General features: G+C 41.3%; 5 protein-coding genes and 1 pseudogene across 13 annotated transcripts; 2 read left to right on the top strand and 4 right to left on the bottom strand.

Moving 5' to 3' along the window:
* Nucleotides 1-4,809: 4,809 nt before the first annotated feature.
* Nucleotides 4,810-6,210, bottom strand: LOC121404202. Its single transcript, XM_041593435.1, has 3 exons — nucleotides 6,046-6,210; nucleotides 5,329-5,704; nucleotides 4,810-5,234 (listed from the first exon to the last, which is right to left on the bottom strand). Exons 1-3 carry the CDS (start codon nucleotides 6,208-6,210, stop codon nucleotides 4,810-4,812), a joined length of 966 nt encoding a protein of 321 aa, XP_041449369.1.
* A 33,432-nt stretch (nucleotides 6,211-39,642) lies between these two features.
* LOC111080910 (serine/threonine-protein kinase Tao) lies at nucleotides 39,643-74,901 on the top strand. Of its 3 annotated transcripts, none has more exons than XM_022376763.2 (13): nucleotides 39,643-39,890; nucleotides 41,531-41,849; nucleotides 41,909-42,413; nucleotides 53,667-54,020; nucleotides 54,096-54,674; nucleotides 70,524-70,697; nucleotides 70,753-71,115; nucleotides 71,179-71,301; nucleotides 71,374-71,490; nucleotides 72,649-72,822; nucleotides 72,881-73,102; nucleotides 73,174-73,292; nucleotides 73,372-74,901. In XM_022376763.2, the coding sequence occupies exons 2-13, from the start codon at nucleotides 41,620-41,622 to the stop codon at nucleotides 73,493-73,495; spliced, it is 3,084 nt and encodes a 1,027-aa protein (XP_022232455.1). In that variant the 5' UTR covers nucleotides 39,643-39,890; nucleotides 41,531-41,619; the 3' UTR covers nucleotides 73,496-74,901. The 3 variants fall into 3 exon arrangements, with proteins under 3 accessions (XP_022232455.1, XP_022232453.1, XP_022232454.1); XM_022376761.2 differs by having other exon boundaries at nucleotides 53,664-54,020; XM_022376762.2 differs by lacking the exon at nucleotides 39,643-39,890 and adding an exon at nucleotides 40,072-40,204 and having other exon boundaries at nucleotides 53,664-54,020.
* LOC121404195 lies at nucleotides 48,897-50,205 on the bottom strand. Its single transcript, XM_041593424.1, has 2 exons — nucleotides 49,265-50,205; nucleotides 48,897-49,148 (listed from the first exon to the last, which is right to left on the bottom strand). Exons 1-2 carry the CDS (start codon nucleotides 50,004-50,006, stop codon nucleotides 49,099-49,101), a joined length of 792 nt encoding a protein of 263 aa, XP_041449358.1. The 5' UTR covers nucleotides 50,007-50,205; the 3' UTR covers nucleotides 48,897-49,098.
* Nucleotides 74,902-77,593: 2,692 nt separating the features above from the next.
* LOC111080909 (vacuolar protein sorting-associated protein 33A) lies at nucleotides 77,594-81,940 on the bottom strand. Of its 2 annotated transcripts, XM_022376759.2 has the most exons (3): nucleotides 81,267-81,940; nucleotides 80,334-81,209; nucleotides 77,594-78,212 (listed from the first exon to the last, which is right to left on the bottom strand). In XM_022376759.2, the coding sequence occupies exons 1-3, from the start codon at nucleotides 81,750-81,752 to the stop codon at nucleotides 77,802-77,804; spliced, it is 1,773 nt and encodes a 590-aa protein (XP_022232451.1). In that variant the 5' UTR covers nucleotides 81,753-81,940; the 3' UTR covers nucleotides 77,594-77,801. The 2 variants fall into 2 exon arrangements, with proteins under 2 accessions (XP_022232451.1, XP_022232450.1); XM_022376758.2 differs by having other exon boundaries at nucleotides 77,595-78,212; nucleotides 80,334-81,939.
* Nucleotides 81,941-86,307: 4,367 nt separating this feature from the next.
* On the top strand, nucleotides 86,308-121,061 carry LOC111080911 (gamma-tubulin complex component 2 homolog). Of its 6 annotated transcripts, none has more exons than XM_041593438.1 (8): nucleotides 86,308-86,562; nucleotides 86,655-86,810; nucleotides 86,869-87,214; nucleotides 87,278-87,802; nucleotides 87,873-88,918; nucleotides 88,990-89,311; nucleotides 89,499-89,609; nucleotides 120,761-121,061. In XM_041593438.1, the coding sequence occupies exons 1-8, from the start codon at nucleotides 86,507-86,509 to the stop codon at nucleotides 120,977-120,979; spliced, it is 2,781 nt and encodes a 926-aa protein (XP_041449372.1). In that variant the 5' UTR covers nucleotides 86,308-86,506; the 3' UTR covers nucleotides 120,980-121,061. The 6 variants fall into 6 exon arrangements, with proteins under 6 accessions (XP_041449372.1, XP_041449373.1, XP_041449374.1 ...); XM_041593439.1 differs by lacking the exon at nucleotides 89,499-89,609 and adding an exon at nucleotides 96,286-96,333 and having other exon boundaries at nucleotides 120,761-121,060; XM_041593440.1 differs by lacking the exon at nucleotides 89,499-89,609 and having other exon boundaries at nucleotides 120,761-121,060.
* A 4,610-nt stretch (nucleotides 121,062-125,671) lies between these two features.
* On the bottom strand, nucleotides 125,672-133,613 carry LOC121404201 (annotated as a pseudogene).
* Nucleotides 133,614-144,179: the final 10,566 nt, after the last annotated feature.

Genomic DNA, 144,179 nt, shown 5'->3' with positions numbered 1-144,179 from the left:
CCTCCAAGCGTACTACACTACTCCAAGAACAAGTGGGCGGAGCTACTTCAATTACTCCCAAACTGAGCATGTTATCAATTTCGGCATGAATCCTTTTTTCAATCGCTGGTGATACTGAGAAATATCTTTGTTTGATCGGTTTCGCCGATGGAATTAATTCAATTGAATGCTCTAACATGGACGTTTTCCCCAAGCCATACAAGGCCAAGCCATATATAAGCCATATATAAGGTTAACAATCTTGTCTGCTTCCAAAAGATTGATTCAGTTTCTACATAACCGAGTATTTTATATGTTTGTCCTCCAGCAGTTTCAACTTGCGATTTGCTTGCAACATATTGCATTTTCTTGCTTATAAATTCTTTTACAGCATCTCCACTAAGGCATGAAACTGATGCACCGGAATCTAAGAGTCTTTTACCAAAGATATTTACTTCTACAAACGGTCTAATATCACTTTTCATATCAAAAATTGAGTCTAGACTTAATGATATACTCCTCCTTCTATCTTTAACTTTTCTTAAAAAGTTGCGAAGACGAACAGTATTTCTCTTTATTCTGATACAACTGGGCTTTTTTTCTGAATCTTTTTTACTACCAAATATCTTATTTCTTATTGCTTCATAGTTTCGAAGTCTTATATGATTTACCATGAATATTTTTAGAATTTAAATATTTAGGAATTATGTTCAGGAAAGAATTCTCTTTTCCTTATGTTGACGATTTGAGCGGTAACTGCTGTTTTTGCTGCTGCTGCTCAACCGTCGGTTTTCCTGACAGGTTTCACAGTTTGGTCTTATTATGTTTCAGCTCCACAACCTAAGCAAAATATCTTGTTGTCAGATTGGCAATCTACGTGTTTATGTCCAAATTTGCGACAATTCCAACATTTCGTCTCTTTCTTCTCTTCTAATGCTCTAGTTCGTTTTAATTCACAAATCTGTTGTTCTTCTAGATAGTCATCTGAACATTCCTTGTCATAATCCACTTCATAAACTTGCTTTCTTGAGTTTGTCTTCAGGTTAGTAGCATTATACTCCTCGCTAAACGCTTCCCGCCTAAGAACCAACTTTCTTAACTGACTGACCGAATTAATTTTTTTATGTAAAACAACTCCTTTCTCATAAACGGTCTCAGATTTCGTTTCAGAATTGATGTTAATTGATTCTCGCTAATAGGGTATTGTAAACGATCTACTAAATGCATAACTCCGTTGTGAAATTCGTCAAAGCTTTCATTGACTTGCTGCTTGCGATCTCTTATCAGTTCTCTCACGTCGTCGTCTTATAGTGGCTCAAGAAAATATGAATTTAGCGACTTGCAAAGATCGGAGCAATTTACTCTATCAACTGTGCGTCTGTACCTCCAGAACCATTCACTTGCTCTACCACTGAAAAGAATATGGATGTGGTCACACAAAATATCAACATTTCCTCTTAAGCTGTCGTTCGTCAATGCTGTAATCATGTAAATAAATTTTCCTACTGGCATGCCACTACGCGAGCCTCTTAAGCTGTCGTTCGTCAATGCTGTAATCATGTAAATAAATTTTCCTACTGGCATGCCACTGCGCGAGCCATTGTACTGTACTTTCCAGCTGCTAATTAAATTTGCAACCTTTCCTGCATCGCGGCTTAGATTGAAATTATTATTTCTCTCAGTTGCATTGGGTATGAAAGTGGGTGCATCTCTATCAAAGCTAAATAATGATGCTCTAGTGGTTCTTCTTCCCAATCAGGTTCGTTATTATTTACATTTTCATTTGCATTGATGTTGATGTTGCAGTTTTTTAATTCTTCAACCCTTCCTGCTCTATCCGTTGTTAGCCTCGAAATTGGCCGAGACAGTTATGATATCATGGATTGCATTTGACTAATTTTTGAAGTAACTTGTTGCTCTACCTGTGATAGTATTCGCTGCTCTAGCAAACCTACGTCTTGATACGGGTTTTTCACCGAAGCAGAATTAGACAATATGTTGCTGTTACCATCTCGCTTGCTTGCTGCAACTGTTTCTTTTTCTTCGTTTGGCTATTCGTTAGCAAAACTCTTTCTGAACTGTTTGTTTCTGGTGACGAATAAAACCCTTCGATGTTCATGGAACACAAATGCTTTATTTCCAAAGTGGACTGTATCAAAAATTCTTCTTTTTTTACGCAGCCAACATGTCCATCATGTTCTGCTTTTGTCTTAACACTTTTTTTTCTTAACACTAAAACAGTTTCGGCGGCGGTCATTGTCGCTGCCCAAAAGTGATGCGTCTGCATCTAAACCGTGAGAACCTTACGTAACGGGCATTGGGCAGGTACCACCGCTGACCGAAAGCTGACGCCTCATATTGCATATTGACTGTGGGAACCTTACGCAACAGGGCTTTGTTTCCCACGATAGAACACCTGCATGGGGCACACGCCCCAACGATCTTTGTATAAATATAAGCTTCATTTAAATAAAAATCAATTATAACTGAAAGACCTCCAAGCGTACTACACTACTCCAAGAACAAGTGGGCGGAGCTACTTCAATTACTCCCAAACTGAGCATGTTATCAATTTCGGCATGAATCCTTTTTTCAATCGCTGGTGATACTGAGAAATATCTTTGTTTGATCGGTTTCGCCGATGGAATTAATTCAATTGAATGCTCTAACATGGACGTTTTCCCCAAGCCATACAAGGCCAAGCCATATATAAGCCATATATAAGGTTAACAATCTTGTCTGCTTCCAAAAGATTGATTCAGTTTCTACATAACCGAGTATTTTATATGTTTGTCCTCCAGCAGTTTCAACTTGCGATTTGCTTGCAACATATTGCATTTTCTTGCTTATAAATTCTTTTACAGCATCTCCACTAAGGCATGAAACTGATGCACCGGAATCTAAGAGTCTTTTACCAAAGATATTTACTTCTACAAACGGTCTAATATCACTTTTCATATCAAAAATTGAGTCTAGACTTAATGATATACTCCTCCTTCTATCTTTAACTTTTCTTAAAAAGTTGCGAAGACGAACAGTATTTCTCTTTATTCTGATACAACTGGGCTTTTTTTCTGAATCTTTTTTACTACCAAATATCTTATTTCTTATTGCTTCATAGTTTCGAAGTCTTATATGATTTACCATGAATATTTTTAGAATTTAAATATTTAGGAATTATGTTCAGGAAAGAATTCTCTTTTCTTAATGTTGACGATTTGAGCGGTAACTGCTGTTTTTGCTGCTGCTGCTCAACCGTTGGTTTTCCTGACAGGTTTCACAGTTTGGTCTTATTATATTTCAGCTCCACAACCTAAGCAAAATATCTTGTTGTCAGATTGGCAATCTACGTGTTTATGTCCAAATTTGCGACAATTCCAACATTTCGTCTCTTTCTTCTCTTCTAATGCTCTAGTTCGTTTTAATTCACAAATCTGTTGTTCTTCTAGATAGTCATCTGAACATTCCTTGTCATAATCCACTTCATAAACTTGCTTTCTTGAGTTTGTCTTCAGGTTAGTAGCATTATACTCCTCGCTAAACGCTTCCCGCCTAAGAACCAACTTTCTTAACTGACTGACCGAATTAATTTTTTTATGTAAAACAACTCCTTTCTCATAAACGGTCTCAGATTTCGTTTCAGAATTGATGTTAATTGATTCTCGCTAATAGGGTATTGTAAACGATCTACTAAATGCATAACTCCGTTGTGAAATTCGTCAAAGCTTTCATTGACTTGCTGCTTGCGATCTCTTATCAGTTCTCTCACGTCGTCGTCTTATAGTGGCTCAAGAAAATATGAATTTAGCGACTTGCAAAGATCGGAGCAATTTACTCTATCAACTGTGCGTCTGTACCTCCAGAACCATTCACTTGCTCTACCACTGAAAAGAATATGGATGTGGTCACACAAAATATCAACATTTCCTCTTAAGCTGTCGTTCGTCAATGCTGTAATCATGTAAATAAATTTTCCTACTGGCATGCCACTACGCGAGCCTCTTAAGCTGTCGTTCGTCAATGCTGTAATCATGTAAATAAATTTTCCTACTGGCATGCCACTGCGCGAGCCATTGTACTGTACTTTCCAGCTGCTAATTAAATTTGCAACCTTTCCTGCATCGCGGCTTAGATTGAAATTATTATTTCTCTCAGTTGCATTGGGTATGAAAGTGGGTGCATCTCTATCAAAGCTAAATAATGATGCTCTAGTGGTTCTTCTTCCCAATCAGGTTCGTTATTATTTACATTTTCATTTGCATTGATGTTGATGTTGCAGTTTTTTAATTCTTCAACCCTTCCTGCTCTATCCGTTGTTAGCCTCGAAATTGGCCGAGACAGTTATGATATCATGGATTGCATTTGACTAATTTTTGAAGTAACTTGTTGCTCTACCTGTGATAGTATTCGCTGCTCTAGCAAACCTACGTCTTGATACGGGTTTTTCACCGAAGCAGAATTAGACAATATGTTGCTGTTACCATCTCGCTTGCTTGCTGCAACTGTTTCTTTTTCTTCGTTTGGCTATTCGTTAGCAAAACTCTTTCTGAACTGTTTGTTTCTGGTGACGAATAAAACCCTTCGATGTTCATGGAACACAAATGCTTTATTTCCAAAGTGGACTGTATCAAAAATTCTTCTTTTTTTACGCAGCCAACATGTCCATCATGTTCTGCTTTTGTCTTAACACTTTTTTTTCTTAACACTAAAAAAACTCAAAAGTGCGACGCAGCGCGACCAGACAAAAATACCAAACTAATGAGGGAAAATTAAGTGTTCAAAAATAGAAAACGAAATTTAAGAAATTCTTTAACGGCTGCAATGCGTTCATCAACATCCCGGGCCGCCCTGAAACATAGTTTCTGAATTAGGTAGTACTGCTAGCTTGCTGATGGGTCGGGTCATTTCTCCGGTAGATGTCTTAAGCTTCACGGCGCGAACAAGTCCATCTGGTCCAGGATGAGCTTCCAATACACGGGCTAGAATCCAAGCTGCTGGTGGGAGATTGGAGTCCTTGACAAGTACCACATTGTCAACTGAGATGTTGCGTTGCTTGTTGTTCCACTTGTGACGTTGCTGCAAGGATGTTAAATATTCTTGATGCCAGCGCTTCCAAAATCCTTGGTACATTGCTTGCAAGTGCTGCCAATAGTCCAAGCGATTGATTGGCAAATGAGATAGATCGCCTTCCGGGATTGTTGTGAATGGGCGACCAATTAGAAAATGGGCTGGCGACAAGTATGTGAGGTCTGTGTCTGGTGTATAGCATAACGGTCGAGAGTTCACAACCGCACTAATCTGAACAATTAGAGTTTGCATTTGTTCGAAGGTTAACGTCGTCTTTCCTACAACGCGACGAAGGTGCAGTTTGACGGAACGCACGGATGACTCCCACTTCCCCTCCCCAGTGTGGCGAATGTGGCGGTATGAAACTCCATTTGATTCCATCGTTGGCCAGCGATTGGGCTACGGTGTGTTGATGCTCCTGCGAAGATAGAAGTTGCTGCATCTCATCTAGTGCCCGTTTGGCACCAACAAAATTTGTTCCGTTATCGCTGAAGATCTGGGAGCATTTTCCTCTGAGGGACATAAATCGACGAAGACAGGCCAGGAAGGTGTCGGTGCTCAGGTGGGCGGCCAATTCCAGGTGTATGGCTGATGTTACAAGGCACACAAACAAACATATGTAGCCCTTAGTTTTTCGAGGATTGCGTCCTCTCCTTTCCTTTTTAGTATAAATGGTCCAGCGTAGTCACAGCCTGAGTGCTGGAAGGGCAGAGCTTCGGTGATACGAATGCCTGGTAAATCGGCCATGAATTGGTGCTCTGTGTGATTACGTTGGCGAAAACATCTTATGCAGTTGTGGACTAGATTTCTTATAAGATTACGCGCACCAAAAATCCAATATTTTTGACGCATAATAACAAAGAGAGCAGAGACGCCTGGGTGAAGGTTTGATGCATGTTCATGTTCCAAAATCAGTATTGTGATGCGGTGCGATTTCGGAAGCAGTATAGGGTGTTTGACATCAGCTGGTAATTGAGAATTGCTCAGTCGTCCACCAACTCGTAGAAGGCCATTCTTGCATACAATCGGTGAGAGCTTGAGCAGCTGAGAGCGGCTCCGAAGTGGCTTGTTCTCCAGCAGCAGAATTCGATCCTCTTTGAAACATTCCTGAGCCGTTTGTAGGCAAAGAATGCGAGCCGCCTGGATCTCCTCGAATTTCAGCATTTTGCTACTTGCCAACATGCCTGATTTAGGGGCTCTGGTCCCTTGGATGAAGCGCAAGACGTAGGCTACAATGCGAACCAGTTTTGTCCAGGACGAGACGCGTTGCACCAGTGCTTCGAGCGGTGAAAATGAGTCGTCTTCCGAGTTGTCAATGCGGTGTCAATGCGGATCTTTGAACGGAAGCTCGACGATGTAACGCCCCTTGGAGTCCCGAGTGTGTGTCTTCATAAAGTGTTGCTCAACTTCATCGTCCTCTGGTTCCCGCTGAAATTCCTGGTTGACATCCTCCAGCTCCCAAAAGCGTCGAAGCGATGCGTCAATGTCAATAGCCGTGTGCATTGTCATTGTAGATGATGAGTTGCTGGTCGTAATAGAAGTTATGACCCATCCAAAAATTGTCGAAATGGCAATGACGTTCCCGTGGCTGTCGAACATCTTTTGGCCGGTGAACACGGTCCACACATAATCGCTGCCCAAAAGAATATCCACTGGCGCTAACGATTGATATTCAGAATCTGCGAGATCGAAGCCATCGAAAGCCCTTAGTGCTGCAGCGTCAATATCGTGTCTTGCCAATGTAGAGGTGATTTTGCTGAGTACGTGAGCGCGTACCTTCATTGTGTGCTCTGAGATCCTTGACTGCATGTCCAGTGTGCTGCAGCCTCTAGTTGTCTCAGCCTTTATAGATGAAATTCCCGAGACCAGAATACGTGATGGAAAACGTGACAGGCCAAGTGCCTGTATGCACCGTTCCGAGATGTATGACAGTTCCGAGCCACTGTCCAAAAGCACCCGACAGATAGTGTGCGATCCCTTTGCGTTTCGAACGAACACTAGAGCTGTTGGCAATGCGCTTTTCCGAAGCCCGTGTGGCTTTGTAGCAGTTGCTGATCGGTTGTATGAGGGTTCAGCTCTTGGAGTAACTTGCGCACGTGCGACGTGGCTGATGGCCACTGTTGCCTCTTCGGGAGTGCTGAGGATGCGCTGCTCGTCACTTCTTGGCTGTGCCCTGGTTGCAGCAGCCTGCGAAGTAGAATTTTCTATATGTAGTAGAGAATGGTGACGAGTATGGCAAAACTTGCATGTGAATTTTGATTCACACTTTCGTGACACATGCCCAAGCTTGAGACAGTTAAAGCACAATGACTTAGCTTTAACGAATGTTCGTCTCTGCTCGACTGATAAGTCACCAAACTGCGGACAAATGTAGATCTTGTGTTCCTTGGAGTTACATTTTACACAAGCACCTTCTTCCAGCGATACCATAGCGTGTGACGATCGCTTGGCTTTGTTTTGTTGTGCACCAACCTTGAAGTCTGTGTCAGTCTCACTTTTGCTTAGCTCAAATTCCTCGCAGCGCCGGTCTAAGAACTTGAGTAAGTCGTTTACAGTTGGCGATTCCAGCTCGCGACTTCCTTCAATCCATTTGCGTCGGGTTTCAGCGTCAATTTTGGCCAGCATGAAATGTATAATCCAGCAGTCCCTATTAGTTTGCCCTGCTGCATCCAAGCCGCGTACAATCTCCGTTGCCCCATCTGTCACCTTACGTAGAATTGAAACGTCTGCTCTGGATGTCGAAGGTAAATTCACAAATGTGTCCAGCAAAGTATTTACAATGTGACGTGGTCGGTTGTAACGCTCCGTTAGGCAAGTCCAAGCAGCAGTATAAGCTGCTTCTGTTATTGGCATATGTCGTATCAAATCAGCTGCTTCTCCAATAACATATGTTTTCAAGTAGTGCAATTTTTGAATGGCTGTCAAATGCTGATTGCTGTGAATCGTACTTTCGAAGAGGTTCATGAAAGCAGGCCATTCCTTGTAGTCACCATTGAACTGCTTGATGTGTATTTTTGGCAATTCGCTTTGCACCCTATTTGCTGTCGAATTTGCGCTCAAAAACGTGGTTTGTTGTTGCGCCAATCGCTCGTTCAGCTCTTGTTGTTGTTGTAAAAAACGAACAAAGTTTTCGTTTCCTGATCCCGATGCTTGTGATCCCCATGGGCTCTCACTGTCGTTATGGTTGCCGCTGGCGATGTTTCCTCCCTCGTTCTCCCTTAGCATACAAGCGCGTTTTAGCGAGTGTAGTAATGTGTTTGCACGCAAGTACTTGTCTTCGTAGGTCTCGTTGTCGATGGCTGGATCAACATACCCCTCCTCCTCATCAAAAAGGGCCATTTTGTCGCTAAGAGTCTCAAACTCCTTCCAAACGGTATTGAGCCTCTCCAATAACACGGTTATTTGCTCCAATTCCAAGTTTGATCCCGCACGTGGATCTTGTGACGCCGTTAGCAAACGCGTGATGCTTGCCTTCGCACGGCTTCTTGCTGATTTCACAAGCTTGAAGTCTTCCATTTTTAAACAATAAGCTTATCCCGGTTGAAGGACCAACAATATGGTGACGAATAAAACCCTTCGATGTTCATGGAACACAAATGCTTTATTTCCAAAGTGGACTGTATCAAAAATTCTTCTTTTTTTACGCAGCCAACATGTCCATCATGTTCTGCTTTTGTCTTAACACTTTTTTTCTTAACACTAAAAAATCTCAAAAGTGCGACGCAGCGCGACCAGAAAAAATACCAAACTAATGAGGGAAAATTAAGTGTTCAAAAATAGAAAACGAAATTTAAGAAATTCTTTAACGGCTGCAATGCGTTCATCAACAGTTTCTGGGTTCAGATTGTGGTCTGCAACGTTACCGGGAAGAACTTCTAGAACACTGTATCTTGTAACATTGTTCTGACATTGTTTGAGCGAAGAGGCGTCTCAGGATGTCCCTTAGATAGTCCCAAGATAAAGGCGTTAGAGTCCAAGTTCTATAAAGTAGGGTTTTATTCGTTATATATGTATGTACAATGATCTCGTGCAAAGCCGGCCGTTTGCTTGTGGGTGTAGAAGCGCAATGAATTTAAAGTCGAAGTCAGCTGCCAGCGGCTGTCGGCAGCGGGAGTGGGTGCGAGAGCGTGGTGAGTCTGAGCGCGCGAGAGCGCGTCACTGGGGCGAAAAACGCTCATAAGCGAGAGAGCGAAGGCAACAGCTTGCGTAGCTGGAATGATAACAGTGGTGTGGCTGGAATGCCCACAGAGCTCTTGCCCCGCCAGTGCCGTCCTCACTCTGAACAGACATATTGGACACAATCGTGACTTATCAAGCCAATTCAAAATACAGTTTCTATGGAAAATATGTTTACATCGTGTAATGAGTTTTAAGTCCAAAGAAATGATTGGGTTTGAACAGACTATGCAAATCTGTTCGTTATTTGCGGTAATGGTCTTATCTAAACTGCGTCTTACGGCCATGGTGCACAAAAATTTATCTCTAATAACTTCGCCAAATAATTACTCGAATTATAAAACTATCTCAAAAGTAAATATACGGTTAAAGGGTATTGTGATCTGGAAAATATAAAGATTACGGCAATACATACCACACTCTCACTTTTCCCAAATATACTATATATCAAAGAGGGTATTGTCTCCAACAAGAACTGAAGCTTCACAAGATATGTACCAACGGTTCCAGGCAGTAACATTTAATGACTAGCATTCTAAATATTAAAGATTTCCACAGGCCTTGATACATTTCTTTCACCTAGTTCCTGGCATGTGTTCCTAGTTGTCCCCCTACCGTTTCAGACAGAATTGACTGTGACTAGCACCAACTATTGCAGTTTTCCAGAAAGAAAAGAACGCAACAAGATTCTACTTGCTGACAATAACTGGGACACCAAATTAATGTTATTGTTTTTCTGTGTCGTGCGCCACGTTGGGCGCCACTTTTGTGTAATGTACCTGGTGCTATAAGGGTGGTGTTTGCTGCGACATACACCACAAACTAGACAACGTCAATATGAGATCATGACTAGCACGTTGGGATCTTTCGGCTAGGGCTCGTCGGACGGGGGGGATCTTTCTGTTGTTCTAGTTGCTACACTCAGAAGACATTGTGTGCTAACCTGGCCGTTATTAGGTGTTGAATTTTAAGTTAAAAATGCAATATGCATTGCCGGTCTGAGTCAGGTGTAGGGACTCCACGTTACCCACCCAACCATGTTAGCTACTGTTCATTCTTTAAGTGTTAACCCTTATGTGTTATATGTTCTTTTTTTCAATACCCCATTATAATGCCACTACTCCATATTTCTTAAAACAAATCCTCAATTAATTTTTCTAATAAATGACATGGTTTCAAAACTAAAGATAAGAATAATAGGTAAATCAATAAAGATGATTATGTATGTAGGTTAAACGTTAATATATGGATAAAGAAAATCTAGAACAAAGCATTTATATGGTGGCTTAAAAATTTCACTCCATCGCTGCAACAGGCCTGCATGCATTGACGTTCCACCTAGCTAAGAACATTAACAGTATGTACAATGTGTATAAAATTAAAGAAAAGTGAAAGAAATCATAAAAAAAAAATAATTATATATATATATATTTGTGTCACTAAATAAATCCGTTCCATTCATCCATCCTTATTGTGCTTCCCTTCCAACATCCAGCATGACGATGTCCATCCAGACCCTGACCAAATGGTCCTTCATACCCGGTGTTGACTGTCTGTTGGTGTGCACACGTGCGCACGTCCAAAGTCAAAAAAGATCGATGGAAACACCTCTAGAAAACTTCTCTGACGCTAGATCTCCAATCAATGATGTATATGGGAGCAAACCGAAGCAAACTTAGCCTTTAATTGGCATATGGGCAGTTCCGCCAAAAGGTCCACCAGGCCAAAAATCATAAAAAGTCAATAAAAACCGATTTCCATATAATTTTTTTCGGATATTTTTTTCTAAATTTATTGAAAGGTAACTAATTTACTTTATTGACATATAATTTCATTAACTTTCATCCTAAAACCTATGAAAATAAGCAAAAGTTCACGTTTTTGGTATTTCCTGGTATTTTTATAGACATTTTTCTTTTACTATTATCTCCTAGGAAGAAGATGATTATTGATAAAAGTTTCTCCTTAAAGTCTTTCTAACATATTAAACTACCTAAAACCATTATCAGAGTGTTTGTCTAACCTCGGCTAACAGTATATTTTTAGGCTTTTATAATCGCGGAATTTGGTAACGTCACGCCAGTAACGTTCGCCAGATGCCTCCGCGGATTTTTAACAAAAAAAGAGGAAAAGTTTTTACATTTAATAAGTTTGAAAATTAACTCTCAATACTTCATCTATTAGCACAAAAAATGTTAAACAGATAGCCCTATCCAGTTCGCAGAGTTTTGCCATTTTGTACCCAAACCTCGAAAACCACTTCTGTTTTATGTAACGCACTTTTAGGTCATACTTTGGCTTATATCTTTAAAACCGTACGCTCGATTATTTCCATTTTTTTTTGTGAATATAGGTCTAATACTCTCTGCACACTGAGTCCATCCTGGGGGAACGGTGGGAATTTTTGAAAGATGTGAAACACCGATTCACATTGACACCATCCACCATCCACCATCCATGATAAACAGCTGTTGCTCACAATTGCGTGCGGTGAAAATTTGTTTACTTTAATTAAAATGAATATAAATAACATTTCAATGGTCGTGAATGTGATTCAGCAGCAAAACATATTCTTGCACAAGCTAAGCATGTTGTTGGACATGGACGATGATGATGAGGATAACTTTGACGAGGAGGAGATAATAGAATGGATATCTGTTTTGAAAACACTGAAGCCCGGAAGGTTGTGGTCATTTGTGAGTGCTTCTAATAAATGCAACCAATGTTTAAAGTACAAATATATATGTTATGTTTTTCAGAAGCGGTTCGGTACATTTTGGGAGAAGGATGTACCCGAAAACAACGAGGCGTTTTTTAAGGAAAGTTTTAGGATGGAGAGATCCTGCTTTTCTCTGTTGGTTACTCGCTTGGAAGTGCTACGGAAGAAGGACACAAACTGCCGAGCTGCAATTCCTCTGGAGAAGCGTATCGCCATATCTTTATATACTTTGGGATCTTCTTCTGAGAAGAGTGTTTATCGGAGTGTCAGCCAACAGCGTCTGCAATATCCTGCATGAGTTTTGCATCAACGAATTTTCAGAGGAATACATGTCCAAAAACTATCTCACTTCAGAGAAAATTGACGAGTGTGTCCAAGCATTTGAAGAAATTGGGTTTCCTCAGTGCCTGGTGCAATTGGTAATAATGCAATAAAATCATCCATAATATATGTATATACATATATGTATGTAAATTAATTTCATCACTTAATTTTTATGTTAGATGGATGTCACATCGAAATAAAACCACCTGCAGCTGATATTTGATATTTTTTTATTTTTTGCGTGCTATGTGAGTTCTGACGGGGTTATTTTGTTTTATTTTTATATTTTCCTGTCTGTCATTGTTTACATTTTCGTAGTGATCTCCGATTTTTTGTTGTGAAATATGGTTGCATTTGACAATTATCGAAAAAACACCGCACTGAAACGTGAGAATTAGGAACATCCCAGATGGATGGTGGAATAACTGGGAAATTTTCGGAACGGCAAATCCTTACGGACCATCTCAGAAATGGATGGTGGATGGTGGATGGTCCCCAGTGTAAAAAGGCTATAACTAAAGTATATTCAACGAGGATAATCTTTTTCCCAAATTTCAGATTTTTTACTATTTTTTTCAACATTTTGTCGTACGAATGTAACGTAACGCTAGATAGGCACTGCCCATATAACAAAGACCCTTTCAGAAATCACAAAAATTGTATTAGTCCACATGTCATATGTATTACGTAATAGGAAAAATTACCTTTCGGGCTCGAAACTGAGTTTAATTCCAAAGCAAGATTTATATAAACCAGAACCAAAAATCGGCCAAAACAGCCTTAGCATGTGCACCATGCCCCCTAGGAAAATCACTACGTTAGACACTTTTAACACTTTCACCTACTTGAGGCTAATTACCTGAACGGACTAGGTATTACTTTTGCCTCAGTATTTCCGATAAGAATTTTTTTTTAGCACGTATTGTTGCACTCAGATTATATCTTCTGCTTTAGTGCGACTAGCAACGATGCACTGCTGTTTAATAATGTTTTTCTCTTTGCAGAATTTAACCAACAAAATAGGCACGTGTTCTTCAAAATTTATATGCACTTGTTGTCTTGCAGCAAACTGACCTTTCACAATTCATTGGCACAGATCGAATGATCTACGGCCTAAGCTTCGGTTTTTGGCTTTACCTTTCTCACTCACGCTTCTAAAGCACAAGGTCTGGATCATATACGATCTAATCTAAAGCATAAATCTCGCTTGACCAACTAAAGCTTTCTAACGCATACATACAGCTGCAGCTACAGTGCTGTGCACATAAATAGGTCGAAATATAAAGCACAAAAATATGAGCCGTCACACTGGGGAATCCCCGTCAACCTCGGCAGGCGGAGGTACTGCACCACAGGGGAAGAAGCCGTCCTACCAAGACAGGAGGCGCGCCTCCTGGAGCAGAGCCTATGAGCCAGCTCGATAATCCCGGACTTCCAGCCAGCTAAAGCCGGAAAGGGTGCAGCCAAGGCCCCGATCAAGCGGCAACGCTCAGCGGAGGATCCCGCTATACAGCCAGGCCAAGTCCAGCAAACCCTTCAGGCGAAAACCAACCCGGCGAACAGATCGTTCGCTGAGGTGGCGAGGGGCAAGACCCTTATTGGCGTCCTGGATAGGGGCGCCAAGGACGGTAATGTTCCTCGGGACAAATGGCATCTGGTCGATGCAGAGCTCCAGGACAGATTTCTGGAGGAGCTCGCGGAGAATGACGGGCCACCACCTAAATGTGAACGCCGGGTGGCACCAAGGCACGGTGAAAGCCATCGCCTACCAAGATGCCCGCTCGGCGGCCCTCTACACGAAGGCAGTGGCGGCGCTCAAGGACGTCTACCCAGGGACCAAACTGGAGGCTGTAAAATGGGAAGACATCCCCAGCAGACCGAGCGCCAGAGCGTGGGTCGCGGTGAAGCCTGCAGAGCCGGAGAAGATCCTGAAGGTTCTGATCCCCACCTTCCTACAGCCGATTGGAAGGTGTCCAAGGTGGATGAGGTTACTGGACAGAGGCGCTTGTCCTCAATGAGGAGTCTCTCGTACTCTTGAAGAAGTCGGACGGAGTAGTGGACTATGGCTACCGGAAGGTGACCATAGCCCCCCTACTCTAAGGGCATGCAAGCAGAGGTCCAGCCAGATCTCGAGCAGAGGTCCCGAAAGCGGAAAGCCAAACCGCGGCGTCGGACGTAGCGTCTGAGATGTCGGAAGACATCTTGGACCGCTACGAGTCGGATGCAGCCGACCTAGCCAGGGGTCTTGGACGCATCGATGTCGGAGAGGACACGGAGTCCACCGAGAGCGATGCCGACGACACAATGGTGGAGGTGAGTCTCAGGAATGTCCCTGACACTCCTGCAGATAAATCTCCATCATTGTAAGGCAGCATGCACTGCCCTACTGCTCCACTTAGCCAAGGGTGGGGCCGACATATTCCTCATTCAAGAGCCCTGTATCCTCGGAAACAGGGTTTCCGGTCTGAGGACTAAAGACTATAAGCTATACGTAGCTGACACCACAGGTAAAACCCGTAGCTGCATACTTGCAAAAAGAGAGTTACACTTATTTTTTCTCCCAAATTTCAGCAACGAAGATCACGCAGCGGTGAGCCTCGAAGGCCAGGAGAGCTCACTGAGGATGTGCCCCATATTCACGGGTCACGACCAACCTGACCCTCCTCCCTCGATAAGGGCTCTCATCGCAGACCTCGAGGCCAAGGACATCGGCCTAAATGTGGGATGCGACGCCAACGCACACCACAGTCAGTGGGGAAGCCCTGACACCAATAAACGGGGTGAGTCCCTTTTCAGCTATAGACTGACCACTCAGATGGTCTTATTAAACCGGGGGAACGATCCCACCTTTATTATTAAAAATCGCGAGGAGGTCCTGGACCTTACACTTGCCTCTCACACGATACAGAATAACATAGTATCCTGGCGGGTCCTTGAAGAACACTCCTTCTCGGACCACAGGTACGTGGAAACTGTTTTCTCATTCTCCATACCGAGCCCAGTCCAATTCCGGAACCTCAGGCGGACAAACTGGACTCGTTACACAGACCACCTGAGCCGTATACTCCACTTCCACCAAGGTTGTCAGCAGAGGTACGCCGCAGGGCGGAGTCCTCTCGCCCCTCCTATGGAACGTAGCAGTAAATGAACTGCTGCGAGAGATAGAGGGGGGTGGATGTCACGTGGTGGCATACGCTGATGATTTTACCATAGCATTCTCTGGGAAATTTCCACAGATGCTATGCGAGTGCATGACAAGCACTCTCATAAAACTGTACCAATGGGCAGAAAAATGCGGGCTAGGTGTTAATCCGTCCAAAATGGAACCAGTACTTTTCACCAGAAAGTACAAGATTCCGACACTGATTCCCCCAAAACTCTGTGGGGAAGCTAGTTTTTAGCAATAATGCCAAGTATCTTGGTCTGATCCTCGATAGGAAGCTCGATTGAAAACTGAGCATAGAGGATAGGGTAAAGAAGGCCACTGTGGCCCTCTATACCTGCAGAAAAACCATCGGACTCAAATGGGGAATGACTCGTATATAGTCCGGTGGCTATATACCGCCATCATACGACCAATCCTAATGTACGGAGTGGTTGTGTGGTGGCTAGCACTGGACAAGAAAACTTGTCTTAGCAAACTCAGCCGTGTCCAACGCATGGCAGAGCTATGCATAACGGGCGGACTACGCACAATCCCAGGCGAAGCCCTCGATACCATGTTGTACCTTCTCCCTGTAGAACTCATGGGGAAAAAGGTGGCAACTCTTTCCGCTCTCAGAATGAGAGAATATAAACTCTGGAAAGCATCAATGTTTGGACACTCGGGAATCTTGACGAGACTCCCGCAACTATCGGAGGGGACAGATTACTGTATACCGAGTGATCTATCGACGCCCTTCCAGGTATCAATCCCACTCAGGGAGGACTGGGAGAGGGGTGAACCTGGACCCGCAAATGCCATCCACATATGCACTGATGGCTCAAAGTTAGACGGCCGTGTGGGTGATGGCGTCTACTGTAACGAGCTCAACATTAGTCATTGTTTCAGACTCCCGGATCACTGTAGTGTGTTCCAAGCGAAGGCTGTAGCAATAAACGAGGCTATTTCTATCGTCTCCAAACTGTATTTAGACAGACACTCAGTGTGCCTCTTCTCAGACAGCCAAGCAGCTCTCAGAGCACTTGGCTCAATATCGTCGAACTCAACGACTGTCAACATATGCCGCAGGTCTCTTAATGAGACCGCAGAGCATTTGGATCTCTCCCTGAGTCAATACTTTGCGGTCAATAAAGATATGTATAAGTATAAACCGACGTAATTAGTTTTTGTAAGGACGCCACGGTCGTTAGTTATTGTCTACCAAACACAGTGGACCCAAGCTAGTTTTCTGCAAAGCTATACATAAATTGGACATTACACAACACTTAAATCTTAGAACTACACATACAAAATATACATTATATACTAAATACCTTGATCTTTATTTTCCATATTTATTTATTTTTTTATTTTTTTTTTTGTCTGGACGTTGATATGCAATGACTGCACCATCAAGTGGCCCATGCGATACCAAGCCGAAGCCTGTTACGCGCGGAACCCAGGCATGGTTCGTGCAAGGAATAATTCGATCTACAAAGCGGAAGGAACAAAGGAATGAAGTTTCTAGTAGATCTAATAGGAATCGTAAAGTTTATGCGGCTCAACAAGTCAGGGCTATCTACGTCACCCTTGATCAGGTTGTGCATAAAAATCACACCAAGCATTTTTCTACGACTAACTAAGGTTGGAAGGTTTATTCAAAGCAATCCACGAGGGTAAGATGGCAGTCTGTTTTTCTGGACTGATTCTATACGGTCCTGGTGTACTTTGTACTGGGGGCACCATACACAAGAGCCGTACTCTAAAGTCGGACGAACAAGCGAGATGTAGAAGTCTTCGTTATATAGGGGTCGTCAAATTCCTTTGACCACCTCTTTATAAACCCAAGCACACCCATGGCCTTATTTACCATGGTAGAAATGTGTTCAGAAAACTTTAACTTTGGGTCTAATTTAACACCAAGATCATCAACCAAGGTAATTCTCTCAAGAGAACCACCGCAGAGGCTATAAGGAGCCAAAAGGGGGCTGGAGCGATGAAATGTCATTACTTTGCATTTCGAGGCATTTAGGTGTAACATATTTGCACAACACCATGATTGAAAGTTATTGAGATCGGATTGCAAGCGAGAGTGAAATGAAATGTCCTTATACTGGACACAAAGTTTAACATCATCCGCATACATGAGTACTCGAGAGGTAAACTCTAATAAATTTGTGGTTGTTGATCGTCGCCTTATAAATCCGTGCTGGGACGGAGATATAAGTGATTTGCAGAGATGTTGCAAGTGCGGAGTTAAAATTTTTTCAAACATTTTAGGAATAGGATAACTTAGATATACCTCTATAATTATTTGCATCAGACTTGCTACCTTTCTTATGGAGCGGAATAATAAAAGATTCCTTCCAGATGGGGGGGAAGCATGAAGAGTTAATGGATAGGGTGAATTGTTTAAGCAAGGGTCCACACAGAGCGTCGGCACAGTACCTAAGTACACAGCCGGGAACTCCGTCGGGACCTGGTGAAAACACCGGCTTAACTAGTCGAAGATCATGAAGCAGTGAGCTTTCATTTAACAAGGGGCTGAAGATGCCATTCGACCTTGGTAAACTGTATGGATAAGGCTAACCAGAGTAGCTTTCATGAGAATAGGTTGTTTGGAAAAATTTGGCAAAAAGATCGGCAATTGCCTGATCATTGTTTGCTGACATATTGAGAAAAGATAACGAGGATGGATGTGCGGACGTTCTACGCTTACTATTTACGAAGCTGTAAAACTGTTTAGGTTTCCTGTGAAAATCGTATCCTGCATCGAGATAGGTAGTTTTTATAGCATTGAGCGTTAAGAACGGAGAAATTTGACCGAGCTATTACATAGTGAGAAAGAGAAGAGGGAGAACCAACTTCTCGAAATTTTTTATAAAGTCTTGATTTTAAATTTTTTAGACTGGATAACTCTTTGGTAAACCTCCTTGGTTTCCAGATCTAACCGGACAAGAAAGTGGGACACAAGAATCAAAAAATGTGTCAAGTACATTGTAAACGAGAAGGAACGTGTGAGTCGTTTCTGGGGACACGACTCTACTTATACCCGTACTCAGTCAGTATATACAGCTTATGATTTTGTAGAATTTTGGAAAAAAAAAAAATTTTACATTTTACATTTTTTTGCTACATCTGCTATCTACATCTACATATACAATGTCTATTCTACATCTAACATGTAGATTCTACGTGTTCCATTTAGATTCTACATCTCCTCTGCTAGGGGTTGCTCGCGCACTGAACGCGGCAGAGTGTGCGAGCGAGAAAGAGAATCAGTAGCGTCAGCAGCGCTGGAGAAGGAGAGGGAACCAACAGAAAATTCATTTCTTCATTCTGGCTATAATTATGATCCGATCTGATTCAGATTCGGCAATCTGGTAGATATGGTTATTTTCTACGATACTGCGCTTTCAGTTTTATCGTATCTTTAAAATTGTGGCTGCCACAGATTTTCGTCCTTTGTGGGGGCGGAAGGGGGCGGGGCGAAATTTTGAAATACACTTGTAGCAGTGTGATATCACATGAGTCTGGAAAACAAATTTGGTTGCCCTAGCTCTTATAGTCTCTGAGATCCAGGCGTCAAACAAGACGGACAGACGGACAGACGGTCAGACGGACAGACGGACAGACGGACAGACAGACATGGCTCTATCGACTCGGCTATTGATGCTGATCAAGAATATATATACTTTATGGGGTCGGAAACGTTTCCTTCTCTGCGTTACACACATCCACTTTTACCACAAATCTAATATACCCCTTAACTCTTTTTTGAGTACGGGTATAAAAATGTTTGTGCCTTTCATAACGTCAGTGCACAAGTACAGAGCGGACCAATCAAAATCCCTAATAAGGTTATTAAGCTTCGTAAACTCGGCTTTGCGAAAGCAGCGGACACGTTCAGATAGCCTACCCATTCGATTCAATACAGTAGGGCCAATATCGACTGACACTTCGAATGTAGGATGGTAGGAGTCTTCAGGTATACTGAGCGGAAGGGGTCGGGTTAACAACGCTCGGATCCGAGACAAAGCACAGATCAAGCAATCGACCCAAGGAATTTTTCACATGGTTGACTTGAGACAGGGATAGGTCTAGCAAGCCGTCGATAAAGTCATGTCGTGACATGGGCACAAGGTTATTAGACTCGTTTACCGAAGACCAAACAGTACCTGGCAAATTGAAATCACCAAGAACTATCATATGGTCTTTATCTGATAGCGAGGAAGAAACTGTTTTTAAGGCGGAGAGGTGATGCTCGTATATTAAGATATCCGAGGAAGGTGGAATATACGAGCAAGTAATGAAAATGGAAAAGCCTGGGAGAATCAGTTTTACGCACAGGAATTCCAGGTCTTGTTGAACCTGGACCATGAAATGTTCCGACGTGAAATTTGAGTCCACTGCAATAAGGACCACCTCCACGTCGAGACAAACGGTCATTTCTAAAAATTGTGTACCGACCTGCCAAAACTTCGGAACTAAGGATGTCCGGCTTTAACCAGGTCTCGGTGAACACAATAACGTGGGATGAGAATGCGAGACTCTCAAGGAAAAGAGTGCTGAGCTTACTACGCAAGCCTCTAGCATTCTGGTAGGTAACTACAAGAGAGGAAGTTAGTTTTTTGGATGGGTGGAAGTAGAGGTGGAAGATGAGGATGGAGATGGAGCACTGGTCTGAATGCTAGGAAGAGTAATGGGGGACCTATTCTATTTCTTAGCCTTAAACTCTTTAACCACCAAATGCTCTGGCCAAAACTTGGCGGAACAAATGGTTTCAAATTGAGTTGGGGAGACGCTTATCTTGAAGGAAGATATCTCCCTGGCGTAAGAAAAGTTAAATATTTCCACCTTTAAGCTGACGGCTTTTATTTTGCTTTGTATAAAAGCGGTCACATAATTGGATGTGAGGTCAGGGGCTAGCCGCGAGACAAAAACTAGTCGCTTTGGTGGGACTCCTACCAGTGGTTTTGGCACCACAGACCTAGGACCTGTGATGGCAGTATCCGGTGGTCCTGGACATCTATTAGCTGGTGGGAGCGAAACTGAGGGGATAGTTAAGGGTGCGGACTCGATGGACACGGACTCTACAGACATTTCTAACTGCATACTCTCCGAAGTGACGCATTCGGCTCCCGAATCTGCATCACCAGCAGCGATCGTTGCCCTTGGAGTAGCAAACGTAATCAACTGCTGCACTAAGGGAGTGGTCGGAGTAAGTTTTTCAGATGCCGGCGGACATGAGGCAGTCGGCACTTGCAAGTCCCGCGGAGTAGACTTCTTGCGCCTCGGAGACTCAGCCAGCAGCTGTAAACTGCTGAACTGAGTGTTCATGGCCAAGAGCCGATCATATTGCTGTTTAAAGCCTACGATCAGCTCTTTGAAGCCACTCCGCGTCTGCCTCATGAACGAGCGCATGTCGTTTTCCACAGCACGGCATTCCTCACAACTATAATGTAGGCCGTTGTTTTGGGAAATGGCGTCTCCTACACGGCCCGAGATCCCTACACATTTTGCGTGCACTACGCTTTCGCAAAGCCAGCAGGGGATATTGGGCTGGTCATGGGTGATCTGCTTCTTGCAGGTTTTTTTGGCACAGACGACAGAAAATTCCATATTTATGTCTTTTATTTTTTTTTTACCTTGGGAAAAAAAGTTCAAAACAAATAACAATCAGACCACTGTGCAGAGCAAATGCTTAGAGCAATACTTAAAGCGGAATCGGTAAACGATGAGAGAGGAGAGTGGTTGCAGCAACAGCTTATAAGTGAGAGCGTTACTGCACAAAAAGTTACAAGAGCGAGAGCGAAAGAACAGTTATTGAGAGTTAGGTGATAGAGAGAGTGATAGATGGCAATAACTACGACAAAGAGCGGCTAAATGTAATGAGAGGGCGTACTTACGAAAAGCAACAACACAAACACACGACTAACCGACGCACAAAATTTATTAAATAAGTTGTGTTTTTACACAATTATCAGGCATGCACCCGCGGTAAAAGTATGATTTTAATGTAAGTTAGTTAGAGAGTTAGGTTAGGTTAGGTTGTCCCGGACGGGCCTCACGGGGCCACGCATAGGCCAATATGGCCCTTAGTTGTCCGGATTGGTGCGTATGGACCTTCTGAGTGTTTTTACGCGGTTTTGAAATCCGTGAGAATCGAGGAGAGTTTTGCAAAGGCAAGGAGTTTCGCTGGCGTCCTCTTGGATGCATCTTCCAGCGATGCCGGTACCGGGCTGCCAAGATGTATGTTTCTTGCCCTTGAGAGGGCCGGGCATTGGCAGATTAGATGTTCCAGGGTTTCGATAGCCCCAGATTCATCACATTTCCTGCACTTGTCATTGTTGGTGATGCCTAGTTTGACTACATGTGCTGCAGCCAGGCAATGACCTGTGAGTATACCTATTAGCATCCTACAGTCCTTCCGTGGTAGGTGTAGTAGGTATTGGCTGAGTTTACCATTGCTCTCCTTGCACATGGTTTTCGCGATCTTGCAGTTGGTGGTTCTCCTCCACCTGCTGCTGGCCTGTATGTTTGCCCTCCTTTCTAGATCGCTTTGGAGCGCTCTGAGGGAGACAGGCACGTTCTCAGTCCTGTCGTTTGCCAGCCCGACGCCTTCCTTAGCCAGTACGTCTGCTGTCTCGTTGCCTTCGATGCCCTGGTGGCTGGGAACCCAATAGATCCGCACTGACTTAGTCGTGCTTAGGAAATCTAATGCCTCCCTGCTTCCCGGACATTTTTGGAACTGACCGCTGACGACTGCATGGATCTTATCGCCGCCTGGCTGTCCACGAACAGGTTGATCACATTATGTGGGCGTTCCGTACATCGAGCAACCTCCGCCGCTTTCCGTATGGCAAAGACTTCTGCCTGGAATATGCTGCATTGGTCCGGTAGCTTATAGGACAGCCTTATTTCAGGGTCTGTACAATATATGCCCGCACCTACTCCTTCCTCCATCTTGGAGCCATCCGTGTATATGTTGAAGTGTTGGGTCTGGTCCCGACCCCTTTTCCAGTCGTCGGGTCCCATAAATGAGGTTGTGCTTACGTCCAGGCAAGTTTGGGGGATCATGTAGTCAGATACTGGTCATGTCTCGGCCAATTGAACTGTGCCCGAATCCCTGTAGAGACATGTTTCCTGATGCTACTAAGCATTGTGCCGCCTTTGCTGCAATCAGTTGAGCGTGGATGTCCAGGGGGTCGATTCCGATTATGGTTTCGAGAGCTTTTGTTGGGGTTGACCTCAGCGCCCCCGTAATGCAGAGCAGTGCCTGCCGCTGGGTCCTTTCCATAAGCTTATTGTACGTCTTCTTTTCTGTCGCTTGCCACCACACTAAGACTCCGTACAGCAGAGTCGGTCGCACCACCGATATGAAGATCCAGTGCATTAAAGCAGGTGACAGGCCCCATGTGCTGCTGAGCATCTTCTTGGATGCGTATAGCGCAATGGTGGCCTTCTTCACCCTTTCCACTACATTGGGTCTCCACGCCAGCTTGCTGTCCAGTACTATGCCGAGGTATTTGACTTGTGTTTTAGGGGTCAGACTGGTTTTTTCAATTTTCGGGGGGGATCCATGCCGGTACCTTGTATCTCTTGGTGAAGAGAATGAGGTCCGTCTTGTCCGCGTTGATACTGAGTCCTACTTTTCCTGCCCACTCACATATCTCCCTGAGTGTTGATTCCATTATGGAGCTGAGGGTCGATGGACATACTCCCGTAATAATTATGCTTATGTCATCTGCATAGGCGCCCCCCTCACCATGGAAGCGGTGCCCCACTCTGATTGCACCCGTCTGCAACTTAGAAGGTTCTTTATCCAGAGGTTGATTGCGGGATGTGTATTGGTCGCTTCTAGGCGGTCCATAATAGCGTTCGTAGTGACGTCTACGAACACTCCTAGAGCATACTTTTTATTATGGAGGGCTCTCTCGATGGTGGCTACTAGCGAGTGCAGTGCCGTCTCTACCGATTTCCCTTTGGTGTAGGCATGCTGGTTGGTTGACATCAGTCTCCCTACATCATTACTGATGTGTAGATCCAGCAGCTTTTCTAGTGTTTTGAGTAGAAAGGAGGTGAGGCTTATCGGTCTGTAATCCTTGGGGCTCATATGGCTGCACTTTCCTGCCTTTGGAAGGAAGACAATCCTCGAGGTCCGCCATTGAATAGGGATATAGCCCGTGCTCAGGCAAGCTGAGTATATTGCAGAGAGCCATGGGGTGATCACGTCTTTGGTCACCTGTAGCATGGCTGGGAATATACCGTCTAGTCCAGGTGCTTTTGTACCCGCAAAGGAGTCTATAGCCCAGTGGATTTTCTTAGACGATATGAGACCTGTTGGGGGATGCTCTTCCTCAGTTGCTAGGTCCTGATGCGTTGTAGCGTCAGCAACCTCGGTGCATCCTGGGAAGTGAGCTTCCATTAGTGCTGTTAGGGCTTCTTCACTGCCCTCAGTCCACTGTCCATCTTCTCGCTTCAGCTGACTCTGTATGTCCGGCTTTAACCAGGTCTCGGTGAACACAATAACGTGGGATGAGAATGCGAGACTCTCAAGGAAAAGAGTGCTGAGCTTACTACGCAAGCCTCTAGCATTCTGGTAGGTAACTACAAGAGAGGAAGTTAGTTTTTTGGATGGGTGGAAGTAGAGGTGGAAGATGAGGATGGAGATGGAGCACTGGTCTGAATGCTAGGAAGAGTAATGGGGGGCCTATTCTATTTCTTAGCCTTAAACTCTTTAACCACCAAATGCTCTGGCCAAAACTTGGCGGAACAAATGGTTTCAAATTGAGTTGGGGAGACGCTTATCTTGAAGGAAGATATCTCCCTGGCGTAAGAAAAGTTAAATTTTTCCACCTTTAAGCCGACGGCTTTTATTTTGCTTTGTATAAAAGCGGTCACATAATTGGATGTGAGGTCAGGGGCTAGCTGCGAGACAAAAACTTGTCGCTTTGGTGGGACTCCTACCAGTGGTTTTGGCACCACAGACCTAGGACCTGTGATGGCAGTATCCGGTGGTCCTGGACATCTATTAGCTGGTGGGAGCGAAACTGAGGGGATAGTTAAGGGTGCGGACTCGATGGACACGGACTCTACAGACATTTCTAACTGCATACTCTCCGAAGTGACGCATTCGGCTCCCGAATCTGCATCACCAGCAGCGATCGTTGCCCTTGGAGTAGCAAACGTAATCAACTGCTGCACTAAGGGAGTGGTCGGAGTAAGTTTTTCAGATGCCGGCGGACATGAGGCAGTCGGCACTTGCAAGTCCCGCGGAGTAGACTTCTTGCGCCTCGGAGACTCAGCCAGCAGCTGTAAACTGCTGAACTGAGTGTTCATGGCCAAGAGCCGATCATATTGCTGTTTAAAGCCTACGATCAGCTCTTTGAAGCCACTCCGCGTCTGCCTCATGAACGAGCGCATGTCGTTTTCCACAGCACGGCATTCCTCACAACTATAATGTAGGCCGTTGTTTTGGGAAATGGCGTCTCCTACACGGCCCGAGATCCCTACACATTTTGCGTGCACTACGCTTTCGCAAAGCCAGCAGGGGATATTGGGCTGGTCATGGGTGATCTGCTTCTTGCTGGTTTTTTTTGGCACAGACGACAGAAAATTTCCATATTTATGTCTTTTATTTTTTTTTTACCTTGGGAAAAAAAGTTCAAAACAAATAACAAACAGACCACTGTGCAGAGCAAATGTTTAGAGCAATGCTTAAAGCGGAATCGGTAAACGATGAGAGAGGAGAGTGGTTGCAGCAACAGCTTATAAGTGAGAGCGTTACTGCACAAAAAGTTACAGGAGCGAGAGCGAAAGAACAGTTATTGAGAGTTAGGTGATAGAGAGAGTGATAGATGGCAATAACTACGACAAAGAGCGGCTAAATGTAATGAGCGGGCGTGCTTACGAAAAGCAACAACACAAACACACGACTAACCGACGCACAAAATTTATTAAATAAGTTGTGTTTTTACACAATTATCAGGCATGCACCCGCGGTAAAAGTATGATTTTAATGTAAGTTAGTTAGAGAGTTAGGTTAGGTTAGGTTGTCCCGGACGGACCTCACGGGGCCACGCATAGGCCAATATGGCCCTTAGTTGTCCGGATTGGTGCGTATGGACCTTCTGAGTGTTTTTACGCGGTTTTGAAATCCGTGAGAATCTAGGAGAGTTTTGCAAAGGCAAGGAGTTTCGCTGGCGTCCTCTTGGATGCATCTTCCAGCGATGCCGGTACCGGGCTGCCAAGATGTATGTTTCTTGCCCTTGAGAGGGCCGGGCATTGGCAGATTAGATGTTCCAGGGTTTCGATAGCCCCAGATTCATCACATTTCCTGCACTTGTCATTGTTGGTGATGCCTAGTTTGACTACATGTGCTGCAGCCAGGCAATGACCTGTGAGTATAAGGAATGTGCCGAAAAGAAACTGCACACTTTATTTTTCGTATAACTTCTTTCGTTTTTATCCGATTCCAATTTTTATTTCGTTATATATTAGAGAATAACATTAGAATTTAATTTCGTAAAAAAAAATTAAAGAAATGTTCAGCCTCTTATTTTTAATCGGATTTTGTGCTTAACTCCACTCATCAGGTTCTGCACACACTCTTTGGTAACCATGCGGGTTGCACGCATCCAGTTTTTTTTCATATCTTCCATATTTTCGGAGAGACTACCATTCTTCTTTAAATTGCGCTTGACAATGGCCCAATACCGCTCAATTGGCCGAAGCTCTGGGCAATTTGGTGGGTTCTCCTCTTTTGTTACAAAATTGATATCTTTTGAGTCAAGCAACGCCAGAGTTGAACGGGCGTAGTGCGCTGAAGCTAGATCTGGCCAAAATATTCTAGACACATTGTGTTTTCGATAAAAAGGTATCAGGCGTTTTTTTAAGCACTCCGTCATATAAACATCAGCGTTTATTGTCCCTTTTGTGAAAAAAGAGCTTGTTCTTAAGCCACAGGTGCAAATGGCCTGCCATATCAGCACTTTCTCGCCAAATTTATCAACTTGAATTTTCGACACCGAGTCGTCAACAGTCCCACCTTTCGGTTTTGTATAAAATTGAGGGCCGGGTAACGTTTTTGAGTCCAATTTGACATATGTTTCGTCGTCCATAACAATGCATTCCACTGCATCAGTGAGCAAGCGATCATAAAGCTTTCGCACTCTCGTTTTGCCGACTTCTACTTGTCGCAGACTCTTTTTCGGAACTTTTTGTTTTTTGTATGTCTTTAAGTTATGCCGTTGCTTTATTCTTTGTACCATACTCATACTAGTTCGGGCTTTTCTGCCAATTCTCGAACGGACATCGTTCTGTCTTTGTGGATTAAGGCCAATACTTTGTTATCAACATTTTTATCACTTGCACCTTTTTTCCTTCCAGTTTTTGGCAAGTCTTTTAAAGAACATGTCTCTCCAAACTTTATTATAATGTTTTTTACACTATTAGCACTGACTTTGTAGCGCTTAGCCAATTGTCTGTACGACACACCTTTTTCAATGCAGTAATTGTGCACAATTTTTTTGCGAACTTGTTCTTCAATTCGGGGCATTGTTGAAAGTGAGGGGCGAATAGTGAAAAGAGAACATGTAAGCAATGCAGAATTCATCGAGCTTTCTAACGGTGCATCGCATGGCATGATCGAAAGCTCGCACTGCGAGAAATTGACGATTGAAAGTGTGCAGTTTCTTTTCGGCACATTCCTTACCTATTAGCATCCTACAGTCCTTCCGTGGTAGGTGTAGTAGGTATTGGCTGAGTTTACCATTGCTCTCCTTGCACATGGTTTTCGCGATCTTGCAGTTGGTGGTTCTCCTCCACCTGCTGCTGGCCTGTATGTGTGCCCTCCTTTCTAGATCGCTTTGGAGCGCTCTGAGGGAGACAGGCACGTTCTCAGTCCTGTCGTTTGCCAGCCCGACGCCTTCCTTAGCCAGTACGTCTGCTGTCTCGTTGCCTTCGATGCCCTGGTGGCTGGGAACCCAATAGATCCGCACTGACTTAGTCGTGCTTAGGAAATCTAATGCCTCCCTGCTTGCCAGGACATTTTTGGAACTGACCGCTGACGACTGCATGGATCTTATCGCCGCCTGGCTGTCCACGAACAGGTTGATCACATTATGTGGGCGTTCCGTACATCGAGCAACCTCCGCCGCTTTCCGTATGGCAAAGACTTCTGCCTGGAATATGCTGCATTGGTCCGGTAGCTTATAGGACAGCCTTATTTCAGGGTCTGTGCAATATATGCCCGCACCTACTCCTTCCTCCATCTTGGAGCCATCCGTGTATATGTTGAAGTGTTGGGTCTGGTCCCGACCCCTTTTCCAGTCGTTGGGTAAATGAGGTTGTGCTTACGTCCAGGCAAGTTTGGGGGATCATGTAGTCAGATATACTGGTCATGTCTCGGCCAATTGAACTGTGCCCGAATCCCTGTAGAGACATGTTTCCTGATGCTACTAAGCATTGTGCCGCCTTTGCTGCAATCAGTTGAGCGTGGATGTCCAGGGGGTCGATTCCGATTATGGTTTCGAGAGCTTTTGTTGGGGTTGACCTCAGCGCCCCCGTAATGCAGAGCAGTGCCTGCCGCTGGGTCCTTTCCATAAGCTTATTGTACGTCTTCTTTTCTGTCGCTTGCCACCACACTAAGACTCCGTACAGCAGAGTCGGTCGCACCACCGATATGAAGATCCAGTGCATTAAAGCAGGTGACAGGCCCCATGTGCTGCTGAGCATCTTCTTTGATGCGTATAGCGCAATGGTGGCCTTCTTCACCCTTTCCACTACATTGGGGTTCCACGCCAGCTTGCTGTCCAGTACTATGCCGAGGTATTTGACTTGTGTTTTAGGGGTCAGACTGGTTTTTTCAATTTTCGGGGGGATCCATGCCGGTACCTTGTATCTCTTGGTGAAGAGAATGAGGTCCGTCTTGTCCGCGTTGATACTGAGTCCTACTTTTCCTGCCCACTCACATATCTCCCTGAGTGTTGATTCCATTATGGAGCTGAGGGTCGATGGACATACTCCCGTAATAATTATGCTTATGTCATCTGCATAGGCGCCCCCCTCACCATGGAAGCGGTGCCCCACTCTGATTGCACCCGTCTGCAACTTAGAAGGTTCTTTATCCAGAGGTTGATTGCGGGAGGTGTATTGGTCGCTTCTAGGCGGTCCATAATAGCGTTCGTAGTGACGTCTACGAACACTCCTAGAGCATACTTTTTATTATGGAGGGCTCTCTCGATGGTGGCTACTAGCGAGTGCAGTGCCGTCTCTACCGATTTCCCTTTGGTGTAGGCATGCTGGTTGGTTGACATCAGTCTCCCTACATCATTACTGATGTGTAGATCTAGCAGCTTTTCTAGTGTTTTGAGTAGAAAGGAGGTGAGGCTTATCGGTCTGTAATCCTTGGGGCTCATATGGCTGCACTTTCCTGCCTTTGGAAGGAAGACAATCCTCGAGGTCCGCCATTGAATAGGGATATAGCCCGTGCTCAGGCAAGCTGAGTATATTGCAGAGAGCCATGGGGTGATCACGTCTTTGGTCACCTGTAGCATGGCTGGGAATATACCGTCTAGTCCAGGTGCTTTTGTACCCGCAAAGGAGTCTATAGCCCAGTGGATTTTCTTAGACGATATGAGACCTGTTGGGGGATGCTCTTCCTCAGTTGCTAGGTCCTGATGCGTTGTAGCGTCAGCAACCTCGGTGCATCCTGGGAAGTGAGCTTCCATTAGTGCTGTTAGGGCTTCTTCACTGCCCTCAGTCCACTGTCCATCTTCTCGCTTCAGCTGACTCTGTATGTCCGGCTTTAACCAGGTCTCGGTGAACACAATAACGTGGGATGAGAATGCGAGACTCTCAAGGAAAAGAGTGCTGAGCTTACTACGCAAGCCTCTAGCATTCTGGTAGGTAACTACAAGAGAGGAAGTTAGTTTTTTGGATGGGTGGAAGTAGAGGTGGAAGATGAGGATGGAGATGGAGCACTGGTCTGAATGCTAGGAAGAGTAATGGGGGACCTATTCTATTTCTTAGCCTTAAACTCTTTAACCACCAAATGCTCTGGCCAAAACTTGGCGGAACAAATGGTTTCAAATTGAGTTGGGGAGACGCTTATCTTGAAGGAAGATATCTCCCTGGCGTAAGAAAAGTTAAATTTTTCCACCTTTAAGCCGACGGCTTTTATTTTGCTTTGTATAAAAGCGGTCACATAATTGGATGTGAGGTCAGGGGCTAGCCGCGAGACAAAAACTAGTCGCTTTGGTGGGACTCCTACCAGTGGTTTTGGCACCACAGACCTAGGACCTGTGATGGCAGTATCCGGTGGTCCTGGACATCTATTAGCTGGTGGGAGCGAAACTGAGGGGATAGTTAAGGGTGCGGACTCGATGGACACGGACTCTACAGACATTTCTAACTGCATACTCTCCGAAGTGACGCATTCGGCTCCCGAATCTGCATCACCAGCAGCGATCGTTGCCCTTGGAGTAGCAAACGTAATCAACTGCTGCACTAAGGGAGTGGTCGAGTAAGTTTTTCAGATGCCGGCGGACATGAGGCAGTCGGCACTTGCAAGTCCCGCGGAGTAGACTTCTTGCGCCTCGGAGACTCAGCCAGCAGCTGTAAACTGCTGAACTGAGTGTTCATGGCCAAGAGCCGATCATATTGCTGTTTAAAGCCTACGATCAGCTCTTTGAAGCCACTCCGCGTCTGCCTCATGAACGAGCGCATGTCGTTTTCCACAGCACGGCATTCCTCACAACTATAATGTAGGCCGTTGTTTTGGGAAATGGCGTCTCCTACACGGCCCGAGATCCCTACACATTTTGCGTGCACTACGCTTTCGCAAAGCCAGCAGGGGATATTGGGCTGGTCATGGGTGATCTGCTTCTTGCTGGTTTTTTTGGCACAGACGACAGAAAATTCCATATTTATGTCTTTTATTTTTTTTTTACCTTGGGAAAAAAAGTTCAAAACAAATAACAATCAGACCACTGTGCAGAGCAAATGTTTAGAGCAATGCTTAAAGCGGAATCGGTAAACGATGAGAGAGGAGAGTGGTTGCAGCAACAGCTTATAAGTGAGAGCGTTACTGCACAAAAAGTTACAGGAGCGAGAGCGAAAGAACAGTTATTGAGAGTTAGGTGATAGAGAGAGTGATAGATGGCAATAACTACGACAAAGAGCGGCTAAATGTAATGAGCGGGCGTGCTTACGAAAAGCAACAACACAAACACACGACTAACCGACGCACAAAATTTATTAAATAAGTTGTGTTTTTACACAATTATCAGGCATGCACCCGCGGTAAAAGTATGATTTTAATGTAAGTTAGTTAGAGAGTTAGGTTAGGTTAGGTTGTCCCGGACGGACCTCACGGGGCCACGCATAGGCCAATATGGCCCTTAGTTGTCCGGATTGGTGCGTATGGACCTTCTGAGTGTTTTTACGCGGTTTTGAAATCCGTGAGAATCGAGGAGAGTTTTGCAAAGGCAAGGAGTTTCGCTGGCGTCCTCTTGGATGCATCTTCCAGCGATGCCGGTACCTGCCAAGATGTATGTTTCTTGCCCTTGAGAGGGCCGGGCATTGGCAGATTAGATGTTCCAGGGTTTCGATAGCCCCAGATTCATCACATTTCCTGCACTTGTCGTTGTTGGTGATGCCTAGTTTGACTACATGTGCTGCAGCCAGGCAATGACCTGTGAGTATACCTATTAGCATCCTACAGTCCTTCCGTGGTAGGTGTAGTAGGTATTGGCTGAGTTTACCATTGCTCTCCTTGCACATGGTTTTCGCGATCTTGCAGTTGGTGGTTCTCCTCCACCTGCTGCTGGCCTGTATGTGTGCCCTCCTTTCTAGATCGCTTTGGAGCGCTCTGAGGGAGACAGGCACGTTCTCAGTCCTGTCGTTTGCCAGCCCGACGCCTTCCTTAGCCAGTACGTCTGCTGTCTCGTTGCCTTCGATGCCCTGGTGGCTGGGAACCCAATAGATCCGCACTGACTTAGTCGTGCTTAGGAAATCTAATGCCTCCCTGCTTGCCAGGACATTTTTGGAACTGACCGCTGACGACTGCATGGATCTTATCGCCGCCTGGCTGTCCACGAACAGGTTGATCACATTATGTGGGCGTTCCGTACATCGAGCAACCTCCGCCGCTTTCCGTATGGCAAAGACTTCTGCCTGGAATATGCTGCATTGGTCCGGTAGCTTATAGGACAGCCTTATTTCAGGGTCTGTACAATATATGCCCGCACCTACTCCTTCCTCCATCTTGGAGCCATCCGTGTATATGTTGAAGTGTTGGGTCTGGTCCCGCCCGCTTTTCCAGTCGTCGGGTCCCATAAATGAGGTTGTGCTTACGTCCAGGCAAGTTTGGGGGATCATGTAGTCAGATATACTGGTCATGTCTCGGCCAATTGAACTGTGCCCGAATCCCTGTAGAGACATGTTTCCTGATGCTACTAAGCATTGTGCCGCCTTTGCTGCAATCAGTTGAGCGTGGATGTCCAGGGGGTCGATTCCGATTATGGTTTCGAGAGCTTTTGTTGGGGTTGACCTCAGCGCCCCCGTAATGCAGAGCAGTGCCTGCCGCTGGGTCCTTTCCATAAGCTTATTGTACGTCTTCTTTTCTGTCGCTTGCCACCACACTAAGACTCCGTACAGCAGAGTCGGTCGCACCACCGATATGAAGATCCAGTGCATTAAAGCAGGTGACAGGCCCCATGTGCTGCTGAGCATCTTCTTGGATGCGTATAGCGCAATGGGGGCCTTCTTCACCCTTTCCACTACATTGGGTCTCCACGCCAGCTTGCTGTCCAGTACTATGCCGAGGTATTTGACTTGTGTTTTAGGGGTCAGACTGGTTTTTTCAATTTTCGGGGGGATCCATGCCGGTACCTTGTATCTCTTGGTGAAGAGAATGAGGTCCGTCTTGTCCGCGTTGATACTGAGTCCTACTTTTCCTGCCCACTCACATATCTCCCTGAGTGTTGATTCCATTATGGAGCTGAGGGTCGATGGACATACTCCCGTAATAATTATGCTTATGTCATCTGCATAGGCGCCCCCCTCACCATGGAAGCGGTGCCCCACTCTGATTGCACCCGTCTGCAACTTAGAAGGTTCTTTATCCAGAGGTTGATTGCGGGATGTGTATTGGTCGCATACTTTTTATTATGGAGGGCTCTCTCGATGGTGGCTACTAGCGAGTGCAGTGCCGTCTCTACCGATTTCCCTTTGGTGTAGGCATGCTGGTTGGTTGACATCAGTCTCCCTACATCATTACTGATGTGTAGATCTAGCAGCTTTTCTAGTGTTTTGAGTAGAAAGGAGGTGAGGCTTATCGGTCTGTAATCCTTGGGGCTCATATGGCTGCACTTTCCTGCCTTTGGAAGGAAGACAATCCTCGAGGTCCGCCATTGAATAGGGATATAGCCCGTGCTCAGGCAAGCTGAGTATATTGCAGAGAGCCATGGGGTGATCACGTCTTTGGTCACCTGTAGCATGGCTGGGAATATACCGTCTAGTCCAGGTGCTTTTGTACCCGCAAAGGAGTCTATAGCCCAGTGGATTTTCTTAGACGATATGAGACCTGTTGGGGGATGCTCTTCCTCAGTTGCTAGGTCCTGATGCGTTGTAGCGTCAGCAACCTCGGTGCATCCTGGGAAGTGAGCTTCCATTAGTGCTGTTAGGGCTTCTTCACTGCCCTCAGTCCACTGTCCATCTTCTCGCTTCAGCTGACTCTGTATGGTAGGTTGCTTTGATAGCAGCTTCCGAAGTCTAGCCGTTTCTGGGACTTTCTCGATATTGGAGCAGAAGTTCCTCCACGAGTTTCTTTGTGCCCTACGTATTTCCTTCTTGTACTCGCTGAGTAGGGTTTTGTATTCCTAATTGATTATATCCTCGTTCGCCTGTTTGGCGATTTTGAAGAATTCTTTGAGGTTGTTTCTTTGGAGCGATAGGTCCCGGTTCCACCAGAGTGGTTTGGTCCTCTTTTTATACCCGTACTCAAAAAAGAGTTAAGGGGTATATTAGATTTGTGGTAAAAGTGGATGTGTGCAACGCAGAGAAGGAAACGTTTCCGACCCCATAAAGTATATATATTCTTCATCAGCATCAATAGCCGAGTCTATATAGCCATGTCCGTCTGTCCGTCCGTCTTGATGAGCGCCTGGATCTCAGAGACTATAAGAGCTAGAGAAACCAAATTTGGTTTTCAGACTCATGTGATATCACACTGCTACAAGTGTATTTCAAAATTTCGCCCCGCCCCCTTCCGCCCACACATAAAACGAAAATCTGTGGCAGGCACAGTTTTAAAGATACGATAAAACTAAAAACGCAGTATCGTAGAGAATGCCCATATCTACCAGATTGCCGAATCTGAATCAGATCGGATCATAATTATAGCCAGAATGAAGAAATTAATTTTCAGTTGCTTCCCCTCCCCATCCCGCCAACGACAACGCAACTCATTTTCCTTCTCGCTCGCACACTCGCCGCGTTCAGTGCGCGAGCAACCCTAGCGGAGGAGATGTAGAATCTATATGGTACATGTACAATCTACATGTTAGATGTATAATAGACATTGTAGATGAGATGTAGATAACAAATGTAGAAAAAAAATGTAAAATGTAAAATTTTTTTTTTAATTCTAAAATTCTAAAAAATCATGCTCAAAAATGTATATACTGACTGAGTACGGGTATAAGTAGAGTCGCGTCCCCAGAAGCGACTCTCACGTTCCTTCTCGTTCGTTCTCGAGGGTGGGCACGATGCGTGGTACGCATCCAGTAGTTCCTTGGATAGGGTCTCTAGGGACGATTCTATGTCTTCCGGGGATTTCACTGTGCCCGGACGATTCGCGAGCTTCGAGGTAACTGTCCTTTTAAACTTTTCCCAGTTTGTGTTCCGGGGGTTTCTATAGACAGTTATCTTCGGAGAGTATTCAAATTCGCACTTAAACTCGATGTACCTGTGGTCTGAGAAGGATGGTCTTTCAAGGACTCTCCAGCCAGATACCACCGTACTTGTTCCCGCTACGAGTGTTAAGTCTAGCACGTTTGAAGAGGTGGGACCTACAAAGGTGTATTCCTCTCCTACGTTTGCTAATTCTAGGTTAGTTGATAGTATGAAGTCTAGGAGGGACTCACCTCTATCGTTGATGTCGGGGCTTCCCCACACGTTGTGATGTGCGTTTGCGTCCGTACCGACGAGAAGTTGCTGGTCCTTCGGGTTGGATTCCGCCACTAGGTGCCTCAACTCTTCAGGTGGAGCCGGCCTGTCGTGTGCCATGTAGCAGGAGGCTACCATCAGGCGCCTTTCCTTGCTTTCTAGCATCACCACGGTTAGATCGTCAGTGCTGTAATGAGACATAAGGTGAGCATGGATTCCCTTCCGTACGAGTACGGCGGTTCTGTTCCTGCTTACCGATGGTGGATAGAATACGTTAAAATTTGACTTTAGCCCGGCCACAGCATTGCCTGAGGCAACCCATGGCTCCTGGACTAAGGCTATGTCGGCGGGCCCTTGCTCCATGGCAAAGAGGAGCTCCGCCGACGCAATTTTACTTCTGTGGAGGTTGAGCTGCAGCACACTCACCATGTGCGTCTGGCTCAGCTCCACTCGACGGGTTGACTACTACCGTCAGGTCACCGTCCTCCCCCTCTTCCTCCGAGTCCAGCGCAACACCCTGTGCGGCCTCCACGATGGTGTCCAGACCAAGGTCCTTCTCCACCTCGCCCGCCTGCAGAGTGTGTGCATCTTTGTCCTCGGGGTGGCGCTTTTTCAGCCGCAGGTACACACTGCCCATCCCCCACGCCATCTTCCCGAATCTTGGGTACAGCAGGTCCTCTGCCTCCTTGCTGATCTGGATGATCGCACTCTGGCCCCCCTCGTTGGGTAGTGGGCTCCCGATATGCAGAATCCTCCAGTTAGCCGTTGGCACATCGGGGTTCTGCCTCTGTAGCAGCTTCAGCGCACGGTCCCCTTGGATTACGATGGGGAAGAGTACCTTTGCCTTTGATATGGACGGGATTAGCTCCCTGTCCACCACCTCCAGCTTGGCCCCCTCCCACAACGCTTCCAGTTGGCAGACCGTTTGCGTCAGCCACTTGAGTGTGGGGTCGTCAATACATTTAAGTATTTTTACCCCGTTGAGCCACCCTGCACCATCGAACGTGGGCATGGGGGCCGTTGGGTCCTCCTCCATTCTGGCGAACAGCGCATCCACGAGCCGCGCGTGCACCATCTTCCACCGCGCCGCCGTTATTTTGCCATTCTCTTCGCTCCAGTCAATGAGTGCCACGATTAAATGTCGTTTGGTCACCTCACTGACCTTCGCTTTTTGGGGACGTTTCGCCTGTTTGGGTGTGGGGGCTGCCACCTTGGGCCCGCGTTGCTGCTTGCTCACTGGAGTGTCTTTCTTGGCACTCTCGGTCGAGCGTTGCCATTTGGTGGCGAGACTCTCCACCTTGTTGGCAAATCCCTCCGTCGATGCCTTCATCTGCGGCATCTGCGAGAAGTGCAGCCGTCCCTCCTTTATCCGTTGTTCGGCCCAGGTCATTTTGGCTTTCTCCTCCTCAGAGAGGTCCTTCCTGCCCTGGAGCCGTCCCATGATCTTGAGGGCCGCTTTGTAATGCGCCTTCGCCTTCAACCCCTCCTTGGAACGCTTCGGCCCTTCCCTACGCAGGGAGCTGGAACCTGGTTCCGGGGAGCGGAGAAGGCTTTCTTCCTCCGTCTTGGTTACAGAGAGCACGCTCTCCAGGTCCGAGTCTGTATCGACCACGGCACCTGTGCGGCTCAACTTGGAGTGCGTTTTTGTGGCAGTGACATTGCAACTGATATGACCTGCTCCCGTCCTATCAGAGGTGTGGCCGCTGGCGACACGAAGAGAGGATTGCTCCTCCCCGTGCCTGCCGGTGGTAGCAGCCACGCTTTCCACCGACGTTTGGGTTGACATCCCAACCCTTGTTTCATCCTTCGTCCGCTCCATTGTTGGCCCAGTGGGTCCATGCTGGTTAATATTTTTCGGGGGGACCACCCCCTAGCGTTTTATGCCTACCCGCCTGGCACCTCCAGCCATGGCCTTGGTTCAGTTCCCCCAAATTTTTGGTCGGGAAGACCTGGACCTGGCCTTGGCTAGACACTGCATTACCCCGGACAGAGCAAGCGGCAATGCATTACCCGATTCGGGATAATGCAGTGCCCATTGCCCAGCCGGCACCCTCTGGGAGGGTTCAGCTGGAGGATTTTCGCCGACCTAGTTAGAGAGTTAAATTATAGATAAAAAAAACACCGGCTGTTTAAGTTAAACAAAAGGAAAATGCGGAGCGCCAAACAAAAACACGTCTGGTCACTACGAAAGAGAACGAATGAACGAATTTCGTAGATTTATTTGCACAAATTTAACCAAAAATGAGAAGGAACGTGTGAGTCGCTTCTCGGGACGCGACTCTACTTTTACCCGTACTCAGTATATACAGTCAGTATATACATTTTTGAGCTTATGATTTTTTAGAATTTTAGAATAAAACGAGAAGGAACGTGTGAGTCGTTTCTGGGGACACGACTCTACTTATACCCGTACTCAGTCAGTATATACATTATTGAGCTTATGATTTTTTAGAATTTTAGAAAAAAAAAATAAAATTTTACATATTACATTTTTTTGCTACATCTGCTATCTACATCTACATATACAATGTCTATTCTACATCTAACATGTAGATTGTACATGTTCCATTCATATTCTACATCTCCTCCGCTAGGGGTTGCTCGCGCACTGAACGCGGCAGAGTGTGCGAGCGAGAAGGAAAATGAGTTGCGTTGTCTGAAACGGGAGGGGGAGGGGAAGCAACTGAAAATTAATTTCTTCATTTTGGCTATAATTATGATCCGATCTGATTCAAATTTGGCAGTCTGGTAGATATGGACATTCTCTACGATACTGCGTTTTTAGTTTTATCGTATCTTTAAAATTGTGCCTGCCACAGATTTTCGTCCTTTGTGGTGGCGGAAGGGGGCGGGGCGAAATTTTGAAATACACTTGTAGCAGTGGGATATCACATGAGTCTGGAAACCAAATTTGGTTGCCCTAGTTCTTATAGTCTCTGAGATCTAGGCTCTCAACAAGACAGACAGACGGACAGACGGACAGACAGACATGGCTATATCGACTCGGCTATTGATGCTGATCAAGAATATATATACTTTATGGGGTCGGAAACGTTTCCTTCTCTGCGTTACACACATCCACTTTTACCACAAATCTAATATACCCCTTAACTCTTTTTTGAGTACGGGTATAAAAAAGAAAAATTTAATTTTTTTGCTTCATCTGTTATCTACATCTACTATGTATATTCTACATTTTCTCCGCTAGAGGGCGCTCGCGTAAATAACCATCTGCTTGTGCTGATAGTCAGACACATTACATTGCCAATCAAATATTGGCGAGCACAGGATATGCCTGGGGAAGAGCGACCCCAGGCGAAGAAGGGCATTTTGTTAATTTTAAACAAAACCAAGCAGCTCTCTGAGCAGTGTAACCGTACGGAATGCAGTGCACACCTCTGGTCACACAACTGGCCGCTGTAAGAATAAATGACATTTGTTTGCTAGCAAACAGTTTTTGGATCTGAGTACTAGGCTTTAGGCGGGATCGCATCTGGTCGAGTCTTCCGTTTAGAGAGCAAGTACTGCTCCACCAATCCAAAACGGCCACAGAAATTATTTTCAGACACATGAAAATTCTCAAAGAATTTAAATGTTTTGAAAGCAATATTTGTTTTATATACATATATGAAAATTAATAAAAATAATAAATTATAATATCCATATAATTTTCCTTCATATCATACTGCATTAAGTAGATTCTATTTGTCTTCATTATTAAAATATTTCATTTGGTTTTTTGTTTTCATATTGCAATGTTTGCTTCGTGTTTTCTGGCAAAATATATCAAATTAATATAACTTTCGAGGGGGTTGAAACATACCAGCAATACAAGCAAATACTTCGGATACTTTTCCAGTATATACCGCCCTTTTTTTGTTGATCTGAGTACTGCCTTCTAGCCTATTCCCACAGGCCAACATCCACCATCCATTTCGGGGATGGTCCGTAAGGTTTTGCCGTTCCGAAAATTTTCCAGTTATTCCACCATCCATCTGGGATGTTCCTAATTCGCACGTTTCTGTGCGGTATTTTTTCGAAAATTGTCAAATGTAACCATAAATATTTGACATTCACAACAAAAAATCGGAATTCACTACGAAAATGACGGACAGGAAAATGGTAAAAACAACAACAAAACATCTGATATGTCAGAATTGTCTCAGGCAGAAAAACTCGGTTTGTAGACTGGGAATTCTTTAATGAATGCTCTGCAAAACTCATGCAGTATATTGCACACGCTGTTTGCTGACAGCCTTCCGACTGATCTGTACTCAGAAAAAGAACCCAAAGTATACAATGCTATGGCTATACAAAACTTTCCTTAAAAAACGCCTCGTTGTTTTTGGTTACATCTTTCTCCCAAAATGTCCCAAACCGCTTCTCGAAAAACTTAGAATATATATTTGTATTTAAAACATTGATTGGATTTATTAGAAGCAGTCACAAATGACCACGCTTCAGTGTTTTCAAAACATAGATCCATTTCAATAAATTCTCCTCGTCAATATTGACCACATTATTATCATCATCCGTGTCCAGCAACATGATTAGATTGTGCAAGAATATTTCTTGGTGCTGAATCAAATTCACAACTATTGCAATATTATTAATATTCATTTAAATTATAAAAGAAAAAAATTTTCCGCCGCAACAAATTGTGTGCATCAGCTATTTTTCATGGATGGTGGATGGTAAATGGCGCCAGTGGGAATCGGAGTTTCACATCTGTCAAGATTTCCCACCGTTCCTCATGGATGTGCTGTGTGGGAAAAGGCTACTCCGTACAGAGCCTAGAAAACAGTTTTTTCGCGAAAAAATTTCTATTCAGTTTCATATGAATATCAACCCTGATTCTGTTCGCGAGGCGTTTTTTCGGATCTGAGTACTAGGCTTAAAAACGGACAGATATCCCTTCGCTGCAAAGTTAGCAAAGTCTAATGTCATAACATCATAACACAGCCTTTTAGTTCATCTGAGTACTAGGCTTATAATTGAAATCTTTCGATAGGCGTATCGATTGTTCTCAGATCTCGCTCTCTCTTCCTCATCATCTTCTTCATTGCTGTATGTGTGTGTGAACTTTATACAATTTAATTAAAAAATCGAGTAAACGGAAATTGGAAATTCGAAGTGCCAAACAACTTAAACCTATCTTATCCGGAATTGACACATTCAAATGATAATCAAATGCGAAGATGTAAAGGGAAAATAACTGCATCGGGAAACCAGTCATTAAAAAAAATGCTTATTTACTCGAAAAAAAATATATGCGCTGATAAATTAGGAAACATTTACTAATTACAAAATGTAAGCGGCTGAATCTAAACCATATATATATGTTTATATATATGTATTTATATATATATATATTTATATATATATAAGGCTTATTTTATTTATTTGTGTATACGCGTGCTAGTGTGTGTACATACTCTTCTTTTTCCTGTTTTTTTTTCGTCCAAGTAAAAATGGCAACGGCCACCGAATAGCAAAAATGATTAAACCTGCTTAAATTTGAATTGTGTAATGTTTGTGATAACACTCAGCAACCAATTTGACGGCGTTAAGTTATACAAGAGCTGAGATACTGAAAATAATCAAAATACATTGATGTTGTATATGTATGTACATCTATTCATTTGCTCTCCGTGTGCTACTACGTATGCAAATGCAACTGAACTTGCATAGAAATAACACAGAAATTCAGCGTTTTATATCGTTGCAGATAATTCATACATAATAAGTTACAAATGCAGTCGCAAAGTTATTAAACAAGCAGCTAAAATAAGAAAAGAAGCATCGCCGATGACGTCTGAGACCTTTACTTTTTGTGTTTATATTTTGGTGTTGTGTCTGCACCAAAAAACAAAAAGAAAACATTAAATACAAAAATTAGTTCAGAAAGCAGCCAAACTAAATATTATTTAAATGTAATTTATGGTTGTCTCAAAAGGAATATAAAATGCAAAACAACAACCGACCAGCAAGTGAATATAGATAATTACGTATCTATGCGCATACATACTTATATTGATGTATGACCACGCTAGTGTGTATTTGTAACCCGTCTTTGTGAGGGCGACATCGCTGCTCATTGTGCAAGACGGTGCTCAGGAAAATAAGGCGTGTTTCTACAAAAATTATGGGATATAAACAAAAAGGCAATACTTTTTCATAATAAATGCTCCAAAGTTAACAATTTAAGTTTTTTCATGCAGCTTTACGATGGATTTCTAAAATTTACTTTATCGGTAGCGCTAATGGACGAACGCACTCGCGTCCAACACTTCGCAATGTGTGTGTGTGTGGTTTTTTTTTTTTGCATCTGCAACATGGCAATCGCATCACTTTTTATGAAATTCCGTGCCCCCATCGCATATATTCAGAACTAGCCGGTCATGTGTGTACTCCACTCTTTACTTTTTTATTCAATACAATTACCGACATTTTTAGAATGGTTTATGTATGTAAGGCAAAATAGTTCAATCTTCGTCGGTATTCAATTTTTAAAGCGCCGCAACGCCTTAGTAGGCCAGAATAAAAAAAGACAAAAATACAAATAACATGATAAATCCAACAATAAAAATATTTTTGATAAGTGGGGCGTGCTGCTTGGGGAATGTTGAAAGATTTATGTCAGAATATGTGGAAAAGAATGTAAACGAACTAAGCCTTGAATCACTTAGTTTTTTTTCCAGCTAACTGCTCAAAGCATACGTGGTCGACACCCAAATTGGTAACTCTCACCTTTGGAGCTTGATATCCCACCCCTTTTTTTCCTAGACTTCAGTTTATTCTGATAATGTTAATTAATGAAGCGCAATAGAATCAGGAGAACAAAGAGCAAGATTCAATAACATTAAATGATATTTCCTGTATGGAACGCAAACCGTTTTTTCCACCTTGACTAAATTCCAGGATCATATCCCTTTTTTTTTTCTTTGCAGACAAATAAAAGGAGAAAACAAGAGAAAGGCGTGATAGAGAGCAATATTAAGTCAGTTGGAGCTGGGTGGCTGGAGTATGATAGACAGTTATGCCTTCGGTACGCCCTGGTAGTCTCAAAGATCCGGAAATAGCCGATCTATTCAACAAGCATGATCCGGAAAAGATTTTTGAGGATTTGCGTGAGATCGGCCATGGATCGTTTGGTGCCGTTTACTATGCCCGCTGCAATCTCACCAAGGAGATTGTGGCCATCAAGAAGATGTCGTATACGGGTAAACAAAGTCAAGAGAAGTGGCAGGACATACTCAAAGAGATCCGGTAAAAATAACAGCTCCAATTTAGTTTCGTTAATCTATGAACTCCTTAACACCATACAGCTTCCTACGTCAGTTGAATCATCCGAATACTATTGAATACAAAGGCTGCTACCTACGCGAGTCAACCGCCTGGCTAGTGATGGAGTACTGTGTGGGTTCCGCCTCGGATATAATCGAGGTGCACAAGAAACCTCTGCACGAGGACGAAATCGCTGCCATCTGCCTGGGTGTACTCAGTGGCTTGAGTTATTTGCACTCTCTCGGTCGCATCCACCGTGACATAAAGGCTGGAAACATCCTACTAACAGACAACGGTATCGTTAAACTGGCTGACTTCGGAAGTGCGGCCATCAAGTGCCCCGCCAACAGCTTCGTCGGTACCCCCTATTGGATGGCTCCCGAGGTTATCCTGGCTATGGACGAGGGCCAGTACGATGGCAAGGTAGATGTGTGGTCTCTGGGCATCACCTGCATTGAGTTGGCTGAACGAAAGCCGCCCTACTTCAACATGAATGCAATGTCCGCACTCTATCACATTGCCCAAAATGAGTCGCCGATGCTTCCGGTAAGTAAAACGTCTTTAAAAATATGGACGTGTGCGTTTATCTTTATCTAAGTTTTCACCAAAAGCCCCAAATATCGGATCTGTTCGATAGACTTGCAAATAGTTGGGCTTCACGACCGCCGTCGAGATCACTCAGAAGACCTTGGTGCGTTTAGGGTCGCAATGGGGCCAGAGCGAGCGTGAGATCCCACAAGCGGGGACAGGTACCACCGCCACTCTACTATCGTTCTTGCACGGCCCATCATCTGCGAGACGACGTCTCGCAGTTGTTTCCGTTTGTTTTTGACCGATACGGGTCTGGAACACTCGTCAGTGCTCTCGTTTTCCGCGATGTCTGTGTGATCCAGGACCCACGTGAGTGTGAATGAATGTGATCTGACTTAGTTCAGCGTGTCCGCTGTCTCGCGTACGATTTTACTTGTGGTATTACAGGATACTAAATAGAGTTGGGCACAGGATTCGACGCCTTACGCCGAATGGCGCCGATGAGCCCCCTCATCTCGATAAGCCGGTACTTTGCGAGGGGGAGGCCTCAAGTAAGGAGGATTTATTGTATAAATACGAGGGCGGATTTTGAATTAAAAAAAGATTTTTAAATAAAAAATCATTTTAGTTTCAACATAGTTCTATTTTAGTTGGACTCAAATCTTTTTCCGCGATCCAATTCTTCAGGTTTCAAAATGGGGCGGGGCGAAATTTTGAAAAGGTAGCAGCAAAGACAATATAAGAATAAGATACATAACGCCATGCGAAATTTCTTAAAGTTTTGGGGCTTAGAAATGGTTTGATGATATTTTTTTTTCCATGGCAGAACTTTTTTTTAAGAATTTTTGAAAACTGATATTTTTTTTAAGCTTTTTTCAGAGGTAGCGCTTCCTTTTTTTTACGTCTGGTTGTAAAAATTTTTGCTATTTTGAAAAGATAATCAAAACAGCTAGAAGTAAAGCCCAAAAACTTTGTGATTTCAGCTTACCGTCTGTAAAATATAAAGCATTGAAATGCAAAAATTATGATTTTTGTGCGGTATTTTGTACGAAATATTGACTTTAAAAACTCAGGAAAAGTCGAAAAGTGGTACCTGATCGCGATACCAATTCCCAATTGGCAGTTGGGCCCGCAACCTTCAAAAAGATATTTATGTTCATTTTTTTTTTTTTTTTTTTTTTAGGTTTTGCTAACGAATTTTAGCTTCAAAGTTTCTCCATTGATTTTAATGAACAATACCTTAAACGACGCCTAATTAATGCACCTATACACGAAAAAATAGAGGTCATAGGATATAATTTTTATACCCGTACTCAAAAAAGAGTTAAGGGGTATATTAGATTTGTGGTAAAAGTGGATGTGTGTAACGCAGAGAAGGAAACGTTTCCGACCCCATAAAGTATATATATTCTTGATCAGCATCAATAGCCGAGTCGATATAGCCATGTCTGTCTGTCTGTCTGTCTGTCCGTCTTGTTGAGCGCCTAGATCTCAGAGACTATAAGAGCTAGGGCAACCAAATTTGGTTTCCAGACTCATGTGATATCACACTGCTACAAGTGTTGTTCAAAATTTCGCCCCGCCCCCTTCCGCCAACACAAAGGACGAAAATCTGTGGCAGGCACATTTTTAAAGATACGATAAAACTAAAAACGCAGTATCGTAGAGAATGACCATATCTACGAGACTGCCGAATCTGAATCAGATCGGATCATAATTATAGCCAGAATGAAGAAATTAATTTTCAGTTGCTTCCCCTCCCCATCCCGCCAACGACAACGCAACTCATTTTCCTTCTCGCTCGCACACTCGCCGCGTTCAGTGCGCGAGCAACCCCTAGCGGAGGAGATGTAGAATCTAAATGGTACATGTATAATCTACAGATTAGATGAAGAATATACATTGTAGATGTAGATAGCAGATGTAGCAGAAAAATGTAAAATGTAAAATTTATTTTTAAATTCTAAAATTCTAAAAAATCATATGCTCAAAAATGTATGTAAGATAATTTTATATTATCAGTGTTTTATTGAGTATTGTACACAAGTAGGATATATGAATGTATAATGTTTAAAGGTTTTGATTATATGTAATTAACAGAACTGCTGATTTTGACGACTTTAGAAACAACTTATTCAACTTTACTCTCTGACATCTGCCGACCAACTACTGACATACCAACGACGACGACTTTGAGATGGACCAATCCTTGGTGGTGGGCGATCAGAGTGAGGACTATCGATTCACGCCAATACTACCACTTTACATTCGGCCATCCTGCAAAACATCTGTCCCAGATGTCTCCTCCTCTTCACTCTGCTCTTCATTTTCTTCCTCGCAGTAAGCATAGCGCCACAGCTTCATAAAGTCAGCGCTTGTAGAGGTCTGTAGTACACCCTCAAATTCAGCTGCCTTCTTAACATCATATCTGCCGTTCCGTTTCACTCGAATGACTTCATACGGGCCGATATATTTGTTGGATAACTTCCTTCCAGTTATAAACTGCGTCACCTTAATGGCTACTAGGTCGCCTAGCTGATAACCATGATGCCCCTTTCTCTTCTTGTCGTGACTCTCCTTGTAAGCAGCTTGGGCTTTTTCGATTTGGCGCCTGGTTTCTTGCCAAATCTCCTTACGTTCTTCTTGCAGGTTCGACAGCATCTCTTCTTGAAGGATCCTCAGAAGCTCAGCACTGGAGTTGTTTCTCATACGTACACCAAACATGACTTCGAACGGCGTGTATCTAGTTGATGCATGTATGTGAGAGTTTATGGCCTGTTGCACCTGCGATGTGTATTTATACCATTTTGCTGGTTCCGCTGCTGACATTTTTGAGAGTACTGAAATGATAACCCTGTTAACCCGTTCAATCTGTCCGTTACCCCTTGGAACGCCAGCTGTTGTTTCGACGTGATCAATATTGTTCGTTGCGCAAAATTCCTTGAATGAATGCGATGTGAACGCCGCTCCCTTATCGCTGATAATTCTCTGCGGGCTGCCAAATATTGAAACCCATGATTCCAGGTGTTTGATAGCTTCTTCCGCATTTGTCGACTTTGTAGGAAATAGCCAAGTATATTTTGAAAAACCATCTACGACAGCAAATATATACTTGTAGTTCTTCGATGTATTGTCCAATGAACCCAAATGATCCACATGCAACGTTGAGAGGGGTGTGTCGCCTTTGTCGATAGCGTGCAAATAATCCTCTTGTTTCCCCAATTTCTGATTATGGGTGATACACTCGATACAATTGGAAATTACCTGCTTCGTTTTCTTCTCCAAGTGTGGTATATGAAAGTCCTGCTGAATTGCGTGAATTGTTTTCTGCGCTCCCATGTGGCCAAAATTGTGTGAGTTTGTTATTATCTCCTTTTCCATACATTTTGGTACTGCCAACAGATCTTGGCCATTTACCTGCTTAAAGATAAGGTTATTTCTGAGAACATAATCTGCATAGGGTCTCTGCTTTAGAATTTCGCTAACTGCCATTAAGTGTTAATCACTCTGTTGTGCTCTTTTGATCCGTGCATTAACTTCGGAAGTCACGATCATCACCGGAAAACGACTCAGGCTGTCAACATGCTGCATTCTGCTTCCAGCACGATGCTCTGCTTTAAAGGTGAAATCCTGCAAGTACATCAGCCACGGCGTTACTTCTCGGGGAATATCTCTTTTGGAGATCGTTTGTTTAAAAGCCGCACAATCTGTTACCAAGTCGAACTCTATTCCTAACAGGTAATGGCGGAGTCTCTTTGTTGCTAGGTATGCTGCCTTTACCTCAAGTACATAGCTGGTAAGTTTTTCCTCTTGTGGTGTTGTTTTCTTACTCCAGTAGAAAACGGGGTGCCATTTACCATCGTGCTGCTGCAGCAATGTTCCACCAAAGCCATGTTTTGATGCATCCACATGCAACTGTGTTTTGGCGCTTTGACTCCAAATCTTCAACACTGGCTCCTCTATTAGTGCTGCTTTTAGTTGTTCTACTGCTTGTTTTTGTGCTCCTTCTATCTTAAAAACGGCATCTTTCTTCAGCAGTTCCGTTAATGGCTTGGCAATAAAAGCGTAGTCTTTTACGAATTTGCGAAAATAGCCAGTAAGTCCAAGAAACGCCTGAATACCTCTGATATTAATTGGCATCGGAAATTTTTTTTACAGCTTTTACCTTTTCTTTCCCAGGCCATATCTTCCCATTTTCTATCTCGTAACCAAGGAAAGTGATACGCTCCTTCAAAAAGTGACATTTTGACCATTTTATGTCGAGTCCATACTGCTGCGCCTGTTTCAATACGCGCTGGATGTTGCTTAGACACTCTTCGGCTGTTCGCCCAAAAACAACTATGTCGTCGATATACATTTCCATAATACCTTCATTTATCAGCTGTTGGAAAATATATGTGACATACCTTACGAATACTGCAGGCGAATTACAATAGCCAAATGGAGCTCTATTAAATTCGAACAGTCCCTCTTTTGTCACGAAAGCTGTATATTTGCGGCTGGGCTCATCGATTTCGACATGAAAAAATCCATTCCTCAAGTCGAAGACAGAAAAATATTTCGCGCTTTGCATCTTATCGAGAACTTCGTCTATAAGCGGGACCGGAAATCGATCTTTCAGTACCATCGTATTTAAGACACGGTAGTCTATGCATAGCCTCAACGTTTTATCTTTCTTTTTGGTTAAAACAACTTTACTCGCCACGTCAGAGTAGGATTCTCGTATAATGCCCTGTTCCAACCATTCCTCTACTTGGTTGCGAATTATCTCTCTCTCTGCTGCTGCATATCGACTTGGTTGCTCTCTGAATGCCATATTCTTACAATTAGGGATAATTGTCATCTTTATAGGACAGGTTCGCTCAACTTTAGACGGCTTGTAATTATCAATTAACTGCTTGACTGCTGCTTGGTATTTTTGAGGAACGTCTAATTCCATGTCCTGACTTACCACATTGAAAACATTATGATCAGCCTCTGCCTCAACGATGCTATCTCCTTCTGTAAAAGCATACTTTCCATTTTCCAAAACAACAATAAATTTTTTGAGAAAGTCGTAGCCAATAATTATGTTGACATTGAGTTTTGTATCGGGAACGATGGGAAATGTATGTTCCGTACGAATTCCATCAACCAGCACTTGCACATCTAACGCACCCAGCACAGATGTGACAATGTTTCCTAGGCCGTACAATTTAGCAAAACTTTTCTGCAGTGGATATTCAGCAAATTTCTCCTTGTATATTTTCATTCGCATAAGAGACACGTCAGCTCCTGTATCGACTAGACATGACACAGTTTTATTATTGATGAACAGCACCTTTTCCCTTGTCTCGCTGATTACACTACTCGACAAAACCGAACTTTTTTTTTCCTCAAGGATCCAAACCGACTTTTTCTGATAGATATGGGGCTTTAAAATTTTTTAAAGAATTATGGTTTTTTTTCTATGGCAGAACTTTTTTTTGAAGTCTGGTATTTTTTTTTTAAGCTTTTTTCAGAGGTAGCGATAGTTTTTTTCACATAACTTTAATATCTTACGTCTGGTTGTACAGAACTTTGCTATTTTGAAAAGGTAATTAAAACAGCTAGAAGTTGAGCCCAAATACTTTGTGATTTCAGCTTACCGTCTGGGAAATATAAAGCATTGAAATGCAAAAATGATGATTTTTGTGGGGTATTTTTAACGAAATTTTGACTTTAAAAACTCAGAAAAGTCGAAAAAAAATTATATCTTGTGTCCTCTATTTTTTTGTGTATAGGTGCGTTAATTTGGCGTCGTTTAAGGTATCGCTCATTAAAATCTATGGAGAGACTTTGGAGCTAAAATTCGTTAACCAAACCTAAAAAATGGAAAAAATGAACAAAAATACCTTTTTGAAGGCGGCGGGCCCAACTGCCAATTGGGAACAAAGCAAACGAGCAAGGGTTGTACATTTGGTACCTGATCGCGTTCCTTTGTTCCCAATTGGCAGTTGGGCCCGCCGCCTTCAGGTATTTTTTGTTCATTTTTTCCATATTTTAGGTTTGGTTAACGAATTTTAGCTCCAAAGTGTCTCCATAGATCTTAATGAGCGATACCTTAAACGACGCCAAATTAACGCACCTATACACAAAAAAATTGATAACACAAGATATAATTTTTTTTCGACTTTTCCTAATTTTTAAAGTCAAAATTTCGTAAAAAATACCCACAAAATCATCATTTTTGCATTTCAATGTTTATATTTCCCAGACGGTAGCTGAAATCACAAAGTGTTTGGCATCAACTTCTAGCTGCGTCAATTATCTTTTCAAAATAGCAAAGTTCTTTACAACCAGACGTAAGATACTAGAGTTATGTGAAAAAAACAAGCGTTACCTCTGAAAAAAGCTTTAAAAAAAAATACCAGTTTTCAAAAATTCTTTAAAAAAAAGTTCTGCTATAGAAAAAAAAAAAATATCATCAAACCATTTCTAAGCCCCAAATCTTTAAGAAAAAGTTCGTTTTGTTCCTTGAGGAAAAATCGTGTTGACTAGTGTTATATTGACGCTTGGTTTTAAGCCCAGACAATCACGGGATGTATGTCCACTGCCGTTGCATTTAAAGCACTTAGTATCTTCCTTGCATTCGGCTCTCATATGTTGCGTTGATCCACAGTTGAAACAATGCCTTTGATTCTGGTCAAATCGTTTTCCCAGAGTTCCTGCTTTACCGACGTCATACTTTTTCGCTGCTTGTTTGCGGTCCACTGCTGATTTTGTCATAATTTCGATTGTTTCGAATCGGCTTCGTAGTTCCTTGAATGTTGAAGCACTGTATAAGGGATATTTTAGATCGTCACGCAGCTTTACTCCCTCGGCTATATAACGGTTCACCGACTCATCATCTACACATCCAAGAGCAGCTATCTTTCGCATATTTAAGACGTATTCGTGAAAATTCTCGTTTTCGTGTTTCTTTCGTTCGCTTAGCTGCTTATGTACCTCAGCGCTGGTCAGGGTCTTGTCAAATTCATCCAACAGCAATCCAATCAACGTATGATAATCCGACACAGTGGTGGTCTCCAGGAATAACTTTGCTGTTCCCTTAATTTTTATACGAGCGTTCACATATTTCTGCTTGTCAGTCAATTCGTAGGCGTCGGCATTTTCATCAAAACATTTTATCCACTGCTTAATTGGAATTGACACTCCATCAAACTCAGGAACAACCTTAGAAAAGCTCTCGATTGGGATATTATTTTTACTGGAATCGTTTTGTGTAATTTTTGTTGCCAGCAGTTTGAGCACCTCACTCAATTCGTTGTTGTTGCTCATCTCCGCGCTGATATTTGAGTATTTTGCGTCGTGGTGGATCGTGACTTCTGTTGGTGCGCCACGAAGCCCAACATGTTGTTCGCTCTCTGTTTTTTCTTCTGGTTCTTCTATTTCGTCAAATGGGACAAAAAAAGTTTTGTTTATGTCCATTTTGACAGCTTCTCCTGTTTTCGCCTCTGGTGTCTTCTCTTCGTCCGTTTTTACCCTTCCTTCATCAGCCTTTATTCTTTCTTTATTCTGCTGTCCTCTTTGTTGCTTCTCATTTGGTCCGCTTTGCTTTTTGTTCTTTTTAGCTGAACGCATCATCATTATCGTTGTGTGCGTAATCACATGTATACTTTCGTAGGTTGAGCCCCCATGTAAGATAATTTTATATTATCAGTGTTTTATTGAGTATTGTACACAAGTAGGATATATGAATGTATAATGTTTAAAGGTTTTCATTATATGTAATTAACAGAACTGCTGATTTTGACGACTTTAGAAACAACTTATTCAACTTTACTCTCTGACATCTGCCGACCAACTCAACTACTGACATATCAACGACGACGACTTTGAGATGGACCAATCCTTGGTGGTGGGCGATCAGAGTGAGGACTATCGACTCACGCCAATACTACCACTTTACATGTATATACTGACTGAGTACGGGTATAAGTAGAGTCGCGTCCCCAGAAGCGACTCACACGTTCCTTCTCGTTTTTTTACTTTTCCCGAGTTCTTTAAGTAAAAATTTCGTTAAAAACAACGCAAAAAAATCATAATTTTTGCAGTTCAATGCTTTTTATTTTCCAGACGGTAAGCTGAAATCACAAAGTGCTTGGGCTCAACTTCTAGCTGTTTTAATTATCATTTTAAAATAGCAAAAGTACTTTATAACCAGACGTAAGATACTAGAGTGACGTGAAAAAATGAAACGCTACCTCTGAAAAAAGCTTTAAAAAAAATACCAGATTTAGAAAATTCTTCAAAAAAAGAATTATTTTTCTTTCGAGTTTTCCCGAGTTTTTAAAGTCAAAATGTCGAAAAAAATACCGCAAATAAATTATGAAATTTGAATTTGAAAGCTTAATATCTTTCAGGCATTAAGCTGCAGATTCAAAGTTTCTGGGTACGATTTATAGTTGCATTTGTCAGCTTCTCAGAACTGCAATAGTCTATGCAACCAGATATAAGACACTTAAGTTATGTGAAAAATAGAAGCACTACCTCTGAAAAAAAACATTAAAAAAATACCAGATTTTTTAAAATTAAAAAAAAAAACTACACCATAAAAAAAACCATAATTCGTTAAAAAATTTTAAACCCCGAAATCTATAAGAAAAAGTCTTTTGGGCAACAGCCTAATTCTAGTGTTGACTATTGTAATTGTCGGACAGCATCCGGAATCCTCATGGATTGAAAAATCTCCTCTGGGTTGGCAGCTACCGCAGGCTGATTACACTACTCGACACGAGTTTTCCTCAAGGAACAAAACTAACTTTTTCTTAGGGCTTAGAAATGGTTTGATAACAAATTTTTTTTCTATGTCAGAACTTTTTTTTTGAAGAATTTTCTAAGTCTGGTTTTTTTTTTTTAAACTTTTTTCAGAGGTAGCGTTTCTTTTTTTCACGTAACTCTCGTATCTTACGTCTGGTTATAAAGAACTTCTGCTATTTTAAAATGATAATTAAAACAGCTAGAAGTTGAGCCCAAACACTTTGTGATTTCAGCTTACCGTCTGGAAAATAAAAAGCATTGAACTGCAAAAATTATGATTTATGATTTGCGTTTTTTTTAATGAAATTTTTACTTTAAAAACTCGGGAAACGTCGAAAAAAACTTATATCCTGTGACGTCTACTTTTTTGTGTATGGGTGCATTAATAAGGCGTCGTTTAAGGTATTGCTCATCAAAATCTATGGAGAGACTTTGGAGCTAAAACTCGTTAAACAAACCTAAAAAATTAACAAAAAATACTTTCTGGATGGTTGCGGGCCCAACTGCTTTAAAGCCCCATATCAATCAGAAAAAGTCGGTTTGGATCCTTGAGGAAAAAGAAGTTCGATTTTGTCGAGTAGTGTAATGAGCGGATATACTTATATAAAAGTACATAATATATTTAATACATGACTTCACATTGGAATAATTGTCATTAGGGTATTCAGCGTGGGACGTATTCAGCGACTGTAAATAAATTCGTCTCTCAACTCATTAAAAGGGTTTCGTCTCGAAAATCGTCCGCTTCGCACAAGTACGCACACATACGCACTTGCTGGTTCTGTGTGTACTCACAAATGCAAGCGGATTCTATTTTAAGATTCGTACGCTCGCCGTGGCTTGCCGAAAATTGGCTTGCATATGGCAGTTGAAATGTATGAGCGTTACGCATCTTATTCTTATATTGTCTTTGGTAGCAGTGTGATATGAGTCTTTTTTTTTATTACCGGATTTTATTTATCGAATCTTCCCTATTAGAGACTTACGACAATTATACAAATCTTAGCCTAATATATTTATTTTATTAATTACACTTAATTACTTAGAGTACGTCCCTAGCTAAGTATTATTGCTGGGTGGGGAGGTCTCTTCGCCGGAGTCGTGTATGGCTAGTGTGCCAAGTTAAAGACTGCGCAAGTCTATTAGGATGGGCTTGAAGCTTGGCCTGGTACTTTGCTTTCACTTTGACAATTTCATCTTTAAATGATCCTACAATTAAGTCTTTATGGATATTTTCATTCCGTATGTACCATGGTGCCCCAGTGATAGTTCTTAGTATCTTCGATTGAGCTCTCTGGATTATTTCTAAATTACTAACGCAAGCATTTCCCCATAGCTCGGAACCGTATGTCCAGATGGGTTTAAGAACTGCATTGTACAAAAGTACTTTGTACTCCAGTTTTGGTGGTGAACGGGTGTTTATTAGCCAATGTAGATTACTAGCTTTAAATTGAAGTAGATTTCTCTTCGCTTCGATGTGTTTACGCCAAGTAAGCCTTCTATCCAGATGAACACCAAGGTATGTTACTTCAGTGGTTTGTGGAATGTTAATTGTTCAGACATAATGAAGGGCAAGTTTGTCTGTTTAACGTAAAGGTGATATGAGTCTGGAAACTAAATTTGGTTGCTCTAGCTCTTATAGTTTTTGAGAACTAGGCGTACGGACGGATGGACAGACAGACGGACGGACAAACAGACATGGCTATATCGACTAGGCTATTGATGCTGATCAAGAATATTAAATTTATGGGGTCGGAAACGTTTCCTTCTCTGCGTTGCACACATCCATGATTACCACAAATCAAATAAATCTTAACTCTTTTTGAGTACGGGTATAAAAACCACTTAGCTGTATGGTTGCCTATGGCTTCCAGAATATCTTGCCATTTCAATCTCCGAGCAGCCAACTCCATATCGAGAATTATTTCAATTTCTTCGGGTATAAGATCTTAATTGGGCGTCCAGGATGTGAGGCATAGTTTGTGCTTGTACGGGCACAACCAAATAAAGTAAACCACTTTTTTACCATTGAAATCTGTGAAAAATAGCTTATCAAGCTTTTCCTTGGTTTCAGTGATGATTTTTTTCCGAAAAAAAAAGCTTAATGAGAGCACGAAATTCATTTTTCCCATTTTTTCATCAAAGCAAGAGGAAGCTTACTATCAATTGCTATAAACCACAAACAAACTGGCGCAGCTTCTTACAATTTTGACAGGAATCAGTTAATAGATGCCCTTGACAAAAAAAGGGCAATCAATTAAGAGGCGGAAAATTCAAAAAGTCTGGGACTTATTGATCCGCCCTCGCAAATATGCAGTTAGAAATTGGAGAATTCTTAACTATATGTGTAAATACTTTGGATATTAAATCGTTAACGTTATACATCATGCATTTATTAGCCTATGTACCTAATCCTTTCTGATGTCCAAAAGGAAGGCTTGTCCACAAAATATCAATAATTCAAAAATTTCTTTACCGCTTTAGAAGAATGACTGGTCAGATGCATTCTGTAGATTTGTCGAGTTGTGCCTCAAAAAGATGCCTCCCGAGCGTCCTTCTTCGGAAGAGCTCTTGCTGCATGAGTATGTTACACGACCGCGCTCCGATACGGTCCTGCTAGAACTAATAGCTCGCACCAAATCGGCCGTGCGCGAATTAGATAACCTCAACTACCGCAAGATGAAGAAGATACTCATGGTGGACACGTGCGAGACAGAGAGTGCCATGGGCGATGCCGATGACCAACAGGACGATCATGTCGGCGGTGACAGCAGCAAGAGCAATAGTATTACTTCGGAACACTCCATACACTCTGTTGGTGTATCAGCAGCAAGTAGTCAGGTATGCCTATCCGCAGCCCCACTGTCTCTAGTCCTGGTCTGAATTCCAATCATTTTCATATGTCCCCTCTTGCAGAGCTCATCATCGAATTCTATACCGGCTGCTGCACAGAATCATCACCATATCGCTGCGCACCATCATCAGCAGGCGGCTGCTGCAGTGGTAGTTGCCATGCATCATCACTATCATTCACAGCAGCCGCAGCTCAGCAGGCCTAGTGGTGGCGGCGGACAGCAACAGGTGGTTCCGGTCGGCGGCGCTTCGCGGAACTCATCGCGACATCGTAATCGACCGCCGTTGCCTAACATCATGCACAGCATGAACAACAATGTGACGCCAACTAACTCGGCATCTGTCGTGCCAGCGCCCGCCGCAACGCTTTCCATGATCACGCATCTTAGCGGAATAGGTCATAGCACAGGAGGCAGCAGTGGAGGGCCGCCGGCTTCCGGCCCTGGAGCTGATCGTATGCCACCAATCGTATGCCAGCCGCGCTATCTGACAACTCCTGCCGCCCAGGCAGCCGTTTATGCAGCCTCTTCGGCCTCCTCGCAGCAAGCCATCTCCAATGCTGTCAACGATCACGGCCCCAATAACTTTGCCACTATACGCACCACCAGCATTGTTACCAAGCAACAGAAGGAGCACATGCAGGTGCGTTTACATGCTTTCCTTCCTTTGTGCTGTCTATCTCTCCCTCCCGTTAAAGCTTTTTTTACTCTTATTTAAAGTCTTGCTAAGGTTGCAGAACAGTCTATCTCCATTGGAATATTCATATGATAAACCTTTCGGTAGTTTGGGATTGCCATTCATCACCATCTATTCCCGCGTTCAATAGACACTCAATATCCAGCCAATATTTAACTGATAATCGATCGTTTAAAGACCTCCGTATATTCTGTCCTGCTTTGCTGCAAAGTCTCTCAATTTTGCTCTCTATCACTAAGATATGTTTTTCTACTCCCCAACCACAAATATGTGCTCTTTTGTTCACAACAATGCGGTGGTGGGTGCGTTTGTGTGGGTAGAAGCTCTCAGATGAGGGGCAATCATTATTATAGCCAGAATGAAGAAATTTATTTGCAGTGGCAACCCTCACGTCCTCCGGCGCTGCTGACGCTACTTATTCTCTTTCTCGCTCGCACACTCTCTGCCCTGTGCAGTGCGCCAGCTTTACGTTTAACTGCATGCTGCAGCCAGGCAGTGACCTGTAAGTGTTTCCACTTACATCCTGCTGTCCTTCCGTGGTAGGTGCAGTAGGTAGTGGCTGAGTTTCCCATTTCGCTCCTTGCACATGGTTTTCGCGGTTCCGCAGGTGGTGGTACTCCACCTATTTCTGGCCTGTATGTATGCCCGTCTCTCTATATCGCTTTGTAGCGTTCTAAGGGAGACAGGAACGTTCTCAGTCCTCTCGTTCGCCAGAACGTCTGCTTTCTCGTTACCTTTGATGCCCTGATGGCTGAGAACCCAATTTATCCGCACTGACTTTGTCGTGCTTAGGAAATCGAATGCCTCCCTGCTTGCCAGGACATTTTTAGAACTGACCGCTGACGACTGCATGGATCTTATCCCTGGCTGTCCACGAACAGGTTGACCACGTCGTGTGGACCATCCGTGAACTGCCTTATTTTAGGGTCTGTACAGTATATGCCCGCTCCTACTCCTCCTTCCATCTTCGAGCCGTCTGTGTTTATGTTAAGGTGCTCATTCTGATCCCAACCCTATTTCCAGTCGTTTGGTCCCATGAGTGATGTGGTTTTGACGTCCAGGCAAGTTCGGGGGATCATGTAGTCAGATATACTGATCAGGTCTCGGCCTGCTACCACACTAAGACTCCATACAGCAGAGTCGGTCGCACCACCGAAATGTAGATCCAGTGATTTTTATTATGAAGGGCTCTCTCGATGGTTTCTACTAGCGAATGCAGTGCCGTTAGCGATTTCCCTTTGGTGTAGTCATTGGTTGGTTGAGATCTGTCCCCCTACATCGTTCCTGATTTTTGTAGATTCAGCAGCTTTTCTAGTGTCTTGAGTAGAAAGGAGGTGAGGCTGATCGGTCTATAATCCTTGGGGCTCATATGGCTGCATTGGAAGGAAGACAATTCTCGAGGTCCTCCATTGAATAGGGATATAGCCTGTACTCAGGCACGTCTGGATTCTGCCGTTGTAGCAGCTTCAGCGCACGGTCCACTTGGATTGCGACGGGAAAAGGTACCTTTGCTTTGGATATAGACGGGACTATCTCCCTGTCCACCACCTCCAGCTTGGACCCATCCCACATCGCTTCAAATTGGCAGACCGTGTGCGTCAGCCACCTCAGCGTGACCTCACCTGGTCATCCATACATTTGAGTGTTTTGACCCCGTTAAGCAACCCAGCACCATCGAACATGGGCATGGAGGCTGATGGGTCCTCTTCCATTCGTGTGAACTGCGCATCCACGAGCCGCGCATGCACAATGCCACGATCAGATATCGTTCGGTCACCTAATTGACCTTCGCCTTGGGTTCAGGCTTCTTTGCCGTATTGGGTGGATGGACTGCCACCTTGGGATCGCGTTTCCGTTTGCTCATCGGAGTATCCTTGATGGCACTCTCGGCTGAAAGTTGCCTTTTGATGGCAAGCATCTCCTAAACTTTGTTGGCGAATCCGCCGTTCGATACCTTCTTCTGGGGCATGCGCGTAGTGCAGACGTCCTTCCTTTGTTCGGCCCAGGCTAGCTTGGCTTTCTCCTCATGGCATTTCCTTGGAGCCGGCTCTGGATTGTAAGCGCCGCCTTGTACTGAGCCTTAGCCTTCATCTCTTTAGAACGCTTCGGCCCTTCCCTACGCAGGGAGCTGGTATCTGGTTCAGGCGAGCAGAGAAGGCTTTCTTCCCCCGTTCTACGCTGATCACGCTCTCCAGGTCTGAGTCTGTCTTGACAACGGCACCCGTGCGGCCCAGCTTGAGGTGAGGCATTTTGGTGGCAGTAGCTTTAAAACTAATATGACCTGCCATATATCAGAATTGTGACCGCTGGCGACACGCAGAGAGGATTTTTCCTCCCCGTGCCCGCCGGTGGTAGCTGTCACGCTTTCCACCGACGTTTGAACTGACATACCTCTCCCTGCTTGATCCTTTCCGCGCTTCATTGTGTCCCGAAGGTCCATAAAGCTCATATTTATCGGGGGAACCACACCCTAGCGTTTTATGCCTACCCGCCAGGGCCCTCCAGCATTGGCTCTGGTTCAGTTCCCCCGATTTTTTATCGGAAAGACCTGGACCTTTGCCTTAGCTAAACACTACATTACCTCGGACAGAGCAAGCGGCGATGTATTACCCGTTGTCCGTGATAATGCAGTGCCCATTGCGCAGCCGACACCCTCGGGGAGGGTTACAATTACAATTACAATTACTCTGAGATCTAGGCGCTCAACGAGACGGACAGACAGACAGACAGACATTGCTATATCGACTCGGCTATTGATGCTGATCAAGAATATATATACTTTTATGGGGTCGGAAACGTTTCCTTCTCTGCTTTACACACATCCACTTTTACCACAAATCTAATATACCCCTTAACTCTTTTTTTTAGTACGGGTATAAAAACTAGGGGGTGTCCCGTTTGAATTTCGAAAAAAATATTTTTTGGCCCAGCCTAATGTACATACATACATACGTACATTTACTTATGTACATATGTACATATCCATATCAATGTAGATCGTACATACATGCAGCTGTTTAAATCAGCCGTTATATTTAAGGGAAGGGGAGGGGGACCAGCGAATACAGGTTGTCGTCTAAATATCCCTTTAAAAATAATGAGAATTGGCCGTTAAGCCTAGTACTCAGATCGAAAAAAACACCTAGCGAACAGAATCAGGGTTGATATTCGTATGAAACCGATAAGAAATGTTTTACGGCAAAAACTGTTTTCTAGGCTCTGCACAGTGGTCGATTCTGCCAATCTGGCAGGCAATAATTGATAACTCAAAAAATAAATGAGTACAATATTTAAAAATATTTTTGTATTTTGGAATATAAATCCGCGGAGTATTTAAATACATTTTTAATTTTTTTTTTTACCTTAAAAACTTTTAAAAATAAATTAAAAAACAAAATAATTTTTGTATTTCAAAATATTATAAAATGTTTTCATAATCACTTTATATTAATACAAAAAAGGTATAGGTCAAAATTAAAATTTTTGGTCTGTTATTTGAAGTATTTTAAATTTCTGCTGTACACTTCACTCAGAGGCAAAATTACTTAATTTTTTTTATTCGCTAACAACACTGGTCAACACGATTTTTCCTCAAGGAACCAAACCAACTTTTTATTAAAGATTTGGGGCTTAGAAATGGTTTGATGATATTTTTTTTTTCTATGGCAGAACTTTTTTTTGAATTCGAGTTGAGCTCGCAACCTTCCAAAAGGTATTTTTTGTTCATTTTTTCCATTTTTTAGGTTTGGTTAACGAATTTTAGCTCCAAAGTCTCTCCATAGATTTTAATGAGCGATACCTTGAACGACGCCAAATTAATGCACCTATACACAAAAAAATAGAGGACACAGGATATACTTTTTTTTCGACTTTTCCTGAGTTTTTAAAGTCAAAATTTCGTAAAAAATACCGCACAAAAATCATCATTTTTGCATTTCAATGCTTTATATTTCCCAGCTGTAATCACAAAGTGTTTGGGCTTTACTTCAAGCTGTTTTAATTATCTTTTCAAAATAGCAAAGTTCCTTACAACCAGACGTAAGATACTAGAGCTATGTGAAAAAAACAAGCGCTACCTCTGAAAAAAGCTTAAAAAAAAATACCAGACTTCAAAAATTCTTCAAAAAAAAGTTCTGCCATAGCAAAAAAAAACCATAATTCTTTAAAAAAAATTTTAAATCCCCATATCTATCAGAAAAAGTCGGTTTGGATCCTTGAGGAAAAAAAAAGTTCGATTTTGTCGAGTAGTGTTATCAATTAATTGAGTGAAAACATGGATCCAACTCGGTTTAGCTTTTTTTTCTTACTCAGTTTCCTTACGAAACATCGCGAAAAGCGTGCATTTTGACACTGCCATTTTCCCTATAAAATTAAATAAATTAACGTGTTGCACGTAGTTGCAATTTGTTTCAACACAGAAGATTAAAAAAAGACTGGTTTCATAAAGAGAAAAAGATTGAAGGCGAATGGGGGCGGATGTCAATAGGTCTATTCCATGCAAGTGTCGGGTATGTTATTAAAAGCACACTAAAGGAAATGTTAAGTTCTACAACGATTTACCATTAATACATGTAAGCACAGGACCAACACATATTTTTTTTGTTGAATACTTACCAACTATGATAAAAATGGATGGTAATTTTAATACAAATCGCAAAACATAAAGATTTATTTTGCTTTACCAAAAGCCATAAAAAGGCGGAAAAATGTACTTAGGGATAGACAGAAAAGTTTTCTGCGATCCAACCGCGTGCAGGTACTGGACTATCGATAGGAAAAATATATAAATATCGCAATAAATATCAGTGGGATGTTTACTTTCCAAAAAGTAAAAAAAAATTAACAAGATTCGACATTTTAATTTTTCATTTATTGCCTGCCGGATTGGTAGAATCGACCACTGTGCTCTGTACGGAAGGCAGTACTCAGATCAAAAAACAAAAAAGGTCGGTATGTACTGGAAACGTATCAGAAGTATTTTCTTGTTTTTTTGGTATGTTTCGACCCACCTCGAAAATGATATCAATTTGATATCTTTTGCCAGCAAACACGAAGCAAACATTGCAATAAGAGAACAAAAAACCAAATGAAATATTTTAATAATGAAGACAAATAGAATCTAATTAATGCAGCATTATATAAAGGACAATTATATGGATATTATAATATAATATTTGTATTAATTTTCATAAATATAAAACAAATATTGCTTTCAAAATAGTTTGTCTTCACGGTGGCCGACCACCGGGTGGCGTCGCCATCTGCTGCTGCTGATAGTCAGACACATTACCTTGCCAATAAAATATTGGGGAGCCCAGGATATGCCTGGGGAAGAGCGGCCCCAGCCGAAGAAGTGAATTTTGTTAACTTTAAACAAAACCAAGCAGCGGTCTGAGCAGTGTAACCGTTCGGAATGCAGGGCACACCTCTAAACCACTGGTCGCTCGAAAAATATATGACATCTGTTTGCTAGCAAAAGTTTTTCGATCTGAGTACTAGGCTTTAAAACAAACGCGAAATCTAAAACACCAGCGGCTGGCTCTGTCTCTATCTCTCTCTTTCCCCTTTCACAATCAGAGCCGGTCTTAGCGTCTGGGCGCAAAATTTTAGGGGGCGCCAAAAGGGAAATTTATTGAAAATGTATATTAGTATAGCTCGATGGAGTGCGAAATATTTCGGTTATATTTGGCAACATGAGCGTCATAACACGTAACGCCGGCCCTGTCCACAATTCCACAAGTGAGATGCGCGATGCGCTACCTGCTTGCTTTTTCATGTCTTTTGCATGATCTTCCCCTTCCTCCCGCATTAACCAACATTTCAATATGACCCTTTTTCCAACAGCGCGACCAACGAGAGGGAAAGAGAGAGATAGGGCATCGTCTCCTTCCACCCAAGCAATTGGTAAACAATTTGTTGGCAATTTCATAAATTTACATTCATATTCACATATGACTACACGTACATGTATATTTACATATTTATGTTAGTAATAAAATATATTAATATTAAATATATATTTAAGATATTTCCGATCTTTCATTTAGCCTCTACATGCGCTGTTAAAATCAGACGTTTATTTATGTAGGGGAGGGGTGACACGCAAATGTTTTGACTCTTAAAGTTCCTGTGAAAGGAATGAGAAAAAAAACCGCGGAAATGTCTTTGAGTCTTTCTCTCTATCTCTCTGTTTCCACTTGAGAGTTCTCTGCCCACTCAGGCAGGTGCTCTCTCAATTGAGAATATGAGCGGCTGTCTATTTACACACATGCATGCACATACATACAGCGAATAGAGATAGCAAAGAGAAATAGTAAATTAAATCATTTACCACCCCACGCCATGGGAATGCAATTAGAAGTATAAAAATATTCTAGTTAAAACATTTGCATAAAAATGGCTCAGACAGATTGGTTTGCGGTACATATGTAAATACATACATACATATGCATTGAATTGTCCGTTACGCATGCATGTTTTGACTCGGTTTTTTTCTTCCTTTTGCGCTCTACTTTTTTACTTGCTCTTGAGTAAAAAAACCGCGGAATCTCAGTAAGCAATTGTATTGGTTTGACCAGTCAATATCGAGCCACCGTGAGCGATAGAGCCTTTCCGATTGCCGATTGCGATAAAGTGAGTTAATTAATCATATTTAAACTAGTTCAGCTCTTAGATTATTAGCTAAAAGTAGTGCTTGCTACTGAGTGATATAGGGACTTAGTTTCTCTGCGCCGATCGTGAGTTAGAAGCTATTAGTAGTAGCTAACTCCGTCGGTGCAATCGCGCGCGCTTTTCGGTGCCGCTGCTGCCTTCCCGGATATTGTGCGTGGGTCCACACGGGTACGGAACCAACCTTTAGGAAATATAGAAAGACGAGTAGGCGAGGAGACTCCGAGACAGGGCCAAGTGGCCGACACTCTGCGTCGGGCCAGACGGAGACGTCGCCAAAGGTATTGGCTTATAGAGCAGGGACAAAATACAGCCGACCATACTGTTAGACGAACAGACGCACAAATTAGACGTCAGGAGCAAGCGGCCGATACTGTGCGTCGGTCCACACGAAGAAAGGACTCGGACTATAGGTCTACAGAGCAGGGACAAAATACAGCACAACGCATACAAAGACGAACAGACGCACAGATTAGACGTGAGGAGCAAGCTGCCGATACTGTGCGTCGGTCCACACGAAGACAGGACTCGGACTATAGGACAAGAGAGCAGGGACAAGATACAGCACAACGCATACAAAGACGAACAGACGCACAGATTAGACGTGAGGAGCAAGCGGCCGATACTGTGCATCGGTCCAGACGTAGACAGGACGTGGTCTATAGGACCAGAGAACAGCAAGAAAATACAGAGAGGCGACAGCGCATACGTAGAAATAATGAACGGAGACGACTGTTAGAAAGAGAGCAGGAGAGAGTTTGCAGGGCCCAAGAAAGGAGTTTAATAGATCGTAGGCATATCTTGCGAAAGCGAGACACTCTGGCACGTCAAACTGCTCATGCCGGTCCGCAATGGACGCTGCCAGAAGTGCTAGTCAGAGAGCTAGCCAATATAGGAGCAATAGCAGTAATAGGCTTGAGCAAAACTTGAGAAACGCCTCCCGAATTCAGCAGGAAAGAGCAAATATCTCCCAGGATAGGGCTCAGATAGGACCCAGAATCAGGCTTACTGGCCTAGAAGCTCTAAAAGTAGTCTATAATAGGAATGTAAAGCTGGGTCCTGATCAGTTTTGCCTTTCTTGTAAAGGCCCCTGGTTCCCCAAACAAATTTGTAAAATTTCTCGCGAGGTTTTACAAAATTCTAGCCTTCTAGAATTCCCTTCTGACTGCCAAAAATTAAAGTTCTGCAGAACATGCCACAGCAAAATAAGGAAAGGCAACAGGCCTAAACTTTTCTTCCAAAATGGATTAGATTTCCCCATACTGCCCGACTGCTTAAAAGGGGCTTACTAAATTAGAGAAACGACTGATTTCTCCTCGACTTCCATTTATGATAAATTTGAGTCTATTAGACGGATCGCGAGGCCAAAATGCCATTATAGGAGCAGTAGTAAACATCCCTATTTCGATAGACGAAGCCGTCGAAAAACTTCCACGTGCTTTCCATGAAGCCCAGGTTGTTCAGCTCCACCTGAAACGTAGACTGGCAATTGGTGCTGATTTCATGGCTGAAACCATTAGACCTTTAAAAGTTTTTGAGGCTCTCAGCTATTTAGTTACCACAGATCTATAAAAAAAGCATGATGTTAAAGTTAACGGGGAATGGATGTCTAAATTTAGATCCGATACAGTTCAATTTGTAGCATCTCAGGCAGACGCTGCCGTATTAGAAGTGATGCAGAATAGAGATAGGAATGTAGACGCAGAGCCAGCACATCCTGACGAGGATTTGGAAGCTGATCAGCTCAACCCTGGAGGTCAGGGAACTCTGCTTGAAAATAACATCGCATTTAATGATACACCTGTTAGAATAGCACCAGACGAAGGCCAAAGACCTCTCGACATGATACTAGACATTGACTCGGAAGAGTTATCCTTTCCCACCATTTACGCAGGCGTCAAGAGACCATGTTCAGAAACTTATACAACCATAGTTAGATCAGAGCTTCGAAATGTAGATAGGAGAGGTTGTAGAACTGATAAACTGTTTTTCAATTATAAGAAATTAGAACTCATTAAGATTCGCAATAACATTTCAATCTGCTTACGTAAGCGGAGCATTTCCAGTGCAGTAACGGCAACCAACGCTCTTAATGCGAATTTCATAGGGGGACTTATTAATCACGATGAGGAATATAGAGTTCTTCGAGATATTCGCTCGTCTCCAGCTCACTGGGAGGATGAAAAGAAGAAGGTTATGGCCATGATTCGTCGGTTTGGCCTGCCGACTTTTTTCATCACTCTGTCTGCTGCTGAAACGCGGTGGCCAGAGTTGCTTGTTTTACTCAAAAAAACGTAGATAGAATGAAGAAAAAGCCATTGATTTAGTTTGCGACGAAAATGCGCGTCTTATTAGGGCAGATCCAGTTACTTGTGCTAGGTATTTCGATTATAGGTATCGCGAGGTTTTAAAAGTTACGAGGAGTCCAGAGGGCATTTTCGGAGAAAACTTCGTCATCAAATTCTATAACGTGTTGAATTTCAACAGATAGGTTCCGGCATAGAGTCCACTGCCGGAGGAAACTCCAAACTAGAGATGGGCATGGACTGCAATTTTCCGACACGACCCAACACGACACGAGAATTAAAATTTTCAACACGCACGGCTAAAAAATTTCCGAACACGGTCCAACACGAAATATTATACTTTTTTTAATACCTTTATTAACATCGATTTTAATTACATATACGTTTTTATTAACATATTCTTGTATAAAAATAACAATTTATCAAGGTTAGAGCTTAATAAGCGTGTACGGAGTTCATTTATTATTTGTCCCGAGGTAGAAAACACCTTCTCGTACATTTGTATCCGGCAATAAAACTTAATTTTTTTAACTTACTTTAGTTCTGTTTTTATTATTATTAATTCTTTAATTTGTTTAAGGTTTTTTAATTTTATTCGTACTATTTTGTTTTGTTTTTTTTACGTATTGTTAGGTTATTTTATTTTGAGCAAAGGATTGGATCACGTTTTTAAATTTTTTGGGGAATATGGAGCTTAAAATGCTGTCAAAAGCAGCTCAAGTCAACTCGTAGGTCCCCAAGATTATGTTTTAGCTAGAGTGACCGCATTGCTTCCCGATAGCCTCCCCGTGGTGTTCCCTGGGTACCAATTTAATATTTAAAAATTTATTAGTTATATTTAAAATTCGAGCGGCGCTTACGTATAAAATATATAGTATACGTTAAATACATGAATTATAAGCTCATATATATACTAACTGAGTACGGGTATATGTAGAGTCGCTTCCCCAGAAGCGCCTCACACGTTCCTTTCGTTTTTTTTTTTTTGTATGAGACTGCTCTATTCACATTACATCAGGAACTCTCATAAGATTGAGATCGGGTGACCGATCCGGACATTCCCTTGAATTTACTTTATTGGCTACGAACTATTCTTTGGCAACCTTTCTGGTGTCTTTTGGATAGTTGTCCTCCCGGGACGTCCAAATAAGCGGCATGTCCTCCAAGTCATAGCATCATTTCCGTCAATATCTGTACGTATAAATGACGATCCAATATGATTTTAATACATATATGTACTGGTGAAATTCCGTAGAAGGAAAAACTCACCCAACCCATTTTGTAGGGAGCCGTAGACTTTACAGTTTTTCAAGAATGTGTTTGGGTAAAACGAGGCCGTCTTAGATACTACCTTATGCATCTGAGGATATGCAAAATATTTGGAGGTCCCAGGAGAACAACGATCCGAAAGACATCCGCAAAGTTGTCATATAGTGGTTCGAACATCGAACAATAGAGTATATTCATATGAATGGGTGGATCGATCATCCGATCTCAATTAAATAGAGAATTGATGGTGTTCTGTGAAAGGAGAAGTCTCATAAATAACACAATCACCGTTGAGACGTTTTACAAACGTCCAGGAGGACGGTAACTATAAATAGGTACAAAAATGTAGTAAGCTCCATGCCAAAGCGTCTTGCAGTTGTTAGCGAAAACATAGGCTACTAGATAAATCTTAAAATTAACTTAAAATATATGTACATGTATTATATTGGATATAAAGGACACTATTAGAAAAAGTTGTTAGACCGTAGTCTCTTATGAAAAGTTTCACTACTATTCAGGGGTGCCACAGAAATAGTTACCGCTTGAATTTTTCATCAATTTCATTCAGTTGTGCCCCACACCGATATTTACGCTGATTCGAAATCGAGCACTATTGATACAGAGCTTTAATTAAATACACACATAAAATACACTTACAAAATTCGAATCTTCAATTGGTGATTAACACTCATCCAAATAATTGAACATTATACATGTAAAGTTAGTAAAATAAGCATTTTAGTAAATTTTTAATCCGCTGCCCGAATTTTCATTTTACGATTCCGCGTGCAATCAGCGGTCGTTCGAGGGTGCCACCTAAGCCTTTTTTTAGCCGAATTAGGAGTTAGGTATTTAATATTAATTATATTGAAAGCATTCTTTTTTTTTTTTAATTAAGCATTTAAAATAAAGCTTCTAGTAGTAAAACTTCCTTCACCTCAAGTGTCGCGTACTTTGTGTGCAAATTGCGAAAACATTTTCCATCAGTTGTAGTTATACCAGGTGTCATCGCTTTAAAATGTCAAACAAAATTAACAAAACACTTCTACACGTTACTGCCATTGCATATATGTTAAAATACCCCTGTTTGGCTAGGTGCAGGCCCATGGCAGCACAAAGAGAAGCATATCGATAATTGTAACGAAAACTGTTAATTTTAATTAAAACGAGAAGGAACGCTACAATTGTATCGTCTTATTGGGAGACGGGTCCGATGCGCATCTGAGAAGCCTGCGCTGCAAGGTATCTTTCTAATATGAATAGTAAACCGTCTTAACGTTGATTGTGTTGTTTATGAGACTTCTCCTTTCACATAACACCATCAATTCTCTATTTAATTGAGATAGGGTGATCGATCCACCCATTCATATGAATATACTCTATTGGAACGACCCACTATATGAAAACTTTGCGGATGTCTTTCGGAACGTTGTCCTCCTGGGACGTCCAAATATTTTGCATATCCTCAAATGCATAAGGTAGTATCTAAGACGGCCTCGTTTTACCCAAACACATTCTTGAAAAACTGTAAAATCTGCGGCTCCCTAAACAATGGGTTGGGTGAGTTTTTCTTTCTACGGAATTTGACCAGTACATATTTGTATTAAAATCATATTGGATCGTCATTTATACGTACAGATATTGACGGAAATGATGCTTTGACTTGGAGGACATGCCGCTTATTTGGACTTCCCGGGAGGACAACTATCCAAAAGACACCAGAAAGGTTGCCAAAGAATAGTTCATAGCCAATAAAGTAAATTCAAGGGGATGTCCGGGTCGGTCACCCGATCTCAATCTTATGAGAGTTCTTGATGTAATGTGAATAGAGCAGTCTCATACAAAAAAAAAAAATACTCAACTTTATACTCAACATGGATGTGTCTTAATGGATGTACAAAACACTCTCAGAAAATATTGTTAGACCGTAGTCTTATGAAAAGTTTCACTACTGTTTTTTGACCGACCCATTCTTAAAGTGTAGCTCCGTAGCTCTCCGATTTCTAACAGTGCCATGACATTAGACTTTGCTTACTGACTAGCTGGCAAAATTGAGAAAGCCCTATGGGAAATGCCTGCAGTCAGAGCGAGAGAACTATATGCGTCCAGCTGGGATCTGGGAGCAGCGCTGCGGCAGACTTAATCGATTTTTTTTACTTTGCGAATACAATTTTTCTGGCTTGGTGGCTGTGTTTTGCTGATAAAATATCATTTTGTATCAAGTAGTGCCTCAGTTATGAAATTTTTACTCACAATTTCTCTCCGCGGATTCCCATTCCGCGCGCGATTTCTGTGGCACTCCTGATTATTTTGACTAGCCCGTTTGTTTTTGGAGTATTTTTCTGAAAATGTTGATGATTTATGATAAGTTGTTTATCATAATGAGGGCGGATCAATAAGTCCGTGACCTTTTAAATTTCTCGCCTCTTAATTGATCTAGCAATATTTTTTCTGTCAAAAGGCATCTTTAAACTGATTCATGTCAAAATTCTTCTTCAAATTCTGCTTCTTCTGCGCCATTTTAATTGTGGTTTACACTGTAAACTTTACAGCCATTGATACGAGGGGCGCTCGTAAATAAGTTTCTGTCCTAGGTCACTTCTAGCTTGATTAGGACCCAATGGTCATTTGTATTAAAAATTTTGGTATTCTCTGAGATAAATATAATATATGAAAATATAACATTTTTCTTGTACGGCCACGTTTGATATCGATTAACGATAAACAAAAAAATTATCTCATGCATCTCAAAAATTTACACATGAAAATTTGTGTCATGATTTTCTACCATATATTTTAAGGGGATTAAGGCGATTAAGGCGAATTCAAACGTGGACGTCCTTCGTTGCAGGACGAATTTCGTGAAGGCTGCTAAAAATTGATGCTGTGCGCGAAATGATTGAGCAAGATCGTCAATGTCACATACCGTGAGATTGAGGTATCCTTAGGCATTAGTACGACGACCATTAATAAAATGTTCGATGATCACCTCGTAGTAAAAAATGTGTGCTAGCGTGAGAACTCAAAAAATTGGGAAAAATTAAAATTAAAAAAAAAAAAAAATAGGATCGTGGTGCTTCAAAAGCTGTGTATAACAAATATGCAGGTGACGAATCCTGATTCTTAATCCTTAATCGAAAAAAATTTCAAAGCGAATGATGTTGATTAAGGGCTGCTTTAGAGATACTTTCTCTGAGAGCCAAGAGTGCTGCAAAAATATGTATAAAAAATTTTAAAATAGGGTTTCATATTCTTGGAGAGTATTGTTAAAAGCAATAAACAAAATTGAAATAATTCTCAATATGGAGTTATCCGCTCGTAGATTGAAATTGCAAGATGTTCTGGAAGCCATAGGGAACCATACAGCTAAGTGGTTTAAAAATTTTAAATTATCATTTGAGTTTGAAAGGTGGTCTGCGAGATGGCTTCCTCAGTTTGCTCACAATAGACCACAAACGCACTCGTGTGACAACTTGGAAAGAGTGTTTAGCGTTGTTTACCCATAATAAGAAAAAATTTTTTTTTTCTATGGAGAAACTTTGGAGCTAAAATTCGTTAACCAAACCTAAAAAATGAAAAAAATGAACAAAAAATACCTTTTTGATGGTTGCGGGCCCAACTGCCCCAACTGCCCATTGGGAATTGGGATCGCGATCAGGTACCAAATGTACAACCCTTTTTCGTTTGCTTTGTTCCCAATTGGCAGTTGGGCTTAACTTCTAGCTGTTTTAATTATCTTTTCAAAATAGCAAAGTTCTTTACAACCAGACGAATACCAGAGCTATGTGAAAAAAACAAGCGCTACCTCTGAAAAAAGCATAAAAAAAAAATACCAGACTTCAAAAATTCTTCAAAAAAAAGTTCTGCCATAGAAAAAAAACCATAATTCTTTAACAAATTTTAAATCCCCATATCTATCAGAAAAAGTTGGTTTGGATCCTTGAGGAAAAAAAAAGTTCGATTTTGTCGAGTAGTGTTACCTTTAGAAATGGTAAAACAGATGAAGGCAAATATTTTGCCAAAAAATGTAAAATGTTTTAAAATTCTACATAAATCATAAGCTAAAAGAATTTATATACTGACTGCGTACGGGTATAAAAGTAGAGTCGCGTCCCCAGAAGCGACTCACACGTTCCTTCTCGTTTTTGTTTAATCTTTTCACCCCTCCACATTCACAAAGTTAAAGATACAATAAAACGAAAAAAAAAAAAACATGAAAGATTGTTTCTACCAGATTGCCCGATAGCCAGATAGCCATAATGAACAAATTGTCTTCTGTTTTACGCATGCTAAAGATCTTAGTTGTGTTTTTTTGGTGAATCATTTAACTATTTAACGATTTTTTGAAAATCTGATACGCCGCAAAGTGGGGCCTCAGCGGCAAAAAGGTGGCAAAAGTCAATTATTTTTGTTAACGCTTTGGATAAATCCAATACACGAATCCTATAGAGAATTTTCCAAAGCTTTCAAAAATTAAAATTAACAAAAAAAAAACCTGAGGTAGCGTCACTGTTATCGATGTAGAAGCCAAAAAACTCAAAACTGCAAAAGAGGCTTTTAAACTTAGGTAAAACGAGAAGGAACGTTTTGTGTCGCTTCTGTGAACGCGACTCCACTTTTATACCCGTACTCAGTCAGTATATAAATATGTGAGCTGTGAGCTTAAGATACGTGCGTAACTTTAACATTTAAAATTTTACATTTAAAATTTTTTGGCTACATCTTTTGTTTAATTCTACAATGTATATTATACATATACCATTTAGATTTTACATATTCTCCGCTAGAGGGCGGAGCGCCTTACACCCTATGGTATATGTATATTCCTGATCTACAGCAATAGACGAGTCGATATAGCCATGTCTATTTCCATCCCAATGGTAGTCTAGATATCAGATACTATAAGAGCTAGACACCCTTCCGCCCACGAGATACGAGAAAACCGAAAACGCAGAATCGTAGAGAATTAAAAAATTATATTGTTTTGGCTACGCTACCCCCTTCCAAGCGCTTACTCATTTGCTCCCTCTCTCTCTCTCTCTGTTTCTCTCTCTCTCCCTCTGATACACTCTTCCCCGTGCAGTGTGCGCCTTCTGGCGGAGATGAGCGGGATACACCTTTGGTGTGAGAAGAGAGAGGGACAGATGTAGCGGAATATGTTAAAAAAATTTGGTAACCAATAAAATATTCTTTAATATTGTTTAAATAGGCGATTAGAGACAGAATTGACATTAGAACAAAACTAGCCGTCGTGGTTCCTCTCTTTTTCTCTATGTTTTCCCCATCTTTCATGACAAGTGTGAGCAAAATTGAGAGAGATAGCGGAGAGAGTTCTCTCTCTAAGTACCGGGTATGAGCGGCAAGGTCCGCGGCTTACAAACATCCCCCTCGTTTAACTTTGAGATTAGTAACAGTAAGTTAGTTAGATAGCAATTATTTTTTATAAGACTAGAGCGTGGGTACGGCACATATTCGGATTCCATTGGTATTTCTCATCATTTCTATCTTTAATCACAAGCGTTCTCCTTATTCTACCCACCGACATATATAGGAAGAAATGCACGAACAAATGTCGGGCTACAAACGGATGCGACGCGAACATCAGGCTCATCTTGTGAAGCTCGAGGAAAAGTGCAAGGTTGATATGGAAGCGCACAAGACGGCCCTTGACAAGGAATATGACACTCTATTGCATAGTTTCACCAGGGAACTCGAACGACTCGAGGTAAGTAAAGGTATTTTACCGTTCTGAGCGATAGTGATATCGAAAACGATTGCAGAATAGGCACCAGCAGGACGTGGAGCGTCGATCAAAACAGACTAGCGCAGCCGAGAAGAAACTACACAAAGAGATTACACTAAAGCAAGACGGCGATCGCAAGGTGTTCGACTTAAATCGCAAAAAGGAATACAAAGCGAACAAGGAGCGCTGGAAACGCGAGCTCTCTATGGACGACTCAACGCCGAAGCGTCAACGTGATCTTACCTTGCAGTCGCAGAAGGATAATCTAAAGCAACACGAGGCGCAAGAGGAGCAACGTATGCTACAGGCACAAAAGCAATATATTGACCTCGAGATGCGCAAATTCAAGCGAAAGCGTATGGTTGTGCATCACGAACATGATGATCAGCAGTTGCGAGACGTAAGTATGACACAAAAGTGACAGGGTAATATGTTAATAATTTCCTTATCTCTTCACTTACAGGAACTCAGCAAGAAGGAACATCAGCTAGAGCAAGCGCATGCCATGCTCTTAAAGCACCACGAAAAGACACAGGAACTGGAGTATCGCCAGCAAAAGAGCGTTCATCAGTTGCGAGAGGAGCAGGTAAGACATTTACAATGGCAAACTAAACATTCAATATACTAATATAAATCTTTATTTTCTTCCGTCATGGAGATAAACAAGCAACACGACACAGAGTTGCACAATCAAAAAGACTATATGGATCGCATTAAAAAGGAGCTGCTGCGCAAGCATGCGCTCGAGCTAAGACAACAGCCCAAAAGCCTGAAGGTATGCATAACTGCTTAATTTTTTTATACCCGTACTCAAAAAAGAGTTATTAGATTTATGGTAAAAGTGGATGTGTGTAACGCAGAGAAGGAAGCGTTTCCGACCCCATAAAGTATATATATTCTTGATCAGCATCAATAGCCTAGTCGATATAGCCATAACTGTCTGTCCGTATCTACCGGACTGCCGAATCTGAATCAGATCGGATCATAATTATAGCCAGAATGAAGAAATTAATTTTCAGTTGCTTCCCCTCCCCATCCCGCCAACGACAACGCAACTCATTTTCCTTCTCGCTCGCACACTCGCCGCGTTCAGTGCGCGAGCAACCCTAACGGAGGAGATGTAGAATATAAATGGTACATGTTCAATCTACATGTTAGATGTAAAATATTCATTGTATATGATATGTAGATAACATATGTAGCAAAAAAATGTAAAAAAAAATTTCAATTCTAAAAAATCATATGCTCAAAAATGTAAATACTGACTGAGTACGGGTATAAGTAGAGTCTTTAGAAGCGACTCACACGTTCCTTCTCGTTTTTTTTTTAGTATTACGGTATTTTTTTTATCGAATCTTCCCTATTAGAGACTGCCGACAAGTATGCAAATCTTAACCTAATAATATTTATTAAATGAATTACACTTAATTACTTAGAGTACGACCCTAGCTAAGTATTATTGCTGGGTGGGGAGGACTCTTTGCCGGAGTCGTGTATGGCTAGTGTGCCAAGTTAAAGACTGCGCAAGTCTATTAGGATGGGCTTGAAGCTTGGCTGATACTTTGCTTTCCCTTTGGCAATTTCATCTTTAAATGATCCTACAATTAAGTCTTTATGGATATTTTCATTCCGTATGTACCATGGTGCCCCAGTGATAGTTCTTAGTATCTTCGATTGAGCTCTCTGGATTATTTCTAAATTACTAACGCAAGCTTTTTCCCATAGCTCGGAGCCGTATGTCCAGATGGGTTTGAGAACTGCATTGTACAAAAGTATTTTATACACCAGTTTTAGTGGTAAACGGGTGTTTATTAGCCAATGTAGATTACTAGCTTTAAATTGAAGCAGATTTCTCTTCGCTTCGATGTGTTTACGCCAAGTAATTGCTTAATTGAATCACCAAAAGTTTAATTATTTTATACTCTTCTTGTAGCAAAAAGAGCTGCTTATACGTAAACAGTTTCGTGAGACTTGCAAAACGCAAACGAAACAATACAAACGTTACAAGGCTCAAGTTCTGCAAACGACACCAAAAGAACAACAGAAAGAAGTTATCAAACAGCTGAAAGAGGAAAAGCATCGGAAGCTTACGCTGTTAGGTGAACAGGTCAGTAAACAGCTTTAGCCAAACAATCATCTAAATAATGCTGTCAATTTGATTACAGTATGAACAAAGTATTGCGGATATGTTTCAAAGTCAAAGCTATAAACTGGATGAAAGTCAAGTGATCGAGTGCCAACGTACTAATGAGCAATTGGAATACGAACTGGATATGCTGACCGCATATCAAAACAAGAACAAGAAACAAGCACAGGAACAGAGGGATCGTGAGCGTCGTGAGTTGGAGAATCGTGTCAGCGTACGGCGTGGGCTCCTCGAGAACAAGGTTCGCAAAACTAACAACACTTATCCACATTCATCTGTTATTTGTACCTATACCTGTATCTGCACTTGTAGATGGATGCCGAGTTGCAACAATTCAATCAGGAACGCGCCGAGCGCTTGCGCATGAAACATGAAAAGCATTCTAGAGAATTGGAAGCATTTGATAATGAATCACTTGCTTTAGGTTTCAGGTAATAATTTTTTTGGTTGTTAATAATCGATTTCATGCTGAATGCATTCATCCATTCACCATAAATCTCGATCTTGCAGCACTTTATCGCTTACTGAGGTATCCCGTGAAGCCTATCCAGATGACGAAGCAAGTCTCTCTGGATCTATGATTAGTTTAGCTCATAGCAATAGTTCAACAAGCTTTCCAGCTGGTTCGCTATAGCATAGACAACATCAACAATGGAAATCAGAAAAGGCGTTAATAAATATGAACTATTTAAATTTTATTACAGTTATAAAGCAAACACAAAAACAACAGCATAAATGAAATCCGACATGAGTAGCAATATCTGCAGATAACACTGTAAAAATAACACAAAAAACAATATTGGCAAATGTTGTTTTGTAGTGACTAAAATCACAATATAATGATTGGAAAAAAAACTACTTTTTAATAATTACAAAAGGCAGAAGCTGGAATAGTTTTGTATTAAAATGAAATCGATTAAAGAAAACATCAACAGAAATAAATTTAAAAAATCACACAACCGTAATAAAATTAGAAAACTTAGCTGCATGATAATAAACTTAAGCTCAAACGTCAACCACAAATAATAAAACAAGCTGAAAACAAAAATCAAACACGCAAACAAAGAACAAGTAAAAAATAATTTATCCAAAGTTTAAAAGCTATTTAGATTACCAGAAAATTGAATCAATTACTAATTTTTTGTTACCCATTTCGGTTTTTTTTACACTATACAAATTTAAATATAATTATGTGTGCGTATTTATTGTATCGCTCGTTATTCACCCCATCAGATTGCCGTTGCATTTCAATGTTTTGAATTGTAAATGTTTGAATGAATTGAAATCATTATAATTAGCCTGGAAAAAAACGGACTTTTTGCATGTTATGTTCAATGTTTGACAATTACATATTTTTTCATTTGGCTGGTTACAAGAAGTTTTGTGGCCAAATTTTGTATAGAGGGAAGGCAAAAAGGTTAGTTTATTTATCATTTATTTTTGTTTTAACAAAAAAGATATTAAATACATAACCTAAATATTCTTATTTTAGAGTTAATGCAAAGTGCTTAGTCAAAACAATAAAAATTGTATAGAAAATTACACCGTATAAATGTTTAATTATTAAAGGAACTATATTTTTGGGGAAATATATTGATTTAGTCATTGATTTGAATGCACACGAATCACACACACACACACTCATTCGAGACAACCATACAACAAAGTGAAGAAATGAAAACTAACTATATATATATTTTAAAATGAATTATAATAATACAGTTTCCAGTGAATTATTTAAAATGCAAAACGATTACGCAGCCCTACAAATTTTCCGTTAGTAATTATTTAAATTACATAGAATACAAATAAATTTTATTAATGAGAATTGGATGAAATTTTGGACGTACAGACACAAAAATACAGATGAGTATGATATTTTAGATATGATGATCTTGATTATTATTTTGGAGGTGTATTACATCCAACTACATAGCTTGATAGGTACTTTTGTATGTATAGATCCACCAGATTTACATACAAGAAAGAAAATATAAAAATGAGAGTAAAAAAGATAGAACATGGGGAACTCAAAACATATGTAATATTTTCTATATCTTTAAAATTTATTAATTTTATATTATATTATCTTATTATTATATAAAAATAAATTGTATTTTTGCATTTATGGAAGGAAAAAACACAAACTAATTTTATGCACGTCGATGTCTATAAAATACCACATATTTAAAAATACACAAGCATTTCTCAATTTTGGTCAGTGGGGCTGTTTCTTAAAAATATCAAAAGCGACTGCTAGTTTTCAATGCTAGTTCTGGCAGTCTGAGCAGCTGAACATATGAGTGCTAGTTAATTATTTACCGTTTTAACAAAAAGAACCTCAGATCTATTCGTAATAATTAAATACTGAAAGAGAGGGAACGTGTGAGTCGTTTCTGTGGACGCGACTCTACTTTTATACCCGTACTCAGTCAGTATATAAATTTGTGAGCTTATGATTTATGTAGAATTAAAAAGTATTTTACATTTTAAAATTTTTTGCTACATCTGTTATCTACATCTACAATGTCGATTACACATCTGAAATGTAGATTGTATGTATAATGTAGATTTTACATCTCCTCGGCAAAGGTGGCGAATTGCAAAGAGCAGTGTGTGCAAGCGAGAAAGAGAATAAGTATAACAAGAATAGCATCAGCGGCGCTGGAGGAGGTGGGGGAAGCAACTCAAAATTAATTTCTTCATTCCGGCGATCTGATTTAGATTCGACAATCTGGTAGATATCGTCATTCGCGACGATACTGAGTCTTTAGCTTTATCGTATCTTTAAAATTGAGGCTGTCACAGATTTACGGCAGGGGGGAAATTTTGAAAAACAATTGTTGCAGTGTGATATCACATGAGTCTGGAAACAAAATTTGTTTGCTCTAGCTCTTATAGTCTCTGAAAACATATACTCCTCTTTGAGTAAACATTTTTTATAGAGACGCTTGATAAACAAAAAAGTCTCAGCAGTCGTTTTTATCCCATCAGTACTCTATGATAAGGTCATCCGGCTCTCCTGTAAATTCAAACAAATGATCTTGTTCTTTAATTTCAAAACTATCTCGATTACATCTGAACGAAGTTTTTTTTTCTTTGTTTGTGGCGAAGAGGTACCTTCCCTCCCTAATACCACAAACTAGCTTCGGAATATATATTGTAAGGAAAGTACTAATCAAGTAGATCGAATGTACTGGGTATATATTGGGTTGTCAGGCCTTTCAGTCAGTTGGAGCTTACAGTTTGTTCGGAACAAAACCTAAATTCTCTCGGAAATAAAGCCTTCCTAAATAATAACGAGAAGGAACGTGCGAGTCGCTTCTGGGGACGCGACTTTACTTGTACCCGTACTCAGTCAGTATATACATTTTTGAGCATATGATTTTTTAGAATATTAGAATAAAAAAAAAAAATTTTACATTTTACATTTTTTGCTAGGTCTGTTATCTACATCTACATATATTTTGTATATTATACATCTAACATGTAGATTATACATGTTCCATTTAGATTCTACATCTCCTCCGCTAGGGGTTGCTCGCGCACTGAACGCGGAAGAGTGTGCGAGCGAGAAAGAGATAGGTAGCGGGTCGTTGTCAGGAGGGGGCAGGGGAAGCAACTGAAAATTAATTTCTTCATTCTGGCTATAATTATGATCCGATCTGATTCAGATTCAGCAATCTGACAGATATGGGCATTGTCTACGATACTGCGTTTTTAGTTTTATCGCATCTTTAAAAATGTGCCTGCCACAGATTTTCGTCCTTTTTCGTGGGCGGAAGGGGGCGGGGCGAAATTTTGAAATACACTTGTAGCAGTGTGACATCACATGAGTCTGGAAACCAAATTTGGTTGCCCTAGCTCTTATAGTCTCTGAGATCTAGGCGCTCAACAAGACAGACAGACATGGCTATATCGACTCGGCTATTGATGCTGATCAAGAATATATATACTTTATGGGGTCGGAAACGTTTCCTTCTCTGCGTTACACACATCCACTTTTACCACAAATCTAATATACCCCTTAACTCTTTTTTGAGTACGGGTATAAAAACGAGAAGGAACGTGTGAGTCGGACGCGACTCTACTTTTATACCCGTACTCAGTCACTATATACATTTTTGAGCTTATGATTTTATGTAGAATTAAAAAAAAAATTATATTTTACATTTTTTAGCTACATCTGTTATCTACATCTACAATGTATATTCTACATCTAACATGTAGATTCTACATATACCATTTAGATTCTGAATCTTCTTCGCCAGCGGGCACTCCCGTATATAACGAGGCAGAGTGTGCGAGAAAGAGAATGAGTATTATGATCCGATCTGATTCAGATTCGGCAATCTGGTAGATATGGTCGTTCTCTACGATACTGCATAGGGCGGAAGGGGTCGGGGCGAAATTTTGAAATACACTTGTATCAGTGTGATATCACATGAGTCTGGAAACAAAAGTTGGTTGCTCATCAAGACGGACAGACGGACGGACGACTTTATGGGGTCGGAAAAGGTTCCTTCTCACATCCACTTTTACCACAAATGCAATATACCCCTTAAATCTTTTTCAGTACGGGTATAAAAACTCTGCCTCCGTTTCTCAATCTTGAATACGAATCGTAAAAACGTAACAATATTTATGTATGTATGTTTTTAATATACAATTTATAAATATGTAAATGGTTTCTTTGCTAACATTTTTATGAAAATTAGCTTATATAATAAATATACTTATTTTGATGCATTTCAATTTATTATAAATATAATGTATGAATAGGCGTCATAAACGAAAAATATATCGAAACCTAAGGAAAACTAATAAAAATTTTTAACTACATTAAAAGCTTATTTTTAAGGGTCCGGTTGCGTATTGGTCATGCATGTATCCAAACATAGTCGATAAGTGGTCATGCACGATAACTTGAAGCGTCGCGTTCAGGCGCTTATCAGGCTATCAAGAAATGTGTTCTTGTTAATGATATTGGTGGTTGCGATCAGAAAGTCCACATTGTTATCCTCCTGGTCGGCTAAAAACCGCAGGGCAGCAATCTCCGCGAACGTGCATCCTCCTACGAAGCAGACCAGTACAACTCGCGGAACATGCAGCAGCGAGCCCTCACTGACTGTGGAGCCTGCATGCCGACCGCCTATTCCGATTAGTTGCGCTTGAAAGTCCTCAAAGGTCGGCCCATGCAGATTGTTAATCTGACTCTTCAGTGTCTGCCAGCCAAGCGGCTTTAAAGAAAGTTCCACCAGGCGAGCGGTCAGCGGAGCATAGAAGCTATGCACATAGCTTATGTCCTTCGGATCTACCTCGACATTATCCTCCACGGTTAGATGTAGCGTCTGCAAGGATTAAACAAACGAAAATTTAATGGTATTTTTGTTTCGATTTTGAAGTTGCGAGAGTTATTTGTTCAATATGAGCTTTCTTTCCTCTCCCATCATCACGCCGTTTGATCTCGCTTTCTTTCGACAGAAGGCTGCATGAGGCAGTGTGTAAGCGAGAGAAAAAATGAGTAGCGCTGCATCGTTGGAAGGGTAGCGCAGCTACTGCAAATAAATTTCATCCGATCCAGATTCTGCAATCTAAGATATAGGGTTTGTTTTCACTATTATGCACTTTTGGTTTTCTTGTATTTTTGAAATTGTCGATTTCACTAATTATACCCGTACTCAAAAAGAGTTAGGGGTATATTAGATTTGTGGTAAAAGTGGATGTGTGTAACGCAGAGAAGGAAACGTTTCCGACCCCATAAAGTATATATATTCTTGATCAGCATCAATAGCCGAGTCGATAGAGCCATGTCTGTCTGTCTTGTTGAGCGCCTAGATCTCAGAGACTATAAGAGCTAGGGCAACCAAATTTGGTTTCCAGACTCATGTGATATCCCACTGCTACAAGTGTATTTCAAAATTTCGCCCCGCCCCCTTCCGCCCCCACAAAGAACGAAAATCTGTGCCAGGCACATTTTTAAAGATACGATAAAACTAAAAACGCAGTATCGTAGAGAATGCCCATATCTACCAGATTGCCGAATCTGAATCAGATCGGATCATAATTATAGCCAGAATGAAGAAATTAATTTTCAGTTGCTTCCCCTGCCCCCTCCAGCCCACGACAACGCAACGCAACTCACTTTCCATCTCGCTCGCACACTCTGCCGCGTTCAGTGCGCGAGCAACCCCTAGCGGAGGAGATGTAGAATATGAATGGTACATGTATAATCTACATGTTAGATGTAGAATATACATAATATATGTAGATGTAGATAACAGATGTAGCAAAAAAATTTAAAATGTAAAATTTTTTTTGTAATGCTAAAATTCTAAAAAATCATATGTTCAAAAATGTAAATACTGACTGAGTACGGGTATAAGTAGAGTCGCGTCTTTAGAAGCGACTCACACGTTCCTTCTCGTTTTTGTACTGATTTTGGTTGATATAGCTCTAATAGTCTCTGAGATCTAGTCGCTTATTGGGACGGACAGAAAAACATAGCTTCATCGAATCCGCTATTGATGCTGATATACATAATATACTTAATACAATATACATATTTTATAGGGTCGGAAATTTTTTTTCACTTCTACCACAAATCTAATATATCCCTAAACTCTTCGAGTACCGGGTATAAAAATCTTCCTGACTGCGAACAATTTTTTCAATGAAATATAGCTTCTAAAAATACTTATTAATCGCTAAGTGATTCCTAAAAAAAAAAAATTACTACAAAAACATTTCTCCAGAAAATAATTCTAAAGAACACATTTGTTTTAGCACATTAAAACCTCAATTAAGTGACAATTGACAAAAAATTCCAAGTTGTATGAACAAATAATTTTGGAATAGAACAAAGATAGTCCAAATTCAACATTATATGATATTTCTAAGATTATTTAAATATAATATCTATGATTTATGATTTATTAAATCATTCCAAGATTTTTAAAATTTTTATTTAAAAGCAAGTTTTAGGCTACTTGTAAAACACGAACTCCAAAGAAAGTAAAATTTTTTTTCAATTTTATTATTATTATTAATTATAGTAGCTATAGTTTTCAAATTATATATGTTTAAAGTTTGTCGTCTGTTCGACGCATACATCACGAGTGTGTGGGAGAGAGAGTAAAATTGATTTCTTCCTTCTGGCTATAATATTGATCTGATCTGATCTATGTCGGTAACCTGGTAGAAACAAACAACGTCAAACATGATAGACGGACAGAAAAACAGACAGACAGAGCGGGCTTAGCTACCCCCTTCCAACGCTTACTCACAAATTCTGCCTCGTAGAGTGTGCGCTATATGGGAAAGGAGAACGAGCTAGTATAATTTGTATTCAATTTGTAATACGGTGGGATCTTGGGGAAAAAGGTTGTGTTTCATTAAATATTCAAGTCCAAGAATTATCGATTATGGACTTAAGAATATCCATCAATAATATCAAGACGTCTCTTTCTCACCTTTCTTAGTACAGCATATGCCCGTGAATCTGTCTGCGGGTGTAGTAGGCCGGCCATCTCTAGGTTACTGAAGCTGAGTAATTTTTCAAGACCATAGACCTGGGCAACCTCACGTTTGTAGTGGATGAGCAGCTTATCCTTGAAACCGGAGGCGGCGGCACACTGCAAGCAAATAAGGCGCATCACGTTGCGTATATCGGCCTTACTGGCTATTTTATCCTCGATGTACGCACTGGGCTTGTCAATGTCGGCGCAGACCATGAACTCTTGTTCAGCAGCCAGATCGTCTGTGAAGGTGGCGGCATTCACCTGTTCGTGGATAAGGCCGGCTATGGCCGTATGCTCTGAGGTGGACTTCTTCTGGGCCATCAGCTGGGGTAACACGTTCTCCACGAAACTCTTGATCTCCTGTACGGTCTTGTCCTGTGACGTGGCGTGCATCTGGGTGTGGATCTCCCTGGCTTTGCGGGCAAGCAGTTTGGTTACTTCGTTGAAGTTTTTGTTACGCAGCTCCGCATACAGCTGCTCCCCAGAGTGCACCAAGATGGTTTTCATTTTCGAAGTCTCGGGAAAGTGTTCATCAGGTTTACGGCCATCTGCTGTCTTATCTGAGGGAAAAAACTCGGCTGGGAGGGTAAGCTTGTTTTGCCGAATGCCGTAGAACTCGTCGATGAGGCCCTCATAAGTAAGCTGTGTGGCCAAGGGGCTGAGCAGGTCGATGCCCCTATCCAGCAGTATCAACTGATCGATGGCGCCTTTGTCGCCATTGTATACCGACTTCTCCTCTATTCCCAGATGTTTGGCGTGATCCCAAACGCGTTGAGCCTGGGCACCCTTTCCGTAGATCTTTGGAATGCGGCCATAAAGACGCTGCAACTGAACGAGACCAATAGCAACCTGGTACAGAGAGCTTGTGTCGCCATCGATGCTTACGTCGCGATAGGCATTAGGTATCTCCATTGTCACCACATCCGCATCTAGCGGAAGAAAGCTCCAGGACAGCTCATCAATGCAACCGAAACTGCTGATCACGCCTTTGTTCTGCAGCTGGTTAACGCATAGGCAAGATCGTCGTGGCGCAAAAAGAATATGGAACTGGCGCCGACCGACTTGATCATTAGATTTGACGTGACCCACCAGTTGATCCATAAGCGAGATCCTCGGTCGCAGAATGTAGACGATGTTTCTGATATCATTGGGCAAGACCAAGTCCGGCTTGAGAGCTACACTCCTAATGGTTCGCTCACTAAAGAGTTTTGGCTTCGTTACAAGCTCGAACGGCCCAATCATTGCCTCATCAAGCACGATGATTATTGAACCCTCGATCCGGTCCAGGTGTTGTACAAGCTCACGGTAAGCGGCCTCCTGCAGAAGTTGGAGGTTAAAACGTTGACCCTGACTCCTCAGATAGGGAAACATGGCGTTGTCTCTATGTGGTGTTGTGTTCGTATTTGTGTAATTATTGTGTCATTAATATTGTGTATTCGAGTCAATTCTATGACAAAGCTTTGCCGTCTACGCAGATGAAGATTTTCAATAAGTATTTTCAACAAGCATCCTGAATGAAAATCAATGAATGCATACATGTTCCTAAACCGTGACTACTAGCAAACATGAAAGTATTTAAAAGTATTTGTGATTTATTAATGGTACTTCACTAATGGTCGTATTCCACTAAGATTCAATACTGGTATAAGCCCAGTAGCTAGATAAACTAAATATTTTGTCGAAAACTAGTGGCCAGCTGTACAGTCGCTACGGGAACATTGTTTTGTTCGTTGTTTTTGTATGAGAGCATGCAAAAATATATTATTTGATCAACGAAGAAAGGGCCGCCAAGATTAGGTAAATCCATACTGTCGGTATAGAAATGCAAACATGTTTTTTGTATTCATATAAATTATTATGAAGGGTATACAATTAATTAATTATAAAATCCATAATCGGTATTCATAATACTGCACTAATTAAATTAAATAATTAAAACTAAATTTTTCTTCATTATTTCACTTTTCTAGCCGGTTTGTGTGTATATGTTTTTGTGGATAAAAGATACAATAATTCATTATTTCGCTCGAGCCGAAAATATACCATCGGTTGCTCCTCAGTAACTATCGGTTTTCGGCTCTGAGTACCCGTCTGCTTATGGGAAATGCAGTCAGAGCGCGCTGTCGTTCCATATGAGCTGGGAGCAGCGATTAGTCGGTTCTTTTACTTTGCGGATACAATTTTGTTCGCTTGGTGGCTGTGTTTTGCTGGAAAACATCATTTTGTATCAAGTTGTGTCTCAGTTGTTCGACTGAAAGCCATTAGACGTTATTAGAGACGGCTACGAACAATAATGTTGCATTTTAGTTCTCATGCTATCCCTCTCTACGCAGCAAAGTTGGCTAGTAGTGGTTAGACATTAGACTTTGCAAGCCACCAAGCCAGCAAAAAGTACCGATTAATCCCTGCTCCCAGCCACTAACCATACAGTATATAGATGTGCCAGTTCATACAACGAAAGGGGCGCAGCTGAGGTTTCTGTCCCAGCACCCCCAGGTCTTCGGCTAGGGTGCTGGGACCATTCGGCTGTGGTGCTGAGACGTTCGGGTTGTGGGCCTGAGACGTTCGGCATTTTTTCGACATGTTCGATTCATGACGAGATGCGAAAGCAAGCCGAGAATTGCAAGTGTGTGTGTGTGTTCGCAGACACGACCAAATATTTATGAATTCTTATTTTCCGAAACCGTTTTGAGTTTGTTTTGAGTTTCGTTTCCAGGTTGCGTAAATGTGTGTGTGTCATGTATTCACATACTGTGATTGTGTGTGGGCTCTACAATTTTTTGCCGCTTGAATTTGTTTTTCGTTTTGTTTTGAGGGCTGATGTAGCAACGTGAGCTGGCCTGCCGCAACATAACTGAGCAATGGGTAGAGATTGACGCATATAGTTCTCTCGCTCTGACTGCATTTCGCATAAGACCATCTCTATTTTTCCAGTTAGACAGTTAGCAAAGTCTAATGTCATATAGCTATAATTCTAATGTCATAGCACTATAAAAGCCAGCTGCATACGAATATCATCGCTGATTCGGTCGAGGAAAATTTAGTTGATCTGAGTACAGTAGTACTCAGTACTCAGACGCACTAAATATTCCGTGGTCTTATGCGAAATGCAGTCAGAGCGACTGCTTTTTATTCCGTTTGGTGCCTAGTGTGACCAGAGTGGTCAAACGGCATGCTCTACGGTTACACTGTTTTGTCTTTGTTTAAGCCTAGTACTCAGATAAAAAAAAACACCTCGCGAACAGAATCAGGTTTGAAATTCGTATGAAACCGATAAGAAATTTTTTCCGGCAAAAACTGTTTTCTAGACTCTGTACGGAAGGCAGTACTCAGATCAAAAAACAAAAAGGTCGGTATATACTGGAAAAGTATCAGAAGTATTTGCTTGTTTTTTTTGTATGTTTCGACCCACCTCGAAAAAGATATTAATTTGATATCTTTTGCCAGCAAACACGAAGCAAACATTGCAATAAGAGAACAAAAAACCAAATGAAATATTTTAATAATGAAGACAAATAGAATCTAATTAATGCAGCATTATATAAAGGACAATTATATGGATATTATAATATAATATTTTTATTAATTTTCATAAGTATAAAACAAATATTGTTTTCAAAACATTTTTTATTGACGGTGTCCGGCACGGGAGGCATCGCCATCTGCTGCTGCTGATAGTCAGCCTAGGATATGCCTGGGGAAGAGCAGCCCCAGCCGAAGAAGTGCATTTTATTAACTTTAAACAAAACCAAGCAGCGGTATGAGCAGTGTAACCGTTCGGAATGCAGTGCACACCTCTGGTCATACACTGGCCGCTCGAAGAATATATGACATTTTTCTGCTGGCAAACAGTTTTTGGATCTGAGTACTAGGCTTTACAAAATTTCAAATTTTGCATTAAAGAAAGCAGTAAAATCGTATTTGCCTTAATTAAATTTAATTTGTCTTCATTATTTCACTTTTGTAGCTGGCTTGCCCATGTTTCCTTTCATTTTAATATGTTTGTGTGTATATGTGGCTTTTGGACGACGAAAGATGGAATATTTGTATGTTCCTTCCGCTTCTCAAAATAGATAGAATATATATTTGTATTTAAAAAATTGATTGGATTTAGTAGAAGCAGTCACAAATGACCACGCTTCAGTGTTTTCAAAACAGATATCCATGTTGTCAATGTTGGCCAAATTGTCATCATCCATGTCCAGCAAAATGATTACTTTGTGCAAGAATATATTTTGGTACTGAATATTCATTTTAATTATACAAGCAAACAAATTTTCCGCCGCCGCACCAAATTGTGTGCATCAGCTGTTTTTCATGGATTGTGGATGGTAGATGGTGGATGGTGCCAGTGGGAATCGGAGTTTCACATCTGTCGAAAATTCCCACCGTTCCTCATTGATGTGCTCTGTGGGAAAAGGCTATTAAGGCTTAAAGCCGAGTAGTCAGATCCAAAAACTGTTTGCTAGAAAAAAAAATGTCATATATTTTTCTAGCAGCCAGTGGTGTGACCAAAGGTGTGCACTGCATTCATTTATTTATGTCTCATGTAGTGCTTCAGTGGTTCGATTGAAATCCAGTAGACGTATCTGGAGATGGCTACGAACACGTATTTGAACTAATAGCCTTTTCACACTGGGGACCATCCACCATCCATTTCTGGGATGGTCCGTAAGGATTTGCCGTTCCGAAAATTTCCCAGTTATTCCACCATCCATCTGGGATGCTCCTAATTCTCACGTTTCAGTGCGGTATTTTTTCGATAATTGTCAAATGCAACCATATTTCACAACAAAAAATCGGAGATCACTACGAAAATGAAAACAATGACAGACAGGAAAATATAAAAATAAAACAAAATAACCCCGTCAGAACTCACATAGCACGCAAAAAATAAAAATATATCAAATATCAGCTGCAGGTGGTTTTATTTCGATGTGACATCTATCTAACATAAAAATTAAGTGATGAAATTAATTTACATATATGTATATACATATATTATGGATGATTTTATTGCATTATTACCAATTGCACCAGGCACTGACGAAACCCAATTTCTTCAAATGCTTGGACACACTCGTCAATTTTCTCTGAAGTGAGATAGTTTTTGGACATGTATTCCTCTGAGAATTCGTTGATGAATGCTCTGCAAAACTCATGCAGGATATTGCAGACGCTGTTGGCTGACACTCCGAAAAACACTCTTCTCAGAAGAAGATCCCAAAGTATATAAAGATATGGCGATACGCTTCTCCAGAGGAATTGCAGCTCGGCAGTTTGTGTCCTTCTTCCGTAGCACTTCCAAGCGAGTAACCAACAGAGAAAAGCAGGATCTCTCTATCCTAAAACTTTCCTTAAAAAACGCCTCGTTGTTTTCGGGTACATCCTTCTCCCAAAATGTACCGAACCGCTTCTGAAAAACATAACATATATATTTGTACTTTAAACATTGGTTGCATTTATTAGAAGCACTCACAAATGACCACAACCTTCCGGGCTTCAGTGTTTTCAAAACAGATATCCATTCTATTATCTCCTCCTCGTCAAAGTTATCCTCATCATCATCGTCCATGTCCAACAACATGATTAGCTTGTGCAAGAATATGTTTTGCTGCTGAATCACATTCACGACCATTGAAATGTTATTTATATTCATTTTAATTAAAGTAAACAAATTTTCACCGCACGCAATTGTGAGCAACAGCTGTTTCTCATGGATGGTGGATGGTGGATGGTGTCAATGTGAATCGGTGTTTCACATCTTTCAAAAATTCCCACCGTTCCCCCAGGATGAACTCAGTGTGCAGAGAGTATAAGAGATGTATCTTGTCTCAGGACTAGACTTAACAGCTTTCAATTTAAGTGTAGCGGAATACGACCATATGATCGTCGATACATACGATGTATGTATCGTATCGACTTCATAAAAATAAAATACCAACAGCACCACCGGCGTTTTGGAAGACATTTGATATGATTTTGCAACAAAAAACAAAACTAGAAGAGTCCACTCAATTCTAGCTCAAGCGCAAATGACTGCGTTAGTGCAATTGCTGGTATTGGAAGTGTTGTAATTTTTACTGCTGCTTTATGAATTATAACAACAGTTCGCCCACTCCATTATGAGCAAAGTTGATCTAGTGCGTGGGGTACTACACAATCTCATTATCGAGTCGCAGTAAGTAAATTGAATCTCACCGAGCGCACATCTGCCAATTGCGCAATTTATCTCAAAGTATTTTCTGAATTCCAAAACAATTTTTTTTATAGAACTCCATACACGCCAGACATCATTGTGAGACATTTTCGTGCCACACACGAGCACCGTCTCTCATCTAATGAGCTTCTGCATTTACTGGCAACCATTAGCCAAAAGCGTCCAAACTTTCAAACAGTGATCACAGAGGTCACCCAATTACTTAAGTCGTCAGCATTTCAATATAATTCATTGGGAGTCTAGGTTTTCACATTCCCTTTCTTTCAGGAAGGATCCTATGTACGCTCTGCTTGTGTTCGTCGAGCGATTTAGCTGCGAGGATTTCGCTGGTAGCCACTTAAAGATTGAAATGCCATCACCAACCATTCAGAGCAGTACTGGCTCTCCGGTCAGTGCCTCGTCTTCGCTGAGCTTGGTTCAATGTGCGTCGACTGACAATAGTGCAATACATACATTGTCGCAAAGCATTCCCACATCGACTCCAATGAATTATCGTAGAATCGAAAGTTTCCCAGTCCTCTCCACTGGGGGATTATTTGGACGACGCAACCAGAATCTAAAACTGTACCATCAGAAGCAGAAAAAGGATCCAGAGCGCGCCGATTTGAGTGTGGTTAGAGCGAACTATCTAAATCTTCTCTAGATTCTAATCAAAATCCATATATTTTGAATTCAGATCAAAGAGCGCGTGCGGATGGCAGTTTCCAGCAGTTCTCTGAGTAGCTACCGTCCGCCTGGAAGCACAGAAGTTGGTTCGACGAAGTCATCCGTCAGCACAAAGCCTAGTAGCTGCCTTCTAACGGCGGTGACATGCTTGCCGGATGAGTATCGCACGAACATGCTCTGGGATTACTGCAAAGTAGACGGAAACAACATGGTGCAGCCGGAGCTTGGTGCCCTGCCTTTGGAAAGCCAGCAGAAAGTCCTTCTAAGAGAGCTGCTCCATTGTCTGTGTGGCACCCGAGGAAACTTTATTGTCCCTTTGCCGCCAGATGTGAACAGTGCAGGCATTGCCAAATATGAAACAAATTTCACTATCCATGCGCACCTGGATAAATCGCTTACAGAGCTTCTGCAGGATATCCTTCCCCTGGCATCGTACTTTATAGGCATCCAAAAGATGATGGCGGCCACTGATGGCCACGGGCAGGTCATTAACTCTCTTAATGCGGCTCTCCAAGATCTAACCCACGATTTCTACGTAAGTGTATGCAGTACGAAATCTTTTCACACCACAAAAAAAAATGATATTTCATGGATTATATCTTTAGGTTCTGGTTGTACAATCTGAGCAGGAACTGCAGCAGCAGCAGTTGACGGTTCAGAAGCTTCTGTACTACTTAAAGCCGACCATTTGGGTGATGGAGGAGATATGGACGACTTTGGTGGATGTGCAACTAAAAAAGTTCCAGGGGGCTGCAGTGCTCACGCATCTACACGGGCGGATAAAGCGGCTGGAGGGGGACAGGGCGGCCCAGCAGATAATGATAAATTTGACGCATCAGGCAGCCGAGCCGTACATGCGAATGCTGCAACTTTGGATTCAAAAAGGAGTTATTGTTGACCGCAACCATGAGTTTCTGGTGGAGGACAACGAGGTCGTCCACCAAGGCGAGCTGCCCGAACACTATTCGGACGATTATTGGGAAAAGCGCTACACAGTGCGTCGCGATCGGATCCCTTCCTTCCTGGACAAGTACTCTGACAAGATACTGCGAACCGGCAAGTACTTAAATGTGATCCGACAGTGCGGAAAGCGAGTGATGCCCACTCAGCAAATGGAGCTCCAGCTTGATCCAACCAACGAGCGACACGTGTATGTAATCAACGACGCCTACTACTTTGCCGCCCGCATGCTGCTTGACGTACTACTCACGGAAAACGACCTTATGGGGCATCTGCAGTCAGTAAAAAACTATTTGTTGCTGAACCAGGGCGACTTCACCATGCAATTTATGGACGCCTGTGAGGACGAGCTATCTAAGAATGTAGACCTGGTGCTGCCCATGACCCTGGAGAATCTGCTCGGTCTAACATTAAGACTTTCTTCGGCCCGCAATGATCCCTACAAAGATGACCTGCACTGCGAGCTCCTCACCTACGACCTGGTTACGCAGATGTCAAAGATCATGAATCAAAAGGAAGAATACTGGCAGGCGCAGGACCGCCTAGACCTCAGTGGTCTCGAGTGCTTCGCCTTCACCTACGAGGTCAAGTGGCCTGTCTCGCTCGTCCTTAACCACATCGCTATTTCAAAGTACCAGATGCTGTTTCGACAGCTCTTCTTTTGCAAGCACGTCGAGCGTCAGCTTTGCAAGTAAGTATAAAACTTCTTCGACATTCCGTCGCTTCTTAGTCCTTGTTATTTGTTTTTGTTATTTCTTGCAGGATTTGGAAAGAGAACTCTATAGCTAAAAAGTTCTCGCCGCAGGCCGCTGAGCTGTATCGGTCGGCGTTCATTCTGCGCCAGCGCATGATGAATGCCATACAGAACCTGGAGTATTATATGATGATCGAGATCATAGAACCCAACTGGCACATATTTATCGAGAAGATGAAGAAGGTCGAGAACGTGGACAATGTACTAAGGTTGCATCAAGACTTCCTGGACTCGTGTCTAAAGAACTGCATGCTGACTGAGTCCTCGCATTTAAATCGAGCCATATTTAAGTTGTGCAAGATCTGCCTTAAGTTTTGTGATTTTATCCAGGTGAGACTGTTATTGAAGTCATTTATAAATTGGTACATACCTTTGAGTTCTTCCCGTAAATAACTGTCTTGTCCTGTCTATATATGTTCTGCTTCTCTCCTCATTTGTCTCTTTCTCTTGCTTTTTCATCTGCCTACTATAAACAAAAACTGAATATAAACCAAACACGCTTGATTCGACCTCAAAGTGCTCGCAGAGTTTTTTTCTCGACGCTGAGCTTAAGTCAATGGTCTCTGATAGCAGTGACGACAATATGGATAACTCCGACGTTGATCAGGGAGACTCGAATCGGGCACAGGTATTACGCATATATGGCTATGGAAAGCAGCTCTTACTTCGCTTGCACTTTCCTCATCTTAAATTGTGATTTTTACCCGTACTCAAAACAAGTTAAGGGGGATATTGTACTTGTGGTAAAAGTGGATGTGTGTAACGCACAGAAGGAAACGTGTCCGACCCCATAAAGTATATATATTGTTGATCAGCATCAATAGCCGAGTCGATATAGCCATGTCCGTCTGTCCGTCTTGATGAGAGCCTAGATCTCAGAGACTATAAGAGTTAAAGCAAACAAATTTTGTTTCCAGACTCATGTGATATCCACTGTAACAAATGTATTTCAAAATTTCGCCCCGCCCCTTTCCGCCGCCACCAAGAACGAAAATCTGTGGCAGGCACAATTTTAAAGATCATAATTATAGCCAGAATGAACAAATTAATTTTCAGTTCCTTCCCCCGCCTCCTACAGCAAGAGACCCATTACTCATTCTCTTTCTCGCTCGCCTTGTTATGTACGCGAGCGCCGCTAGCGGAGAAGATGTAGAATCTAAATGGTACATACATATATAATCTACATGTTAGATGTAGAATATACATTGTAAATGTATATGTTGATAACAGATGTAGCACAAAAATGTAAAATGTAAAATTTTTTAAAATTCTAAATATCATAAGCTTAAAAATTTATATACTGACTGAGCACGGGTATAAGTAGAGTCTCGTCCCCAGAAGCGACTCACACGTTCCTTTTCGTTTTGTTTGTTTTTGAGCATCAGTTCGAAAATTTATTGTAAAATTTTGCTATTTTCAACATAGGTATATAGTAATGGGGAGATAAAAATGAATAGTGCACGGCTGGGCAGATTTGGTTTAATCTTTTATTCAGTTGTTCTTGTTTGCCAGGAGAATTTTTATGCGAAAGAAAAACCATCGATCGCGAAAAAATTGATTTTTAAAACTGCTTGGCTGATTTGGCTCAAATCATGTTCAGTTGTTCGTATTTGCGAAGAGAGTGTTTTTACAAAAGAAAATTGTGTAAAAACCAACCTTCGATCGCGAAAAAGTGATTTTGTATTTTATAGTTGAGTTCTAAACTTGAGATATTATTCATGAGGACGGCTGGGCATGTTTTTTTGTTCGACTGATGCCCTTGGACGAATATACACAATTCATTCACGCAAAGACGAATGCTTCTATCTTCGGTTGCTTTTGGTAAACATTAGAGGATCTACATCCTTCGCTTCCTTGCGTACTGTAGATGGTGTGCTGTGCGCCACTTTTAGGGATGCTTGCCAACGTTTGAACTTGCTCGAAAACGATACACATTGGGAGTCAAGGAACGCAGATGCAACTGTTTCTGCGCCAGCGAATCAAATTCGTACATTGTTTGCGATGTAAGCGTTAAAATGGGGCGAGACAACGTTTGCCGGGTCCGCTTTGGTATAAAAAAAAACTGAAATTTTCTGAAAAAATAACCATGTACGACTGCCAATTAGTTTTTACTTGTTAAAGGCCTGTCTCCAGCACCGCGGAAAATTGCGGCAAGGAATTTGCTAGTTATTCTGTGAGGGTGTGGAACATAGGGTTGATGAATCAGCTGTGTTTTGTAAACAGAGGCAACTGTAAAATTCTGGTAAAATAAAAAAAGGAAAAAAGAAAAAAATTCACTCTGATGATGAAGTGATTGTGTTGGTGGCGGCATATATTGTTGCAAAACAAAAAAGAATAATTTTCATCTCTCTTTTTGGTTTTGCGGACAGTTTTTGCCTACATCTTGCACCATTTACTTCAGGAAGAATTGTAAAGTATATATTCGTGAGGGTATCAGCTGTTCTCTCAGTCCACACACGGTCCCGATAGGCAACTATCGGCTTCCGCTCGTGTTGCTGGATACACACCAGGAATACGTTAACGAAACATTCCTGTCACAGTTTTTTATATATTGAGTTTGATAGGAATTTTTCGATTCCGCAGTGATGGATACAATGCTTAATTCTTTAAAATTTGCGGCCTTTGAACGATTTTTTTTTTTCTTTTGACTATGGGCTCAAATTCTGCTTAACTTGGCCAAAAGCGAATATTTTGACTTCGATGCGCGTGTGTCAAACGTTAACCGATTTCAAGCAACCGTACAAGCACAAACGATGCACGTCCACGGACGTCCTGTAATGGTCTTATTCCCGAAGAAATTGAAAGAACTCACGATGTGGTGTTGGCAGACCGGAGATTGAATTTGCAAGATATTCTTAAAACCATAGGCAACCACATGGTTAAGAGGTTTCAATTGTGAAGTATTAGTTTAGTATGAGAAAGCTTTCCGCAAAATGGGTGCCGCGTTTGCTCACAATCGACTACAACACATCAGAGACCAAAGCAGTCAAAACAGTAGGTTCCTCAGGGTGATTCTAGGCAAAATAAGGTCAAAGTGGGTTTTTTAGCCAATAGAGTCATGGCGAACGTTTTTTGGAATGCTGCGTTATTAACCACATTGATTACCTTCAGAATGAATAAAACAGACAATGACGAATATTTTGCCAACTTTTTGGATCGCTTTAATGAGGATTTGAAAAAGCAACGACAGGATTTGGCCAAGAAAAACAAAGTTTCCACCAGAACAATGCAAGGGGGCGCAGACATGTGCTGTTTCCATTGCGAAAATCCATTATTTAGGCTACGAATTGCTCCCTCACCCACAATATCTCCGCATTTAGTCCCTAGTGACTATTTCTTGTTTGCTTATCATAAGCAAATATCAGTTTCCTAATTTTCGTCGTGGATTTGGAAGGCAAGCATGATTCGAAGAAATATTAATCCGATACAAGCCACGCGTACTCGAACCACGTTTTTGAAATCTTAACATAAAAAAAGGTGGATGTATGCATATGAGCCGAAAGGAAAGCTATCGAGGCAAAGGGTTTATTTATAAAAAGTTGTCATGTTTCCACTGTTCTATTAGACAAACGTAGAACGATGAACGTGGTACATGGTTATGGCTCGCCAGAAGTCGACCTTAAAGGCCTTGCTTTATGGATAGTAGCTTCTAAATGCCAAAGTGTGGCAAAACGTTAACACTACGTATTCATCTTTGTGGAGAATATTTTCAAAACCAATTAAAACATTATAAATGATATGTTGCTGTAAGATGCAACCTACTTACATTTGTATGCATAGGCATTCGAATTAAAAATGCTCAAAATGAATTGAGTGAATTCAAATGATACGCCAGTATGTGGTAGGTGCTCAGGGGATCACTGGACAGGTGCCCTCAATTGCAATGCCAACACAGTTGACGACCTCTGCTGTTTGAACTATGGAGGAAAGCATGCAGAATACGACAGATCATGTAAAATCTACGTAATGATGCTAAGAAATCGCCAATCGACCGTGTATATTGCACCGCAGAGCCAAGGAAACACACAACAAAAGGGCTAACCAGTCCCAGCAATCATGGCACCAAGAAGGCCAACAGAACGCATCATACCTCCTCAGGACTTCAATAGCTCTTTTCCGGTACTCCAAGCCAACCGCAGAAAGCCCACCTCTCACGACCAAGACCAATGCCCTCCCCCTGGTCGCTACCTGGATGCAGGGACCATTACTGTTATCCTGCAGGGACTACAAAAATCCGTGGCAGATCTCACAGTAGCAGTTGCAGGGATCCTGCAAAGCTTGGACCCGCTGCGAAGCACAAAAGCACCTCTCCCCTTACACACATCCAGAGATTCATAATGATGTCGGACCTACTGATCGGACTCTAGAACGCTCGCAGCATTGCTCACAACTCCAATGAACTGGCGCTATTCGTGCGTGCTCACAATTTTGACGTGATGCTAGTCACAGAGACTCAGCTGATAGAGGGAAGGCATTACACGATGGATGGCTACGATGTATACAGAGCGGATCCCCCGAGCAACAGGGCCAGAGGAGGAGCTGCCGTCCTCATAAAGAGTGGAATAACGCACTACCACCTGCACGCGGTAAGATTGGGCAGATCCAGCTAGCAGCGGTCATGGTGGACACCCAACGCGGAGAAATACTGATCGCAGCCGCCTACCTAGCACCATCGACCCCTTGGACCAGTGCGTATTCATCATTGGGGGCGACTTCAATGCTAAGCACAGAATCTGGGGCAGCTACAGAGGAGACCGCAGAGGAGCGGCACTACACGACGACCAAGTACTAGCGACGGGTAGCCCCACCTTTTACCCAAGTTGTCGCCGTTCCACGCCCTCATGCCTGGCCTTTTTGTCTACAAGTCGATCCCCAGCAACCTGCTCTTAGTCCGTGAGGAGCACGAGCTAAGCTCTGACCACTTACCACTAACCGCGAAACTAACGGCTACACTCCAGATGATCCCTGCCAAGACGAGGATACTCAGGACTGGAACAAACACAGCCCTGTTCAGCGAAATTCTGGAAGGCTTCCTGGACCTAAACACGGAGCTGAGGACCATCGAGGAAGTGGAAGGGGTCATTGATTCAGTTGTGGCCAAGGTCTGCGAGACTGCTGCAGCTGCTGCCCCACAAGGTCACCAAGTCACTCAACCATCGCGTAGTGGAAGTCACAGATGCCTGACGGCGAGTGAAGTAGAAGGACTACTGCTTGTAAAAAAAAGGCTTCGGAAAGAATTCCTTCGCACCAATGACCGCCAGGTGGATAGACTCTTCAGGAGAGTAGCCAACGGGCTGAGGAAAAAGCTGGCCAAGCTAAAGTCATAAGCACCGACAAACTACTATCTGAGACGACTGCAGACGTGCACTCGAACTACACCCTATGGAAGCTCACGAGCCGGTACAAACGGCAATCCGCCCCTAACTTCCCAGTAAGGAAGGCAGATAGCTCATGGGCGAGGTTAGCAGCGGACCGGATGGAAGCCTTTGCAGATGAGCTGGAGCGCAGATTAAGACCATTCAGGACGGCCTCAGCGAGAAGAGCAAGCCTACTTGCTGCTAAGCTGGATGAAATGCACCAAATGGAGCTCCCGGTGGCCCCAATCACGCTCCAGGAACTAAAGACGGATATACGCTTGCTCAAAGATAAAAAGGCTCTACGAAAGGACAATTTAGATAACAGAATGGCAAAAGTGCTGCCACTCAGAGCGCTTGTGTACCTGTTACAAATACTGAATGCAACGCTGAGGTGGGGACACTTCCCCAAAGCATGGAAAACCGCGCAGGTTGTCATGCTGCATACACCTGGCAAATCCCCGGAGGCTGCTCCCCACTTTTGGGAAGATCCTGGAGCGCTGCATTCCTCGCAGATTTTTTGACAGCCTATCCGTAAATCGAGCTATCCCTAATCACCAATTTGGGTTTAGGCTGAGGCATGGTTCTCCGGAGCCGCTGCATAGGGTGGTGGAGCATATCCTGGATGGCTTCCACAAGAAGCAGTACATCGTAGCAGCGTACCTGGACATCCAGCAAGCATTCAACAGAGTTTGGCACGACGGATTATTGCGAAAATAAAACCCCTGATAAGCCCCCAGCTGATCCTGATTATTGGAAGCTTGGAAGGACAGAATGTTCCAAGTCGCACAGAGCGGAGCAATTGCCACAATTGAAGGTGATTGAAGCCGGAGTCCCGCAAGGTAACGTGCTAGGGCCAACGCTGTACAGCCTTTTCACGTACGATATGCCTAAAGATAGCTTTGACAATACGCCCCAGCCAATCGATGTGACACATTTGCCGACGACACGGCATAAGGTTAAAAGGTTTGAGAACTGGGCATGTAGTAGGTGGAATATCAGTGTTAACCCTTAGAAGTGTGTAGTATTGACACACACGCTTAAGAAAGGAACGTGGGTTCTTTCTTCATGTCGAGCTGTTGGAGCAGCGGAAGGAACATAGGTACCTGGGAATCACGCTGGACACCCGCCTGACCTTTGCCAGTCACACAAGGATAGTCAGAAACGCCTTGGAAAGCAAGGCTATAAAACTCTACTGGCTTCTGAAGCCTAACAACAAGCTCAGCCTGGCACACAAGATCCGCATGTATAAGGTAATCCTGGCGACTGCATGTACGTATGGCATCCAGGTTTATAGTATCGCAGCGAAAACGAACCTTGGCAGGATCAAGGTGTTTCAGAACAAGACCCTTCGAAGGATCTGTGGTGCTGAATGGTATGTCCGTAATAGAGACATCGCCAAAGACTTTGGAGTTTCCTCAATCGGTGACATTATTAACGCGCAAGCCACAAGATACCTGACCTAACGAAGTAAATAGAAATTGTCCTTGACCATTAACAAAAGTTGCTAATCAACAGTAACAGTACGTTAAGTAGTTGTTCTTTATTGTCTGGGATAATTGTTTACGTAGAAAAAAAAACAAACAAAAAAATTAAAAATGCTACGCCGATAGAGTTTGGGTAAATGAGTGCGCTCACGAAAACTCGCAAGCAATATCTATATTTAAACGAAGAAGTACGAATAAAATTAATAAAAGTGAGAGGTTTTTACCGAATCCATTCAGAGTAAAAAAAAAAAAAAGACAAGAAATGTTGTGAGTTACTGCAGTGTCTGCTACTATACATTTATACCCGTACTCAGACATGATTTATGTGGAACTTTTAGCTAGATTAGATTAGAGCTAGAAAAAAGATTGTAGATTAGACTTTTTTTTGTTTTTTCAAGTGGACACCCCCCAATTCTGTTCTTTGTTATTCAATAAAATTATACAATATTTTTCACGTTTTTAGTTTAATGTTTGGGAGTTGCTACCACGAAAAGAAAATACAAATGTTTGGGTAAATATACATTAAAAAAAAATCGAATTCGTCTGTTTTTTCAAATAATATTGAGAGCTAGAAACTAGGTCATATTGATAAGGTATTTTTATACCCGTACTCAAAAAAGAGTTAAGGGGTATATTAGATTTGTGGTAAAAGTGGATGTGTGTAACGCAGAGAAGGAAACGTTTCCGACCCCATAAAGTATATATATTCTTGATCAGCATCAATAGCCGAGTCGATATAGCCATGTCTGTCTGTCCGTCCGTCCGTCCGTCTGTCCGTCCATCCGTCCGTCTGTCCGTCCATCCGTCCGTCTTGTTGAGCGCCTGGATCTCAGAGGCTATACGAGTTAGGGTAACCAAATTTGGTTTCCAGACTCATGTGATATCACACTGCTACAAGTGTATTTCAAAATTTCGCCCCGCCTCCTTCCGCCCCCACAAAGGACGAAAATCTGTGGCAGGCACAATTTTAAAGATACGATAAAACTAGAAACGCAGTATCGTAGAGAATGGCCATATCTACCAGATTGCCGAATCTGAATAAGATCGGATCATAATTATAGCCAGAATGAAGAAATTCATTTTCAGTTGCTTTCCCTGCCCCCTCCAGCCAACGACAACGCAACTCATTTTCCTTCTCGCTCGCACACTCTGCCGCGTTCAGTGCGCGAGCAACCCCTAGCGGAGGAGATGTAGAATCTAAATGGTACATGTAGAATATACATGTTAGATGTAGAATATATGTACATAATATATGTAGATGTAGATAACAGATGTAGCAAAAAATGTAAAATGTAAAATTTTTTTTTTTTAATTCTAAAAATCTTGTGCTCAAAAATGTATATGCTGACTGAGTACGGGTATAAGTAGAGTCGCGTCCCCAGAAGCGACTCACACGTGCCTTCTCGTTTTTTAAGTTACTGTTAAAAAATTAACGATTGGTGAAAATCAAGAAATTCATCTGAGGTTGATATATTTTGTTAACTAGTTCGCAAAAACTTTTGCAGGTTTTTACTGCCAAAAACTGATTAATGAGGAAATGAATGGTATCAATATACATATATGCAATAGATTTCACCAATTATCCAACTCATTCAGCAAAAATTTTTTTTTTTAATTTTCTTTATTAAATTTGTTTGTAAAATTCGCAACCTGTTAAAAAATATATAAAAAAAATAAATAAAAACATGTAAATTATTGTTAAATCCAAGGTAACAAAACTAGGGGGTATCCCGTTTGAATTTCGAAAAAAAATTTGGCCCAGGCTAATGTAGATTTTACATCTCCTCCACCAGAAGGAGCACACTTCTCGAGGCAGAGTGTGTGAGCGAGAGAGAGAATGAGCTAGCGCTGGAAAGGGGTGGGATATCAACTGAAAATAAATTTCTTCATTTTGGCTATAATAATGATCCGATTTTATCCAGATACGGCAATCTGATAGATATGGTTATTCTCTTATTCCGATTTCTCTTATCTTCAAAATTGTGGGTGTCACAGATTTTAATATTTTTTTGGAGGCGGTGCGAAATTTTGAAATACACTTGTAACAGTGTGATATAACATGAGTCTGGAAACAAAATTTGGTTTCTCTAGTTCTTATAGTCTCTTAGAACTAGGTGCTAGGACGGCTACTGATACTGATCAAGAATATACATACTTGATGGGGTCGGAAATGTTTCTTTCTGTGCGTTACACACATCCACTTTGACTTCGAGTAAGGGTATACAAATTTGTGGTAAAACATGGACAGTAAAGTCTGGGGATGTGCCGTTTTTATACCCGGTAGCCCCTGAAAGGTTCATGACCGGCGTAGTTTTACCTATGTAAGGGTAAGCGGATAGGTCGGAAAATACGGGTACGTCTGGAAGGAATTAAAAAAACCTGTCTAGAAAAAAAATTTGGTTGCTGTAGTTCTTATATGTATATACACTACTGGTCAAAATAATAAGTAAAACTTTTTTAAAAAACAGCAAGAAAAAATTCACTTAACTTTAAGATTACTAACCTACAGTAGAATATAAAAAATTTAACATACGCAATTTTCGCTTCAAATGAAGGGTTTCTCATCAATTTTTTCTTATTATTAGTAATCCTTCGATATTATCTGATATAACCACCCTTATTTTCTTTAGCTTTGGCGATTATTTTTGGCATACCAGCAATAATTTTGCGCCAAGTCTACTGGAATCTTATACCAAGTTTTTGGGACAAATTCTCACAGTTCTTCGGAGTTTCGAAATGTATTTGTGCCAACGCGACGTTTTAAGTCTCCCCATAGGTTGTATATTGGGTTTTAGTCAGAAGATTGACTTGGCCAATTCAAAACGTTTACCTTGCCCTCCGTAAACCAAGCCTTGACCAGCCTTGCGGTGTGTTTTTAGTCGTTGTCCTGTTGAAAGACCCACCTCAAGGACATGTTTTCCTTAGCATATGGTTGCATCATGTTAGTCAATATGTTTTTATACCTGAATTTGGTCATAGGATCATTTTTACGATGTATTGGTTCAACGCCATGCAAAAAAAAAAACAGCCCGAGACCATAAGGCAACCGCCTCGGTGGTTAAACATTTTTTTTTGTACTGGACGTCGAATTATTTGCCTTTGGGGCGTCGTACACATCTCCTGTAGTCATTACCAAAAATATTTGGTTTTGTTTAGTCGCTCTATAATATATTATTTCATTTTTCAGACCCATCTGGCTCAGAGCATGCAAAATTTGTTTCGCCAAATTTTTGCCTCATCTCCAAATTTGTTTTCTCGGAGTAAATTTCGGGCTATACATTCTGATAATTCTGAATATTGACGCCTACGAGGAACGGCCTGAGATGATATTTCATTGCCAATTTGAGCGGAAATGGCTTTGTAGGACTTGAACGCATAATTTTGTATAAGACTGGCGATGCGGGTGTCCTTAAATTTAAGGCATTCTGATCCAAATATACCGAGCGTCAAAGACTTTTCGCAGTTTCCCGAAGACTTTTCCCTTATTTTTTAAGATTCAAGACAATCATCACTTCCTCAGCAGAACAATGCTTTTTTGGCCCATATAGTGAAATTTTTTTAACTCTCATGTACTTTAATATGCAAGAAGTCAATAAAAACCAACAATCCTTTGACCAAATCCCAAATAAATCCTTAAAAATTCATAAATACCTCCAGTGTACTTATTATTTTGCCCACATTAAATATGCACAGCCAGCGCAAATTTAAGCTTAGAATTAACTTAAGGGTGCTCACAACTTTCATTTTTGATTAAAATGTTTGGCAAAACTGTAATCTTTAAAAATATAAACAGTTGGCAGTCATAAATTCAAAAACATTCGAGATATTTCATAAAAACTCAGCACGATGCCTCTGTACTTATTATTTTGACCAGTAGTGTATCTATATATATAGGTAGATAGATAGATACTGTCCGTGTTGATGAGCTCCTCGTTCTCAGAGACTATAAGAACTAGAGAAACCTAATTTTGTTTATATGTATATACAGTAGGCTGGGCCAAAATTTGACCAACAATTTTTTTTCTGTTTTTTCAAGTGGACACCCCCCAATTCTATTCATTGTTATTCAATAAAATTATAAAATTTTTTTCAAATTTTTAGTTTAATGTTTGGGCGTTGCTGCCACGAAGAGAAAATAAAAATTTTTGGCTAAATATACATAAAAAAATAAAAAATTTAATTCGTGTTTTTTCAAATAATATTGAAACTTAGAAACCAGTTCATATTGATAATAAGGTATTTTTTTTTTTAGTTACTGTTAAAAAATTAACGATTGGTGAAAATCAAGAAGTTCAGCTGAGTTTGATATATTTAGTTAACTAGTTCGCAAAATCTTGTGCAGGTTTTTTACTGCCAATAACTGATTAATGACGATATAATTGTTATCAAAATATATTAAATAGATTTCACCAATTATCCAACTCATTCAGCAACTGGGCACTACTTTCAAAACTCTTTTTGAGATAGACTTTTTGAGACTAGATCTTATACGGAAAGCCTGGAATTAAAGAATTAGAAACTCGAAGAAACTCCGTTACATTTGAATTCCATCCTCTTGTTTTTCATGACTTTAGATATCTGTTATGATGATATCTGTCATGATATCTTTTGTTCAATGAAATAGAAGCGCTGGGTTAAATTAATTTAAAAAAATGAGAAAAACAAAACAAAATAATTTAAATAAGTCACCACCCATAAGCTCAATTTGGATATCGAATAAGTTGATGAAAGAAATTTTTGGACATAGCGGTACTTTTGATTTTGAAGCGTTGAAGAAATCATTGCTCGGTCCAGAAGAGACCTAAGAGTTAGACTAAAAACTTAAGGCAGGAGGTATAATGGGATTGAAAACTAAGTTGTATGCACTATAACTTTAACCCAATTAACTATAAAAAGTAGACTGAAAATCGATTTTGTATATAAAAACTCGCTCTGCCAGTGATGTGACAGTTCGTAGACGGTTGATTAAACATTATTTGAATGCAAGAAGTCCCCCCCACAACTGTATATAGGTAGATACCTATTGAGAGTCCGCATTTCCTAGAAGTAGCTTGTGTAAAAACATCACATCATTGCATATTCTGCAATGATGCAGTGAGGTTAGGCCAAAAAGTTTTAGCCTAGATCGGTGTGCTGGTAAGAGTATGCCAGAGTTCCAGTTCAGATCACTAAGAGCGAAGATTAAAAATTGCTTTTGAACAGATTTAATCAGAATTTATTGTTCTTTGTGTTTTTTTACGGCAGAACTTTTTTTAAATAACTAAAAGAAAGGTATTTTTTGTATGTTATTTTCGGATGTAGCACTTCTCTTTTTCATATAACTTAAGTATCTTACATCTGGTTGCAATCAGCTATAATTTTGACCTGAACAATTTGCAGCTTCAGCGTACGGTCTGGGAAATATTAAGCTTTCAAACGCAAAATTGATGATTTTAGTGCAGAATTTTTTTTTCATAAAGTCGAAAAAAAGTTATATCCTATGTACTTATATTTTTTGTATTAAGTTGCATCAATTAGGCGTCATTTAAAGTATTGTTCATAAAAGAATTTTTTGACATTTTTAAAGTTTTTGCAACTTTGGCGAGATGTAGCAGCTTAAATAAGAAGAGTATACACATTGTTTCCGAGTCGTCTTTTTAACGTAAATTATCGGTTTAAACCTGCAAAAATCAATCAAAAATAGGAAAAAAAATGCAAACGACAACTCAAACTACATTTAACTACAAATAATAGCCAAAACCAAAGGATACAAAAAAACAAAAACAGAATAATGCTGGAACCGCGAGTGAGCGACTCTCCGACGCCCTTTCGTCACAGGTGCTGGAGCTGCTAAAGGTTCGCTTCCAGGAGCAGACGGACCAAATTGCGTCCCACGTCCGAGAAGCAGAGCAGCGCATCCTCAACAGCCTTATCGAGCGCTTGGACTCGATCGCTGGTGAGGTGAAGCAGATGGGTGCCCGAGTTATAAACTTTGAGCAGGAGGTCGATCTTCGATCTCAGAGAGACCAACTGGGTGAACGGGTCGAGATGCTGGACGATCTTTAACAAGCTCTTTTTTAATCTCCAGCTGACCCCACCACCAAGAATCCGGGATCTCGTTATATTAATAAAATTAGAAAACGTCCGAGAGAAGATCAATCTTCTCAGGATAATTGGGTCATACCGGCGTGAGAGCAAGAGACAACTGAGCTTGCAATCGTAGGTTTTGACTCTGAAGCTGCAATTTATGTTAACGAGCAGATTTTAAGAGAGCATTACCTCATATACAAAGAGGCCATGAGAATGAAGAAGCACCGAATTCTCTCCGCAGTCTTCACGTGGCGCGGCCTTGTGCACGTGCGCTGTTATGGGAGAGAGGGCGTTCAATGCATTGAACGCTTGGAGGAGCTTTTGCTACTAGCTCCAGCTGGCGTACCCGCCGAGCCTCTCTATGTTTCATCCACTGCCTCTCCCACTGGAACTTTGGCTGGATCAAACGACGCAGCAGGCGTCTTAAATAATTTTCACTCTTAATCAATTACTCTTAGATTTAATAGTTACATATAGTTTGATAGTTTATACCATTCATTTATTATAACATAGTTCACATAAATTTAATATATTGTTCATCAGATATTGAGATTGCGCCCCTTATAATTTCTCATTTAAAAAATGACTGGTGATATAGGTGGTTCCAAACCCGGTTGCATTCTTAAAATAATTAGCAAACACCGAAATGGTCTCAAAGTTGTCCACATAAATGCACAAAGTTTGCTAAGGAAAATTGATGAGTTTAGATTACTTTTGTGTGTCCGAAAGATTTTTTTCATCAATGACCCTAATAAGACCTACTCTATGATCAGGAATCAGTACCAGCTATTTCTAAACATGACCATATTTTTATGACATATGACTTGACTTTAGATTACAAAACTGATTACTTTACGAATAGAGACTATAAGAATATTGACCTTAATGAACTAGAACTAGAATATATTGCATAGTACTGGTCTTCCAATTATAAATCTCCTCATGTTGATTACTCTCTTAATTGTCAATTGAGTGTTTTAAAAAACAATATTGAGTACCTGTTTAATAAGTTTGTTCCCCTAAAAACCAAAGTAGCCAAGCTAAGACCAATCTAATGCATCAGAGAGATAATGCTTTTCTTAAATGAAAGTGTTATAAAACATATGCATTCCGTTTAACATACAAACGATTAAGAGCAATGGTTACCAAGGGTACACGATCTACTTAGTGTGACTTCTATTAATCTAAATTTCAGAACTGTTCCACTATTAAGCAAAGGTGGACTGAAATGAACAATTTGGGAATAGGGAAATGTAAACAGAAGACAGATCACGATGTCAATGTCAAAGGTGTACCTGAAGCGACAAGCAATATGTACCTGAATTCAACCCCACTCTGTGATAATAGTTTTTTTAGCTTTGTGAGTGTCAATCAATGTTATGTCCTTGCATGTTTACTTAAAAGTGAAGTCCAATGCTGGAGTCTTAGATAACATTAGTCCAAAATTCTTAAAAATGTTACTTTCCAAGATTTTGTCCCACGTCACGTATATCTTAAAAACGCCATTACTACGTCCTCCTTTCCGACTGTATGGAAAAAGGAAAAAATTTTACCAATCCCAAAACATAACAATGACTACAGACCCATTTCAATACTTCCATTTCTCTCAAAAGTTCTTGAAAATCTTATGTCTTCACAGATTGAAAACTTTCTGACTAAAAACTCGCTGATTAGCCAAAAGTAGTCGGGGTTTCGGAAAAAACCGAAGTTGTATAAGTGCCATAACGGATATTGTGGAAGATATACGACAACAACTTGACAAAAACTGGGTTACTTTCTTAACACTTCTTGACCATAGTAAGGCATTTGACTCCGTAAACCATAACATACTCTGCACAAAATTGATGAACCTATTCAATTTTTCAGACACCGCAGTCAACTTTGTTAAGTCCTATCTTACAAATCGATTGCAGGCAGTAGTCTCAGGTACGAATGTTTCCAGTTTTATGAAGCTTACGCGGGGAGTCCCTCAGGGATCTGTGTTAGGCCCTTTATTATTTACAATATATGTTAATGATCTACCTACTGTTTTGTCCGAATGTGAAGTACCATATGCTGATGACGTCCAAATTTATGTTAGCAGTCGCGTTAACGATATAAATGTATGTGTCAGTACGTGTAACAAAATGCTTTCCACAATAGAGAAATGGGCAAAAGAGAATGGCTTGGAAATAAATCCTATAAAATCAAAATATTAATACCAGCAATCTGGAAAAAAAATGTCTGTCTGTCTGTCCGTCTGTCTATCTGTCTGTCCGTCTTGTTGAGCGCCTAGATCTCAGAGACTATAAGAGCTAGGGCAAACAAATTTGGTTTCCAGGCTCATGTGATATCACACTGTTACAAGTGTATTTCAAAATTTCGCCCGCCCCTTTGCGCCCCACAAAGGACGAAAATCTGTGGCAGGCACATTTTTAAACCTTTTGGAAGGTTGCGGGCCCAACTGGTATTTTTTGTAAATTTTTTTCATTTTTAGGTTTGGTTAACGAATTTTAGCTCCAAAGTCTCTTCATAGATTTTAATGAGCGATACCTTAAACGACGCCAAATTAATGCACCTATACACATAAAAAATAGAGGACACAGGATATAATTTTTTTTCGACTTTTCCTGATTTTTTAAAGTCAAAATTTCGTAAAAAATACCGAACAAAAATCATCATTTTTGCATTTCAATGCAATTTTCAAATTTTTAGTTTAATGTTTGGGCGTTGCTGCCACGAAGAGAAAATAAAAATTTTTGGCTAAATATACATAAAAAAATAAAAAATTTAATTCGTGTTTTTTCAAATAATATTGAAACTTAGAAACCAGTTCATATTGATAATAAGGTATTTTTTTTTTAGTTACTGTTACAAAATTAACGATTGGTGAAAATCAAGAAGTTCAGCTGAGTTTGATATATTTAGTTAACTAGTTCGCAAAATCTTGTGCAGGTTTTTTACTGCCAATAACTGATTAATGACGATATAATTGTTATCAAAATATATTAAATAGATTTCACCAATTATCCAACTCATTCAGCAACTGGGCACTACTTTCAAAACTCTTTTTGAGATAAACTTTTTGAGACTAGATCTTTCAAATTGAACATGCGATACTTTTACGGAAAGCCTGGAATTAAAGCATTAGAAACTCGAAGAAACTCCGTTACATTTGAATTCCATCCTCTTGTTTTTCATGACTTTAGATATCTGTTATGATGATATCTGTCATGATATCTTTTTGTTCAATGAAATAGTAGCGCTGGGTTAAATTGATTTAAAAAAATGAGAAAAACAAAACAAAATAATTTAAATAAGTCACCACCCATAAGCTCAATTTGGATATCGAATAAGTTGATGAAAGAAATTTTTGGACATAGCGGTACTTTTGATTTTGAAGCGTTGAAGAAATCATTGCTCGGTCCAGAAGAGACCTAAGAGTTAGACTAAAAACTTAAGGCAGGAGGTATAATGGGATTGAAAACTAAGTTGTATGCACTATAACTTTAACCCAATTAACTATAAAAAGTAGACTGAAAATCGATTTTGTATATAAAAACTCGCTCTGCCAGTGATGTGACAGTTCGTAGACGGTTGATTAAACATTATTTGAATGCAAGAAGTCCCCCCCACAACTGTATATAGGTAGATACCTATTGAGAGTCCGCATTTCCTAGAAGTAGCTTGTGTAAAAACATCACATCATTGCATATTCTGCAATGATGCAGTGAGGTTAGGCCAAAAAGTTTTAGCCTAGATCGGTGTGCTGGTAAGAGTATGCCAGAGTTCCAGTTCAGATCACTAAGAGCGAAGATTAAAAATTGCTTTTGAACAGATTTAATCAGAATTTATTGTTCTTTGTGTTTTTTTACGGCAGAACTTTTTTTAAATAACTAAAAAAAAGGTATTTTTTGTATGTTATTTTCGGATGTAGCACTTCTCTTTTTCATATAACTTAAGTATCTTACATCTGGTTGCAATCAGCTATAATTTTGACCTGAATAATTTGCATCTTCAGCGTACGGTCTGGGAAATATTAAGCTTTCAAACGCAAAATTGATGATTTTAGTGCAGAATTTTTTTTTCATTTTTTTTCAATTAGGCGTCATTTAAAGTATTGTTCATAAAAGAATTATTTGACATTTTTAAAGTTTTTGCAACTTTGGCGAGATGTAGCAGCTTAAATAAGAAGAGTATACACCTTGTTTCCGAGTCGCTCCGTCTTTTTAACGTAAATTATCGGCTTAAACCTGCAAAAATCAAACAAAACACTGTCAAATCACTGCACACACATCTAAACACTGTAACAAAGCATAAGTGAGAAGTCGCCGAAAAACATGCTCAAAGAACAAGTGAAAACACAAAACAAAAACAATGTCATCCTATACTGCACCGCCAACAAAGCGCACTCGGAATAATGCTGGAACCGTGAGTGAGCTCCGACGCCCTTTTCGTCACAGGTGCTGGAGCTGCTAAAAGTTCGCTTCCAGGAGCAGACGGACCAAATTGCGTCCCACGTCCGAGAAGCAGAGCAGCGCATCCTCAACAGCCTTATCGAGCGCTTGGACTCGATCGCTGGTGAGGTGAAGCAGATGGGTGCCCGAGTTATAAACTTTGAGCAGGAGGTCGATCTTCGATCTCAGAGAGACCAACTGGGTGAACGGGTCGAGATGCTGGACGATCTTTAACAAGCTCTTTTTTAATCTCCAGCTGACCCCACCACCAAGAATCCGGGATCTCGTTATATTAATAAAATTAGAAAACGTCCGAGAGAAGATCAATCTTCTCAGGATAATTGGGTCATACCGGCGTGAGAGCAAGAGACAACTGAGCTTGCAATCGTAGGTTTTGACTCTGAAGCTGCAATTTATGTTAACGAGCAGATTTTAAGAGAGCATTACCTCATATACAAAGAGGCCATGAGAATGAAGAAGCACCGAATTCTCTCCGCAGTCTTCACGTGGCGCGGCCTTGTGCACGTGCGCTGTTATGGGAGAGAGGGCGTTCAATGCATTGAACGCTTGGAGGAGCTTTTGCTACTAGCTCCAGCTGGCGTACCCGCCGAGCCTCTCTATGTTTCATCCACTGCCTCTCCCACTGGAACTTTGGCTGGATCAAACGACGCAGCAGGCGTCTTAAATAATTTTCACTCTTAATCAATTACTCTTAGATTTAATAGTTACATATAGTTTGATAGTTTATACCATTCATTTATTATAACATAGTTCACATAAATTTAATATATTGTTCATCAGATATTGAGATTGCGCCCCTTATAATTTCTCATTTAAAAAATGACTGGTGATATAGGTGGTTCCAAACCCGGTTGCATTCTTAAAATAATTAGCAAACACCGAAATGGTCTCAAAGTTGTCCACATAAATGCACAAAGTTTGCTAAGGAAAATTGATGAGTTTAGATTACTTTTTGTGTGTCCGAAAGATTTTTTTCATCAATGACCCTAATAAGACCTACTCTATGATCAGGAATCAGTACCAGCTATTTCTAAACATGACCATATTTTTATGACATATGACTTGACTTTAGATTACAAAACTGATTACTTTACGAATAGAGACTATAAGAATATTGACCTTAATGAACTAGAACTAGAATATATTGCATAGTACTGGTCTTCCAATTATAAATCTCCTCATGTTGATTACTCTCTTAATTGTCAATTGAGTGTTTTAAAAAACAATATTGAGTACCTGTTTAATAAGTTTGTTCCCCTAAAAACCAAAGTAGCCAAGCTAAGACCAATCTAATGCATCAGAGAGATAATGCTTTTCTTAAATGAAAGTGTTATAAAACATATGCATTCCGTTTAACATACAAACGATTAAGAGCAATGGTTACCAAGGGTACACGATCTACTTAGTGTGACTTCTATTAATCTAAATTTCAGAACTGTTCCACTATTAAGCAAAGGTGGACTGAAATGAACAATTTGGGAATAGGGAAATGTAAACAGAAGACAGATCACGATGTCAATGTCAAAGGTGTACCTGAAGCGACAAGCAATATGTACCTGAATTCAACCCCACTCTGTGATAATAGTTTTTTTAGCTTTGTGAGTGTCAATCAATGTTATGTCCTTGCATGTTTACTTAAAAGTGAAGTCCAATGCTGGAGTCTTAGATAACATTAGTCCAAAATTCTTAAAAATGTTACTTTCCAAGATTTTGTCCCACGTCACGTATATCTTAAAAACGCCATTACTACGTCCTCCTTTCCGACTGTATGGAAAAAGGAAAAAATTTTACCAATCCCAAAACATAACAATGACTACAGACCCATTTCAATACTTCCATTTCTCTCAAAAGTTCTTGAAAATCTTATGTCTTCACAGATTGAAAACTTTCTGACTAAAAACTCGCTGATTAGCCAAAAGTAGTCGGGGTTTCGGAAAAAACGAAGTTGTATAAGTGCCATAACGGATATTGTGGAAGATATACGACAACAACTTGACAAAAACTGGGTTACTTTCTTAACACTTCTTGACCATAGTAAGGCATTTGACTCCGTAAACCATAACATACTCTGCACAAAATTGATGAACCTATTCAATTTTTCAGACACCGCAGTCAACTTTGTTAAGTCCTATCTTACAAATCGATTGCAGGCAGTAGTCTCAGGTACGAATGTTTCCAGTTTTATGAAGCTTACGCGGGGAGTCCCTCAGGGATCTGTGTTAGGCCCTTTATTATTTACAATATATGTTAATGATCTACCTACTGTTTTGTCCGAATGTGAAGTACCATATGCTGACGACGTCCAAATTTATGTTAGCAGTCGCGTTAACGATATAAATGTATGTGTCAGTACGTGTAACAAAATGCTTTCCACAATAGAGAAATGGGCAAAAGAGAATGGCTTGGAAATAAATCCTATAAAATCAAAATGTTTGGTTTGTATATTAATACCAGCAATCTGGAAAAAAAATGTCTGTCTGTCTGTCCGTCTGTCTATCTGTCTGTCCGTCTTGTTGAGCGCCTAGATCTCAGAGACTATAAGAGCTAGGGCAAACAAATTTGGTTTCCAGGCTCATGTGATATCACACTGTTACAAGTGTATTTCAAAATTTCGCCCGCCCCTTTGCGCCCCACAAAGGACGAAAATCTGTGGCAGGCACATTTTTAAACCTTTTGGAAGGTTGCGGGCCCAACTGGTATTTTTTGTAAATTTTTTTCATTTTTAGGTTTGGTTAACGAATTTTAGCTCCAAAGTCTCTTCATAGATTTTAATGAGCGATACCTTAAACGACGCCAAATTAATGCACCTATACACATAAAAAATAGAGGACACAGGATATAATTTTTTTTCGACTTTTCCTGATTTTTTAAAGTCAAAATTTCGTAAAAAATACCGAACAAAAATCATCATTTTTGCATTTCAATGCAATTTTCAAATTTTTAGTTTAATGTTTGGGCGTTGCTGCCACGAAGAGAAAATAAAAATTTTTGGCTAAATATACATAAAAAAATAAAAAATTTAATTCGTGTTTTTTCAAATAATATTGAAACTTAGAAACCAGTTCATATTGATAATAAGGTATTTTTTTTTTAGTTACTGTTACAAAATTAACGATTGGTGAAAATCAAGAAGTTCAGCTGAGTTTGATATATTTAGTTAACTAGTTCGCAAAATCTTGTGCAGGTTTTTTACTGCCAATAACTGATTAATGACGATATAATTGTTATCAAAATATATTAAATAGATTTCACCAATTATCCAACTCATTCAGCAACTGGGCACTACTTTCAAAACTCTTTTTGAGATAAACTTTTTGAGACTAGATCTTTCAAATTGAACATGCGATACTTTTACGGAAAGCCTGGAATTAAAGCATTAGAAACTCGAAGAAACTCCGTTACATTTGAATTCCATCCTCTTGTTTTTCATGACTTTAGATATCTGTTATGATGATATCTGTCATGATATCTTTTGTTCAATGAAATAGTAGCGCTGGGTTAAATTAATTTAAAAAAATGAGAAAAACAAAACAAAATAATTTAAATAAGTCACCACCCATAAGCTCAATTTGGATATCGAATAAGTTGATGAAAGAAATTTTTGGACATAGCGGTACTTTTGATTTTGAAGCGTTGAAGAAATCATTGCTCGGTCCAGAAGAGACCTAAGAGTTAGACTAAAAACTTAAGGCAGGAGGTATAATGGGATTGAAAACTAAGTTGTATGCACTATAACTTTAACCCAATTAACTATAAAAAGTAGACTGAAAATCGATCACAAACATCACATCATTGCATATTCTGCAATGATGCAGTGAGGTTAGGCCAAAAAGTTTTAGCCTAGATCGGTGTGCTGGTAAGGTATGCCAGAGTTCCAGTTCAGATCACTAAGAGCGAAGATTAAAAATTGCTTTTGAACAGATTTAATCAGAATTTATTGTTCTTTGTGTTTTTTTACGGCAGAACTTTTTTTAAATAACTAAAAAAAAGGTATTTTTTGTATGTTATTTTCGGATGTAGCACTTCTCTTTTTCATATAACTTAAGTATCTTACATCTGGTTGCAATCAGCTATAATTTTGACCTGAATAATTTGCATCTTCAGCGTACGGTCTGGGAAATATTAAGCTTTCAAACGCAAAATTGATGATTTTAGTGCAGAATTTTTTTTTCATTTTTTTTCAATTAGGCGTCATTTAAAGTATTGTTCATAAAAGAATTATTTGACATTTTTAAAGTTTTTGCAACTTTGGCGAGATGTAGCAGCTTAAATAAGAAGAGTATACACCTTGTTTCCGAGTCGCTCCGTCTTTTTAACGTAAATTATCGGCTTAAACCTGCAAAAATCAATCAAAAATAGGAAAAAAATGCAAACGACAACTCAAACTACATTTAACTACAAATAATAGCCAAAACCAAAGGATAAAAAAAAAAACAAAAACAAAACACTGTCAAATCACTGCACACACATCTAAACACTGTAACAAAGCATAAGTGAGCAGTCGCCGAAAAACATGCTCAAAGAACAAGTGAAAACACAAAACAAAAACAATGTCATCCTATACTGCACCGCCAACAAAGCGCACTCGGAATAATGCTGGAACCGTGAGTGAGCTCCGACGCCCTTTCGTCACAGGTGCTGGAGCTGCTAAAAGTTCGCTTCCAGGAGCAGACGGACCAAATTGCGTCCCACGTCCGAGAAGCAGAGCAGCGCATCCTCAACAGCCTTATCGAGCGCTTGGACTCGATCGCTGGTGAGGTGAAGCAGATGGGTGCCCGAGTTATAAACTTTGAGCAGGAGGTCGATCTTCGATCTCAGAGAGACCAACTGGGTGAACGGGTCGAGATGCTGGACGATCTTTAACAAGCTCTTTTTTAATCTCCAGCTGACCCCACCACCAAGAATCCGGGATCTCGTTATATTAATAAAATTAGAAAGCGTCCGAGAGAAGATCAATCTTGTCAGGATAATTGGGTCATACCGGCGTGAGAGCAAGAGACAACTGAGCTTGCAATCGTAGGTTTTGACTCTGAAGCTGCAATTTATGTTAACGAGCAGATTTTAAGAGAGCATTACCTCATATACAAAGAGGCCATGAGAATGAAGAAGCACCGAATTCTCTCCGCAGTCTTCACGCGGCGCGGCCTTGTGCACGTGCGCTGTTATGGGAGAGAGGGCGTTCAATGCATTGAACGCTTGGAGGAGCTTTTGCTACTAGCTCCAGCTGGCGTACCCGCCGAGCCTCTCTATGTTTCATCCACTGCCTCTCCCACTGGAACTTTGGCTGGATCAAACGACGCAGTAGGCGTCTTAAATAATTTTCACTCTTAATCAATTACTCTTAGATTTAATAGTTACATATAGTTTGATAGTTTATACCATTCATTTATTATAACATAGTTCACATAAATTTAATATATTGTTCATCAGATATTGAGATTGCGCCCCTTATAATTTCTCATTTAAAAAATGACTGGTGATATAGGTGGTTCCAAACCCGGTTGCATTCTTAAAATAATTAGCAAACACCGAAATGGTCTCAAAGTTGTCCACATAAATGCACAAAGTTTGCTAAGGAAAATTGATGAGTTTAGATTACTTTTTGTGTGTCCGAAAGATTTTTTTCATCAATGACCCTAATAAGACCTACTCTATGATCAGGAATCAGTACCAGCTATTTCTAAACATGACCATATTTTTATGACATATGACTTGACTTTAGATTACAAAACTGATTACTTTACGAATAGAGACTATAAGAATATTGACCTTAATGAACTAGAACTAGAATATATTGCATAGTACTGGTCTTCCAATTATAAATCTCCTCATGTTGATTACTCTCTTAATTGTCAATTGAGTGTTTTAAAAAACAATATTGAGTACCTGTTTAATAAGTTTGTTCCCCTAAAAACCAAAGTAGCCAAGCTAAGACCAATCTAATGCATCAGAGAGATAATGCTTTTCTTAAATGAAAGTGTTATAAAACATATGCATTCCGTTTAACATACAAACGATTAAGAGCAATGGTTACCAAGGGTACACGATCTACTTAGTGTGACTTCTATTAATCTAAATTTCAGAACTGTTCCACTATTAAGCAAAGGTGGACTGAAATGAACAATTTGGGAATAGGGAAATGTAAACAGAAGACAGATCACGATGTCAATGTCAAAGGTGTACCTGAAGCGACAAGCAATATGTACCTGAATTCAACCCCACTCTGTGATAATAGTTTTTTTAGCTTTGTGAGTGTCAATCAATGTGATGTCCTTGCATGTATACTTAAAAGTGAAGTCCAATGCTGGAGTCTTAGATAACATTAGTCCAAAATTCTTAAAAATGTTACTTTCCAAGATTTTGTCCCACGTCACGTATATCTTAAAAACGCCATTACTACGTCCTCCTTTCCGACTGTATGGAAAAAGGAAAAAATTTTACCAATCCCAAAACATAACAATGACTACAGACCCATTTCAATACTTCCATTTCTCTCAAAAGTTCTTGAAAATCTTATGTCTTCACAGATTGAAAACTTTCTGACTCAAAACTCGCTGATTAGCCAAAAGTAGTCGGGGTTTCGGAAAAAACGAAGTTGTATAAATGCCATAACGGATATTGTGGAAGATATACGACAACAACTTGACAAAAACTGGGTTACTTTCTTAACACTTCTTGACCATAGTAAGGCATTTGACTCCGTAAACCATAACATACTCTGCACAAAATTGATGAACCTATTCAATTTTTCAGACACCGCAGTCAACTTTGTTAAGTCCTATCTTACAAATCGATTGCAGGCAGTAGTCTCAGGTACGAATGTTTCCAGTTTTATGAAGCTTACGCGGGGAGTCCCTCAGGGATCTGTGTTAGGCCCTTTATTATTTACAATATATGTTAATGATCTACCTACTGTTTTGTCCGAATGTGAAGTACCATATGCTGACGACGTCCAAATTTATGTTAGCAGTCGCGTTAACGATATAAATGTATGTGTCAGTACGTGTAACAAAATGCTTTCCACAATAGAGAAATGGGCAAAAGAGAATGGCTTGGAAATAAATCCTATAAAATCAAAATATTAATACCAGCAATCTGGAAAAAAAATGTCTGTCTGTCTGTCCGTCTGTCTATCTGTCTGTCCGTCTTGTTGAGCGCCTAGATCTCAGAGACTATAAGAGCTAGGGCAAACAAATTTGGTTTCCAGGCTCATGTGATATCACACTGTTACAAGTGTATTTCAAAATTTCGCCCGCCCCTTTGCGCCCCACAAAGGACGAAAATCTGTGGCAGGCACATTTTTAAACCTTTTGGAAGGTTGCGGGCCCAACTGGTATTTTTTGTAAATTTTTTTCATTTTTAGGTTTGGTTAACGAATTTTAGCTCCAAAGTCTCTTCATAGATTTTAATGAGCGATACCTTAAACGACGCCAAATTAATGCACCTATACACATAAAAAATAGAGGACACAGGATATAATTTTTTTTCGACTTTTCCTGATTTTTTAAAGTCAAAATTTCGTAAAAAATACCGAACAAAAATCATCATTTTTGCATTTCAATGCAATTTTCAAATTTTTAGTTTAATGTTTGGCGCTTGCTGCCACGAAGAGAAAATAAAAATTTTTGGCTAAATATACATAAAAAAATAAAAAATTTAATTCGTGTTTTTTCAAATAATATTGAAACTTAGAAACCAGTTCATATTGATAATAAGGTATTTTTTTTTTAGTTACTGTTACAAAATTAACGATTGGTGAAAATCAAGAAGTTCAGCTGAGTTTGATATATTTAGTTAACTAGTTCGCAAAATCTTGTGCAGGTTTTTTACTGCCAATAACTGATTAATGACGATATAATTGTTATCAAAATATATTAAATAGATTTCACCAATTATCCAACTCATTCAGCAACTGGGCACTACTTTCAAAACTCTTTTTGAGATAAACTTTTTGAGACTAGATCTTTCAAATTGAACATGCGATACTTTTACGGAAAGCCTGGAATTAAAGCATTAGAAACTCGAAGAAACTCCGTTACATTTGAATTCCATCCTCTTGTTTTTCATGACTTTAGATATCTGTTATGATGATATCTTTTGTTCAATGAAATAGTAGCGCTGGGTTAAATTAATTTAAAAAAATGAGAAAAACAAAACAAAATAATTTAAATAAGTCACCACCCATAAGCTCAATTTGGATGTCGAATAAGTTGATGAAAGAAATTTTTGGACATAGCGGTACTTTTGATTTTGAAGCGTTGAAGAAATCATTGCTCGGTCCAGAAGAGACCTAAGAGTTAGACTAAAAACTTAAGGCAGGAGGTATAATGGGATTGAAAACTAAGTTGTATGCACTATAACTTTAACCCAATTAACTATAAAAAGTAGACTGAAAATCGATCACAAACATCACATCATTGCATATTCTGCAATGATGCAGTGAGGTTAGGCCAAAAAGTTTTAGCCTAGATCGGTGTGCTGGTAAGAGTATGCCAGAGTTCCAGTTCAGATCACTAAGAGCGAAGATTAAAAATTGCTTTTGAACAGATTTAATCAGAATTTATTGTTCTTTGTGTTTTTTTACGGCAGAACTTTTTTTAAATAACTAAAAAAAAGGTATTTTTTGTATGTTATTTTCGGATGTAGCACTTCTCTTTTTCATATAACTTAAGTATCTTACATCTGGTTGCAATCAGCTATAATTTTGACCTGAACAATTTGCAGCTTCAGCGTACGGTCTGGGAAATATTAAGCTTTCAAACGCAAAATTGATGATTTTAGTGCAGAATTTTTTTTTCATAAAGTCGAAAAAAAGTTATATCCTATGTACTTATATTTTTTGTATTAAGTTGCATCAATTAGGCGTCATTTAAAGTATTGTTCATAAAAGAATTATTTGACATTTTTAAAGTTTTTGCAACTTTGGCGAGATGTAGCAGCTTAAATAAGAAGAGTATACACCTTGTTTCCGAGTCGCTCCGTCTTTTTAACGTAAATTATCGGCTTAAACCTGCAAAAATCAATCAAAAATAGGAAAAAAATGCAAACGACAACTCAAACTACATTTAACTACAAATAATAGCCAAAACCAAAGGATAAAAAAAAAACAAAAACAAAACACTGTCAAATCACTGCACACACATCTAAACACTGTAACAAAGCATAAGTGAGCAGTCGCCGAAAAACATGCTCAAAGAACAAGTGAAAACACAAAACAAAAACAATGTCATCCTATACTGCACCGCCAACAAAGCGCACTCGGAATAATGCTGGAACCGTGAGTGAGCTCCGACGCCCTTTCGTCACAGGTGCTGGAGCTGCTAAAAGTTCGCTTCCAGGAGCAGACGGACCAAATTGCGTCCCACGTCCGAGAAGCAGAGCAGCGCATCCTCAACAGCCTTATCGAGCGCTTGGACTCGATCGCTGGTGAGGTGAAGCAGATGGGTGCCCGAGTTATAAACTTTGAGCAGGAGGTCGATCTTCGATCTCAGAGAGACCAACTGGGTGAACGGGTCGAGATGCTGGACGATCTTTAACAAGCTCTTTTTTAATCTCCAGCTGACCCCACCACCAAGAATCCGGGATCTCGTTATATTAATAAAATTAGAAAGCGTCCGAGAGAAGATCAATCTTGTCAGGATAATTGGGTCATACCGGCGTGAGAGCAAGAGACAACTGAGCTTGCAATCGTAGGTTTTGACTCTGAAGCTGCAATTTATGTTAACGAGCAGATTTTAAGAGAGCATTACCTCATATAAAAAGAGGCCATGAGAATGAAGAAGCACCGAATTCTCTCCGCAGTCTTCACGCGGCGCGGCCTTGTGCACGTGCGCTGTTATGGGAGAGAGGGCGTTCAATGCATTGAACGCTTGGAGGAGCTTTTGCTACTAGCTCCAGCTGGCGTACCCGCCGAGCCTCTCTATGTTTCATCCACTGCCTCTCCCACTGGAACTTTGGCTGGATCAAACGACGCAGTAGGCGTCTTAAATAATTTTCACTCTTAATCAATTACTCTTAGATTTAATAGTTACATATAGTTTGATAGTTTATATCATTCATTTATTATAACATAGTTCACATAAATTTAATATATTGTTCATCAGATATTGAGATTGCGCCCCTTATAATTTCTCATTTAAAAAATGACTGGTGATATAGGTGGTTCCAAACCCGGTTGCATTCTTAAAATAATTAGCAAACACATAAATGCACAAAGTTTGCTAAGGAAAATTGATGAGTTTAGATTACTTTTTGTGTGTCCGAAAGATTTTTTTCATCAATGACCCTAATAAGACCTACTCTATGATCAGGAATCAGTACCAGCTATTTCTAAACATGACCATATTTTTATGACATATGACTTGACTTTAGATTACAAAACTGATTACTTTACGAATAGAGACTATAAGAATATTGACCTTAATGAACTAGAACTAGAATATATTGCATAGTACTGGTCTTCCAATTATAAATCTCCTCATGTTGATTACTCTCTTAATTGTCAATTGAGTGTTTTAAAAAACAATATTGAGTACCTGTTTAATAAGTTTGTTCCCCTAAAAACCAAAGTAGCCAAGCTAAGACCAATCTAATGCATCAGAGAGATAATGCTTTTCTTAAATGAAAGTGTTATAAAACATATGCATTCCGTTTAACATACAAACGATTAAGAGCAATGGTTACCAAGGGTACACGATCTACTTAGTGTGACTTCTATTAATCTAAATTTCAGAACTGTTCCACTATTAAGCAAAGGTGGACTGAAATGAACAATTTGGGAATAGGGAAATGTAAACAGAAGACAGATCACGATGTCAATGTCAAAGGTGTACCTGAAGCGACAAGCAATATGTACCTGAATTCAACCCCACTCTGTGATAATAGTTTTTTTAGCTTTGTGAGTGTCAATCAATGTGATGTCCTTGCATGTATACTTAAAAGTGAAGTCCAATGCTGGAGTCTTAGATAACATTAGTCCAAAATTCTTAAAAATGTTACTTTCCAAGATTTTGTCCCACGTCACGTATATCTTAAAAACGCCATTACTACGTCCTCCTTTCCGACTGTATGGAAAAAGGAAAAAATTTTATCAATCCCAAAACATAACAATGACTACAGACCCATTTCAATACTTCCATTTCTCTCAAAAGTTCTTGAAAATCTTATGTCTTCACAGATTGAAAACTTTCTGACTCAAAACTCGCTGATTAGCCAAAAGTAGTCGGGGTTTCGGAAAAAACGAAGTTGTATAAATGCCATAACGGATATTGTGGAAGATATACGACAACAACTTGACAAAAACTGGGTTACTTTCTTAACACTTCTTGACCATAGTAAGGCATTTGACTCCGTAAACCATAACATACTCTGCACAAAATTGATGAACCTATTCAATTTTTCAGACACCGCAGTCAACTTTGTTAAGTCCTATCTTACAAATCGATTGCAGGCAGTAGTCTCAGGTACGAATGTTTCCAGTTTTATGAAGCTTACGCGGGGAGTCCCTCAGGGATCTGTGTTAGGCCCTTTATTATTTACAATATATGTTAATGATCTACCTACTGTTTTGTCCGAATGTGAAGTACCATATGCTGACGACGTCCAAATTTATGTTAGCAGTCGCGTTAACGATATAAATGTATGTGTCAGTACGTGTAACAAAATGCTTTCCACAATAGAGAAATGGGCAAAAGAGAATGGCTTGGAAATAAATCCTATAAAATCAAAATGTTTGGTAATTGCTAAAAAAATTATTAATACCAGCAATCTGGAAAAAAAATGTCTGTCTGTCTGTCCGTCTGTCTATCTGTCTGTCCGTCTTGTTGAGCGCCTAGATCTCAGAGACTATAAGAGCTAGGGCAAACAAATTTGGTTTCCAGGCTCATGTGATATCACACTGTTACAAGTGTATTTCAAAATCTCGCCCCGCCCCTTTGCGCCCCACAAAGGACGAAAATCTGTGGCAGGCACATTTTTAAACCTTTTGGAAGGTTGCGGGCCCAACTGGTATTTTTTGTAAATTTTTTTCATTTTTAGGTTTGGTTAACGAATTTTAGCTCCAAAGTCTCTTCATAGATTTTAATGAGCGATACCTTAAACGACGCCAAATTAATGCACCTATACACAAAAAAATAGAGGACACAGGATATAATTTTTTTTCGACTTTTCCTGATTTTTTAAAGTCAAAATTTCGTAAAAAATAACGCACAAAAATCATCATTTTTGCATTTCAATGCTTTTTATTTTCCAGACGGTAAGCTGAAATCACAAAGTGTTTGGGCTTAACTTCTAGCTGTTTTAATTATCTTTTCAAAATAACAAAATTCTTCACAACCAGACGTAAGATACTAGAGTTATGTAAAAAAACAAGCGCTACCTCTGAAAAAAGCTTTAAGAAAAAAACCAGTTTTCAAAAATTCTTTAAAAAAAAGTTCTGCCATAGAAAAAAAAATTTCATCAAACCATTTCTAAGCCCCAAATCTTTAAGAAAAAGTTCGTTTTGTTCCTTGAGGAAAAATCGTGTTGACTAGTGCTATCAGCAACAGCAGATGGCGACGCCACCCCTGCCGACCACCCGTAAAGACAAACTGTTTTGAAAGCAATATTTGTTTTATATTTATGAAAATTAATAAAAAATATTATATTATAATATCCATATAATTGTCCTTTATATAATGCTGCATTAATTAGATTCTATTTGTCTTCACTATTAAAATATTTCATTTGGTTTTTTGTTCTCCTGTTGCTGTTGCAATGTTTGCTCCGTGTTTGCTGGAAAAAGATATCAAATTAATATCTTTTTCTAGGTGGTTCGAAACATACCAAAAAAACAAGCAAATACTTCTGATACTTTTCCAGTATATACCGACCTTTTTGTTTTTTGATCTGAGTACTGCCTTCCGTACAGAGCCTAGAAAACAGGTTTTGCCGTAAAACATTTCTTATCGGTTTAATACGAATATCAACCCTGATTCTGTTCGCTAGATGTTTTTTTCGATCTGAGTATTAGGCTTAACGATTCCGAGGTGGCCACCTAGGGCGATTCGGACTTTCGAAGTTAAAATAGTAATGCCACTTTGTTTAAGTCGTATTTGGAAAGTCGGTTTGGTTCCTTGAAAAAAAAACGTTAGATTTTGTCGAGTACTGTAATTTCTATGCGGTATTTTTTATACCCGTACTAAAAAAGAGTTAAGGGGTAAATTGTAATTGTGGTAAAAGTTGATGTGTGTAACCACAGAAGGAAAATTTTCCGACACCATAAAGTAAGTATATATATGTATATTCTTGATTAGCATCAATAGCCGAGTCGATATAGCCATGTCTCTCTGTGCGTCCGTCTTTCCGTGTTGATGAGCGCTTAGTTCTCAGAGACTATAAGAGCTAGAGTAACCAAAATTTTTTTCCAGGCTCATATGATATCACACTGCTACAAGTGTATTTAAACATTTCGCTCCGCCCCCTTCTGCCCCCAAAAAGAGGACGAAAATCTGTGGCAGCCACAATCGATACGATAAAACTGAAAATATAGTATCGTAGAGAACGACCATTTCTATCAGATGGTCGAATCTAAATCAGATCTGATGATTATTATAGCCAGAATAACGAAATTTTCAGTTGCTTCCTGCATTTCCTCCAACACAAGACCACGCTAATAAGATGATAATTGTAGCCATAAGCTTTACCAACTCTTCGAAAATCATATTTTACCGTTAAATACCGTTTGGAACGTTTCTGGCCCTACTGGTAGTGGAGCTATGACTTCAGTTTAAAAAAAAAATACAAAAATACTAATAAAAACTTTATGGGGTCGGAAACGTTTCCATCTCTGCGTTGCGTACATCCACTTTTACCAAAAATGCAATATACCCCTTAACTCTTCGAATACGGGTATGCAAATAAAGTCGAAATGCAATATTGCATTTAAGCTTATTCAGTTAAGCTTAAATAAATAGTCATTTTTGTTAGTGATGAAAAATTAAATAAATATATTCAAAAACCCTTTGCGCACTCAATTCACTCGCTCACACAACCCTTCAGTCACTGTGCCTTATTTACACATCATAATTTTGCATTGATACTTTAACGGAGGAAAAAATACGAATTGCTTAGGCAACAATAAAATTTATATCATTGATGCCATGTAATCTTATTAGAAGTAGTTATTAGTACAGTGACATGCCGCCCGATATTTTATTTTATGTTCCTCTTCTCCCTCTTTATTTAACACACAAGAGAAAATAAAGAAATGCTCATATATTGCAATCAAAAATAGCGGAAAAATTAAAAAAGATAAAATATTCTAAAATCTGAATCAATCAGTATATATGTATGTATATACTATATATGTGAGCTTATGATTTATGTGGAATTTAAAAATTTTGATTTGTTTACAAACTTGTTTACTTATGCCAGTTGGAGACCTCGTTGGATGCGACAGATACGTTTTCGGAGTGCATAAAACGCTTCGATCTGGAATTTACCGGACTGCTGATATCTTTTCTTAAGCAAATCAACAAAATGGCTAAGAAGAACACCGCCGATCGCTTAATGAATCTGGTGCACCGAATTAACTTCAACGCCTTCTACTCCGATCAAATGGAAAAGCTTTGCGTCAAAGATGCCATGGGTTAAGCTTAACAAATAAATAAATAGCATACAAGTAGTAAGAAAGGCAAAGAAGAAGAAAATGGAAAAATAAAATATAAAAAAAACATTCAACTTAAATATTTATTTTATTACTAGCGGACCCGGCGAACGTTATATCGCCCCATTGTAACGCCTTCAGATAAACTCCACATTGATTAATCCAACAGACTATCAAAGATGAATGCAGCTCTCCAGCGATTTGATCTTGAATAATATAATTCAAGCTATCGACATCCTTCGTCTCGACCCGTCTGTCGATTTTCCGACAGTAAACTAATTTTTCAGCTGTGCCTTTTTATCCGTTTGTTTCACATGAAAATCATTTCTAGCGGACCCGACAGACGTTGTGCTGTCTTAACTATAAATATTGATTTCGAATTGGTATAATTAACTAAAAAATATTTAAGAAAGAAAGTGTTTATTATTGTAATGCTTTATGATAAACAAAATTCTTTGTTTTTTTCTCTGGCGCGTATATAAATAGTTTGGTTGGTACTCCGACTCGGGAACAGGCGACATACATATAACTGGCCATGCGAAAAACATTGATTTTCAAGATTAATGCCACAAACAATTTGCGACTGCCCTTCAGATTGATTTATCGACATTGTAAATGCTAGCCTCACTGGAAACTGTAACCGTTAAAAGTCGAATGGCATGTCGTTCGAAATCAAAGGAATCCGTGGAATCAAAACGTCTTCTCCTTTATATTTCCCTTTCTAAATTGTGGCTTCGATGACGTTGTTCATTAATTTCTTCACCGCAAGTCGGGTGCCATTACAAAGAAGTGGCTGGTTTATATTCCGCAACATAATAATTACCGATCCGATCTTTAGTTGCAGATTATGAGGTGGTAGTCGGGGCAATTCCATCGAATTTAAAAACTACGTTGGATAGCTATAGCTATTAATAATTATTAATTATACCCGTACTTGAAAAAGAGTTAAGGGGTATATTAGATTTTTGGTAAAAGTGGATGTGTGTAACGCAGAGAAGGAAACGTTTCCGACCCCATAAAGTATATATATTCTTGATCAGCATCAATAGCCGAGACGATATACCCATGTCTGTCTGTCCGTCTGTCTGTCTGGCTATATCGACTCGGCTATTGATGCTGATCATTTAATATAAATAATTTATGGGGTCGGAAACGTTTTCTTATCTGCGTTACACACATCCACTTTTACCACAAATACAATATACCCCTTAACTCTTTTTGAGTACCGGTATAAAAAATCCTATTATCAAAATGAACTAGTTTCTAAGTTTCAATATTATTTGAAAAAACCGACGAATTACATTTTTTGTTAATGTGTATTCAAGAAAAATTTGTTTTCAAATTTTGGCCCAGCTTACTGCTCAATCTTGTTATTAATCTCCCCATCATACATGGAGAGATTAAGACCATGATGAAATTATATAAGGTGGTCCCGTCCCTCTCTTTCGAATTTTATTCACACTCACGCAAATCCAATTCTCTCTTTTCTCGGACGAGCACCCAATTTGTAGCATTTTCGTTTGCTTAATAGCAATTTATTAATAAGTATGGATGTTGAACTTAATCAGACAGGCACCGGCTTTCACTTACTTTTGTGTTTTAAGTTTTCAGCCAAACGTCATACATTTTATTTCAAGGCCTCTATTATGTTAAAAAGAGATTTATCGACAACCGAATCGGGCTGCCACAGCTTTTTGATGGAATTCACTATTTGTTGTTGACCTGTCCAATATTTTCAAATCCAATTTTGAGGTTGGTGTAAGTAAATATTATTTAAAAAAGGGCACAAGCTCAATTGCACTTGTAATGGTGTCAAATTCATGTCAATGCATCATTAAGTAAAAGCCGTTTACTTTTCATTTCGGCGAGGAATTTGTTGCCATATAGGCTAATAACAAACTGATGAGCCATCTCGTGGAGAGATTTGCGACAGTTTGCCACGGTAGCCGAGCTCGATGTTATCGCATTTAGCGATTTGATCAAAGCTTGGGTGTCACTGTAGATGTTTCAATGAGTTGCCGTAGTGGCAATTTCACAAAGCCAACTCAAAGCTTCGTTGATCGCTATGACTTCCGCTTGGAAGACACTGCAGTAATCTGGGAGCCTGAAAGAGTGTCTTATGTTTAGCTGTTCGGAGTAGATTCCCCCTCCGACCTTATTGTCGAGTTTTGAGCCATCTGTGAAGATTTGTATGGCTCCGTCTGGGCCAGGTGGTCCCTCGAGCCAGTTGTCTCTGTGGGGGATAATTATTTCAAAAGGAGTATCTACATGATGGAAAAAATAATAAAACGACAATTTTTTTTCGCATTTTTCAATTTTCTTCAGTCAAAATTTTTATTTTTTAAGTTTATAATTTTGATTGATAGTTTATACAGCTATGTATCAAACATAACAAATAATAATTTAAAAAAAATTAGTGTAGCAAATAAATTTTTTATTTTTAGGGCCTGGAAAATAATAGAAACGGCGCTTAAGCTTTGAACCGTTTCTTAGCTTCAAAGGCTAGTAGGTTAACTTATAGTTACATATTTGGAAGTGACAAGGTGATTTTTAGTGACTTCGACCCATCTGCGACCCATGGAATCCACCAGTTCGTCACAAATGGATGGATCCATGGAGAACCATTCGGACTTAACATTTTGACAAAATCATTCCTATTTTGGGTCCTTTAGCCACCAGTCCTTTTCATTAAGATCTCCTAAAGGTGATCTATAGATTAGGTTGTATTCCATCAGGCCAATCCATCAGGGAAACTTCTTTGTCCAGAACCATTTCTTGGTAGCATTTAGGAGTGATTCGGGTCATTATCCTGATCGAATTACCACTTTAATGGTATTTCCTACTCAGAATTATACTGTCGAGTATATTTACATAGTCGGAGGCACACATTTTTTTCTATATCCAAAGTATTGGACCAATAATCGAATGGATAAAGCATCCCCACAACATTATGTGCCCACCACCATGCATACCCGCTTTAACAGAACACCTGGGTCTGGAGATAGTATTAAATGCCTAATATGGTTCCCAACAAATATAAGCCCATTTACCTTAGTTTCATATGACTTTAACACATTTTTGTAACTTGGACGACATAAATGCACCTTCGCGAAATTTACTCGGTTTCTAAACTTTTTTTGGAGTAGTGTTATATTTTTTGAGCTATATGACCTTTTAAATTGACATCAATCAGCCTATTCCTTATAGTACGACTACCAAGCCGTGCTTTAAGATCATTTTTCAGATCTATCAACAAGAGAATGGGATTTTTTTTGTTTTCACAATGCGCCTGTCGTGAACCCAGTTGCGGGCTTTCGTACGCGTGTGTCTCGCTATTTTTGTAGTAATCGAGTAAACACTTTTTTTAAATCCATTTTAGATATGTGTGACCATCTGACCTTGTGTGGCCTTCAGTTTTTAATTTAGATATGTTTTTTTTTATCCCTACAATATACTCCACGACCCATTCTGAACCGAATAATGACAACAACAAAACGGAATCCTTAGGAATAGGTATTTCATATCTTCTTTTGTCTTTTGGCGATAATATATTACCTTTATAATTCGATTTTAACCGTTTTATTACAATATAAGAACAAAATTGGAATGCGTTTCTATTATTTTTTCCAAGCAAAACGTGATCTTCCTACAAATTAGTGTACCTAGCTTATAATTTTTACGAAAGGAGCCCAAAAGAGAATCCAAAGTAACACCCATTATCCTGAAGCTAAGCACAGTTGTTTTTATTCAAACAATTTGCTCCAAAAATGAAATATTTGGTTTCAAATTTGAGTGCGCATGCCGTTTCTATTATTTTTTCCATGACTGTATGTACTCCCTGGGAACACAGTAGTCCGTTTTTGTTGGGACGATCTCGTTTCTGTTTAGGATAGATGCGTGACCGGTGTGCTGTGACACCCATTGGTCGGAGTCTCTCAGATGAATTGCTGCCATTTCTACCTGATCCCTGCCTGCAAGGTCTAGGCTCTGGAGGCATAGGATGGCTTTTAGCGCGTCATTTGGTGTGGTGCGTAGGGCTCCACTGATGCATGCTCCGTAGAGTAGTATTGGCCTAACTATTGCTAGGTATATCCATTGGACTATGCTTGGGTTCATGCCCCATTTCAAGCCAATGGCCTTTTTGCAAGTATAGAGGGCTATCGTGGCCTTCTTCACTCTGTCGTTGATATTCAGGTTCCAACATAGCTTCTTGTCAATTACCAATCCTAAGTATCTGGCATTGTCGCTGAAGGTGAGCCTGCCGTTTAGTATTGGGGGTTGACAGGAGGAAGTTTTCGAGGGATTGACTCTCAGTCCTCGTGACTTTGTCCATTCAGACAGTCGCGTGAGCTTTGAAGTCATTAGATCGCAAAGTGTTTGAGGAATTTTCCCGAGAAGATGATGGCAACATCGTCCGCATATGCCACCCCTTTGCACCACCTTGCGGGGTGCCTCTGTTGACATACCTCGACTGAGTGGATGATCCCATTGATGAAGTCACCGTCCTGCATGCAAGCAATTGATCAATGAGCATCACCATGTGACGATCCACCCCCAGGTCAGTCAGGGCCTCCGTAATGGCCCCTGGTATGATGTTGTTAAAAGCTCCCTCGATATCTAGGAAAGCTATTAAGGAGTATTCTTTGACGTGTAGGGATTTCTCTACCGTCGAGATTACTTCATGGAGTGCAGTTTCCGTGGATTTTCCTTTTCGGTAGGCATGTTGAGCGCCTGACAGCCACTGAGGATTTATGGTTGTTCTCAGATGTAGCCCGACTAGTCTCTCAAAGGTTTTGAGAAGAAAGGACGATAGACTTATTGGTCTGAAGTCTTTCGGGATAAAGACTATTTTAGCCTTGCGCCAGGCGTGAGGAATTTTTCCAACTACCAGTATCTTCCTGAAGATGCATTGCAACCAGTTAATGGCTATGTCTCTTTTTGTAATTGAGCCGGAATGGCCTGGTCGGGACCAGGTGATTTAAAGGAACTAAAGCTATTTATTGCCCAGCTGATGTTCCTTTTTGTGAGGATGTGCGCCATCGATGTTACCGGTCCATCAGTGGCGGGGTCTGCCGGCTCGATGGTTGTGCACCCTGGAAAATGTGTCTCGAGTAGAATATGTAGGGATTCCTCACTAGAGTTAGTCCACGTACCATCCATGCTTTTGAGGTAACCCACCGAGGGGGCTGTTTTTGAGAGGATCTTACGGAGCCTTGCAGCTTCCGACGTCTCCTCAATGTCAGAGCAGAATTTTTGCCAAGAGGCTCTTTTTGCTCTCCTAGTTTCCCTCTTATATAGGGCTAGCTTACTCTTGTAGTTTGCCCAGTGCTCCTCCTCGTTGTGGCTTTTAGCTCTATTGAAAATAGTCCTGCAGCTTTTACGTAGGATATCTATTTGTTCTGACCAACAGGGGGGTTTCTTTTTCCCCCTAGCTTTGGTGGAGGGGCATGCTGCCGTGAAGGCTTTTTTGCATTGTTTGAGCTATTAAGCGTTTTTAATAGCTTTTTTAATTGAATTTAAGAACAGAGCCGATAAATTTATTACAATTTTATTTTATTAGTATTTAGTAGCGGCAGTACGCGTATTTAATATGTTTGCTTTAGGTATATAGACCGAACGTTCTGAATATAAATAATTGACTGATCGCAGGGCAAAATGGGCCGACTGCCCGTGCCCTATGCATAACGAGAGCGTGAGAGCATTATGGCATAGTTAGGCTCGGCTTCTGAGCCGAGTAGAGCAAGAGAGCTGCATAAACGCAGCAGGTGCAGCAGCAACACGAAGGCAGCGGGAGACAGCCGCCAGAACAGACGCTGCCGGGCGTAGGCATATGCGTTATGCTGCTTGACCCGACATACTCCCCCCGTTGGAAGCCTGACTTTCAACAGCATCTTTAAGGGGAAGCAGACACAGCTTTTTAACGGCTCGCTTGGTCATTCCAGATGCAGTCTTCAGAACAGCGACTCGGGCGACGCCATCTCTTCCGGGTAATAGTTCGACCACCCTAGCTAGTGGCCACTTCATGGGAGGGAGATTCTCATCCTTAACAAGGACCACATCTGCGACTGCCAAACTAGGCTTCGGCGTGCGCCACTTTGAGCGCTGTTGCAGTGAAGTGATGTATTCTTCCTTCCATCGGGACCAGAAGATCTGCTGCAAATATGAAACGCGCTGCCATCCGTTCAGGCGATCGAATTTTAGCTGAGTTACGTCAGGCTCAGCGAACGAAGCAGGAGGTCCGCCATTCAAGAAATGAGCTTTAGTTATAACGTCCAGATCGGCAGGATTCTCTGAAGTGGATACTAAGGGTCTTGAATTAATAACTGCCGTGATGTGGCATAACAGCGTACGCAGTTCTTCAAATCCAAGCACCGAGGTGCCTATAGCACGATAGAAGTGATACTTGGCCGTCTTCACTGCAGCTTCCCACAGGCCTCCAAAGTGCGGGGAGCGTGGCGGTATGAAGTGCCAGTCAATAGCCTCAACCAAAAAAATTCCAGGACCGCCTTCTGATGGCCGTCGCTGAGAAATAGGCGCTTTAGATCCAAAAGCTCATTCCGGGCGCCGACAAAATTGGTTGCGTTATCTGACCAAATTTGTCGCGGCCTTCGTCTTGTGCATATGAACCGCTTTAGGCCGTGCAGAAATGAGACTGTAGACAAACCCTTGATCAGCTCCAAATGAACAGCCTTAGTCGCAAAGCAAATGAAGACGCAGACGTAGCATTTGATTGGAGCCTTGTTGCGTGCCTCTGGCTTGTAGAAAAAGGGGCCACAAAAGTCGACGCCTATGATCTCAAAGGCATGAGAACCGTCTAGCCGCTCCTTCGGAAGATCCGCCATGATATGCTCCAATACTCTAGGCTTCGTTCGAAAGCATCTTACGCACTTGTTTACGGCCTTGGTTACCGTTTTCCTCCCCCCAATAGGCCAATATTGGGATCGGAGGCTCGAGGTCCAGCGTGCAGATTCCGTTCGTGAAAGTGAGAAATGATTGCAAACGTAAGCGGATGACTGCTGGGCAGGATGATGGGATGACGGCCATCAAAATCCAACGACGAGTTCTTCAGCCGGCCATCAACTCTGAGAAGTTCGAAATGATCCATGAAAGGATTCAACGATACGAGGGAACTAGATGAGGAGACCACCCCCTTAGCACGCAGTGTCTTCATGTCTTCCCATAGTTCAGTACGCTGGACTAGCCGCACCAATAACTGAGTTCCATGTTCAATGTCAGAAACAGTGAGTCCGGGATGCCGAATCCGGTTGACAAACTTGTAAATATATCCAAAAACGCGTTGCATGGACGCAAAAGAGTTCGCATACTTGGACTCAGATACGATCTACGTAGAGCGATTTTACCAGGAGAACCTTCCGACGAAGCTCCAGGGTTGGCTTAACAGGTAGTACAGTGGGTGGCCAGTCATCAGAGGATCCGCAAAGAAAGGGAGGTCCATGAGCCCAAAGAGGTGACTCGCTCAACTCTACTGGAAGAGCCCCTCGCGAGAGAGTGTCAGCCGGGTTTAATGCTGTGGGAACATAGTGCCATTCCATTTGAGCAGTAAGTTCCTGTATCGTTGCCACTCTATTTGCGACAGCTGATGCATCGCCCGCACAGATAAATAAGAGGCAGGCTTCGTCCCATAAGTAACGGTGTCCAGCTTGAACACACGCAACTCCTCTTGCATGGAATTCCTCCATAGAATACACTGCAAGTTACTGTCCTCAGATGAGACCCTGACACCAGATGATGTTGATGCAGATCCATCGAAAACGACCCGAAGCTTGGTTGTAGAACTATCTTCCTTTGTGACGCAATGGTGAGGCAAAAAATATCGGCAGGAGCTGATTGACTCGGCAGGAACCAAGGACATATGACCTAGATCAAGGTACTCTTTTATGAAAGCAGCATACAGAGATTTTACATCAGGACGGCGATCTAACTTCCGTTCAAGGAGAAGAACCTTCGAAGAGCTTGATGGTACGATTCTCCCAAGAGATCCGGATTGTATTTTTCCGGCAGCCTAACACAATAATCGCCGGTTTGCAATCGGCGGAAATGCTGCACAAAGTGAGCTTCACAATCTAGCTCTTCTTTGGTAGAATTTACTATGGGTTCGATGCAATTCTCTACCTCCCAAAACCGTCGCAGCAGGAACTCAAGTCTCTCGTCTAGGTTATCCTCCGCAGCTACGGCCGGGGCGCGCGAAACCATTAAAGAGGACCCCTTCTTTACCCGGGAACAACCTCCAGATATGACCCATCCCAAGCGAGTCTTCTGAATTGAGGGCAATCCTGGCAATAGCTTGACCTGGCCAACACAGAGGAGTTCGTAAAACAAGCTGGCGCCAATTAGAAGATCAACACGCTGCGGTCTATAGAACTCTGGATCAGCTAATGGCAGATTTGCTGGAATATTCCAGTTGAAAGTGTCTATGCCGAAGCTCGGCTGCCTGTCGGTTATGCTAGAGGCTACGACAGCGGTGATGAGAGTTGAGTATTCCGATGAGCGAGAGTGCAGACTGACGTTGACCGAAACTCCATCCGTGACAAAAGTAGAATCTCCTATTCCTGATACTGACGTTGATGATTTCATTTTTCGAAGCTGAAGCTGATTTGCGAAGCGAGAAGTAATTAAGTGTAGTTGAGAGCCAGAATCAAGCAACGCTCGACAGGGAACAAAAACTCCGGAACGATTTTTTACCAAGACTGTTGCCGTGGCTAGCAGAACGACATCATCACTGAGACCCTGGGCAATAAGAGCAGAAGAGGTAGATGCTGGGATAGATGGTTCAGTGGTATGAGTAGCCGCCGTGGACGCTGAAGCAGAGGACTCAGCGATGGGAATAGATGACGCAGACGGAGACGAAGTGCCAAGTGGAACAGATCTACCTTGGGCTGCAGTAGCATCAGGGCCACCGAAATGCAAGAGAGTGTGGTGCCTACGTCCACAGGTACTTCATTTGCTGGAGCTACATTGACTCAATCGATGCCCTGTTTTGAGGCAATTTACACACAGGGATAGCCTTTTGGCGTCCTTATGGCGATTTTCGGGAGACAGTGCTATAAAATTGGGACAATGATTGATTTCGTGAGCGCTGTCATTGCACAGCACGCAGCTTGATGTATTTTGGTTAATGGCAACAAGTGTGGATTTAGAATGGTTTGGTTTTCTACTCCTGCCCACCTGACTGCTTGGCGCATATGTTGCCATAGCGAAATCCACTGTTTCCAACGTCCTGCATCGCTGCTCCAAAAACGAGGCCATGAACTCCCATGACGGAATCAAGTTGACGAAGGCTGAGTCCTCTTAACGTTCCTCCCACTTGGCTTGAGTCGCCGGGTCCAGTTTACGAAGAAGCACCTGCACTATGATGCATCCTGCGATCTGCTCAGGCGTGCCCAAAGCCTGCAGCGCCCGATATGAGCGTTGAACTTGTCAGAAATCTCCCGCACATCGACACTGACCCATTCTAAACTGCCTGCAGCCCCAGAATCTCAAATGTGCGCTAAAACTAAACGACGATTACACTACCGACAAAATCAATTTTTTTCCTGGATCCAAACCACTTTTTCTGATAGATATGGGGTTTAAAATTTTTTAAGATTATGGTTTTTTTTCTATGGCAGAACTTTTTTTTGGAATTTTTAGCTGTATTTTTTTTTTAGCTTTTTTCAGGTAGCGATAGTTTTTTACATAACTTTAGTATCTTACGTCTGGTTAATTTGTATTTTGAGATAATTAAACAGTAGAAGTTAAGCCATTTGTGATTACAGCTTACCGTCTGGAAATATAACATTGAAATGCAAAAATTATGATTTTTGTGTTTACATTTTGACTTTGAAAATCAGAAAAGTCTATCTTGTGTCCTCTATTTTTTTGTGTTTAGGTGCGTTAATTTGGCGTCCTTTAAGGTATCGCTCATTAAAATCTATGGAGAGACTTTGGAGCTAAAATTCGTTAACCAAACCTAAAATATGGAAAAAATGAACAAAAAATACCTTTTTGAAGGCGGCGGGCCCAACTGCCAATTGGGAACAAAGGAGCGCGATCAGGTACCAAATGTACAACCCTTGTTCGTTTGCTTTGTTCATAGGACATAGGATAAAATTTTTTTTCGACTTTTCCTGAGTTTTTAAAGTCAAAATTTCGTAAGAAATACCGCACAAAAATCATAATTTTTGCATTTCAATGCTTTATATTTCCCAGACGGTAAGCTGTAATCACAAAGTGTTTGGGCTTAACTTCTAGCTGTTTTAATTATCTTTTCAAAATAGCAAAGTTCTTTACAACCAGACGTAAGATACTAGAGTTATGTGAAAAAAACTATCGCTACCTCTGAAAAAAGCTAAAAAAAAAAATTCCAGATTTACAAAATTCTGCAAAAAAAAGTTCTGCCATAGAAAAAAAAAAAAATATCATCAAACCATTTCTAAGCCCCAAATCTTTAATAAAAAGTTGGTTTTGTTCCTTGAGGAAAAATCGTGTTGAGTAGTGTTATTAAAACGCTTTTCCAATAAATCTAATGCTATATTATAGTTGCTGTCCGAGATTTCCAGCGAACGAACTGTCTCCAACGCCGAGTCACGCAGGCAAGATCGCAGATGCTGAAACTTCTCAATGTTGGATAGGTCTGGATGATTGTCGATGATGGTCGTGAACATCGAGTAAAAGTCCGTCCAATCCGCATATCCTCCGCTAAACCTTGGCAATTGTATGGGAGGAAGGGATGATCCTGGCCTACGACGAGGTGGCGGCTGAGCACCGGGAAAACCTGCAGTTGCATTTGCTCCAGCAAACTTAGAATGCAGCGGCATGTATCCGCTAATCCTAGCATGATCGAAGCCTTGAGAGCACTGGCAATTGTTTCAAAGCTGTCGCACAGTCCACTATGAATTTCGTTGCAGTCCAATTCTTCAAGCTCGTTGTGCAATGTTTCAAATTTCAGCTTCTCGATCTGCTCCAGCTTTACCAGTAGCATGTAATAGTCACAGACAGCAGCCTCATCTTCCCAAGCGGTAGCCAATCTTTTCACTTTCTCACATAGTTCCGTTGACTTAATCCTCAGAAAAGACACCCTGTTTTGCTCCCTGGGCACTGGAGCGTCGTTGGCAGCATCCATAGCAGCAGCGGTTCTAAAAACGTTCGTAGCGGGAAGAGGAACACAAAGCGCAACGCGCGTAACAAACGGGAACTTCAAGCGCAATTTGTGTATGCACAGGCGGCCGGTGTATATGCTTGTACGGCAGCTATGTGGTCGATGGCACTGGTTATGTGGTCGATGGAACTGGATCAGAGCGGCGAGCAAAGCAGACGATCGAACAGCAATTAAGTGTTAATTATTATGTTGAAATGTAGTTTGTGATATGTACCAAATTGCACAAATCACGTCGGGGTCACCAATGTTTGAGCTGTTAAGCGTTTTTAATAGCTATTTTAATTGAATTTAAGAACAGAGCCGATAAATTTATTACAATTTTATTTTATTAGTATTAAGTAGCGGCAGCACGCGTATTTAATATGTTTGCTTTAGGTATATAGACCGAACGTTCTGAATATCAATAATTGACTGATCGCAGGGCAAAATGGGCCGACTTCCCGTGCCCTATGCATAACGAGAGCGTGAGAGCATTATGGCATAGTTAGGCTCGGCTTCTGAGCCGAGTAGAGCAAGAGAGCTGCTTAAACGCAGCAGGTGCAGCAGAAACACGAAGGCAGCGGGAGACAGCCGCCAGAACAGACGCTGCCGGGCGTAGGCATATGCGTTATGCTGCTTGACCCGACATGCATGCTTCCGTGAAATTGTCCACTAGACGATTAAGATCATCTTGAGTGTCCGGGCATTTTGGTGCTAAGGGAGTAATTTCTCCATTTTTGAGCTATTTATATCCCAGTTGGCTTTCCTGGGGCTTATGTATTCAGTGGGTGTAGGGTTTTCGAGAGATAGGACTGTCTCGATATACCTATAATCAGAGAAGGATAGGTCCTCTAGGACCAACTCTGAATTATGTCTGACAATTTGTGAGACATTAAGTGAGGTCGATAACCTCCTGCCGGTTTTTTATAATGAAGGTGGGATCGCTCCCCCGATTACAAATAACCAGATTCGAGTTAGGATGAAGCTAAAAAGTGACTCACCCCTTAAATTTGTGTCCGAGGTCCCCCATTAAGTGGGGTGAGCGTTGGCATCGCAGCCTTTTATGAGGCCTGTATTCGACCTCTCGCTGTCGCTGGCTATCTTGCGAACGAGGTCACTTGGAGGGTCGATTTCCTCGTGGGCCATGTAGGACGACACCAGTCTTAGGTATGTCCCCTGTATCTCTAGGCTAGCCGCCGTGTTGTCGTCGTTGTAAAATTGTGGAGCAGAAAGATATTCAGGTGTCTTTTTGAAAGTATGCAAGTACGAGTTTTACCTTCTGTTTGGGCTACGGTAAGCTTGTAGTCCTTCGTCGCTAATCCACAGACCTTTCCTCCTACCACCCAATGCTCCTGGATTAGAACTACGTCGACTCCGCTTGAAACCAAGCGGAGTATGAGAGCAGCAGTAGTCGGGGAGCACCGCTATGGCCCACTCCACCTTCTTCAGCCAGTCGGCCGACGGGCTGGTCTCCGTACTAGCATTCTGCCGACGGAGTATGTGACCTGCACTCCTCTTTTCGGCGTATCTATATTTGGCTTGGGAGCTGGTCGACGGCAAATCGTCTCCCTCCACTTTACCAGAAGGTCGGGCAGCCGCAGTATTGCTTAGCTGCCTCTCCAAGGTTTCTGTTTTGGATTTTGAAGTGCCGCCCACCACGGATTCGGGATGGGACCTCACCGAGTTCGTACCGGTACCTTCCACCGAGCAAGATTTACCTGCGACTGAGCGGGTTAGGCCAGGCCTTTGGACCACTCCCATCCCCTGCTTGAGATTACTCCCTTTTGGCATTTGGGGAGTGTTTTGTATTTGTGTTTTTGTTGTTTTTATACCCGTACTCAAAAAAAGAGTTAAGGGGCATATGAGATTTGTGGTAAAAGTGGATGTGTGTAACGTTTCCGACCCCATAAAGTATATATATTCTTGATCAACATCAATAGCCGAGTCGATATAGCCATGTCTGTCTGTCCGTCCGTCCGTTTGACCGTCTTGTTGAGCGCCTGGATCTCAGAGACTATAAGAGTTAGGGTAACCAAATTTGGTTTCCAGACTCATGTGATATCACACTGCTACAAGTGTATTTCAAAATTTCGCCCCGCCCCCTTCCGCCCCCACAAATCTTCATGTTAGATGTAAAATATACATTGTAGATGTAGATGTAGATAACAGATGTAGCAAAAAAATATAAAATGTAAAATTTTTTTTTTTTAATTCTAAAATTCTAAAAAATTATAAGCTCAAAAATGTATATACTCACTGAGTACGGGTATAAGTAGAGTCGCGTCGCCAGAAGCGACTCACACGATCCTTCCTTCTTGTTTTTTATTGTTTATTGCTTGTTATTCATAATATTTCCAGCCCGGGCAGAGATCTACGTTGCCCAGGTAAGGCATCATTAGAACAGGGGGCTGCCAAGTCTCTGAGCTCTCCGTTCGCGACTGGGCTAGTTTTATACCGGGCCCCCAGCCGTGCTGACTCTTGGCACGGGTCGAATGACACCTTAGTCCGGCCCGGTGTGAGGTGAGTGTTGGGGTTGGGATGTGGGTAGGTATGTGTAGGGATGGGAGTGTGTGAGCTACTTGATGAGAGGCGGCACCACAAGCGCATCGTCAGTCTTGCTGCTTCGCGAACACCCGCTGGCTGTCCGGGACTGCTTATTTTCGGTACTCTCCCTCAGAGCCAACTTAGTTGCTTCTATTTGGGATGCCCGCTTATTCACAGCTGACCTACCCACCAGGGTAGGCCGTTTGCTATCCGCAACCTGCGACCCGTCCGGTGGCCTCAGCTGGGCCCCCTCTGAGCCACCTCAAAGCCCAATAGGTTCATCGAATATTTTACAAGTAAGTTGTATAAATTAATATTTCAGGAGAATAAACGAATAGTAAGGTCAGCGCAATGAAGTTTTATGCGTATCGATTGATGATTCTGCAAGAGGTTGACAATTACGCCGGTTGTTTCAACAGTACTGCTTCGACATGTACGTAAAAATCGGAACGGAGCGACTCAATTTCATTCGTTTTAATAAGTCGAAGTTACGATCAGAAGGGTACATCCACTTGCGTGATGCCATCGCTACTAAAGGAAACGCCGCCAACATAGTTTGTTTGAATTTTCGAATCTGTTGCTGGCAGGACAAACATCAAGTGATCGACATGATATCACTGCACGAGTATTCAAACCAAAGATCAGAGTACTCATGAGTTCATCGCATCAAAGTTTACACTAGGATGGATCATCCAAGGAACAATTAATACAAACAGACATATTTCCCTGCATCATTGTAGCTGTAATTGGAGTGAAATCGAAAAGCGGTTAAGGAGATTTTTAACGTAGATCCAAGCACACCACGGGAGCTCTGAAGATAACAACAAAGGCTATGAGTATTCTCGAGGATACTTGTAAAAAGGTTAACGGCCATTATCAAGTCGCCCTGCTTTGGCGAGATAAGGAAGCCATTCTGTCGGAAAGCTACTCCGCCGCTTTGAATCGCCTTGAATGTCTATGAGCTAAAATCAGAAAAGATCTAGAACTGTTCGAAAAAATGCAGGGCCAAATTGATAATCTGATATCAAAAGGGTACGCATTTGAACTTAAGCCCAAAAACGCAGCTGACCAGATGGATCGCGTATGGTATCTACCGATCTTTATTGCTTTAAGTCCGAATAAACCAAGTAAAATAAGGCTAGTTTGGGATGCAGCAGCCAAGAGCCATGGAAAATCACTTAATGATTTTATTTTAAACAGACCTGACTATCTTGTTCCATTAACCAATGTTCTAATGGCATTGATTCAAGATAGCGACATTCATGCTCCACGATTTTTATGGCTCCACAAGGATAATCAGACTTCAAAAATATTCGTCATGCGCTCAATGACATTTGGAACTAGCTGCGCCCCTTGCATTGCTCACCATGTTCGCGACAAAAACGCACAGGAATTCAAAAATCTAAATCCACGAGCATACGAGTCCATTACAAAAGCGCACTACGTAGACGATCTCATTAACAGCTACGAAGACGACGATGAAGCAATTGCAATTCCATCCGCAGTCCGAGATATCCATGCCAAAGGAGGATTCACCATAAGAAACTGGAGCTCCAACTCGACCCCTGTACTTCAATACTTTGGAGAACGACAATTGTATAACCAACACCCAAAAGAATCACTGGGAACCCTCCAGAGACGTTTCTATGTATATTTTCAGATTTGCAAGATTGAAAAGAGACGTTTTGAATGGTGAAACAAAACGCGAAGCCTTACAAGTATTGATGTCCGTATTCGACCCCACAAGCTGGAGAACTGGAATTCCCCTCGCTACTACTCATACCTGCTGCCAAATGCAGACCAGATCGACTTGCATACATTCGTAGACGCAAGTGAAGACGCCTATGCCGCAGGCCCCTACCTTCGCATAGAAAACCGTTCTTCAATGGTAAACTAAGGACCCTCGAAAATTTCAATCCTTTGTTAAGCATAGAGTTGGTGAGATCATAGATAACACCAGCCGTTAACAGTGACGCTGGATTCCTACGAAGGAAAACGTTGCAGACTCAGCTACAAAATTCTTCAAAACTCCCGATGCATCCAGGTGGATCCAAGGCCCACAATTCCTTATACAATCGGAAGATAAATGGCTACACCAAGATGTCGTTTTTCAACAAAATAACGACCAATCCGAATTACGTAAGCATGTTTTCATAATAACGAAACTTAAGCATTTTGATTTTGAAGTGGATTACTTTTCGGACTGGAGGCGTCTATATAGAGCCGTAGCTACCTTCATCCTATACATCCAAAAATCACTGCCAAAATTCCTAAGTCATGATAGCATGCAGCAAAGTCGTGGCTATTTAAACAGTCGCAGTCAAAGGCATATTGTATGGAAATCTGCGCCCTCAAACACCATTCAGCTGTGGACAAGTCAAGCCTATTAATTGCTCTGAACGTTAACCTAGACGCAGAAGACATCCTACGTGTACAAGGAAGAGCAGATTGCCACATTTTATATACCACGTCTACGAGTATTGTACAAAACTGTGCGTAAGGAATGTCAAAAATTCGACACCAAAAGTACCCCAAATGGCACCTGTACCAGCTGCCGGACTGGCATTAAAAGCAGTACACTTAGAAGTGGCACACAAGCTTGACGTAAACTCTTGTATAATGTGCCTGAAGAACTTCATGGCCCTCCGTGGAACTCCAAAAGAAATCTTCTCCGACAATAAGACCAACTTCAAAGCTACTGAAAAGATCGTAAGGGAGGAACTTAAGGAAATCGACTTTAATGAAATCACCATCCGCTACGAAGCTATTAAATGGCGCTTCAACCCACCAGCTGCACACCACATGGTTGGAGCGTGGGAACGGCCAGTTAGATCTGTGAAGACTGTCCCCAAAATCGATCTGCCCATCAAATAATTTTAATGACGAGACCCTCCGAGCCGCTCTAACGGAAGCTGAAACTATTATTAGCTCCAGACCACTAACCTTTGCCGACGAAACTTAAACCTAAAAGAGTAGCGCTGAAATTTAAACCATAACGCCACGTAGGCGCATACGGCAACGCCACCATGCATAAGCACCGCCATTCGGCAACTCTAAAACAGAGAGATAATTGAGGATAAACCAGCGAGGCAAGAACACGAAGTTTCTTAAAGCTCTCTCTTATTATTATTATTAAACTCACATAATAAATTGGAATGCTATATAAATTTGTCTACCCTTTTGTGCTTCGAAATATTCAACACCCGTGCCTCAACACAAATACCGCGGCATAGTACTGGATAGCAAGCTGGAATGGAGGCCCAATGTAGTGGAAAGGGTGAAGAAGGTTACCATTGCACTATACGCATCCAAGAAGATGCTTAGCAGTACATGGGCCTGTCCCCTGCTCTAATGCACTGGATCTACATCTCGGTGGTGCGACCGACTCTGCTGTACGGAGTCCTAGTGTCGTAAGCGACAGAAAAGAAGACGTACAATAAGCTTATGGAAAGAACCCAGTGGCAGGCACTGCTCTGCATTACGGGAGCGCTGAGGTCAGCCCCAACAAAAGCACTCGAAACCATAATCGGAATCGACCCCCTGGACATCCACGATCAACTGACTGCAAGAAAGGCGGCATAACGCTTAGTAGCATCAGGCAACATGTCTCTGCAGGGATTCGGGCACAGTTCAATTGGCCGAGACATGACAGTATATCTGACTACAGGATCCCCCAAACTTGCCTGGATGTAAAAACAACCTCATTCATGGGACCCGACGATTGGAAAAGGGGTCGGGACCAGACTCAACATCTATACTGACGGCTCCAAGATGGAAGGAGGAGTAGGAGCAGGCATATACTGTACAGACCCTGAGATAAGGCTGTCCTATAAGCAACCGGGCCAATGCAGCATATTCCAGGCGGAAGTCTATGCAATACGGAAAGCGGCGGAGGCGGCTCAGTCCATCGATCGTTAACACGGCGTGGTAAACCTGTTCGTGGACAGCCAGGCGGCGATAAGATCCATGCAGTCGTCAGCGGTCAGGTTCAGAAGCGTCCTGGCGAGCAGGGAAGCATTAGACCTACCTAACCACGACAAATCCAGTGCGGATCTATTGGGTTCCCAGCCACCAGGGTATCGAAGGTAACGAGATAGCAGATGTACTGGCTAAAGAAGGCGTCGAGCAAGATTTACCTGCGACTGAGCGGGTTAGGCCAGGCCTTTGGACCACTCCCATCCCCTGCTTGAGATTACTCCCTTTTGGCATTTGGGGAGTGTTTTGTATTTGTTTTTTTGTTGTTTTTATACCCGTACTCAAAAAAGAGTTAAGGGGCATATGAGATTTGTGGTAAAAGTGGATGTGTGTAACGTTTCCGACCCCATAAAGTATATATATTCTTGATCAACATCAATAGCCGAGTCGATATAGCCATGTCTGTCTGTCCGTCCGTCCGTTTGACCGTCTTGTTGAGCGCCTGGATCTCAGAGACTATAAGAGTTAGGGTAACCAAATTTGGTTTCCAGACTCATGTGATATCACACTGCTACAAGTGTATTTCAAAATTTCGCCCCGCCCCCTTCCGCCCCCACAAATCTTCATGTTAGATGTAAAATATACATTGTAGATGTAGATGTAGATAACAGATGTAGCAAAAAAATATAAAATGTAAAATTTTTTTTTTTTAATTCTAAAATTCTAAAAAATTATAAGCTCAAAAATGTATATACTCACTGAGTACGGGTATAAGTAGAGTCGCGTCGCCAGAAGCGACTCACACGATCCTTCCTTCTTGTTTTTTATTGTTTATTGCTTGTTATTCATAATATTTCCAGCCCGGGCAGAGATCTACGTTGCCCAGGTAAGGCATCATTAGAACAGGGGGCTGCCAAGTCTCTGAGCTCTCCGTTCGCGACTGGGCTAGTTTTATACCGGGCCCCCAGCCGTGCTGACTCTTGGCACGGGTCGAATGACACCTTAGTCCGGCCCGGTGTGAGGTGAGTGTTGGGGTTGGGATGTGGGTAGGTATGAGTAGGGATGGGAGTGTGTGAGCTACTTGATGAGAGGCGGCACCACAAGCGCATCGTCAGTCTTGCTGCTTCGCGAACACCCGCTGGCTGTCCGGGACTGCTTATTTTCGGTACTCTCCCTCAGAGCCAACTTAGTTGCTTCTATTTGGGATGCCCGCTTATTCACAGCTGACCTACTCACCAGGGTAGGCCGTTCGCTATCCGCAACCTGCGACCCGTCCGGTGGCCTCAGCTGGGCCCCCTCTGAGCCACCTCAAAGCCCAATAGGTTCATCGAATATTTTACAAGTAAGTTGTATAAATTAATATTTCAGGAGAATAAACGAATAGTAAGGTCAGCGCAATGAAGTTTTATGCGTATCGATTGATGATTCTGCAAGAGGTTGACAATTACGCCGGTTGTTTCAACAGTACTGCTTCGACATGTACGTAAAAATCGGAACGGAGCGACTCAATTTCATTCGTTTTAATAAGTCGAAGTTACGATCAGAAGGGTACATCCACTTGCGTGATGCCATCGCTACTAAAGGAAACGCCGCCAACATAGTTTGTTTGAATTTTCGAATCTGTTGCTGGCAGGACAAACATCAAGTGATCGACATGATATCACTGCACGAGTATTCAAACCAAAGATCAGAGTACTCATGAGTTCATCGCATCAAAGTTTACACTAGGATGGATCATCCAAGGAACAATTAATACAAACAGACATATTTCCCTGCATCATTGTAGCTGTAATTGGAGTGAAATCGAAAAGCGGTTAAGGAGATTTTTAACGTAGATCCAAGCACACCACGGGAGCTCTGAAGATAACAACAAAGGCTATGAGTATTCTCGAGGATACTTGTAAAAAGGTTAACGGCCATTATCAAGTCGCCCTGCTTTGGCGAGATAAGGAAGCCATTCTGCCGGAAAGCTACTCCGCCGCTTTGAATCGCCTTGAATGTCTATGAGCTAAAATCAGAAAAGATCTAGAACTGTTCGAAAAAATGCAGGGCCAAATTGATAATCTGATATCAAAAGGGTACGCATTTGAACTTAAGCCCAAAAACGCAGCTGACCAGATGGATCGCGTATGGTATCTACCGATCTTTATTGCTTTAAGTCCGAATAAACCAAGTAAAATAAGGCTAGTTTGGGATGCAGCAGCCAAGAGCCATGGAAAATCACTTAATGATTTTATTTTAAACAGACCTGACTATCTTGTTCCATTAACCAATGTTATAATGGCATTGATTCAAGATAGCGACATTCATGCTCCACGATTTTTATGGCTCCACAAGGATAATCAGACTTCAAAAATATTCGTCATGCGCTCAATGACATTTGGAACTAGCTGCGCCCCTTGCATTGCTCACCATGTTCGCGACAAAAACGCACAGGAATTCAAAAATCTAAATCCACGAGCATACGAGTCCATTACAAAAGCGCACTACGTAGACGATCTCATTAACAGCTACGAAGACGACGATGAAGCAATTGCAATTCCATCCGCAGTCCGAGATATCCATGCCAAAGGAGGATTCACCATAAGAAACTGGAGCTCCAACTCGACCCCTGTACTTCAATACTTTGGAGAACGACAATTGTATAACCAACACCCAAAAGAATCACTGGGAACCCTCCAGAGACGTTTCTATGTATATTTTCAGATTTGCAAGATTGAAAAGAGACGTTTTGAATGGTGAAACAAAACGCGAAGCCTTACAAGTATTGATGTCCGTATTCGACCCCACAAGCTGGAGAACTGGAATTCCCTCGCTACTACTCATACCTGCTGCCAAATGCAGACCAGATCGACTTGCATACATTCGTAGACGCAAGTGAAGACGCCTATGCCGCAGGCCCCTACCTTCGCATAGAAAACCGTTCTTCAATGGTAAACTAAGGACCCTCGAAAATTTCAATCCTTTGTTATGCATAGAGTTGGTGAGATCATAGATAACACCAGCCGTTAACAGTGACGCTGGATTCCTACGAAGGAAAACGTTGCAGACTCAGCTACAAAATTCTTCAAAACTCCCGATGCATCCAGGTGGATCCAAGGCCCACAATTCCTTATACAATCGGAAGATAAATGGCTACACCAAGATGTCGTTTTTCAACAAAATAACGACCAATCCGAATTACGTAAGCATGTTTTCATAATAACGAAACTTAAGCATTTTGATTTTGAAGTGGATTACTTTTCGGACTGGAGGCGTCTATATAGAGCCGTAGCTACCTTCATCCTATACATCCAAAAATCACTGCCAAAATTCCTAAGTCATGATAGCATGCAGCAAAGTCGTGGCTATTTAAACAGTCGCAGTCAAAGGCATATTGTATGGAAATCTGCGCCCTCAAACACCATTCAGCTGTGGACAAGTCAAGCCTATTAATTGCTCTGAACGTTAACCTAGACGCAGAAGACATCCTACGTGTACAAGGAAGAGCAGATTGCCACATTTTATATACCACGTCTACGAGTATTGTACAAAACTGTGCGTAAGGAATGTCAAAAATTCGACACCAAAAGTACCCCAAATGGCACCTGTACCAGCTGCCGGACTGGCTTGTGTCGAAAGACCAATTACATATACGGGTGTCGATTATTTCGGCCCCATATTAGTGAACGTTGGAAGCGTTACATGCCTCACATTAAAAGCAGTACACTTAGAAGTGGCACACAAGCTTGACGTAAACTCTTGTATAATGTGCCTGAAGAACTTCATGGCCCTCCGTGGAACTCCAAAAGAAATCTTCTCCGACAATAAGACCAACTTCAAAGCTACTGAAAAGATCGTAAGGGAGGAACTTAAGGAAATCGACTTTAATGAAATCACCATCCGCTACGAAGCTATTAAATGGCGCTTCAACCCACCAGCTGCACACCACATGGTTGGAGCGTGGGAACGGCCAGTTAGATCTGTGAAGACTGTCCCCAAAATCGATCTGCCCATCAAATAATTTTAATGACGAGACCCTCCGAGCCGCTCTAACTGAAGCTGAAACTATTATTAGCTCCAGACCACTAACCTTTGCCGACGAAACTTAAACCTAAAAGAGTAGCGCTGAAATTTAAACCATAACGCCACGTAGGCGCATACGGCAACGCCACCATGCATAAGCACCGCCATTCGGCAACTCTAAAACAGAGAGATAATTGAGGATAAACCAGCGAGGCAAGAACACGAAGTTTCTTAAAGCTCTCTCTTATTATTATTATTAAACTCACATAATAAATTGGAATGCTATATAAATTTGTCTACCCTTTTGTGCTTCGAAATATTCAACACCCGTGCCTCAACACAAATACCGCGGCATAGTACTGGATAGCAAGCTGGAATGGAGGCCCAATGTAGTGGAAAGGGTGAAGAAGGTTACCATTGCACTATACGCATCAAAGAAGATGCTTAGCAGTACATGGGCCTGTCCCCTGCTCTAATGCACTGGATCTACATCTCGGTGGTGCGACCGACTCTGCTGTACGGAGTCCTAGTGTCGTAAGCGACAGAAAAGAAGACGTACAATAAGCTTATGGAAAGAACCCAGAGGCAGGCACTGCTCTGCATTACGGGAGCGCTGAGGTCAGCCCCAACAAAAGCACTCGAAACCATAATCGGAATCGACCCCCTGGACATCCACGATCAACTGACTGCAGGAAAGGCGGCATAACGCTTAGTAGCATCAGGCAACATGTCTCTGCAGGGATTCGGGCACAGTTCAATTGGCCGAGACATGACAGTATATCTGACTACAGGATCCCCCAAACTTGCCTGGATGTAAAAACAACCTCATTCATGGGACCCGACGTTTGGAAAAGGGGTCGGGACCAGACTCAACATCTATACTGACGGCTCCAAGATGGAAGGAGGAGTAGGAGCAGGCATATACTGTACAGACCCTGAGATAAGGCTGTCCTATAAGCAACCGGGCCAATGCAGCATATTCCAGGCGGAAGTCTATGCAATACGGAAAGCGGCGGAGGCGGCTCAGTCCATCGATCGTTCACACGGCGTGGTAAACCTGTTCGTGGACAGCCAGGCGGCGATAAGATCCATGCAGTCGTCAGCGGTCAGGTTCAGAAGCGTCCTGGCGAGCAGGGAAGCATTAGACTACCTAACCACGACAAATCCAGTGCGGATCTATTGGGTTCCCAGCCACCAGGGTATCGAAGGTAACGAGATAGCAGATGTACTGGCTAAAGAAGGCGTCGAGCAAGATTTACCTGCGACTGAGCGGGTTAGGCCAGGCCTTTGGACCACTCCCATCCCCTGCTTGAGATTACTCCCTTTTGGCATTTGGGGAGTGTTTTGTATTTGTTTTTTTGTTGTTTTTATACCCGTACTCAAAAAAGAGTTAAGGGGCATATGAGATTTGTGGTAAAAGTGGATGTGTGTAACGTTTCCGACCCCATAAAGTATATATATTCTTGATCAACATCAATAGCCGAGTCGATATAGCCATGTCTGTCTGTCCGTCCGTCCGTTTGACCGTCTTGTTGAGCGCCTGGATCTCAGAGACTATAAGAGTTAGGGTAACCAAATTTGGTTTC

The sequence above is a fragment of the Drosophila obscura genome, unplaced genomic scaffold (assembly GCF_018151105.1).
Source record: "Drosophila obscura isolate BZ-5 IFL unplaced genomic scaffold, ASM1815110v1 contig_188, whole genome shotgun sequence".
Taxonomy (NCBI): domain Eukaryota; kingdom Metazoa; phylum Arthropoda; class Insecta; order Diptera; family Drosophilidae; genus Drosophila; species Drosophila obscura.
Note: the sequence above shows the minus strand (reverse complement) of the source record. Positions and strands in the feature narration are given on the sequence as shown.

Coding starts and splice junctions, on each gene's coding strand:
- LOC111080909 (XM_022376758.2), bottom strand. CDS start 81,752: ATGTTTCCCTATCTGAGGAGTCAGGGTCAACGTTTTAACCTCCAACTT. Junction 78,213..80,333: donor CATATGCTGTACTAAGAAAG/GTGAGAAAGAGA, acceptor TAATCCTTGCAG/ACGCTACATCTAACCGTGGA.
- LOC111080911 (XM_041593438.1), top strand. CDS start 86,507: ATGAGCAAAGTTGATCTAGTGCGTGGGGTACTACACAATCTCATTATC. Junction 87,215..87,277: donor AGCGCGCCGATTTGAGTGTG/GTTAGAGCGAAC, acceptor TTTTGAATTCAG/ATCAAAGAGCGCGTGCGGAT. Junction 89,312..89,498: donor AGTTTTGTGATTTTATCCAG/GTGAGACTGTTA, acceptor TCGACCTCAAAG/TGCTCGCAGAGTTTTTTTCT.
- LOC121404202 (XM_041593435.1), bottom strand. CDS start 6,210: ATGCTGAAATTCGAGGAGATCCAGGCGGCTCGCATTCTTTGCCTACAA. Junction 5,705..6,045: donor GCAAGAATGGCCTTCTACGA/GTTGGTGGACGA, acceptor TATACTAAAAAG/GAAAGGAGAGGACGCAATCC. Junction 5,235..5,328: donor AACTGCACCTTCGTCGCGTT/GTAGGAAAGACG, acceptor GCTATACACCAG/ACACAGACCTCACATACTTG.
- LOC121404195 (XM_041593424.1), bottom strand. CDS start 50,006: ATGATGATGCGTTCAGCTAAAAAGAACAAAAAGCAAAGCGGACCAAAT. Junction 49,149..49,264: donor TGCTCTTGGATGTGTAGATG/ATGAGTCGGTGA, acceptor GAAACAATCGAA/ATTATGACAAAATCAGCAGT.
- LOC111080910 (XM_022376761.2), top strand. CDS start 41,620: ATGCCTTCGGTACGCCCTGGTAGTCTCAAAGATCCGGAAATAGCCGAT. Junction 54,021..54,095: donor TATCAGCAGCAAGTAGTCAG/GTATGCCTATCC, acceptor CCCCTCTTGCAG/AGCTCATCATCGAATTCTAT. Junction 71,491..72,648: donor AACAGCCCAAAAGCCTGAAG/GTATGCATAACT, acceptor CTCTTCTTGTAG/CAAAAAGAGCTGCTTATACG.